Genomic DNA, 137,810 nt, shown 5'->3' with positions numbered 1-137,810 from the left:
CAGCTTCCGACACCCTCACATGTGTTCCGTCCTTCCTCCTGCTCAGAAACACACTGGGGCCTCCCTCGTCTGAGAAGACAGCTCTGCTCTTCCTGTTGTGGGGACGCCGCCTGTAGCACTGGCTGCCCCGGAACCTCGGCATCGGGCAGGCTGAGGCCGCATGAAAGGAAGGACACGCCTTCCCCGAAGAATCCTCTGACCCCACCCATTTCCCTTCGAGTCTCTCTGCGAGCCCACTTTCGCAATCCACATAAATCATCACGGAATCCTGACCGACGTTCTTGTTTTTCTTCCTTTCGTGCGTCTGCGTTTGGAGGAGACACCAGGGGTTACGTCATCGCCTTTGCAGGCTCACGAGCAGCGAGGAGCAGCCCACAGAACCAGGGAGCTGTTCGCGGTGGCCTCGGAGGAACGGTCACCACTGAATCCGTGCGTGCTGTGGCGTCTGTGCAAACTCCTGACTCAGTTAAATCTTCTCTCCAGTTCAACGACGTAGCGACTGACTTCTAGCACACAGAGCGGGGGAACCTTCCATACCACAAGGTATTCGCAAGAGAAAAAAAAATACACACGTTTCCAAATTCATCCACAGTGGCCAGGCGCACCTGGTATACGCGGCCTTATTTGGGCAGGTTGACCGAACTTCCACAGGAACAGCACAAATACCCTCTTCAGAAATGCAACCAGAAACACAGCCGAGCTCCCTTGGAGACATGCCGTTCATGGAGACCGCACCGAGGAGACCGCACCGAGAGGAGGAACGTGAGGGGCCGGGGAACGCGCACCGAGCAACCTCGGCAGAGGTCGGGATCGAGCAGGGTTTGCAAACGGATGAAAACCGGGCGGAGGAGAAACCCAGCCCCACAGCCCGGCTCTGCACCCACTTCTCCGAAGAGAAGACAGACAGTGAGAGAAGCGTGTGCTGTGAGAGACGCAGTTTTAGAAAAGATGGAGAGCAGTAAAAAAAAAAAAACTTTGCTAATAATCACAAATAACTTAAAAATAACATATTGTTTAGAACAGTCTAAACTTGTTCCCTTATGACATCATTGGCCGCTCTCCAAATTATCGACAAACGGCAAAATAATGTATACGATTCTAAGTATATATGTAAAATGTATATGCATTTCACATAAAACATGAACATAAAAATATCTATGAAATGTACAGGCTTTATACATTGTCTTCAAGAAAAAGCAAAAATAATATAAAACAAAGTAATATTGTAAAACTGTAGTAGAGCCAAAGGAAACAGAATAGGCACCTTTGGAGGATTTATTTAAAAACATGAATACCTACAGAACAAGAGAAGATATTTGCAAATCATGTATCTGACAAGGGACTTGCATCCAGAATATATAAAGAACTCTTACTACTCAATAACAAAACAACAATTAACCCAATTTGAAAATGGGCAAAAGATTTGAACAGACATGTTTTCCAAAAAAGATATAAAGATATAAAAAAAAACCCAACCCAACCCCAACATAGAAAGATGCTCAGCACCATAAGCCCTCAGGAAAAAGGACACCAAAACCACCATGAGACAGCAGTCACGCCCACAAGGACGGCTCGAATCAAAAGCCAGACCTGAAAAAGTGTCGATGAGCACGTGGAGTGATCAGGCCCCTCACCCCCCACTGGTGGGAAAGTAAGCAGGGCACAACCGCTCTGGGAGACGGCCTGGTTGTTGCTCAGAAAAGTTAAACTGCCCTGGCTAGCATAGCTCAGTGGGTTGAGCGTGGGCTATAAACCAAAGTGTTGCAGGTTCGATTCCCAGTCAGGGCACATGCCTGGGTTGCAGGCCACGGCCCCCAGCAACCACACATTGATGTTTCTCTCCCTCTCTCTTTCTCCCTCCCTTCCCTCTCTAAAAAATAAATAAATAAATAAAATCTTTAAAAAAAAAAGTTAAACTGACAGTGACCGTATGGCCCAGGTATTCTACTCCTGCGCATGTGCCCGCGAGAACTGAAAACACCTATCCACACGAGAACTCGGCCGTGAATATTCGTCAGCAGCGTTTTCCGCAGCAGACAAGAGGCGGCTGCCGACGGATGCGCCGGTCAGCGGTGGGCAGTGTGCACGTGTGGCGGAACATCGTTCGGCCAGAAAAAGGAATGAAGTATCGGATATCCATGAGGGCATGGATGCACCTCGAAAACAGCATGCTAGGAGCACATACTATACCGTCCATGTATAGGGATCATCCGAGAGACAAGTCTAAAAGACACAGAGAGTAAATCAGTGGTTGTTTGCGGGCTGGGAAGGTGTGACTATCGCAGGGTTTTTGCGGGGTGATAAAAGTATTCTAAAAAAAAATTTTCTTTGGAAAGTGTTCTAATTTGCTCATGGTGATGGTACAACTCAGAATATACTGAAAACCACTGGACTGCGTGCTTTAAGTGGGTGGATTGTATGGTATGTAAATTACATGTGCATAAAGCTGTTACCAAAAACATATTAATAGTAGCAGATCTTAACCGCAGTGAATAGTGTATCAGTGTGTGTGTTTTTGGAACCCCACAATCAATTGAAGATTTGAACGCCCGTTATGTTCGGGATCCCACTCTGTGGCTGAATCTCAATACATTTTTGGCTGAGATTCCTTACAAAAACCCTTGAAAGACTAAATTGCTTTTGAGACTGTTTGTTTTTTCCTACAGAAGAAAGTCAAATAAAGTAATTAGAAACAAACAAAAAAAAACACAAAGACCTGTTACTCCACCTGCGGCACTGGAAATTTCTTGGGTTCAAGATTCAAAGATAAAAATCGAAGTGTTGCCTTCCTTGCATGTCTACTGGGTTGGAGTGGGTCTTAGAAGACGCAGCACACACTTAAGTCAAAGTCAGAAAGGCATTTTCAGGTGTCCAGGGACCTTGGAAACGCTCGTCAGGTGTGTGCTTTAAAAAGGCAGCCTGGGAGGCTGCCAGCGCCCGCCCTTCCGCAACACGGCGGCAAGGGCCGCATACGACCCCGCCACTGGCTGGTTGGTTTCTCAGGCCCTTTAGGTCCTCTGTCCTCCGCACCATGCGAAGCAATCAGTCCACATTTGGAAACGTCTGTACCGGGACAGAAACCCAGGGGTCCGCATCCTCACCCCCGTCTGTGAGCTGCCCTGGAGCCCCGATGCTTGCACTTCCCGAATCTGTCTCCACTCCCCCTTGACCCCCATCCCAAGACCACGCCCGAGCAGAAGCCCGCGGCGTCTCGTCTCGCCGTCTCGCCTGACTGCCGCACCTGCCTCTCAGCCAGCCTCCCCTCTCCCGACGCGCAGTGTCAGAAACGATCTCGCCGAATCACTGCCCCCCACACACACACTGCAAATCTTTCTGCAGCTCTTCAGTGTCGGCTGGACAGAGGCCCAACGCCTACCACGGAGCACAAGGTCGGGCAGGGCCTGGCCTGCACCAGCTCCTGGCTTCACTTCTCGCCACTCCCCGCCCGCCCCCCCCCCCCCCCCGCACTTGACCTGCCTCCACAGAAACGCTGATCTCCCCAGAGCCCCTTCTGCGCGGGCTGGCGTCCCGCCCTCGTCCTCGCCAGGCATCCCCTCTCCCTTCCTTCCGCCCGAAGCTCCTGCTCTCTCCTCCAGGAAGCTTTCCTGGCTGCTCCTCCGCTGTGCGACTGGCCCCTCGGAGTCACACGTACGGTGCACGTGGGTGTAACACCTACCACGCTGCAGCCTCCTGGAGCACCGGGGCTGCGTCTCCATCATCTTTATATCTTTGGTGCCTGGCACTGACCTCAATCAATAAATTTTTTTAAATGCCAAAGAGAAAAAAAAAAGAAACCTTACTAAATTTGGGCAAAACGAAGTTTCAGGAGTGAAAGCGGACCAGGAAGACGCAGAAACTCCCCGCTGCAGCCAGTCCGCACAGGGGGCCTGACCGGGTCGGCGTGGAAGGCACAGACCGATGAGCTTGGAGAGCGTCTCCCCCTCCCCCCGTTTTGACCTTTTTCCCTGAACATGACTTATTGCTTCTATCCATTTGACACAATGGAGGAGACTCCGTCTGCAGTCAGCTTTTCTTGTTTTTACTGTGAGGCTGATCCTTTTTTCCATTCTCGGGTTCTGCGAGCTTCTCACGAGCGGGCAGACACCAACCAACGCGAAGGCCCCGGAGCCCCTGAGGTGGGAGTCTCGCAGCGCCCCCGGCTCATGGGAACAGAGAACGTTCCCAGGTGCTGCGATCGGCGACTTCACTGTCGCAATAGTTACTTCGAATTTGATATGCCCAACGCAGTCAGTCTGGGATCCAGTGAAATGTATATATATTGTTAAAAACCAAGCTGACAAAGCGAATGTTCCGGATACGCTCATCTCCCCAAATCCTCCCCCTTCAAAGCTATTTTTGCTCATGTTTAAATTTTTTTTAAACTTCTTTTTCTTCTCCCTCTTGCTCTCTAGAAAATAAACACGTCCGTCCACATACCCACCGACGCACTCGGCCTTAGCAGGCCGGGGCCCAGGGCCCTGGGGACGTGCTCAGGCTGACACGAGGGCCGGCCCGGGAGCGGGAGCGGGAGAAGGAGAGGGCGCGGCCCCCCGGGGAGGGCCGGGCCGGGCCTCGGGCCACGCAGCACCCACCTGTAGCCCACCTTGCGGGCGTAGTGCAGGCAGTTCTCCTTCACGTGGGTCTGGAAGTAGGCCGAGCGGCACAGGGCCCCGCACTCCGGGCAGCAGTAGGGGGACTTGTGTGTGTGGGTCCGCTGGTGCGCGCAGAAACTGCACTGGTTGGGCAGCAGCATCTGGCACACCGGGCACGTCTAGGAGAGAGCAGGGGGGGGCGGCTGACGCGGGTGCCGCGGGCCCGCCGTGGCTGTCCGGTCGTCGTGGGCGGGCGGGCGGGCGGGCGGCCGGCTTTCCCCGGACGTGGGTCAGCACGAGCCACCCCCACGGCCATTGTCTCTCCCAAGTGTCTCAGGGCACGGGGGCGCCCCAGACCTCGCCACGCAGGCTGCACCTCTCCCCTTCTTACTCGGAGACACACCTGACCCAGTTTTCCCCAAAGATTAATCTGCTCGCGGGCTCTGAGCGCTTCTTCCAGCTTCTCCTCCCCACAGGCCCAAGGCACTTCCTGAAGTCTCAGATGTCGCTTCACGGCCACACTCCCCAGGACAGAGGTGGCTCCTCCCGCTCAACACCTCCAGTCAGATGGGTCAGCGACCTCCCGGGGGACCTGAGCCGACCCTGACCGCCCGGCTGCAGAAGCCCCAAGTGCGGCTGACGACGCACTGACAGCTTCCATTCCCTCAGCCCTGCCTGCGTGCTTTGGGGGGCGGGGGGGTAGGGGCACAGCCAAGGGAACACAAGTCCTCCAGCCAGACCCACAGCACCTCTAACGGGCAGGGTCCTGGCAGCCGAGCTGGTGCCCGCCCGCACCTGCAGGGCCCCTCTCAGTAAAGAGGGGTAACTGTGCAGCCCACAGCACAGGCGGAGGGGCCCCGACTGACCGGGGTCAGAGCAGCTGTGCGGAGGGACAAGCTGTCGGGGGGTGGGGGGGCCGGGACAGGGTCTGTGCTTTAATCAGCCAAGTCCAGGACATGGGGCCTCGGCAGGACAAACCCAGTTCTTCCTACAAACGAATTACAAGGGAAAAAAAGACCGAGAGAAAGGGAAGAGGAATTTACAGACTGAAAGAGATTAAAGAGAAATTTTCAACAAGAAACTTTCAACAATCAGAATCCAAGTAACACTTATTTGGATTCCGATTCAAGAATGCCAAGTGTAAAAAAGGAATCAGACACTAAGTTTTCATTATTATTGTTATTGTTATATCTACCACTCACTTGGAAAACTGTGTAAAGTATATGACTGTCTAATCACTAAGCTGCACACCTGAAACGGATACAAAGTAAAACGGAAAGAAATAAAGTTAACTGTATCATAAAAAAAAACCCTAACTTAATAGTTATCGGGACATTTGACCCTTGCTATTAAGATCTGATCACGAGTAATGATTAGTTTTGAGATGCAATGATATTGTGCCTCTGCTTCGGGGGGAAACACTCACCGTTGAGAGGCACACACTGACAGCCGGACACGAGGACGCCGGGGCTTGTTTGGGAGCAGTGCGTTGGAGGAGGAGGGTCGGGTAAGGAAACCCAGAGCCGGATGGGCCGCGAGTCGGCGATGGTGGCGGGAGAGTCCGCGGGGTCATTCTCCCTGCTTTTATATGGTGTTGGGGACACTTCCATAATGATCACTTTTTTTAAGTGTTACTGTGGTTGCCGAACAGTGAATGAGTGTGCTCTTTTGTGTAGGAAAGAGGAGACGGTCGCACACGCGTATTCGCTTTTATTTGCAAAAAAAAGGAGCGAGGCGGCGATAAACCGAAAGGGAATAAACACGGCTGCCCCCGGAGAAGGAGCGAACGGCTGCAAGGACAGGGGCGGAGGAGGCAGAGCCTCCCCGGACACACCTCGTTATGCGGCTTTACCACGGGCATCCAGTGTCTTAAGTGATTTTTAAGTGATAAGAGATGAAATAAACAAAAGCACCCCCTAAAAATTGAAAAACAGAAACAAGGACCCTAACTACACTCCAAGTAACTATGTATCGACCATAAAGAAAAGAATTCCCTGGCTGGCGTAGCTCAGTGGATTGAGCGCGGGCTGCAAACCAGTGTCGCAGGTTCGATTCCCAGTCAGGGCACATGCCTGGGTTGCAGGCCACGGCCCCCAGCAACCATACATTGATGTTTTTCTCTCTCTCTCTTTCTCCCTCCCTTCCCTCTCTAAAAATAAAATAAAATAAAATAAATAAATAAATAAATAAGCAAGCAAACAAGAAAAGAAGAATTCCTCCCAGGGAAGTACCCTAACTACACTCCAAGTAACTATGTATCGACCATAAAGAAAAGAAGAGTCCCTCCCAGGGACCGTGCAAACACACCAGTTCCACCTGCACGCCTGCAGCAGGAGGCAGTGGGGGGGGGGGGGCAGGAGAAGTGCACGTGCACCCTCCCATTTCCACCGCCTTCCGAATGTTACAGATAACCCCGCCCTTGGTACTTTGAGTGTGCGCGAGTGTCTGTAGCAGGAGAATCGCAGGGACCAAGACTTTCAGTATAAAATCAGTCCCATAAAAACTCTATAATCTCTAACATTTGGATACCAGTACAAACGCATGCTCTTTCTTTCCTCTTATTAAAAATTGGAAAACAGCCCTGGCTGGTGTAGCTCAGTGGATTGAGCGTGGGCTGCAAACCAAAGCGTCACAGGTTCGATTCCCAGTCAGGGCACATGCCTGGGTTGCAGGCCACGGCCCCCAGCAACCACACATTGATGTTTCTCTCCCTCTCTCTTTCTCTCTCTCTCTCTCTCTCTCTCTCTCTCTCTCTCTCTCTCTCTTCCTCCCTTCCCTCTCTAAATATAAATAAATAAAATCCTTTAAAAAATTAGAAAATGTGTAATTTCTTAGCTCTGGGCACTGGAACAACCCTCGAAACACAGTGTTCCCAGCAGCAGCCCCGAGCACCTCTGGGGCGCAGAGCGTGGCCCCTGAATACCGCTCCTCACGGGGAGAAACCTGGGTCCTTGGGAACATGGATGCGTCCAGGTCTGGCCCAGGAAATGTACCCAGGGCATCTTGCCGGGGCTGAAGGGAGGGAAGCGTCTCAAGGCTTCTTGATGTGTTCGTGTCAAAAGGAGTCAGCTTGAAGGGGCCCCGGGAGACCAACGATGGGATAACTGGGGCATCAAAAAGGGAATGAATACAGAAACATTCTGAACACATAAAAATGAATGAGGTCATCATAACACTAACACTGAAAATAATAGGGGGGGGGGTCACCTGACCCCCACTAGGATGGCTACTATTAAAAAAACAAAAAAAAATAGCAGATGTGGGTGCAGAGGAGGGCAAGACTGAAGCCCCTCCCCGGGCGGGGGGACTGGGAATCAGGCAGCCACCGGGGAAAACCCCTCCCCCTCGGAAAACCGTTCACCGAGGGGAGCGAATTACGTCTTTATCCTGTTGCCCGACATAAACTATGCTTCGGGGCAACCCGACCGTCCTCAGGGAGGAGGGAAAGATAAGTTAGAAGGACTCCCAGCTAGCAAACAAAAGGAAATAATAAAATTAGAAAAACGCTGCTCTGCGACTCTCAGTGTTACGGACTCGGGCAGCGACTGCGAGTGGACGTGGACGGCACCGGGTGAGGGACGGGAGCTTCTCGGTGAAGGGAGCAGAAAGGCCACCCGGGAAGGCTGGCGTCGCTAAAACCGAGACCGTCCAGCACTCTGCACCTCCCCGAAGTCACGAGGTTCGAAGAACACAGGACCCCCCGCTCCTGCAGGGCCGAACCGGAAACCGGTCGGGTCCTCCTTGCTCATCTCCAGTCCACGGCTACAACGTGGCGTTCCAGGAGGACGAGCCAACCGTGGGCGGAAGGCGTCGGGCGCCCCAAAGGGTCTGGAGAAGTTCTCAGGAAGCCCTCCGTCACACCCAGGGGCGCCCTGGAAAATCCTCGGGACGCGTGGCCCGGTTCCTTCAGCAAACCCAAGGAGGGTCCGGGTGCGAGTGGGTGGGGCGGGGCGGGGCGGGGCGGGGGCGGCTGCAGGGGAGAAGCCGAGACCCGCGCCGAACCAGCGTCAAGTGCGGTCCGCGTCTGGATCTTGACTCAAGGTCACATTTCGATACGAACCGGAAAACCTGAATACGGACTTGTATCAGGACGTGTTAAGGAACCGTTCCTGATCCGTCAGCTGTGACGATGACATTAAGGACAGGAAGAAACAGTCTCTGTGCTGACATCGCGCCCCATAGGGTCAGGGAAGGACTGGCCCTCCAGCCACGGCACAGGGAGGCCAGTGGGGGGGCGGGGGGGGGCTCCCGGCCCTGGAGGGAAGGCCCACTCCGCCCGTCCGCCCCCTGCCCTGGGTGTCACCTGAAGCCAGGGTGCCACTGCGGGCACCCTGAAGCCCACCAGCCGTCCAGGCGAGGTTTTGATCCCCGAGCTCCAGCCTTGCCCTTTCTCTGAGACCCCAAGGCCACTTTTCCGGGCAGGGGATTTTGAGGGATTAGGATGAGGCTGAGAGAAGCTAGACGGCGCTCCTAGGTACCGTCCCCCTTCCTGTCTGGGGGGGCCGCTATCCAGCCCCCAGCAGAGCAGAAGGAATGACACAGGGGACCTGCCGGCCTGGGACCCCACAGCCGGGCTCCGGCTCACAGGCAGAAGGCGGGCGAGGAACAGTGCGGGGGGCGGGGAAGGGGGGGGCACCCAGAGGCCCAGGCGTCAGACCTCCACCGGCTGCCGCGGTTCTGAGCGCACGACTCGGGAGCGGCGCTCTGGGACCCAGGCCACCAGGCTGGTGCGTGAGGTCCCAGAGGAGCGGGCTGGGCTGGCCACGCCACACGTGACTCGACGTGACTCATCGGAAGGAAAGCAGAGACGGGGGCGACCGCAAGAGGCAACAGCGACCCTACGGCACCCTGCGGCCGCTTCTGGAGGCGCAGAGGCCCCACAGCCCCGCCGATTCCGCCCCCCCCCCGTTTCTGCCCCAACTCTCCGAGGCTGCCCCGCCCCCGACAACTCCCCGTCCCCAAACACGCCCCGCCCCTTCGCACGCCCTCGTTCCTCTGCCCGAACACCCTGCCGTCCCCCTCTGCCACGCTCCAATGTCGCCTGTGCCAATGCGAGGAACTCTGAGTCCCTCTGAGGCACCCTCTGCAGATACGTCTACACGCTGTTCAACCCAACGCTGCGTCTGCACGCACGGTGGCTGTGGTGGGGGGCGGCGGGGGGCGGCGAGCCCTGTCCCGGCCGTGCCACGGTGAGCTCCAGCGGGAACCAGGAGACTCCCTCCTGCTGGCACCCAGGACTCAGCACAGGGCCCCGCGCGCGCCGTGGGCACCTGCGGCACGTGCATGGCTCATCGCGCCCGCCCGTGTGCAGCCCCCCGCCCTCCAACTGAAGGAGAGGACCTCCCGCACTGTGGGCCCAGGCTCTGCGGCCCTGGCTGGGGGAGGCTGGGGAGGGGGCGGGCTCCGTACGTCGTGAGAAGACTCCTCCCACACGGAGGGGGAGGGGGGGAGGAGGAGGAGGAGGAGGGGGGCCTTCTTCTGGAGGCCTGCCTGGAGCCCCGATTTGTCACAGGGCCGTGCTGACACCCACAGCCACTGACACGGAGGGTGTCAAAAGGTATTTTCCGCACAGATCCCTTTTCTCCTTTAACTCCATTCAGACCCCATCAAACGTAACCAAGAACGGGACGCAGATGAGCGCAGCTCCTCCGCTAGAGGGGCGAGAACACGGAGGCGGAGGGGAGAGAGAGGCTCACAGGTCGGTGCGCTCTCCCTCCCTCCGCATCGGCCGCTGCTGCCGCCGCCGGGCCTGCTGCAGCTGCCCCAGGGGACTCTGCGCAAAGAGCTGCGTCCGCGCTGGGCGGAGCAGAGGGGAGCCACAGCAGGTTCTCAGGCCCAACGGAGGCGCAGGGCGGTGCCACGCGGCCTCTGCCCCGAGTGGGCCCAGCACCTGGGAGGGCTGCACCAGCCAGTAGGGACCCAGCCCAGGCCTGCCAAGGTCCCCAACAGCGCACTGGGGCGGCAGCTGAGTGGACCATGGAGGATGTCCCTAGACACCCACGAAGTCTTCAGGGGCTCCCCTCAGTGCGGGCCGGGCGCTTTGCCCAGTAAACACCGACTTCACTGTATGTGTCGCAGCAGGTCGCTAAGCATCAAGCCAGACACCTCTCCTAAGACGCCCCACCACCCCCATTGCCCCACGCGGAGCCCCCGGTGAACCGGCGCCGGGCACCCACCACCGGCGAGGTCACTCACCAGCCCCTCGGTCTCCTCCGACATCCTCTGGAAATGCGCAGCCATGACCGTGTGGTCGCGTATCTGCTTGTGACATTCCAGACACTTGACCCCGTGCCGGATGAGCCTCACGGGGTCCGGGTAGAGCGGCAGCGCGGGAATGGTGGGGCCGTGTTTGGGGGAGGGCGGGGGCGCGGGCGCGGGGGCCGGCACCGCGGGGGCGGCGGCGGCGGCGGCGGCGGAGGAGGAGTTCGCGGGGGCGGCCGCCGCGAACATCTGGTCCGCGGAGATGGGCTTCACCAGCAGCTGCGAGCACTGCATGACCAGCCCCTTGCTCTTGTGGTCGCGCGCGTGCCGCAGCAGGCTGCACTTGTTGAAGAAGACCAGCGTCTGCGAGCAGAGCGTGCACAGCACCTCGATGTGCACGCTGCGCCGGCCGTAGTGCTGGCTGAGGCTCTTCTCCAAGGCGAACGCGTCGCCGCACTCCAGGCAGCAGTACCCGCTGGCAGGCACGTGGATCCTGCTGTCGGCCGGCGGGCTGAGATTTGGCGCGTAGAGGGGCACGGGGTTGGAGCTGTGGAGGACCTTGTTGAAGACCTCCACGACCAGCGGGGCGGCCTTCTTCACCTGGTGCACCAGGGGCACGGACATCTGCGTGGGCTGGGGCTGGCTCCGCCTCTGCGCGGAGGACTTGGCCGTGACGGAGGCGGCCACGCTGTGGGGGACCAGGTTCAGGTTGGCCAGGTGCACGGCCTTGGGCAGCAGGTTGGCAGAGGCCGGGGCCGCCGCCGGCAGTCCGGCGCTCTGCTGCGGCTTCTTGCCCGCCTGCGAGCCGGGGGCCGCCGCCGCCGCCGCCGCCGGGACCCGGGACGCGGAGCTACCGCCGGGAGACGCAGGTTCGCTGGCCTTGGGCGCGCTCTCGGCCCCCTTCCTGTCGCCCTGGGGGCTCCCTGCGCGTGCGGCCCCCTCCGGAGAGTGCTCCGCGGCTGGCAGGGCGCTGGCCTCCTCCTCGGGCGCCTCGCTGGGGGCCTCGGCAGCCGCGCTCCCCAGAGGCGACCCCACCGGTGACTTACTGGGGTCATCGGGGTCCGGCAGGATCCGGGTGACGGTCCGCTTGATCTGCCCGGACGATGTCTTGATGGTTTTGATTCTGACTTTGGGGATGGCTGGCGGGGAGCTGGCGGCCACCGAGGGGGAGCCCCTGCTGCTGCTGTCGCTGCAGATGCTCCGCGGGCTGTCCGACGGCTTGGCGCTTTTCCGCGTGGCCTCCAGGGGGCTCCGGGGGCTCTTTGGTGACTTGGGCATTTTGGGGCTGCCCTTGGAGCCCTCTCTCGTGGGCCCTGAGGGATCCTTGGTGTGGCCAGGAGGCTGGTCCTCCCTGGCGACACTGGCGACGCGTTTGGCCTGCAGGGCCACCAGGGCGGCGACGCAGGAGGACAGCTTGGAGTGAGCCGGCTTCAGGCGCTGCCTCGGGGGGACGGACGAGCAGGACCCCAGCTCAGCCGCCAGCCCCTTGGGCTCCACGACGCTGTTGCCGGGGTGGCTGTTGAAGTCCAAAGCCTCCCCGAAGAAGCGGCCGGCGTCCAGCTCCTTGTGGGGCTCCCCTGCCTTCTGTGCCGCTCGCTCCTGCTCCTGCTGACCGCCCAGGGGCAGCGGCTCCGGCTTGGGCTCTTTCTTGCCGAAGTGGTCAAACATGTGCAGCTCCGGGACCGGAAACTTCCCCAGGGCCTCCAGCACTGGGCCCGCGACGGGCCCGCACCCGGGCGGCGGCGGCGGGAAGTAGCTGTCGGCGTGCTTGGGCTTCAGCCCAAACCCGTTGTCTTTGATGCCGTCCTCGGGCTCCGGGCTGGAGATGGGGCTGAACTCGTTGAAGGTCGGCAGCGGCTCCGACTTGCAGGGCTCCAGCTTGCCCGGGAAGCTCCTGGCGCTGTCTCCATTCATGAAGGCGGAATCGAACTTCCCGCAGTTGTGGCCCAAGCCGTGGGCGTCCGGGGGCAGGTCCGCGCCCCGGAACCCGTTGTGCAGGAGGCTGGGCGCGAGGTGGTCCTTCTCCGCCTCGAACGACTCCTGGCGGCTGGTGTTCTTGACGATGACGCTCACGGCCGGCACGTCAGAGGCGGACCCCGCGTGAGACAAGGACACGCTCTCTTCCATGCACAGGCCCGGGGGTTTGAGGGGGTTCTCATTGTCCTCGCTGGGGGTCTGGATGGCCTCCTTGGCGTCCAGGCTGGTGGGGTCTGGGATGTCAAAGGCAGCCAGGAGGTCATCGAAATCTGGAGTCTTCATGTCCCCCATGGCTGGACGCTGGCAAGGGCTGGAACGGAAACAGAACAGAAACGGATCACCAGGCTCTGACCGGACCCGGCCCGGCACCCTCTTCATTGCACCCCCCCACACACACACACCCACAGGCAGGCAGCACTCCCACGCACAGCGCCCTACCTGCGGGAGGTCGCGCACTTGTGCTGCACCCCAGCAGGTTTCCAAAATGCGAGGGGCGCAGGGAGAGGCGTGGGGGGGAGTTTCTATGTAGCGGCAAGCCTGGCAGGCCCTATACCTCCACACCCAGAAACTCCCACAGCCAGAGAGAGGGCGCAGACAAAACATGTGTTCGCCCGTCCATCTGCCTGGGGGCTGCCTCGCTCCGGGGTCGGGCGCACTGGCCTATCACTCACTGGGCCCCTGAAACACACACACACACACACACACACACACACACACACGGCTCAACAGCTCCTCTCTTCTGCAAACTTCTGATTCACATACGTGACCCGGCTCTGAGTTCTGCTAATCAATTCTTAGCAATCGCGAGCTCTGTACAACTTCGGTTTTCGGCTGTGTAAAATGCAACTGACTTTGAAATGATTTGCTGTCGCCGGGACGTGTGCTGTTTCATAAATACCCTCTAGGAGATCCTATCATCTCCCCGGTGCTTTTTCATTCTCATCAGCATCTGCGTAATTCCTTCACGCTCACCCTGAAACTGTGACTGATTTGGTGAATAGACCACTGAACCCGAGAGGCCAGGGGACCCTTAAAGAAACGCCTAGTTATCGAATCGGCCAGGGGACTGTTTTGGAGATGTCCTGGATTTTATTTTAATTAGAAAAGAAGAGAAAAGGAAAGGAAAGGGAAGAGGAAGAGGAAGAGGAAGAGGAAGAGGAAGAGGAGATCTACCTGTTTCCTCCACGATCTGGAAAAGCGGAGCCACAGAACCGCGGCAGCGGGGGAAACCCAAGGCCCTAGAGGTGGGACACGGGCCTTCCGCAGGAAACCGCTGTGACGCTCACGGTGGAACCTGAGGCTGGCTGTCTCAGAACCCCCGGGGAGAGGAAGAGAACCCACGGCCTCCCGGGTGCAGCCTGCGGATCCTGTACCTGCCGCAGCGTCCCAGAGCCTTACGTGCTCACGCAGTTCTCACCCCGTGCCTAGACTGAAAACGTTTCTGGACACGGACCGACACCATTCATTTCTCTTTCTTTCTTTCTTTCTTTCTTTCTTTCTCTCTCTCTCTTTCTTTCTTTCTTTCTCTCTCTCTCTCTCTCTCTTTCCTTTCCTTTCTTTCTTTCTCTCTCTCTCTTTCTCTCTTTCTTTCTCTCTCTCTCTCTCTGTTTCTTTCTCTCTCTCTCCCTCTCTCTCCCCCCCTTCTCTCTTTCTTTCTTTCTTTCTCTCTCTCTCCCTCTCTCTCTTTCTTTCTTTCTTCTTTTTTTTATCCTCACCCCAGGGTATGTTTATTGATTTTTAGAGAGAGGAAGGGAAAGGAAGAGAAGCATCAATGTGAGAGAGAAACATCAATTGGCTGCCTCCCGTGTACACCCCGACCAAGGATGAACCTGTGACCTTTCGGTGCATGGGATGGTGCTCCAACCAACTGAGCCACCCGGCCAGGCAGGCTGACACGATTCTTGTAGAAAGCAGTAGAGCAGCTATCTAGAAACCAGACAAGTAGGGAATCCTTGGGTCCAGGACGCCCACTGCCAGAAATTTATCCTCAGAGCAAAAATTCCCAAAAGCTACAGGCAGAAGTGTGCAGTATTATTAAAATAACATAAAAGACACACACAAACAGTGTAAATGTCCAAGGATAGAGAGTGGCTGACTAACTGAGAGCCTATAAGGCAGTCAGAAAAAATCCTAATTATGAGCCCTGGCTGGTGTGGCTCAGTGGATTGAGTGCTGGCCTGGGAACCCAAGGGCCACCAGTTCAATTCCCAGTCAGGGCACCTGCCTGGGTTGCAGGCCAGGTCCCCAGTAGGGGGCGCCAGAGAAGCAACCACACATTGATGGTTCCCTCTCTCTCTTTCTTTCTTTCTTCCTTCCCCTGTCTCTAAAAACAACCTTTTAAAAAAAAATCCTAATTATGCCACGTGTCCCTGCGCAGAAGACCAGACAAGGAGGGTATGGTGCCTACACACAACGGAACACCACTCAGCCGTAAGAAAGACGAATCCTTGCCCTCGGCGACAACGCGGAGGGCCCGTGAGAGCAGCGTGCAGCATGAGATAAGGCAGACGAGGGAGGGCAAGAATGACAGAATTCCTCTTCTTCGCGGCACGCAAAACAGAAAGCACCACACAAACAAACTCACGGACAAGAGAATGGTGGCTGCCAGAGGGAGGGGGGGCTGGGGAGGACGGAGAGAGTAGACGGGGTCACCTCCATGGCGACGGAAGGAGCCTAGACCGTCGCTGGTGAGCACGCAATGCAGCGTACAGAGGTCGCACCGTACAGCTATGCACCTCAGGTTTACAGAATGCCATTAACCACCGCTATCCCGATGCATTTAATTTCTGAAAACCCTACTTAGGAAGTCTGCATAGCAACTCGGGAAATTACCTAGAGTGGTAAGTTTTTTAAGAAAACTAACACAAAGCGTTGTCGTGTCAGAGGACAACCACGTAAATCTAAGGCTGCATTTGAGTCAAGATTAAAAGAAAGAGAAAAATTATTACACAGGGTGGTGGGGTTACTGGTGGGTTATTTTTTTCAAAAGTGTGTGTGTGTGTGCGCGCACATTCCCAGAGAGACTGCTTTTATAATTTTAAAAAGAGAAAAATAAAGGACAAAACCACCAGAACCACAGGGAAGCAGGTGGCACGGCCGGGGTGTACCTGTCACCGCCTCCTGGGACCGACAGGCCTGCGGGTCTGGTTTCTTCCCCCTCCCAACCTCCAACAAAACACACCACATCTGCTTAAGAGTTCTCACAGAAAATGAAATTATCCCCTACCCCCGCCATTGCAAAGCTACCTAAGGATGGCGGGTAATGACAAAGTGAAGGAGCTGTACCCCACGCAGCTCGCAGGGCGCCGAGCCAGAGTCTAACGCCTCTGGACAGCGAGCGAGCGTGCGCCGCGGCAGGCAGGCAGGGCGGGACGCCGAGGGGAAGACTCCGAATACCAGTGACGGCACTTGGCACCCAGCACCAAGGGCACACCTGTGTGGTGTTTGCTTTACAAGCTGATTCCACCCCCTTTTTACTATCTAGGGATTAAAAAAAAAAAACCCGAGGAGAAGGCAGAATAGAATTTGTCTCTTTAAGGAGCTGGGGAAAGCGTGTGGGGAGGCGGGGTAGTTGGTGGTGTGGGGGAAGTCGCGGGGAGCCTCCCTATTGTCTCACTCTGGAAGCAGCGAGATACCACATCAGAGGAAAACAATGTCCTCCTCCCGGAGAAAGCGCGGGGTCTGGCTCAGAGCAGTCGGGGGTGGGTGCGCTGTCTTCTGCCCGGAAAACCAGAGCTGCTGAACGGGGTGGCTGCTCGCCGTCGGCAGCGGGGAAAACATTTCCAACCTTTGGATGTTAACTACCAAGGCTGACGCTTTTTAAAGCCAAAGATCCGGTCCTGTTTTCTGTTTTGCCCCCGTAAGGAGAGCCCCAAACGCTGGCGATCGATCGATCGACAGATCGTGGCGCAGTGACTAAGAGCCTCACAGGGTGCCTGGGCGTGTGGCTGTCAGCTTTGCTCTAACGCGTCGCGCTGTTTACAAGCAGAGCACAGGCCTTCGCCCCTGCGAACCCTGTTGCAAAAGCAGAGGAGGGAACCGTCAGGAACACCTCGACCAACAAAAACCCGAACGCCCACCAGTCAAATGAGAGAAATATACATGAAAATCACGAGGAACCACTTTCGGCTTACCAAACCCACCCTGGTGCCTGCCAATCCTCGGTGCTGGCAGACACGGGGCAAAGTGAGCCTTCTGAAGACGACACAGACTGACACAGCCTGTCCTGGGAGCCACTTAGCAGAAGTCCGTCCTGCTTGCGTGGCCTGCTGCTAGGGACCCTGTCCCAACCCGAAGGGGTGTCACTTCCCAGGACTCGGCCTCAGCCGAGAACGGCTGTGGCCACGAACAGCGATGTTTTTTTTTCTCGCAGAACACGCCCCAGCATGATTTCCTGTCACTCATGTCTCAGGCCTTCACTCAGGCTCACTCCCGTGTGACACACACATCCGTGTGGACAGCCCCAGAGAGGCCTCCTTTTTAAGAAAAAAAAAAAATGTTTTATAACCACCCTCCCGGGTGGGGGGGGGGGAGAAATAAACAAATAAACAGGGTGAGTTAGCAATGCATAAGGCCCCATGATTCCACTCTCAGAAATCTGGCCTAAGGACATCCATATGCACAGGACACAGATCATCTTTACAGGATTATTTATAACGAAATTAGTGTGCAACCAGCCTAGACCGCTTTCGGGAGACCCCACGCGGCACGTGTCGTCACGGGAGGCCCGGAGAAGAGCAGGCCTCACCAGAAAGGACACTGGAAGCAACACGACACCGGTGACCCTGCCCGTGTCCAAACCACTCGGTGCCCGTGGCTGGTGCACTGGGTGGGGTGGGGTCCCCGCGCCTTGAGAGCCAGAAAAGGGGCTGAGAAGCAAGTGAGGCTGGAACACAGAGGAAGCGCTTCTGATGAAAGCCCTCGAAGGTCGCACTCCGTGTCGCTCCACAGAGACGAAGGTCTGGGGGCCAGAGGGCACCACCGAAGTCCAAGTGTGCTCCTCACGCCTCGGAATACTAGAGGGGGAAGGGCAGCATTCTGAAGTGTAAAACAAAATGTGTAGGCAAATACAAGTTCATCCATTAGTCGGAAACTACACCCAAGTTGTCAGAGGTAAAGGCTATAGACGCAGGAAGGTCCACACTTACTCCAATTTAGAAACAAAAGTAACGAAAGGCTCTGAGGAGCTGAGAACAAGAAACGGCCGATGAGCTCCCTTGCGCTCGGTATCGGAGCCGCCGACTTCCCAGCGACACTGAACTTGGTCATCTGTTTTTCTCAGCAGTGTTAATCACGTTCACTAACCCACAGCAGATGAATAAAAGGTCCTTAACGGGACACCGAGGGGGCAGAGGCGCTCCGAAAGCACAGAGAAAAACCTGACGTGTGTTCAGTATGCCGCCGACGGGACGAGGGAGCACGCGGCGCGGCACAGAGTTACAGTAACGGTGAAAGCGGGCGCCGTGCGGTCCGGCGGCGCCGGGCTGAGCCCACGGAAGTGCGCTGCCTCGGCCTTGCGATCCCCTCTCGGCCCAGGACGGGGAGGAAGGATGACTCTCCCCCGGCCCACCCACGGGCTGTGGCTGACACGGCGATATAATCCGGGCTCCACAGGCAAGGGTTTAGAAACGGGTTAATGGAAGTTCCCCTCAGCTTTGTATTTTAGAACAAGGAGCACAGCAGGGGCAAGGGCGCAAAGAATGACAAGTGTGAGAGACAGATAGAGACAGACAGAGAGGGGGGGGAGGGAGGAGAGAAGGGAGGAAAGAAGGAGGGAAGGAGGGAGGGAGGGAGGAAGGAAGGAAAGGAGGAAGGGAGGGAGGAAGGGAAGGAGGGAGGGAGGGAGGAAGGAGGGAGGAAAGAAGGAGGGGAGGAGGGAGGGAGGGAGGAAGGGAAGGAGGGAGGGAGGGAGGAAGGGAGGGAGGGAGGGAAGGAGGGAAGGAGGGAGGGAGGAAGGAGGGAGGGAGGAAGGGGAGGAAGGGAAGGAGGGAGGGAGGAAGGGAGGAGGGAGGGAGGAAGGAGGGAGGGAGGGAGGGAGGAAAGAGGGAGGGAGGGAGGGAGGGAGGGAGGAAGGGAAGGAAGGGAGGGAGGGAGGGAGGAAGGAGGGAGGAAAGAAGGAGGGAAGGAAGGAGGGAGGGAGGAAGGGAGGGAGGGAGGGAGGAAGGAGAGGGAGGGAGGGAGGGAGGAAGGATGGAGGGAGGGAGGGAGGGAGGGAGGGAGGGAGGGAGGGAGGGAGGGAGGGAGGGAGGGAGGGAGGGAGGGAGGAGGGAGGGAGGAAGGGAGGAGGGAGGGAGGAAGGGAGAGGAGGGAGGGAGGAAGGGAGGAAGGGAAGGAGGGAGGGAGGAAGGGAGGAGGGAGGGAGGAAGGAGGGAGGGAGGGAGGGAGGACAGATGGAGGGAGGGAGGGAGGAAGGGAAGGAGGGAGGGAGGGAGGGAGGGAGGAAGGGAGGGAGGAAGGGACAGAGAGAGGTGACTCGGCAGAAGCTGGGACCAGAAGCAAGTGCCCGAGTCGGCCGCCAGGGAGGACCGCTTCTTCAGCGGTAGGACTGGACACCGCGAGGGGCAAGAGCCGGCGTCGGCGTGAGAGTAAGCCGCGGTTCCGGTGACCCGCAGGGGCTCCCGTGTGGACTGTGGCGGGCACGCTGGTCAGAGACACAGTGCATCCCCGGGTGGTGGAGAAGGGGGAGACTTCAGCTGGATCAAAGGAAATGGGGGGAAAAGAAGGAGTCCCGCATTCCTGGACCCAGAGTGGAGCCCCTGCTGGGCGGGGCCGAGCTAGAAAAGTAAGAAACTGGGGGCACAGGAGCTGGCTTTCGCCCCTGTGCTCTCCCCAGTTAGTTCCCCGGGTGAGGATTTGGGGCAGGTCTTGGTTTAATCGGTGAAAACTAAATGACTCGAAGGATCTCGGTCCTTTCGACAGGGAGGCTGCACGTCCGGGCTGGGTTTCCGTGAAGACCAACCCTCCCGCGCACAAGCAGACTCCCGCCCACATCCCTGCCGCCGTCCCCCTCCACGTGCATCGGAGGGCCCGCGCACAGGCCCGAGGGACCCCCCAGTCGCCTGGGCTGGTCAGTGTTCTGGGCTGGTCGGCGGCCGAAGTTTCGTTTCATGAGGCGGCTCGTTTTCTAACCACGAGCAGAGCGCAGCTTGAAGAGGTTCCCAGCGACAGACAGGAAAACGGGTGCCCCGAGGACCCAGGCAGAACCACGGCACCTGCACTGCCTTCCCCTCTACCGGGTCTCCGCCTCTCCCGTGCGCGCTGTGCTCAAGCAGGTGCCGCGATCGCGGATCTGACCACAGACACGACCCTGTTCAAAATCCCCGTCACCTTCAGCACAGCGCCCCGGCTCTCCCCAGGGCAGGGCAGGGCAGGGCAGGGCGGGTCCGCTCCCTCTGGTCCCTGCCCGCCTCTCCGGCCACTTCCCAGGCCCCTCTCGCTCCCTGGTGGTTCCCTCCACCTGTCTCCTGTCTCCGAGTGGGGCCTGAACACCTGAGGCCCCACCCCACTGGCCCCAGACACGAACCTTCCCCCTGAGAGTTCCTCCACAGCCCCGGGGCCCCTCCTGGACTCCCTGCCCTCCCCCTCCCCTCCTCTGTGACAGCACTTCAACCTCTCCAAAAGTCGGGGTCATGCCCTTTACCTCTATCTCCAGGACCTAACACAGCTGGCCGTCACTGCCTGCAGCCCCCACCCAGGGTCGTCCCTGATGCCTCCCCACAGCCCCCGCCGATGCCCCCGCCCCAGGTGCCCTTCCCTCACCTTCACCTTCACCTTCACCGGAGGCAGCTTGTCCTCCCCCCACGCAGGCCCTTCCGCCCCGGCCAACAGCCCCACTTCCCAAGAGCAGAGCGAGCCCGCGAGCCCTCCAACCAGACTCACAGGACGTCGGAGCTGGAGGGGGCCTCAGGGGCTCCCGGGTGGGTTCGGCGGCTCCCGGGTGCCCATCTGCGGACGGCTGCCGGGCCGTCTGCAAGAGAACACCACGCGGCTCTGGAGCGCAGCAGCCAGCAGCCAGCCTGAGAGTTCTGACCCCGCAGGTCTGGGCCGGCCGGACCCCTGCGCTCGTCCGAGCTTCCCCCTTGACCCTGGCCCTCCGACCCGGCCCAACCTCCGCACCTGATGCGGGCAGAACTGAGTCTCAGCGACGAGGGCCACCCGTCCGAGGTTGACCAGGCACCGAGACCGCCGCCGCCTGGCACTAAGGCCCCACTGTTCCCGAGTCCTCGCCCCGCCCCACTGGAGACCCCGGCAGCCACGCCTCAGCGGTGCTGCTGAAGACTCACCCAGCACAGGCGTCCCGCAGGGTCAAGGAGGAGGCAAGGAGGGCTCCCCTGCCCGCCCGGCCGCCAGCCACCCGCCTGCCTCCGCGGGGCCGGGTCTTCCACCTTTGCTGCGGCTGCTGCGGGGAGACCTTCTGCCCTCTGCTGTTTCATAAGCCCCCACCCACCCCCACACGGGCACCCACTGAACTACTACTCAGCATCCCTGAGATTCCAGATGGGGGTGTGTCCTGAGACAGGCGACCCGGGCCTGCTCTGTCCCCAACCTAGCCCCCAACTTCCTCCCCGGGTTCCTCGTTTCCTTTCAGGAAGGGGCAACTCCATCCTTCCGGGGGCTTGGGCCACATCCTGGGAGTCCTCGAGTCCTCTCCCCTCCGTGCCGGCTTCTGGTCCGCAGGCAAACCCTGGGAGTCCGCCCCCAAACTAGACCCACGCAGGCTGTTCCCAGTGGCCTCTGCCACCCCTCCTCCCCTGACCGACCCCCCACGACCGCCGCCGCCGGCTGCCCTCCCTACTTGCCCTCCACAGAGCGGTCCGAGGGCCGCCCGTCACAGCTGTCAGCTCGTGCCGCCCCCACGGTCCCCCACGTCACACGGAACGAAACCTGGCCTTTACCACGGCCCACCTGCAGGGGGCGTGGGGGGGCGGTTTAACTGCCCTCCTGTCCTTCCACTGCAGCCACAGCTGGGCTCCCGCTGCCACCCAGGCATGCCGGACACCCGGCTCAGAGCCGGAGTGTGCCACACGCCCTCTGCTGGGAACCTCCCCCCACCTCCGCCCCTCCGAGCCGCCTTGTTCTTCCTCACGGCGCGTCCCACCACCGGGCCCGTGTCTCCACCGCCTGCTCGCAGGCTGCGGTGTGCTCGCTGGACGGGACTCCACTGCTGGAAAGGGACAGAGGCTCGACACCTCCCCCGCCCAGAACTAGGACGGGTCAGGGACACGCACTGACTCCTGAAAGGTTTACCGCCACTCAAGCAGTCGGCAGATGTGCACTGTCGTTGGTGTTCAACGTTTAATGTCTGTGCATCCTGGCTCCTGCAGGGTGCTTGAGTGAAACATTCCGCTGGTGCGAAGTGCGCACTGGCCAGTGTGCCCGCAATACGGCCGTCTGTCTCGAGGAGGGATCGGGGTGATGCCGGGGGGGGGAGGGGGCACCGGGGCCACAGCTCCGTGAAAGTACTAAAGACCACTGCGCTGTGCACTCTAAATGAGCGAACTGTACGCCCTGGGAGTTTTGTCTCAATGGAGCTGTTATAAAATAAAAAGGAGGAAAAGGGGACAGGACGGGAGGGGGCTGGGATCACGCAGGGCTGCAGAGCTGAGCGAGACGCTGCGATGCTGCGAGCGGAAGCCAGGAAGAGGCAACAAAGTTGCACCAGAGCTGAGAACCGAGGTGCAAGTGGACACACTGTAACCAGCGCCCCCCTTACCTCCTGCTGACACACAGGTCTCGGCACTAACTGGGCGCCGAGCCTTGTTAGAGGGAACAACACCCCCAGACTCAGACGGAAAGGGCGGCAGGACGCCTCTTGTTCAGAGGGGCCCCTCCCGCTGACCTGTGTCGAAGTATCACCTCTGGGTGGTGGGGACTCCCGACTTGAAGCAAGAAGCCAGCAGCCTCGGGCCTGCTGGGCACCGAGCCCCCGCTCCCTGACCAAAGGGCCCCCAGAGCTGGAACGTGGCTATCCCACGGGGCCGCTCCTTCCCCATCGCTGGCACCCGTGTGCCTGGTGGCTCCCAGGTGCCACAGTCTCGTCCGCCACAGGCAGACTGTGCTCCCAAGGAGTCCAAACTCGAAAGGTTTGGGGGGACACGAGGAGCAGGCTGCTAGTCTCGGGGTGTCCCCGTGGTCCCCTCAGACAGCTTCAGGAGGTTAGGAGCTGGCACAGGCTCTGCCTCCCAGGTGCTCTGTCTCTCCCTCCCCTTCGCTTCCCCTCCTTCCGGGCTCTCCACACACGTCCACGCACTCTTCTCCTTCCCCGCCCTCGGCACCCCCCGTCCTGTCCTCTGCGCCCGCCTACCCTTCCCTCCCCGCTCTCTCTCCCCCTGCTCTTCTTCACCTCCCCTCCCCCTCCCTCCTCTCACCCTCCCCGCTCTCAGCTGAGATCGAGGCGGCCTCTTCCGTGACGGCTGCCCGGACCTCGGGGCAGCCGGTGCTCTGCCGGAGAGCCGGGCCTTGGCCACGGCAGCCATCCACCCGCCACCCAGAACGGAGACGGAGGTCCCGCTCTGTGTCCACCACGCAGGTCCCTAGAGACCCGCGGGAACAATCGGGAACGAAGGAGCCAAAGGAACATCCCTGCACACACACACACCCCCCCCCCCCCGGCCACCAGACAAAACGAAGTGTCCAAACCCTCCTGTTTTCAAGACACATCATGGGATATTCACAGGTAAAACGGTGTGATGTCTGGAGTCGGGGTGAGGAGCCCGTGGAGAGTCACCGGAGCGTTTTCCCGACACCCGTGCACTGAGGCACAGCGCGCACCGAGGTTACGCCCACCAGGAGGTCTGTTGTCATCCAGAATAGGAAAGGAAAAAAAAAATCCCAGAAACCAACAAGCGTCAGTGGGCACGTGGAGACACTGTTCACTGCTGGTGGGAATGTTTTTAAACGGTGTCAACACCACCAGAAACAGCATGGTGGTTCCTCGGAGAAAGGAAACGTAGAATCACCCCACGATCCAGCAACTCCTCTTCGGGGCCCAGACCCGAGAGACGCGGAGGCGGGGTCTCAGAGGTATTTGCATACCGTATCGCAGCAGCACGAGTCACCACAGCTCAAGGGTGGAATCAAACCTGACTGTCCATCAACCAATCAGTGGACAGACACGATGCGCTATAGACAGACACTGGAATATTATTCAGCCCTGAAAAAGGGAATAAAGACTCGACACAGGCTAAGCGTGGGTAAACCTTGAGGACGTTAAGCTAAGGGAAATAAGCCAGTCACAGAAGGGCAAATGCTATCAGGTTCCACTCACAGGAGGCAGCTACAGTGGTCAGATTTGGAGAGACAGGAAGTAGAGGGTGGTTGCCGGGGATGGGGGGAGGGGGAGGGGGAGGGAGAGAAGGTCACGTTTAATGGGCACAGGGCTTATGCTGGGGAAGACGAAAAGGTTCTGGAGGCGCATGGTGGTGTGAACGTACTGAATCCCCCTGAACAGCACTAAAAAAAGGTTAAAATGGTCCGTTTCATTATGTGCATTTTACTGTAATTTAAAATAACAGCTACCAAGGAAAAGCAACAACAACAAAAACATCACTGGTGTCCAGACCCTCAGCTCTCGAGGGCCAGCGCGGCCCATCCGCGGCACCATACCTGGGGGCGGCTCTCAGAAGGAGGGCGTGGGGAGCCGTGCTGGGGGTGCAGAGCTGCGGAGGAAGGGACGGCTGCTACCTAGGCACATGGTCCGCAGTCCAAACACCACCTACGGAAAGAAAAGAAACAAAGTTGTTTAGCAGGCTTGAAGTGCGTTAAGATGGTAATAATAGCAGTAACAGAGTACATCAAACCCTGAGGAAAGCCTCCGGCATAAACTCAGCCAAAGACGACCCTCGCCCCGGCCCCAGGCCTGGCCTCCTTCCCCATCACAGTGGGGATGCATCGGAGCGCAGACTCGGCCCAGGTTCAAACCCTGGTTCTGCTGCTTTCCAGCCACGCGACCTCGGGCAGGCGTGTGCACGTCTGTGTCTGTGCCCCGACAGGTGAGCAGGTGTTACGGAGATTAAACGAGCTGACCTCTGTCGGGCTCTGGCTACAGTGCCTGACACAGAGCAAGCCCGTGTTGGTTCACGACGAGGCCACCAACCGCGGCGGCCAGCAGCCCGTCTCTCACGGCTGCGCGGCGGGTCCTGGCAGACTGCTGAGCCTCCAAGCGGCAGGCTGACTGGACGGGTGCCCGAGGGACAGGGGCCGGGGGCCCGGGGGCCGGCACCCGCGGCGCACGGCTCGCCCGCCCGCCCGCCAGCCCGCAGAGGCCTGCTGAAGCGCAGGACGCACGGGTCAGGGAGCAGCGTGGGGCCGGGGGCAGGTGAGCGGGGGACCCACAGGTGGGGAGAGGCCGGGGAGGGACAGCACTGGGCAGGTGAGGCAGAGAGACGGCGAGGGGGCAGCTGGCAGAACCCCTTCTTAAAACCTGGTGGTCCCCGACCGTGGGCGAACATCAGAGCCCCCTCGGGCACTCTGGAAACGGCGGGCTCTCGGCCACAAGCCCCGAGACCCCGATTTAAGCAGCCAGTGTTGGCGGGGGGCCCGGTGGATGGTCGGGCACGGGGACCCACGGGTGACAGAACCAAAAGCTCCCCCTCTACTTCTGCTCACTCGCTCGCCCTGCACTCCTCACGCCCAACCTCACGTCCGTCTTCACTTCGACAGACCGGCACTGGGTTCGGATTCTGGATAGAGATACAGACGACGTTCAAGGAAAACCTAGAGGGGAAGGAACGAAAACTCCTGATCCCAACTCTACAGAAGGGAAATAGGAAAAAAAAAAAAAACAAACCAACAACTTATTTCCCCCTGAAGTGTTTCCTTTTCTTCTTCCCACCGTCACATTCCGGAATACAGACGCACACGCGGACGGTGTGCTGCCCGCACTCACACAGGAGTCAGAGAGCAGGGGCCGCGGCGGGGGGTCTCGGAACCGCTGTCCCGAGTGAGGGAGGGAGTTCCCAGCCTCCCAGGGAGCCTGGCTGGTGGTTTGTCCAGGGCGAACCTTGGCTCCTGCGGCCACTGCTTTCTGCCGCCTCTTCGAACCGTCTCCGGTGCCAGAAGCACAGTCCGGCTGCAGAGAGGAGCTGGCACACTGGAGCACCCGGCTTCGCCGACCCTGGCCGGCGGCCTCTCCCGGGCCCCACACACGGGCACACCCCGAGGTCTGGGAGCCCGACAGTGCGCAAAACGCTCTCCCCTCTTCGCAGGGGACAGGCCAGGGTGTGGCGCGGCCAGGACCGGCTCTCGGGGCCCCGCACGCCTCCGGGGCCGTGCAGCCTGCCACCCGCGAGTCTGACCCAGGAGGTCAGATTTCCCATTTCCGATTTCCCGACAGCCTCGCTGTCCCAAGCCGCCGCGGCAGGTGGCACGGGCTCTCCCACCGTGGGGTACGGAGACAGCCACTGTGGCCTTTGCCACAGTTGTGACACACCTGCGGGGGTTCAAAGACCAAGGTGAGGAGACGGCGTCCCAGATCGTTGTTCTAGCTCGGCGGCTCTCCCAGTAACCAGAAAGACGAGGTACCGCCAGAGCCGAGGAGACCCCAGGAGACCACTGACCGGAAGGAGATCGAGCACACATGCGAACTGAGGACCCAGGACGGGAAAGACGCTCCGCTCGTTGTTCCTGGAGGGGCAGGCCCTGCCCAGCCTTCTCCGAGGGGCTGAAGCTTCCAGCTCGCGGCCACCGCCCACATTTCCCCACCAAACACCAGGCACACGGCTTATTTCACTAACCCTCCGACCCGTGACGCGACCCCTGGACGCACCTCTGGGAGCAATACTGACGCCTAAGCCCACCTCACACCAGTCAAACCAGAGTCTTTGGGGGTGAGGGTCAGGCGTTTTTTTAAAAAATCACCCACGTGTGGGATGCTGTCTGGGGCTGAAAACAACTGGCCTCCAAAATCGCCCCAAAAGCTACATGATGCACACTTGGGGGCCTGGGCTCGGGAACGGGGCAGCCCCAGGGACTGGGACACGGAGAGCCAGCCAGCGGTCAGAGGACAGGGGCGTGGAGTGCGTCCCCGAGGTCAGGAGTGTGCTCTAGCTGACCCCGGAGCCCTGAGCCCCACCCCCACACACAGCTGGCCCGGGAAAGGCTCTCAGATGATTCCAGCTCCGATGCCCACTCTTAGCTGAGAGCTGAGCCCGGCTGCTTCCGCCCCCGGCAGCCCGGGCCACCCTCCCAGATGAGGCAGGGTCCGCCGTGCCCTGCACAGCCCCACGCGGTGCTCCGGCTCCCTGGCTCCCTCGTGCCGGGGCCCGGTGGGACCGCCCATCCCCCCGGCCCCGCCTGGCCCTCCTCACTCCCAGCCGCAGCCACACTCACCTCCTCGCTGTTCCATCAACTCCCAGCGTTCCCCGGCTTCCAGCCCCTCCCTCAGCTATCTGCGGAGCTCCCTCTCGCCTCCCCCAGCCCTCCGCTCAGACGTCTCTCAATCAATCAGTGGGGCTGCCCGGACTTCCCTCCCCACCCAGCCTCCCCGCCCTCCGCCCCTGCTTTGTTCCTGTCCAAAACACTTTCCACCACCTGTCGGACTTGATGTTTTACTTACTGCCTGTAAGCCCACACGCACCCGAAGAGGAGCTCCATGAAGGTAAGCTCTTTTCCTTCTTTCATTCCCTGTTACATTCCTGGTTCCTCGGAAGTGCCCAGCATGCAGCGGCCACTCAGATATTTATTCTAGAAATGAATGCATTATCCCCGGCCAGGTGGCTCAGTTGGTTGGAGCGTTAAACCATACACCAAAAGGTTCCGGGTTTGATCCCTGGTCAGGGCACCTACAGAGGGCAACCAACCGATGTTTCTCTCTTGCTCTCCGCTTCCCTCCCTACCTTCTTCTCTTTCTCTCTAAAGATCAATGAATATGTCCTCAGGTGAGGATTAAAAAAAAAAATAGAAATGGCCCTGGCTGGTGTGGCTCAATGGATTGAGCGCCAGCCTGTGAACCAAAGGGTGGCCGGTTCGATTCCCAGTCAGGGCACATGCCTGGGTTTCGGACCAGGTCCCCAGTAGGGGGCGCATGAGAGGCAACCACACATGGATGTTTCTCTCCCACTCTTCCTCCCTCCCTTCCCCTCTCTCTAAAAAATAAATAAAATCTTTAAAAAAAATAGAAATGTACACAACAGAAACACTGATCTAAAAAACACACCTTGCACCAAAAGATCGTAAGGAGCTGATTGTGCCAAACTCACTTCTCCGCTAATCTCATCTTGGCAAAAGCCGTTCTGAAAGCAGGCTAGCAGCCTAGTGAAACAGAAACCACTTAAAAATAATAAGTATTTCCAGTCAATTAAACCAATCCAAATGGGTTTGTGAGTCAAAGACGATTTGTTCTAAGAAATAGATAAAAACTTGGGCGACAGAAAGCGGGGATGAAAGGTGGCCGGACACACGGGGTTCGGGCGCCACCCTGGATGTGGGGGGTCCGGGGGGGAGCTCTGCGAGCGCTCACAGCCACTCTCGGACAGACCAGGAGGAGCAGGCGGGCTCCTGGCCCGGGTTGCCGTCGGAGACGCAGGCCCAGTGAGGAGGCCCCCGCCCTGCACCCCACCCAAAGCCACGGACAGAGCTTTAAGCCCCACCGGGCTGGGAGCCCTGCAAACCTTCGCACAGCAGCCGGGCGCCTCCGGCCTCCATCACATCTCGCTGATGTCGTTGGTCCCGCTCCTCGGCTGTCCCTGTCCTTGTTACCTCTTTCCCCGCCCCCGCCCCCGTCTCCCCCACCGTCATCCTAGGACCTTCCCCGATCGCCACCGTGATCTCGTCACTCGCTCTGCTCACAACTGTAACAGAGTGACCCGCAGCCCAGCACAGGAGCCCCAGCCCCACGGACCGGCTCGTCAGAACCCCCGTCACCCAGGCCGACACCCCTCCCCTGCGGCTGGCTGTCTGTCTGTCTGTAGGTGTACAATGACAAGGGATTTTTCTTCTTCCTGGATGCTCCAAAAGCGTCTAACCAGAGCATAGAGAAACAACCTCCCCAACCCCTTAAGACTCCGCTGGAAGCTCCCCCCGCCCCGCCACGCCGGCTCCAAGTCCCGTTTACCAGGGCTGCACCCGCGGCCCCGCCGGCGGGGCGACCAGGGTGGCCCCAGAGCGGGCCACGGGGTGGGCTCAGCAGCACCCGCCGCGGGCAGCCACGGACGTGCACGGCTTTCCTCTTCCCGCCCTCGCCTCTCTCCAGCCTGGCAGGGCTGTGTCCCTTCGGGCGCTCTTGCCCCCAAGCGCCTGCCTGGGTCCCTGTCTTTCTCTCTGTTGACTTAATTAATTCCTGGTAATTAAAGCGACTGTTTGGTGATGAACTGCTAAGAGTCTGACCTCTCCCAGGGGGGGTGTAAATATCTTCAAGGGGGACTCGGAGTGGAAACGCAAACGCCTCAGACCCGGAGGGAGTGGCGCCGCAGTGGGGCCGGGCCCTGGGGCGCCTATTCTGTGGACAGGTGGCCGCCCTCTCCTGAGGGGCCAGCTGCTCAGAGGGCAGCGTGACAGGGAGACAAGGGGCGATGAGATGACATCATCGCCACCACCTCCTTCCTCCTGAAGGGCCACCGGAGCCACCCTGGGTACCGGAGAACGTTCCCCAGAGGGAACCCCCTGACAATGGCGGGGGGGGGGGCCTGTGTGAAAGTGACGGCCACCCGCGGACAGGAGAGCCCCCGGGGTGAGACACTTCTGGTCTGGAAGCAGAGCATGCTCTAATTGCTTTCTGCGGGGGTGGGGGGGCCCTGGAGGGCAAAGTTCGTCTGGCGTGACTCTCTCATGTTCCCGGTCACCTGCGGGGGGGGGGGGGGGACAAGGGCCCAGGGTGGACCTTTCACAAGCAACTGTGGATTATCGACCGATGAGGACCCGACTGCAAAAAGGCGCCACAGAGCCTTCAACGCAAGGGAACATTCTCATCGAACAGAACGGCGGTGTTCACCGCACGTCGGACCTCCGTGAGTGCCCCAACACGCGCAGCCCGACGGAAGCGCCAGACGGCGCGGCAGCCCCGCCGGCCTCGGCCAGTCCAGGGCCGGGCTGGCGTCCGCCCGACCCGGCGAGGGCAGGGGGCAGCCCCTGCCCGCACGGACCAGAGCCTCGGCCGGGCCCAACCCCAGACGACTCCGGACAGCTGCTGGCCGCCCACCCCCGGGCCCCCTTCTCCCGCTGGGAAATGCCACAGCGCCGCCTCCGCCAGGCGTGTTGGCAGGCCCCGGCACGGCGCGGAGAAGCTGGCGGCACACCCGGGCACCCACCTTCAGGCCCCTCCCACTCTGGTCTCGCTCTGCTCACTGGCCCTGAAGGGATGCCTTCACCTTCGGGCCCTGAACTGGCAGAAGGAAGTAGAACATCGCCGTCCACAGAGGCCAGCCAGGGCGGGCAGAGTGGGGCCAGGGCCGCTCCGCCGGTCCACAGCCCGCTCCCGCTGGCCCAGGGCCATGCGCCCCCACGCCCGGAGACTGGCTGGGCGTAAGGAAGGAATGGCCTCCCGCCCCGCCCCTGAGAAAGGCTGATCCCCCAAAGGGGACACATCCCAGGGATGCCTGTGAGGCCTACACACAAGAAGAACCCCGTCTCTTCGGAGTCAAGTGGTCCCCAGGTTGTGACACCGAGGCCTCTAGCATCTCCCATGTCCGCGTGCCCATGGGGCCCTGTGGTCCCCGGGAGAAAGCCCAAGGCCACACCCAGAAGGAGTGCTTTCTTTAAAAGCCCTCTCACGGAAAACACCCAACAGATGAAGCTAGAAGCTGAGTCGTTCAGATGCTGCATTTAACCGTTCCACTGCCGAGTGAAAAAGAGTAAGAAGCAGCAGCCACGTCAGACTCGGCTGGTCAGTGACCCCCTAGGCGGGGGCAGGGCGCACCGCGGTCACGAGCCCTAGCCTGGTGGCCCTGTCTGGGAGGGCTGCGTCTCCTGCACACCTAACTGAGGCGTCTTCTTGGAGACGTGACCGAGTTGGGGTGGCCGGCTGGGACAGTGCGTCTTCTATAGGGACACAGTTCTGGGCTTTAGGGCATTCAATGTCTGGCTCTAAAATGAAAACGGATTCACCGGTTATTGATTTGTTTCCATAAAGATGATGTTGTGAGCCTGTAGAAAATTCATATGATAGGAAAATCCTATAACTTGAAAAGTAGAAACCACCCCAACCCCACTCCTCAGAGGTGAGAAATCTTTCAGTAAACTCTGTTCTGCAGAGAAGTGAGCTATTCTGAGTTAAACCTGGGGTGTGGGTCTGTGGCTTTATTCTTGCAAAAGACCCTTAATGCCACCTGTGCACTACTCGGAACATTTTCAGGGGGCTCCGATAACTGGGACGCTCTCACACGGGAGGCCGGGAGTTCATCTGTCACACACGAAGACTTCATCGCCCTTTCCAACTCCCGGAGTGTGTTAACCAGAGGAAGGGAGGCCACCACTACCTCCTGATACAACGCCTTCAGAGTCTGAAATGGAGAAGGAGAAGGGTTTACCGAAAGTCACGCCGTGAGCAAGGGCAGCCCGTGGTGCTAACAGGTTTCACAAAAGACTCTGTGGTGATAGCAAACTTGAAAGGTGTTCATTAACTTTTCCTTGAGTCATAAACGGGTCAGCTATGCCATTTCTACACACACGCGCACTTCCCACTGTCAAATGAAAGCGAGTGGTTGGCCGAAGCAACACTCCGATCCCCTGAAAACACTTCTCAAAAGTAATTAGCTAATGGGCGTCGCTCCCTGCACTCCCTCCCAGAGGGGGACAGGCGGAGAGAACACTGGCCCAGATGCCCACTAACGGAAACGCAGAGATTTGGGGGTGCATGCAACTGCCCCACTCAGAGAACTCTCTCCTGTTCAGGGGGCTCCTATTCTCTCAGGACAAGAAAAAGTTAAAAACGAACCTGCATAGAAAAGACAGAGCTCAAGATAAAGGTCTAATACAAACACTAAATATGCAAATGTTGACAGGAGCTCCAGGTCCTGCTACTTTTCTTTCCTTTGTATGCCCAGCTGCAATTCCTAAGCGTTCTGGCATGAATATTCCTGGGGAGTTCACTTTAGAGTCGTAAAAGAAAAGTAATTAAGCCACAATCTAGGTCCGTCTCTTTGGATTTCGTCTTTCACTGTAGAAACACACACACTCAGAACTGTAGCAGGTCCTCCACCACCACCCTTCCCGGCGTCGCAGGGGCAGCAAGAACGTAAAGGCTCGAGCCCCGGGAACACCGCGACCCAACGGGAAAGCTCGCTGCCGCCAAGATGAGGGGAAGGCAGGAGACACTACTTTCTCTTCCGTCTCCGGTGTGTACGGAAGAGGGAGACTCTGAACCAGTCTCTCCTCCAAGCACAGGCAGAAGCCCCCCATCCCCTCCACAAGTCCACAGACCTCTGCTTCCAGAACACCGTGCAGCGAATCTGCCCACGGCCCTCGCCCCCAGCCACCCGATGACCCATGCCGCTTAGAGTCTGCGAACCCCACTCGGGGTGGCGAACACACTCCGCCATGTAACACCTACGGTGTGTAAGGTTACTAACCGATGCCATCCCGATAAAGCCCACTACAAATAAGTAAGTAAATAAATAAATAAATAAATACATGAGAACCTGCAAACCTCCCTCCAGGAACACAATTCCAGGGAACCCTTTTTCCTAAGAGTCGATTTCTAAAAAAAAAAAAAAAAAAAAGGTTATTCCTCCTCTCCCTTGCGTTTCACAAACACAGGACCCCACCCAGCCAATGCAGAATCATTCATTCCATCAATTAATAATCATTGCTGGCTCCGGTATACAGAGCTTGAGGGGTGGGGGGGAAATTATGTTAACAGAAAGGGTTCCTTTTCATGGAGCCTGGGAAAAACAAACAGGGGTTGGGGAGTGAGAGTTTGTCAGCACGCCCCGGGCCTGGCCTGCGGTGGGGTGGGGGTGGGGGTGGGGAGGCAGTGGCCAGAGGACAGCAACGTCTGTCATTCTGCAGTTTCATTTCTCGCGGCCAGTTCATACCCCGAGTTTACGCATCAGTTTCTTCCAAGCTGACTTGCAAGTCTGTCTCCCGGGACCCAGGCAATCCTGAACGCCCTACCAAAAGCTAAATTTTCGGTCTACGAAACGGAGAACGAGACCCCGAAGCCTAGCGGTCCTAGCGATGGAAAGCCACCCTTCGGGATGACATCTGTCCCTGCTCTTCGACGACAAGGCCCGTCGCTGTAAGTACTGGATGTTTCTAATGCTCCCCTGATCGCTCCCCGTGGTTTACAGACTCAAATCCAAGCTCCTTGACCTTCTTCTCACAGCTGCGACTCAGCGTTCCGGCCGCATCACCAGACCAAGCAAGCCTTTCGTGACTCCGAGTGTTCACACATGGTTCTCTCCACCTAGAATATCCTTCGCCCAGTGTTGCCCATAAAATTCCTACTCTTCCTGCAAAGCCCAGTTCAAAAGTCACCTCCTCCCTGAAGCCTTCCCTACTTCCCCAGGCCTTTAGTGCTTACTTCTGCCAACAGGTCTCTGACGAAAGGTACCGCAGAGCCCTCGTAAGTCCACTGCAGCCATAGGTCCTAGCACACTATCAAGAATGAAATGGGAGATCAATGCTGAATGATTGATCACCTGGAACATGGCATTAAGTTATTTAGAGGGAAAAGGAGAGAACACAAGCCTCGAAAAACTCAAAAATGTAATTATCCACATATTTAACCTTCTCCAAAATGACCGCGGTATGCTGAGAGGCAGCACGGGTGTTTGACATTTTTAAATAACCACAGTAGCTAATATTTGAAGTAAGTGTTACAATGTTTATGTGGCTTAGTTAATGTGATCTGCATGACAACCTTATGAGGTAGGTCCTTCTTGTCTTTAGGTAATCCGGGAAACTGAGGCACAAGAGAGGTTTAAAAAAAAAACAAAACCCTCAAGATCATGCAGTTAGCAAGCTGAGGGAGCCAGACGCAAACTCCAGGAGCCTAGCCCTGCAGCGCAGGGCCGGGCTCTGGAAATCAGGCAGACCAGGGTTTGAAGGCAGATTGTGTTACAAAGGTGGCTTCAGAGAAGTCAGCTATCCCCTCTGGGGTTGTTTTCTGTCTGCCCCAGGTCTGTATCTCTCCAGGGTTAGGACAGCCCTTTTCCTCTCAGGGTGCAGAGAGGTTTAGACCACAGGTGGCCAGCACAGGGCCCGCGGGGCTGAATCCGGCCCTGCACCTTGTTTCTACCCGGCGGCAGCAGCGAGCGCTCGCTTAACCGTGAAGGAGCAGTTACACGTACGCAGTCCTACAGCGACATGCGGCCCTCTGAAGGCCACCGCGAGGCTGATGTGGCCCCCAGTGAAAATGAGTTTGACGCCCCTGGATTAGACTAAACATAACGTAGGCCCAAGTTTCTAACACAGATCACCCTGCCTACCATACGCTCCATAAATACTTTCCCTTCCCTCCCAAAAACCGGGGCAGAAGAGACTCACTCACGGAGGACAAGGATCTCCCCCCAGCCTGCTGGAGGCTTTCCCAAGCCCAGCTAGTCATTAGGCCACTCAGAGCCCAGAGCCTGGCCTTACCTGCTTATCTCTGAGTACATTCCCCCGTGCAGAGGCCAGCGACCTTTTAAAATGTAAATGTCACCGTGTCACGGACTTAAAACCCTTCCAAGGCTCTTCATAGCACGGGATACAATGCAAACACAGGCCTGTCCCTAAGGCCCCCAGGGATCTGACCCACCTCTCCACAGACTCCCCTCCCCTCTCGCTCCCCCCTGCGGCCACACAGGCCTCTTTCACTTCCTCCAACTCGCCAGCTCCCGGCCGCGCCACACACAGTTAACTCTTCGCCCTCCTCCGGGTCTCAGCCCAAACATCACTTCCTTCCCGGATCCCCTCACCCAGGTCACGGCCCGTTCCCGGTTCCCACCGCTCTCTTCCTCTTTCTTTCTTTGCACAATTCGAAATGGCTCGTTTGCCCCTTCCTTCCAAGTTTCATCCAGAAGATACCTTCTTCCGAGGCCCTCCCACGGCACGCGAATGTAAACTCAACCCCCACCAGAAATCTCATATCCTCCTTCCCTATTTTTCTCCTTAGCACTTGGCACTTTTTTTTTTTGATGAGAGTCTATCTTTTATTACCTATTTTATTGTATTGTTTTTCCCCCTAGGAAAATGAAAGTGCCAGAAGGGTAGTTATCTCTGCTTGCTTTCTTTACAGCATCTAACACACTGTCTGGCACATCCTTACTAGTCCATAGTGTCATTGGATGTCATTTCCAGGGTAGTTGTTTATTGCGGAGCCTAGCCCCTGAGCTATGAGCTGGTTTACCACGGTATTCCCAACTCCTAGGCCAGTGCCTGGCACGTAGTAAGTGCTCAGTAAAAAATTTACTGAATGAATCAAAGCTACGACCAACTGCCGGGGGGAAAATTGGAAAATGGTGGAGATGTGTTCACGCACCATACTTCCTCTTCTCGTTGGCTAAGGGACCCGTGAGTTGGAGGAAACAGACCCCTGAGGTCCCGCCAAGCACGCCCAGGGCAGACATCTGTCTGTCCACATCCTGTAGGCTCAGCCACACCACACGCTCCAGCAGATGCTCAGCACGGCCCCCGAGTGAGCGCGAAGTGAGGGCGAGGCGGCGACCCCAGGCCAGGCACCGCCGTCCTGCCCCGAGTCCAGTTCGCTCGCTGCGGGTCCTGTTCTAGGTAAGGCCGGGGTGCCACACGGGCTCCCCTGGATGGGCCTGTGGGTTTATTCCAGTCCAGGACTTTTAATGCCACCTCTGGCCTACTCAGGAAGAGGTGAAAGATTCCTGGGCAGCTCCCACCGGCCACGGGTTCTCAGAAGCAGGCATACCGAAGGTCGGACGGACCCCTCCCCCTCACGCGCGCTGATCCTCGGCCAGGAGGCCATCTGCCCAGCAGACGCTGCTCTGTCCTCCCGCGGGTCACATTGAGCCTCACCCCCAGGCTGGCAGGAAGAGCCTCCGCAGAGAGACAATTTCCAACAGGCCCGGCCACCCCGGGAGGACCCCGGGCTCCGGGGCGCGAGTACCTGTCCGCTCGCGAGGCGCCCTCCCCCGGGTCAGAACTTGGGCGGAGGTGGGGGAGGGACGGCGGGGCGCCCGCGGGGGTCGCTGCGCCGAGCGCCTGCCCCCTGACGGCGCCAGCTCCCCGCGCGGCGGCGGCGGGCTGACAGGGCGTCCCGGCGGGGAAAGTGCCCCCGTTATCGGTGCCCGGGCGGGGGGCCGCGGGCTGCCGCCGGGGCGGCCTGTGTCCCGCGCGCGCGGCGGGCTGCGGCGCGCGCGGCGGGGCGGCGGCGGCGGCGGCGGCGGCGGCGGCGGCGGGGCGCGGGGGGCGGGGTGGGAGGCGGACGGGCCCGCCAGGCGGCGGTCGGGGCCGCGGCTGCGCCCGGGGCGGCGGGCAGGGTCCGCGGGGCTGCAGGGCCGGGCCGCGGCGCGGGCGCGCGCTCGCCCCGGCCCCGCGCAGCCCCGGCCCGCGCTCCGGCGGCCTCGGCGGCGGCCCCGGCCCCGACCCCGCCCGGCCCGGCCCGCGGGGGGGCGCTTACCTAGCGGCGGCGGCGGCGGCGGCAGGCCCCGGGCTCGGCCGCGCGCGTCCCCGGCGCCGGCTGCGGGAGCCACAACATGGCGACGGCGGTGGCGGGCGGGGCTGCGGCTCCGGGGGCGGAGCGGGGGCGGGAGCCGGGCTGGCGGCGGGACCCGGCTGGGGCCGCGGGCGGGGCGGCGGGCGGAAGGCGACTCGGACCTGGGCACCGGCCCAGGGCGGTGCGGCCGAGGGGCTGCCCCGGCCCGGCCCGGCCTCCGCCCCCCCGCCCGAGTCGGGCTGCTCGGCGCGGGCCCCGCGGCGGCGAGCGGGGCCGGGCCCCGCGCCCCGGGCCCCCCAGTCCAGGGCCCCGCCCCGCCGGACCCGTGAGCACCCCTGCACGGCCCGGCGCGCCGCGACCCGGGCGGTCGGTCGGCTGACGCGCCTGCGGGGCAGGCCGCGGGGGGCGCGGGGTGCGGCCGAGGTCGCCCGCTAGGGGGCCGGGAGCTGCCTGCGCGGCCGTCGCGCCCCAGCGCGCCCCTGGAGCGCGGCCGTGGCGGGCCGGAGGCCGGCGGCCGTGACAGGAAGCAGGGACCCCGCCAGGCGGCTGCCGCTGCAACCGGGAGCTGCGCTGCCCGAGGCAGACCGGCCCCGATCGGCCTGGCGGCGGGGGGCCTCCCGGGCGCGCACCTGGAAGTCTGGGTTCTGGGGAGCGATGACTGCGCGAAGTGACCGACCGCCCCAAGGCCAGCGGGGTGACGGGCAGGGCGTTCCAAGAAGCAGGCGCACCCGGGAACGCGCGGCACGGAGGCGGCAGCCAGGCCGGGGTGCGGGAGCGCGGGGCGAGGCCCTGGAGTGAAGCAATGAGCCTCCACCGCTCAGCAGGGAAGAGAAGCCCGTTTGCAGGAGGCTGCGGCCGACTTTCCGCCCCTGGGCTGAGCTGAGCGCTTGGGTAAGGAGTACGCGCAGCTGAAGCCTTGAAGGCAGTCACTGTGGTGGTCCTTTCCAGAAGTTTGGGAGCAGGGGGAGCAGGCTTGTAGCTCTAGGGGTAGTGACAGTAAAAGAGACATGTGCTTTGTTTCAATTTGATGAGGAGCTCTCAGGGAGCTGAGAGGGGAGAAGAAGAGATCAGAGCTAGGATAATTAATGGTGCCAGATATAGGGGTGGGAAAAGGCACACGTCCTCCGAGGACACTTAAAGGATGCCTGAAGATAGACATGTCTTGAGGTGTGTGTGTGGGGGGCGGTCTGCATACGGAGCCCTGCAGGTTTCGCGGGTTGCCTGGGGGGGGGGTGACACCCCCGCCTCCAGTCACCCGTAGAAATGCTGGGGTTGCCCTTTAAAACAAGTGCGATTGGTTCAAACCCCTGTTCCACCAAAATATCTCCAAAGATTCCTGGGGGAAACTTACACTTTTCCTAATGATCACTGACCCCAACTTTCTGTTTCCCAAAACACACCCCATTGTGCTCTTTTAGGAAATCTGTGCCCGTACTCTTGCTACCACCCAGTGTCTACTCCCCCCAAATGTGGCATCATATGTGGAAACAAGCAACATACCCAATGTTGCGATTGTTACATAAATTACACTTTATCTGTAGCCATTAAAAATCATGTTGAAGAAACAGATTAAGGTGATATAATGCCAGTTTGTAATATACAAATATACATCTGCATATCCTAAAAGAAGGGGATTTTTTTCTTCTTCTGTGACTTCTGTATTTTCTTACTTTTACAGTACGTTAATGTTTTTCTTAAAGTCAGGAAAAATGGTGTTTTTAAATATTAAAGTATCTTTTAAAAAGGCATTCGTTTTTAAATTATTATTTATTGACTTGAGAGAGAGAAAAGAAAAGTGAGAGAGAGAGAGATTGACATTGATTTGTTATTGCCACTTATTGATGCAAATTCCCAGGTTGGCTCCTGCCTGTGCCCTGACCCGGAATCAAACCCGCAACCTTGCTGCGTCAGAACAATGCTTTTACCAACTTTGCAGTCCGGCCAGGGCAGGAAAGTATTTCTTTAAAAGATACTTTTGGAGTTTAAAAGAAAGATATTAGGAATCCAGCAAGGAAATGGAACTCGGACCTTTGAAGGATGGATGGGACCACGGCAAGCCGAGACAGGCCAGGCGAGGGAGGGGGCTGCCCGAGGCCTGAGGAACAGTGCAGTCGAGGACAGAATGAGAAGTGCATGGAGTGCCCTGGGAACACTAAGGAGTCCGTTCGGATGGAGCACAGGGAGAAGAGTCAGTAAGCAAGTCAGTCTGGGAAGGTAAGTCAGGGCTGTGGTCCTGGAATGCCAGCCTGAACCCTTTGTAATTTGCCAGCTGGGAAGAACCACTGGACCTTGGGCTGTGTAGGTAAATTTTAAAGTAAATTCTCCTGTCACTTTTTACTTCACGAGGGTCTAGATCTCAGCCCTTCCATCTCCCTGGGATTGGGACATTTGATTCCCGCAGAGCAATGAGGTGGGAGCACTAGTTTTTGCACGGCCGTTCTGGTTGTTAATTATAAGTTTTAGTCACCAGGAAGCAGTTTCAGAGCAAATTAGCAAAGAGCAGAAATGAAAGGAAGAAGAAATGTGCACCTTAAGCCAGTGCTTTGCAAACTTTTTTTTTTTTTACCACTTTCTATGAGCTTGGCTTCTTTAAGGTTCCTTATACATCTGCAACCATACGGTATTTGTCGTCTTTGCCTGACTTCCTTCGTATGCCAGAACGCCCTCGGGATCCCTCCGCGGTGTTGACAAGGGCTGGATTTCCTTTTCTTAGCCAAACAATACTCTCTGCAAGCTTTTTTTTTTTTTTACTGTGGCCCTCCGTAAGAAGTCCATCTCATCTCTCAGCCCAGAGTGTAGTCACGCACGTGCACACACACACACATACATGTCTGAGACAGGAGTTTCCCGAAATATTACCCTTACTTCATGCAATGCAGGCCAATGGGTTGCTTTCCTACTTCAAGTTCATTTTTATTTTAAGGAGGATTTTGGGCACGTTTTTACTGCTGTGTTAAGGTATATAGTTGACATACAATACACCACATGTACTGAAAATGCACTTTTTTTTAAAGACTTTATTTATTTATTTATTTTTAGAGAGGGAAGGGAGGGAGAGAGAGAGAGAGAGAGAGAGAGAGAAACATCAATGTGCAGTTGCTGGGGGTTATGGCCTGCAACCCAGGCATGTACCCTTGCTGGGAATCGAACCTGCGACACTTTGGTTCGCAGCCGCGCTCAGTCCACTGAGCTATGCCAGCCAGGGCTTCACATTTTTGTTTTGACAGGTACACAGCCGTCACATGCTGATCGTTCCAACTTTACTATGACCCTCTAGAAGGTAACAAAATGCCTTCAAGCACGTGGAGGAGAGCCCGGGCTGCTCGCTGCTCTGTTTGCCATTTCTCATTTAAATAGCCGCACAGGCTGTGTGGCTGTGTGTGCTCGAGTCTGCCCCATGGCCCCGTTCCCGAAACACGGACGGATTGGCGGGAGCCTCTTCCCTTCCCAGTGACACTTCCGGACGTCCCTGTTTCTCGGGGGCCATAACATCTCTTCTTTGTCTAGCTTCCAGCGTGAGTCACGGGTCGGACTTTGGACAAGTCAAGACTGCCACCTGCAAACAAGAGACCAGGTGTTGTTTGAGCAGACGGAATCACGGACCAAAGTCGAAGGGAGAATAGTGTGTCTTGATTGTGACAGTGGGCGCAGGCTGTCCCATCCGCCGCTGTCGGAGTGTGACAGGGACAGTGAGTGCTATCTGTTTCTCACAAGTTTGGGGCCAGTGAAAGGGCGAGGATATCGACGTTATTACGCATAAGGATCCACTGAAGAATGTGACTGGGATGACAACCAAGAGTCTTTTTAATATTCCCTGAGTTAAAGTGAGCTCCCCCCCAAAACTGCAGCCTCCCCCTTGCAGAGGCCTAGCAACTTCCACGAGGTCTCCGTCGAAATCGAAGACGGCACTCGCCCTGAGGGCGGGCAGATCTGAACTCACCAGAGAGGCAAGTCTTCTCCTTCTGGAAGACCCAGGACAAATTCCCCTCCGCCTGCCCTCCTAAGACAGCAAAAGGATCAGGAAATAAGGATTTATCTGGGCCCAAGCAAATAGGATCTGGCCCAAAAATAGGTCAGTTAATTTTAAAAGTTTACTAAAGCAGTGCATTTTTTTAAAGATTTTATTTACTTATTTTTAGAGAGAGGGGAAGGGAAGCAGAAAGAAGGAGAGAAACATCAGTGTGTGGTTGCCTCTCGTGTGCCCCCTACTGGGGACCTGGCCTGCCACCCAGGCACGTGCCCTGACTGGGGATCGATCCAGCGACCTCTTTGGTTCACAGGCCTGCGCTCAGTCCACTGAGCCTCACCAGCCAGGGCTTAAAGCAGTGAATTATATTTTTAAAAAGTGATACATATATATACATCTTAACATTTTATTTTCATTTAAAACCTACTAGAGAAATCCACTTGCCAATTTTTCTACGTCAGGCAAAAACTTTTCAGTGAGCAAGAGTGCTGGTTAGAATTCTTGAGCTCTTTTTTTTACTTAAGAAAACTTACTTACACACCCATGATGTATTTTCTGTGGTTTCCAAGTCATTTCTTTAAAGTTGACTGAGGACTTAAAGCTTCTTGCAAAGCAATATAAGAGGATCCTTCTTTCAAAAAAATAATAAAAATCTTTCTACTCATCTCACCTGCCTCTGGTTTGATAGTAATTTTCAACTTGTCTTTTTTTTTTAAGATTTTATTTATTTATTTTTAGAGAGGGGAAGGGAGGGAGAAAGAGAGAGAGAAACATCAATGTGCGGTTGCTGGGGGTCGTGGCCTGCAACCCAGGCATGTGCCCTGACTGGGAATCGAACCTGCAACACTTTGGTTCACAGCCCGCGCTCAATCCACTGTGCTACGCCAGCCAGGGCTCAACTTGTCTTTAGTTAATATTTCCAAAGCATTCCACTGACATTTCACAGAAATAACTGTTTATTTTCAATTAAATCAATTCTGTGCTGGCATGCAGTTGTCATAAGCAAGCTTGGGGCCAAACATGACAGATTCTTGTTAGGCCTCTAGCCACCCGGGCAGGAGGCGGCGTGCAGGCGTCCAGAGATGAACCCCTGCCCCAGAGCATCCCCCAGGCCGTGCACAGTGGTCAGTGTGCTTATTGGCAGGAGTGGGAAGTGCTGATTCCAGAGAGTCCATTAAAAGGAAAACCGTTAATGCCCATAAACTAGTGTGACCAACGGCGTGCGTACGTTTTAATGTTCTTCCAAGAGCGATCCATTTTATAAATGTTTATTGGTATGCAGGACAGGGCCCGACACAGCGCTGGGCCCTGGAGATGCAGAGCTCCTTGAAGAGGAAGAGAAGGATAGTAAACAGGATGAAGAGACTGGGTGGCCAAGGAGGAAGATTGAGGAGCAACTCCGCCCCTCCACCCCCACAAAATCATTGCCTCTTCATTCCCATTTAGCTAACAATGGCTTTAAATAGCTTAGGATGGGTTTGGCTATCCAGAAAGTTCAAGTGGTAATACCACCTACTACCTTAGCAGGATGTATATACCTTAAGTACTTCCCCATGCTAATGAGATGATGGCTGTTAGCAGTGCAGAGAAAGCTGTAGCCCGTGAATGGATAGAATCCTTTAAAAAAGCATACTTCTCAACAGCCTCAGTAGAGATGTGATTCCCTTTTGACTCATCAGTATCTAGAAACTTTCCCTTGAGAAATAATCTTCCCCAAAAGAGAATGGCCACGTGCACAGTATTTACAGAGTGCCTTCTCTGTGATCATGAAAGTTTGAAACATATGAATGGTGAAGTAACTTAGGAATATGCAACATTGTACAACCGGTAACAACGAGAACTTAGGCAACTGGTAACTTGGAAAACATTTACTTCTATATAAAATGAGAAAAAAAAGATACAGTTGGCTCAACTTCACTGAGAACCACTGAATCTGACACTTAAAAAAAGGAAATTTTGTGGCTCCTGTCTCAATTTTTTTTAAAGATACAATCTGTCTTTTTTTTTTTTTTTTTTTTGCTCTTGTATCAGCCAAGATAACAGCATCAGAGCCCACAGGTGGCTGACTAAAAATGTGTATTGGACAGAATACAAAGTTGTGGGCGGGCGGGGGTGTGGGACACCCATAAGGGATAAGGAAGCACCCCGAGGCTAAGATCTGATGATGGAAAGCCACTATCAGTCATTGTAGGCCTGAAGGGGCAGCAAGACCAACCAGTGCTCCGTGTAGTTGAGTGGGAGGCAGGGCCAGCAGCAACTCAGAGGAACCCGGCCCCACCTCTCTCCCTCTGGCCCTCGGATCTCCCGGGGCTGAACCCAGGAGGAAGACTACGGCCAAGAGAGCTCAGATGATGCTGCTCCTGAAGGCCAGCCCTGGAAAGGGTGGAGAGCGGGTCTGGAGGAACAAAGGCAGAGATATCTAGCAGGTATGTGATCTTGCAACAAGGTGGAACCTGGCCAGGCACGTGACCAAGGACCTTCAGGCAACCTGGAAAACCAGGGTTTTCAGAGATGCAAAGGGGAGATAGCCGAAGAGCAGGCCGGGCAGGTAAAAGGTCAGGACAGATCGTTAACTCGGGCTGAGATAAGGAGGAGGCCTGGGGAGGGAACCTGTTGCCTTGATAAAATGCTAAGCTACAGTCTGACCTCTGGGAGAGATTACAGGAGGCTGCATGAGCTACTTTATTAGAGCAGCCCAGGAGAAATCCTTCCCCCTATTTCAATATCACCCTGTATTTCTCCTTCCCAGCTAAACGTCCGACCTCGAACAAATAATTGTTTAGTACCTGCCGAGAGCCCTGAGGATTGAGGGAACCACCTGAACATCCCTTTACTCCTGGAGTTTACCTGCTGGAGGTGAGCAAATATGTCAAGGGTGAGAAATGCTATGAAGAAGGGCAGGGGAGAACAGGGAAATGAAATTATGCCCGTGCGACTTAAAAATCTCTCGATTTAGGCCACACAGACCCCCACACACCGGACCTCTTGCGTCAGCGAGGCCTGCAGTATTTCAGGCCTGGACTGGGATCGTGGCGCCCTGGTCTTCCTGCCTCCAGCACCCTGGGCCTGGCCTTTTACTCAGCTGCGTGAACCTTCCTGAAATGGATCATGACAGCGCCCTGCCTAAAATTCTCCGGTGCTCTCTCTGACCCCTGTGGCTCAGTGGGTTGGGCGCCGGGCCACAAAGCAAAAGGTCACCAGTTCAATTCCCAGTCGGGGCACATGCCTGGGTTGCAGGCGAGGCCCCGGTTGGGGGCAAGAGACAACCAGTCGATGTTTCTCTTGCACATCGGTGTTTCCTTCTGTTTCTCCCTCCCTTCCCCCCTCTCTAAGAATAAATAAAATCTTTAAAAAAAAGAAAAGAAAGAGCAAGCCTCCTTTACTCTCAGCTCCATCCTGCCTCCAAGCAGGAATAACTTCCATGAACAGTCTGTCATCCCGTTTGGGGGGGGGATCCCGTTTCACATCTGTCTCCCACACGGGACCGATGGTTTCTCAAGGGTGAGAGCTGCGCTGTATCCATCACCTCTGTGTTCTCAGGCCCAGACATGGTGCCCGGGCTGGGCAGGAATATAGCACGTGCATCACTGAACGGAACACTGAAAGGTGGGCTAGAACAGAAGTCGTGAGATCACAGGGGACCGGAGGAATAGAGGAGAGACACGGGCGATGTCACCGGGAACGTGTCCCGGGGCCTGATTACGGAAAGCGTCGGCCGTGGACAAAAGCGTGAGATTTCCATCTGGGACGCAGTCAGCCGGGGCCGGCGGTCAGGAATTCCCAGGCAGAAGGAGGTCATTTGTCCCTGCCTTTGTGTGAGTTACAGAATTCAGACAAAACATTGACAACCGGGGCACCTAACAGCAATCAATGGACAGGATGTAGGGGGGAGGAAGTTGGTGAAAATGAAACCGAAGACAGAAAAATGAATGAATCAAGAACTTACTAACTTTTTTTTTTCGGGGGGGGGACACAGACTCCTGTGGAAAAACTCGGGCAAACGGTGCCTTCTTTCAGAACGGTAGACGTAGACCGAAGCCCGAGTGCTTTTTCAGAGCCGTTCGCCGGTGAGTCATTCTACGAGTGAGAATGAGAACGGGAACCACGGCGGCAACAGGTGTCCGTTCATTCGGGCACATTTCTTGCCCTCCGGCTGGGTGCCCGGCACCGTGCTGGGTGCCGAGAACAAAGCAACTCAGTCTGAAACAGAGGGTGCGGCACAAGGGCATGGTGGTCGGGAACCCAGGCTCCGAGACCAGTTTGTGGTTGTTAAGATTTTATGTATTTATTTATTTATGTTTAGAGAGAGAGGGAAGGAAGGAGAAAGAGAGGGCGAGAAACATCAACGTGTGGTTGCCTCTCACATGCCTGCCACCGGGGACCTGGCCTGCAACCCCGGCATGAGCCCTGACTGGGAATTGAACCCATGACCCTTTGGTTCGCAGGCTGGTGCTCAGTCCACTGAGCCACACCAGCCAGGGCTCAACTGTCTGATTTTAAAGCCCTGCCTGGTGAGCCTGGCTACCTTACTCGAAAGCACCTTGCACTCTGTAGGTGTTTTACAGAGACGGTACCGTCACCACAGTCATCTTTAAAGGAATCCTACGTCCCCAGAACGCACTTAGAATTCAGGGCATGCAGGGAGCTCTCTGCAGAGCCTCAAGGCAGAAACCTGAGTGGAAAGCAAGAGGAGGAAGCAGAGAACATGGGCTTGGTTTCAAGAACTTTGTCTGAAATGGAAGAAGAGGAAAAGGCAGTAACCAGAGAGGAAGTGAGAACAAGGAAGACTTTTTTTTTCCCCCTAAGCTGGAAGACATCGTGAGTGCTGGCAGGGAGGGTGCGGTAGAGCAGGAGAGGCTGAAGACTGCACTGAGGATCTGTCTCTCCCCTGCAGGTGCCCGGCGGCAGGAGGGGCGGGTTTTAGGGCAGAGGTGGGAGGGCCTGGCTTAGGCCAGGAAGCCACTTACGCAGGCGAGCTGGCGGGGAGGAGCCGAACCCATGGTGTAGCTGCAGGTGCTGGCTCTGAAGTAACCACAGGCAAGTGACAGAGAATGTCACTGGTGGGGGAGGGGGAGGGCAGAATGTCACCAGTTGGGGGAGGAGCGAGGCACGGTGGCTCCTGGGAGGCCTGAGGAGAGGAGAAAAGTTGTGACGTACATTTTAAAGAGGGGACAGTGACGAGAAGAAGGAGACAAGGTTGGCGGGGATTCTTCAGGGCCAGCGCGTTCACTCATAGGAGTCCCCGTGTGCCCGCCCGGACAGCTCCCGGCAGGGTGGGAGCTGCGGGAGCTGCAGGAGGAGAAGGGCCGTTAGGCGCGGCTGTTAGAAGTGCTGGGTGTCGTGGCGGTGAAGTCAGGAAGAGTGGTGACAGCATGGGGACCCCTGGATTTGCCGAGGAACTGGCCACTACTGAAGCAGTGTCTTGAGGGTCCCTGTAGTGTCAGAGCAGGTGACACGTGGCAGAGGAGGACAGACAGGAGGCAGGGGAGGCAGTAAACCACATGTCATGCAGGCGCACTGATGTGAAATGAAAGAGAAAAGACACGAACCAGAGGGAGTAACTGAGTCCAGTGAGGGGGGTCTTTCTCCCTAAAAGTCGGAAGAGCTAGATGTATGAGGAGGAACCAAAAAAAAAACCTGGGAATCTATTTATAAAAAATCGGGTATTCTCACACGTTTAAACTTCAGTCGCCTTCAAAGTACTCTCCGTTGGACGCCATACACAGATGGATATGCTTCCTCCACGGCCCAGAACAGGTTTTGAACTCGTCGGTGGTGATGCCTTTTAGTGCTTCTGCCGGTTTTTGTTTCGCCTCTTCCACATCGGCAAAGTGTTTCCCTTTGAGGGCTATTTTCATTGGGGGAAACACACACGCGAGAAAAGTCACTTGGGAAGAGATCAGGTGAATAGGAAGGGAGGGGTGTGGGGTGGGGCATGGCCATTTTTGGTCAAAAACTGATGAACACTCAGCGCAGTGTGGGCAGGTGTGCTCACAATCACCCGCCATGAAATGGGCAAACACGTTGAGAGAATCCTCAACAAAATGTCACCGAAGCCAAATGCAGCCTCTCACAACAACACCAGCTGGTGCATTGATACAGATGGGTTCCCAGAACACTCACCTGGCAGGGGAAGCCTGGGCGACAAGGGGCCCGCCCTCCAGAAGGTAATTCTGGTTTGTTTGGGGTCCGCCCTCACGGATACATTCTCTACCACAGACAAGCAGAGAAGCTGGGACAGCGAAGGAGAAGGAGGAATGCTTCTGTAGGTACTGAGAGAAGGAAGAAAAAGTTGGAAAAGATGTTTGTGCTAAAGATCTGGGTTTATTTAGAATTACTGTCCTTCCCAACTCACATACACGAGCATGTGAACTTTTAAAGTTGGCATAGTTGAGAAAGCATCACTTTACATAGAAGAAAACTCTGGCCCTGGCTGGTGTGGTTCAGTGGATTGAGTGCCAGCCCGTGAACTGAAGGGTCACTGGTTCGATCCCCAGTCAGGGCACATGCCTGGGTTGCAGGTCAGGTCCCCAGTAGGGGGCGCTCCAGAAGCAATCAGACATTGATGTTTCTCTCGCTCTCTCTTCCTTTCCCTCTCTAAAAACAAATAAAATCTTTACATAAAAGAAAGAAAGAAAGAAAGAAAGAAAGAAAGAAAGAAAAAGAAAGAAAGAAAACTCTAGCCAGAGAACTGAGCTGACCCTTCTGTAGTGAGACAATTAATTGGACATGGCCAAGAAAGTTCCAGCTGAAGATTCAGGACATTTGTGTGGCCAACTGATTCACCCAATCTTCTTCCCAGTCTCTTCATGGGAAAATCAGTCTTCCCTTAATTCAAGGGAATGGAGGAGAAGCCAATTGGCACATATTAACACGTTGTTTACTATAATTACCATCTGGAAACATTTTGTGGTATATTTCTCATCTATCAATATTTTCCTGTAGGTTACTTCAAAATATCTGAGGAAAGAACAAACTTCATCTCTTTTTGCCGAACTCCCGTATGCAGTGAACACTGTGGCGGGGGCGAGGGTGGGGGGGAACGACAAAACAAAACCTAGGCCAAAGGGAACTGGGTGGTGTTATGGTCGGTCACAGGCGGAAGCCCGAGAGGGAAGGCGAGAGCTGCGGTGAGTATCAGGCAAACAGGACCCAAGATCAGGACACAGGGGGCAGACCCTGTTGCCACACCGAAGTCCGCCCCCACAGAGATCACACCAAGGGCAGTGGAGAAAGTGCCAGGGTTCAAGGGCATCTAGTTGACGAGTTGCACCAGGGAAAGACTTAAAGCAGATCCGGGCAGAGAGGAGGTAGCCACCCGATCCAGCTGGCAAACTAACCTCTACGTGCCCACAAAACCAAGTTTAAATGAGCTTCTAGTGCTAAGGAATACAGAAAAGAAACAGGTGAGGTCACGTTGAATGTGTTTTATTTTTTCATTAACTCGATATATCAGAGTATTATCATTCCCACTTGTAATGGATATGACCAACGGTGGTTTCCCTTCCGTGTTCCGTAGGAAGTCCTCGAGATCTGGGGTGTGTTTTGCAGCGCGTATCCATCCGCACGAGCCCCATTTCGGAGGCTCGGTGGCCCGTGCGGCTACTGGCTTTTGTGCCAGACGCACAGGCTCGGGGAAAACCATCCTTAACATCCCGGCATTCAAATGTTTTGTCTGTGTATTCTTTCTTTCACAACACGCTGAATTGGGTAAGGCTGGACTTGGAGGGAAATGGGAGAAAACGCGCGGATTCGGAGAGCCTCCAGTTTGACGTTTTAGAGGTCTCAGATCCAGCTCTCCCTGTGGGTTTCCTTCCTGTGCCCCAGACCGCTTTCTTCTCCCCCAGGGCGCGCAGAATCCCCGGAGAAGATAAGAAAGGTCCCTGGAATGGAATGCAGGTGCCTGAGCCCAACATCATTCCTTCTGCTTATCTACCTCATTGTTTCTCTTAACGACAGCTGCTAAACTTCAACGGGCCCCTCGGGCTAGTTTTACAGGCATATTTCCTGGCTTGTAAACCCTACAATTTAGCCGAAAAAGAGACCTGTAATTACAATAAAATGTAGTAAGTGCGATAGGGCAGCATAAGGGCCTGAGCTGCTGCCTAGAAAAATAATTTCACCATCTTGGGAGATAAGAGAATGAAGATTGGGAGGGAGGCCTGGAAAACGCTCGGGGCAGAAAGAGCAGCTGGAGGGAAGGCTGGGAGGCCAGAGCTGAGAGCGGTGTGGTCCCGGGCCTCCGGGGTGAGAGGTCAAGCCGATAAGTCTTACTCCCTGGCAGCCTGCTTACTGGTGGGAGTTGGAAGGCAGGATGTTGACGAAGCTGGAACAGGCAGGCCCAGCACAGGAAGTACTCCGCCCCCAAAACATTCCCTCCCCAGTCCGCTCACTAGTTCCCTAGCTCCAGACGCAAGTGGGTTAAAGAGCTGTTTTTTTTTTTTAAGATTTTATTTATTTATTTTTAGAGAGGGAAGGGAGGGAGAAGGAGAGAGAAACACCAATGTGTGGTTGCTGGGGGCCGTGGCCTGCAACCCAGGCATGTGCCCTGACTGGGAATTGAACCTGCGGCACTTTGGTTCGCAGCCCACGCTCAATCCACTGAGCTACGCCAGCCAGGGCTAGAGCTGTTCTTTATAAAGCCCAGAATCCCTTGCACAGTGATCGTTTTCCTTTCAGAGGATGTCAAGTCTCGCTTGATGCCTTATGATTTGGTTTGATTCTGAAAACCGAACGTGATGGACGTTCTGTGTGATAAAGGACTGATAAAAGTCCATGTAAACTACAGAAGTGGACCTGGGGAAGGGACAGGAACTCTGCCCACGGGAGACGTGCGTGGGCTTTACACAGAAGATGACACATGAGCAGGTGGAATTGTGAGTGGCGACGTAGGCTCTCAGTTCCTGATGTCTTGCGGGAGAGCTTTCATCACACAACCTCAGGGGATTTTGAGAGCACGGTGGTTAAAGCTGGGGACAGTGGGCCAAAGAAAGGGCTTAAGATAGAAGAGGCAAGATCATACCAACAGGACCGAGCCCGGGTTGGCTGCCTTGGCCCTTTCGAAAGAAAGCCACGGAGGCGGAAGAAGGGCCTTGGGAGAAAGAAAGCAAAGACATGTGAACTGGGGAACAAGGTGGGAGGCAGGGGCCTGCTCTGGGGAGAGCGTGGGCGCACCGGGTCCTTTGCCTTAGGGGTTTTATCTGTTTCCTAAAGGCAGGGATTTTAGGAGTGGTCTCAGGGAAGGGTCTCAATGAAATAGCCATCAGCGTTGCGGGCGTGTCCCTCCAGAGCCGAGGTCTCTACCGGTTGGCCGGTGCTGGGGTAGGGGGTCATTGGATGCCGCTCCTGGTCCTCACGCCGGCCATGGCCTCTCGCTTCATCTGGTTCTGCTGCCTTTCTGGGCCTGGAACTGAAACACAACTGAGGCCCAGATATTATCTCTGGTTTGATCGAAACCCTGGCTCTGTGGTCAACAGAGCCCAGGCCTTGTTCCTAAGATTACTTGATGGAGGTCAGCACTTCAGTGTCCTGAAGGCTTAATGCTGAGAGGAGTGAGCACCCCCGGTGGGGGGGGGGGAGGGGCGGGGCAGGGCGGGGGGGGAGGAGGCAGGTGAGTCAAGGTGGGAATAGGACCAGTTCGAATCAGCCGCCTGCCTCAGTTTCCCCATTTCACTTGCCAAGGAATCTTCCCAGCTTTCTGCCGTCCGTCCCCTGAAGAACATTCCTGTGATAAAAACCACTATTTACTGTCAGGCTCTGTTCTCCTTGTTTCCATTCTTACCTCACTCGATGTCCATAGAGAGCCCCTAGGTCCCACAGCCCCTGTTTACAGATAGAGAAACGAAGGCACAGAAAGGAAATGGAACTCGTTTAGCATCCCCGTTTCTAAGGGGTAGAGCTGTGTGTTCCCGGAGCTTACGCCGTTGACCCCTCTGTCGTATGCTGGCGCTGCGCACGCCCAGGATTGTAGGGTGAGGGGTTGGGGGGGAAGGTCAGACAGGCAGTGGCCAAATCCTACCTTTTCAACACAAGTGCTGTAGTAGCCTGTAGGTGAATGTTTTTTATTATTTAAGCACACATATAGATGATCGCTAATGATCACATCTTCGAATGTGGTTGCGTTAAGAGAACATTATGTTCAAACCCAGATTTACACCAGCCACATTTCCTGCGTGATTCATTGCCTCAACGGCTCCCCATAGGATCCCTTCAGCTGTCAGCGGGGGCCAGCCCCCTGTCATTAAGCTCTGAGATGCAAAAGGCGAGGTGGAAGCTTCAGCTCCAGGGGAAAGTCTGAGGTTGCCTCTGCTCTCAGCCCTTCACCCACAGGACCCCCAGGTCCGCCACACAGCTCCCTGCTCTCTGAGAACTTACAAAACAAACAGCGAGGCCCCTGTCTTCCTTTAGCCAAGTCCCAATGGCCAAACAGGAAGCGGGTGACTCTCACCCCGCACCACGTACACACACACACCACCCCAGAAGGCTGGCGCTCACCGCCCCCAGCTGCCTCTGCAGCTGTCCATGGCTTTTTAAAGAGAGCTCTCCAAAACCCTTCCTGGGAGACTTGAGTGACTCCAGTGATGTCTCTGCACAGAAGACACCTTTGATTTTGGGGAATGAGATTTCTTCCCATGTTACTAAGAGCTACTGCATTTTTATTTTATTTTTATTTAATTTTTCTTGTATTTTTTTTACATTACCTTTTAGCCTCCTGATATGCCCCTCCCCCCGAGCAATCACTACACTTGTCGATGTCCATGACTCCTTTTTTCCTTTTGCCCCTGGCTCTCCCCCCACTCGTTGTCATCCTGCTCCCCATCTGAGTCCCCATTTTCCTTGTCAGTTCAGTTTGTTCATTAGACTCCACCTGTCAGCGAAATCATGGTATCTGTCTTTCTCCGACTGGCTTATTTCACTTAGCATAATGTTCTCCAGGTCCATCCATACTGCTTCAAAGGGTAAAATTTTTCTCCTTTTTTATAGCCGAGTAGTATTCCACCATGTAAATGTCCCATAGTTGTCTTAGAGCTGCTGCATATATTTTTTAGGATTTTATTTATTTATTTTTAGAGAGGGAAGTGAGGGAGATAGAGAGAGAGAGAAACATCAATGTGCGGTTGCTGGGGGTCATGGCCTGCAACCCAGGCATATGCCCTGACTGGGAATCGAACCTGCGACACTTTGGTTCGCAGCCCACGCTCAATCCACTGAGCTACGCCAGCCAGGGCGAGCTGCTGCATTTTTAAAACCATGGTCTCTGATGTCCATAGCTATTGGGTTGGTAGGCAGAAAGTCCCATCTCCTTCACTCCAGATCTACCTGGGGGAGGCAGGGTGGATGAGATCCTTTGGAGAGACGGGGCCAGGGGAGAGCTAAGCTTCCAGTGTGGCCCGTGCAGTGGCCTGCCCTGACACACCTAGGTCACTTCCTTTCCCAGCAGGGTCGTCAGGGGACCTTCTCCTTCCACACACCACTTCCTTCATTCTGAAGAACAAAGAGAAACGGGGGAGATCATGGTTATTTTGAGCAGCATTTTAAAAAATGGAGTCGACTTTGTTTCTGCTGGTAGACACCCTTCACCAGGGCTCAACTCTAATGACAGGCTTTCTTAACCCCCAGTGTTTGGATGTCAGTTTGAATCCGCTTCTTGTTTTCAGTAACATTGTGCACTCACCATTTGTCATCCATTGTGCCAACGGCAGTATTAATGTGTACTGCCTTGTTTAATCTTCAAATGATATAGATTATTTTTTATTCCCACTTTACGCACCAGAAAACTGAAGATGAAAAGAGTTAACTGACTGGCCCAAGATCACACACCTTAGCGAGTGGTTGATCTGTGATTCAAAGCCAAGCAGGTCTGGCTTAATCTCTGCAATAAGGTGCCTCCTTTAGGCAGGCCAACAGTCTGCATACGAGGGAAAATACCAGACATGCCGTTGTGACTGATGGAGTCCAAAGGACTTGTGGGTTGGGAAGGTTGGCAGCCCAGTGAGCAGAGAAAATAGCATGTCAGAGTCCCCCATTTGGAAAATTTAATTCCTTAGGCTTTATGTCTTTATCTAGTCTGGGATCACCTGTCCTAAATATCTGAATTATTTTCATGAGGGATACTCTTTCCTCCCCAGCACTGCAGGGAAACCTTATTAAGCCTTTCCTGATCTACCCAGTTTATATTAATCCTTCCCGGACCTATTCCTGCCTAATGCATTCTTTTCACTCCAATGATTTCTCGCTCAGTCTATCTTGTCCTCAAGACGGTAAGCTTCCAGAAATGAAACCTGAGTGTTGGCCACCTCCCCACACCGAACCCCATTTCTAATCTGTGCTTGACATATGCTTCCTCTTTTATAATGCAAAGCTGGCCCAGCCGTGGCCCAGCTTCCCTCAGCAGTCTGCTTGACTGAGGCCATGCCTGAGAGACTCTTTGAGTGTCTATAGCATGTACAGGCTAGCAGCTATACCTTAATTTGTTGTCTCCCTTCATAAAGATAACCTTTTTTTTTTCCTGCTGCGAGTGATAGTGAAAGTTCTTTGAGGACTACGGCTATCATCTTCTGCTTTTTAATTGGATACATTCTCTCTCAGCCTTGAGCAAGCACTGCCAGCCACCATCCCCGCTGATCTGAGTGAGGATAATCCTATCCTTAGAGTCTTGCTTGATGCATCTGTCTGGGTAGGCTGGGCCTTCTGGGTTTTAAGACCTCCATTCACTCATTCACTCACTTGACCACATTGTTTGAGTGCTCATTTCAGGTTAAGATACTAGGGGGTAAACAGGTTAGTAAGAAGTGCTTGTCCCCCAATGTGAGACAAACAGAATTTTGGAAAAAAAAACCAAAAAACAAAAAACAAAAAACAGCAAGGCACCAGCTCCGGTCCTTCCTGTCTTAGATGCATTATTAGGAGCTTTCAGCTAGTCAAAGCAAGGGCTGTTGCTAGCATAGCGAAAAAGGCGGCAGCGAGAGAAGGGTCACATCAAGGTGCAGGAGGTAGAGTTCAGGGAGGCAGTCAGATCCCGTAAACGAGGTCAAGTTCAGGGAGAAAGGGACTTCCTGACTACTCGCACCACTGGTGCTCTCATCACACTGTTGCGTGATTCGGTAGCTTTTTAATCGTACTGGGTTTTTCTTTCCAGCCAAAGGTTTCTTAAACTTGAGAGATTTGGGTAGTGCTTTCAAAGCCTCTCGCATCCTCCACCTTTACGAGAAAAGCACTTACGAAACCATCTCAGCTGTCAGTTTCCCTTAGCGCAAGAGACCCGCCCCTTTCAAAACGGCAAGGCCTGGCGACACCTCCAGAGCCACACCCAGCGCTGCTTAACCGCGCCGACCATTCAGGGGCCGCTTCTGCACTCAGACGCCGGAGACTCGACTCTCCATTGGCTAGGCTTGCACGAGCGCCCGCCTTCCGGAAGTTGCAGGGCGATCTCCACTATAATCCCGCCTAGAGGGGCCGGGGGGGCCGAGCGCGGAAGTGGGCTGCGGTCGGTTCTGAAGTTCTCACGTTCTCAGAAGGCGACGCCCGGAGTGGGAGAGCCCTTCTATAGCGAGGCCGGGCCGGGAGGCTGGATCGCGGAGGTTGCGAGTCCCTTTGTCCACTCACCGCAGCGAAGGGGCGGGCCGCGTCGGTTGCCGCCCCGGAAACGGAAGTGAGGGCGCCGCGGGGTCCTGCCCATTGCGAGCTCTGCCCGGCGTCAGTCGTTCCGCCTGCCGGTCACATTGCACCCCTCTCTACCGCGGGTCTCTCTCTCGCCGGCCCCACCATGCTGTCTCTAGATTTTTTGGACGATGTGCGGCGGATGAACAAGCGGCAGGTGAGGTTGTCGGTCTGCTGTTTCTCCGGGCTTCCCTGTCCCTTTGACGCTGCCCCTGTCCCTCCGACGCTGCCCTTGCGGGGTCCTGCGGGTCTGTGGACCCCTGTGTGAGGGCGTGAGCGAGCCTGACTCCTGAATCGTCTCTTTGTGGAACCCGAGGCCAGAGGTCGCTTCGTTCGCCCCCTGTTATTTTCAGCCCCTTGTTACTTCTGGGCCTCCTAGGGGCGGAGCGGGAAGTCGAGTCTTCACCTTCCATTCCTCCCAGTGAGGCAGAGGAGCTCCTGGAAACCGGAGGGCGCTTTGTAAGTGGGAGTTGGGGTTGCTTATTGTTTTAGACTTCGTAAGGCGGCCAACTCAGGGTTTCTCCAATCGCAGCGGCTCCCGAGGGATTTCGGAGACTAGAGTTGTTAGTTCATTGGTTCTGGGAGCCCCCGCAAAAGCCGTCTTACTGCTCTCTGCCGGTCGCAACCATTCCAGGACAGTTGGGCCCCCGCGGCCTGCCCTGACACTCCCTGGGACCACCGCTGACTGGCGCGAACAGTTGCTGAACTTGCCCCTCGAGTCCATTTAGCGTGAAGGCGGCAGCCCCTAGAGGCCTCGGGTGTACTGCCCAATATTAGTGGCACAGGAATCTTGCAGTTCAGATCTCCTGGTTTGGTCCTTAAATCAATCGCACTCCGTCTGGAACTTACAGACCCTACACCACATGGTACCGGCAGTGCTGTTGTGGTTCTTCCGTCAGCAGAAAAGGTCGCTCCTTTTCGTCTCCTCTGCGTGCCTGTGGGCAGAGCCTGCTTCTGCTCGTCTGGGGCCTTTTCACGGTATTTTGCGGTGAACAATTGTCCCAATGTCCCTATTAAACATTTCTCTCTTGGACTTTTCTATTTTAAGGAAGTAGACACACAGCCTCCCCTCGGTCTCCTTCAGACTTCAGTTAGCTCGGTGTCAACTTCTCTTAGGTTTCTTAATTCCTGCAGTCATATCTGATCATACTTTTCAAATTGCACAAAACGGTCCTGTCTTTAAGATAACACTTTAGAATCTGCCTGGCTGTAGAGTGTCTCTTTCATCTACATCTGAGTTTCTAGGTACCACAGACGTTGCTCTGAAGAAATATCTTTGGCCTGCTATTCATTGTGCCGTATGCTAGATACAATGAGAGAAAATGCAGAGGTAAACAAGAGGGACTGTGCCTTCAGGGGGCACAAACGTGTAGAAAATGGTCGAGGTAGAACCATAACTGTTTTGAGCTCTTGCTGAGTGTGAAGTGCTTTGTGGAGCTGTGAGGTAGGTGATCTTACTCCCATTGTGCAGATGAAGAAAAAGGACAACCTCCCAGCGGCCGGGAGGAGGGAACAGGAGGGACTGGGTAGCATGGGGATAGGGAGCAGCATGGGGATAGGGAGCGAAATGAACCGAGGTTGCACCTGTACACGATTTCCGGGAAAAGACTCGGCAGTGACTGTGGGTAGTGAGCGCTCATCCCATGAAGAAGGGAAACCAGAAGTTTGGTTTCACAGTCCTCCTCTGAAGTCGCTGTCCTTGCATCACTTTTCCATTGATGCCTGAATGCGTATCATCAAATGTCTCATTAACACATTTGAGTTGTGTTTTTTCTTCTTGTCAGGTTCATAGAGGAATACTTTAGTGCAATAAATTCCATCCATTTAAGTATATGATTTGATCAGTTTCTGCAGTTACATACAACCATCACAGTCAAGATGCAGAGCAGGGGCATGCGTCCTTGTGGTGTGTCTGGGCCACGCATTGAATACACAAACGCTAATGGAAACTGATGAGCAAAGAAAAAGGTCCATCATAATTTTCATGATATCCATCACCACAGATAAGGAAAAAAGTCCTTACGCAATGACCCTAATTATGCAGCGGGCCTGTTGAAAATCTTTTCGCGTCATCGAGCAGGTCCCCAGGTTGTGATCACTAGTATGGCAAATGTACGTGTCTGAGTAATACAACTTAGTATAAAACTTAGTAATAAGACCAAGTAATGTTTCAAGTCAATGTAGGGTTTTGTGTTGGGCCGCATTCACAGCCATCCCGGGCCACATGGGGCCCACGGGCCGGGGGTTGGACACCCCGACATGGAGCACTCGGGTCCCCTGCGAGGTCCCCGAGCCCCGTCGTCATCTGTCTCTCCTCTAGCGCTGGGCAGCCACGGATTTGCTTCCCATCACTGTGGGTGGGTTTGCGTCTCATCTAAACGGAGTCGCAGAGTGTGTGTTCTTTTGAGCTTTCCGTTATAATTGATTTTTAATGCCTTACTCACGACCTTTGTTTATTATATGTAATGTGATCTTTTGGAGTCTGTTTCAGCAGTTTTCAGAAATAAACGGTGTCACTGCCTTCACTGCATCCTATGCAATATTGCCAGACTGGTCTCCTCTCTCCTCCCTCAAACCTTCAGCAGTTCCCGTTTCCCTAGACGGGCCTTTGCTGTGAGTCCCAGGCTCTCTGCAGCGGCCGTTTCCCACTGTTTCGGTCTTGTCCCTGTTCCTACCTACTCACTGTTCCTACCTACTCGCTGTTCCTGCCTATCTCGTGTCCATGTCTCTGTGAACATTGTTCTGTTCAAACCGTGTGTGTTTAACCATCTTCTGAACTTCCCTTGTATTCTTTCTGTGTCTTTGTAGGCTGCCCTTGTACATTATGTGGTCCCTAGAGTCCTCTTAGCTGTTATACACTATTCTATTCGTCTTCTTCCCCTTGGAGTGGGGCTCCTTTCCTAGAGTGCCAGATAACCATCTTCCTGAGACCTTTCTTCACCCAGGAAGGTCTCATTTGTAGAGCCTGCCTATTTCTGTGGTGTAAACCCTCCCAAGAACGCTGATTTCAAGCTGCTATCATGCGTCATTGGATGACACATGAAATTAGGAACATAACAGTAGCATGTGATTGTACTTTCTACCTTATGGATAAAATAGGAAAAAAAATAACTGCAACATAGCTCATGATAAAATGTAATAAAAATTAGGAACTCATGAATTTAGAATGTTTTTACCTTTGCTTTTAGTGTAATTGTACTAATTTTTAATAACACTGTTTAACAGTCAACTTACAAAACTCCTGAAAATTTACAAGGTGGGCCCCAGCACGCCACTGGTTCTTGATGCCCACTGAGATGGACTCTGTGCTCATAAAGGCCTGTTAGAGTTGTCATTCTAAAAAAATGCCGGCCCTGGCTGGTGTGGCCCAGCGGACTGAGTGCTGGCCGGCGGACCCAAAGGTCACCACTTGGATTCCTGGTCAGGGCGCATGCCTGGGTTTCTGTCCAGGTACCCAGCTGGGGGCGTGCAAGAGACAGCCAATCAATGTGTTATCGATGTATCTCTTGCACATTGATGTTTCTCTCCCTCTGTTTTCCCCTCCCTTCCCCTCTCTCTAAAAATAATAAATAAATAAAATCTGTGTAATGAAAAATACTCAATTTGTAAAAGCTAAAAATTTAAAGCTAAGTTCTTAAAGTTTAGAATCACTTGACAAATCTATTTAAAGCTTAGCAAATTTTAACTGTCACTTTTAAGGGCCTTTGAATATTTGGGTTATTTTACAAACTTAAACATCTTACATATTACATTTACTGTGTAAATTTTTAAAATTTTCTTTTTAAAGACTCAATACATATCACTGCTTACTTATGTAATTTTTATAAATTCTGAGCTCTTAAGTTCTCTCAAATGTTTCAACACTATATAGGTAGCATACTTTCTGATTAAAAGAATACATCTACAACAATTGATTGTACATTGTAAATTGGAATTACAAATCTGACCTGTTACTTTAATAGGTCAGATTCTCTTAAGTTTTACAAAATACTGAAGTACCAAATATGCACAAAGTCCTTAACACTAAAATGTTAACAATACATATACTTTTTTCTGTTCTTAATTATTTGCGGGAAAGGTCAAAAATGTTTACTCACTAAGGAAATATGTCTGTCATGCCAAATAATTTTTATGTTACTTTCACATGTAATTCTTGGGATTTTCTCCTCTGCTTTCTGAGAATTCTTAAGGACCAGTGCATACGGGCCAGGAGGTGACTAAATCCACGTTTGAGCCCTGTGATGGGGTTTCTCTGGCTTCATTCTTCCTGCCTGAATCAGATGACGTCAGGACTTGGCAGAGTCATTTATTCTTTTTATGTCTTCCTGTCTCCTAGGATCACTTGACTCTTAAGATTTTATTTATTTATTTTTTAGAGAGGGAAGGGAGGGAGAAAGAGAGAGAGAGAGAGAAACATCAATGTGCAGTTGCTGGGGGTCATGGCCTGCAACCCAGGCATGTGCCCTGACTGGGAATCGAACCTGCGACACTTTGGTTCACAGCCCGCGCTCAATCCACTGAGCTACGCCAGCCAGGGCGGATCACTTAACTCTTAATTGCTATTGCTGTTGTGGTGATACCTGATTGAATTTTGGGGATTTTTGGTGACTTTTTTTTTTGTTTGTTTGTTTGTTTTGTTTTTTGATGAGTTGGCCGGTTAGTGACGCAAACAGAAAGCCAGGACATCTTCCTCCGACGGGGACCCAGTGCGAGTGAGTGTGCAGCAAGTGGGCGGTGTCAGCAGCACGGCGGACAGATGCGCCACCTCTTTGACCATTGAAAACTCACCCGATCTTGTTCAGGATCAGGAACGGGAGGCAGGGTGTCAACATCCAGTAATGAATGGGCAAGTTTTGGTGTAGAAATACTAACATCAGTCTCCATTACATACACAGGAAAGCACAAGTAAAGTGATGTTATAAATTACACTTACTGTCCAAACATACATTCTTCCTCAGCACCCAGAAGTCCTCCTTTACCCTATGGAACTTGGAGCAAAATATAGAATACAGCACCATAGTAAGAATTAAGGCATTGACTTGCTGTGGTTCTTACATACTTGAAATTTGTTTTTGTTTGTTTTAAAGAGAGAGGAAGGGAGAGATGGGGGGGGAAGAAATATTGATCTCTTGTTAGACTTATCTGTGCTTTCATTGGTCGATCCTTGTATATGCCCTGACCGGGGATCGAACCCTCAGCCTTGGTGTATCAGGGACAGCGCTCTAACCGACCGAGCCCCCAGCCAGGGCTGACCCATTTTTAAGTGTAGGGCTCAGTAGTAGTAGGTGCAGTCACGTTGTTGTGCGGCCGATCCTCGAGGCTTCCCCTTGCAAAACTGAAACTCGGTGCCTGTTCAGAACGCCCCCTTCTCCCCTCTGCCCAGCCCCCGGCGGCCACCACTCTGCTTTCCGTCTGTGAATTTGACCTTCATCGCTTTTTCTCCTCTGTTGTTCATCTATCTTCTATTTCACTGATTTCTGCTCCAGCCTTTCCTTTCTTCCTTGGTTCTTTGTGTTTGGTTGGCTGTCTTTTCTAGTTTCTTAAAGTGGAATCTTGGGTTATTCTTTTAAGGTCTTTTCTAGTATATGTATTTAAAGCTATAAATTTCCGTCTTAGCAATGCGTTAGGTACGTTCCATAAATTTTGATATGTTTTTGTTGCCACTCAGTTCAAAATATTTTGTAATTTCCCTTGCAATCCCTCTTTGACCCATGGGTGACTTAGGAAAATGTTGTTTAATTTCCAAATATTTGTGGGCTTCCCAAATTTCTTTCTGGTGCTTATTTCTAATTTAACTCCACTGTGGTTGGAGAACACAGTGTGTGTGGCTACAGTAATTTAAAAGTTCAGACCCTTTTTTGCTTGCCTAGAGCCTGGTCTCTGGAGAACGTTTCCCGTGCGTCTGAACAGAATGTTGGGGGGGAGGGGTTAGACAGGAAACCCGAAGGTGGGTAAATGGTGATGGAGGGAGTGTTAACTTGGGGCGGTGAACACACGTTACAACATACAGAGGATGTGTTACAGACTTGTACCCCTGAAACCTGTATGTCTATTAACCAGTGCCACCCCAATAAATTCAATGAAGGAAGGAAGTGGGGGAGGGAGAGGAAAGGAAAGGGGAAAGGGAAAGGAAAGGAAGGCATGCGTATTGTGCTGTGGTGCGGGCAGTGTTCCGTAGCTGTTACTTCTTTGATGGTATTCTCGTTTTCCATATCCTTGCTGCTTTTCTGTCTCCTGTCAGCTGTTGAGAAAGGGATATTAAAGTTGCCAGCTTTTTATCCTGTGATAGATTCTACTTGCTCATAATGTGTTATATATATTGTTGGGTCTGATTTGCTAAGATGTTGCTAATAATTTTTATATCTATACCCGTGATAACTGTTGTTTAATTTTCTTATAACATCTTTTTCTGGTTTGGGTATCAGTAATGCTGGCCCTGTAGAATGAGTTGGGAAGTATTCTGTTTTCTAAAATTTTCTGGAAGAGTTGGTGTAGAATTGTTCATGATTTTTTCATTAATTGCTTGGTAGAATTCGCAGTGAATGCCATCTGAGCCTGGAGTTTTTCTTTGTGGGAAGGTTTTGAAATGATAGATTGATTCAATTTCTTTATAGATGTAGACCTGTCCAGGTTATCTATATTTTCTCCAGTGAGCTTTGGTAGCTTGTGTCTTTTAAGGAATTGGTGATATATTGGTATACTGGTCATAATGCTTATTATTCTTTTCATATTTGTGCGTCAATGCAAGTTAAGATAAAATTACTCTGGTGCTGTCACCTCTCTCACTGCTTCCTGATTAGTCCGGCTAATTGGTCTCAAAGAACCAACTTTTTGGTTTGATTGATTTTCTTTATTGTTTTTTGTCTTCTTTTTCATTATTTCTTTTCTTATTTTTAGTATTTCTTTGAGTTACTGTGAGTTTCATTTGCTTTTCCTAGTTTTTTTGTCTTGTTTTTTCAGAGACAGAGAGAGAGCAACACTGATTTGCTGTTCCACTCATCTGTGCAGTCACTGGTTGCTTCGTGCATGTGCCCTGACCAGGGATTGAACCTGCAACCTTGGCATATTGGGGACTACACTCTAACCGACTGAGCTACCTGGCCAGGGCCGCTTTCCCTAGTGTTTGAAGGTGGAAGCTTACTTTGGGGAATCTACAAATGTTTGGAAATTAAATAGTGCATTTCTAAATAACCCATAGGTCAAAAGTGAATCACAAGGGAAATTACAAAATAATTTGAACTGAGTGTGAACAGAAATACGGCATATAATGTGAGGCCTTTTACTGCTATAGAATTCCCTCTACTTACTGCTTTAGGTGCTTCCCCCAAACTTTAAATAAGAAAAAATGTATTTTGTATTTCCTGACATATACTATTCCTAATGCTGCTTATTTCTATGTGTGAATCCAGATTTCATTTGATCTTTTCCTTTTGCCTGGAGGACTTTTTAAAAACTTTATTTTTGTATTGTAGATCTGCTCATAATGAATTATTTTAGTTTTTGTGTCTTTGAAGAGGTTTTATTTTGCCTTCATTTTTTAAAGGAATTTCTCAGGGTGTGGAATTTCAGGTTGATAGTTTTTCTCGTAGTGCTTTGAAGAAGTCCGCTGTTGTTTCCAGAACCCAAGCTCTTCCCGTTCCTCAGGAGCGCTGAGGACTAGTCCATCTGCTCCTTCTAGAAGGTTCTTTCCCCCGGGGTGGTTCCCTCACGTGCCTGTGCGGTGGTCCCGATCGGATCTCGGCTGAGGACTCGAGCGGGGACCCTCTGCAGGCCTTCCTGCGGCTCTTGGATCCCGGCTGACCCGCGGTCTCCAGCCGCCCTTGCTCCCCGAACTCCCTGTTCTCAGTCCGCAGGCCCCGGAGACTCCCAGGCTCTGTCCGCATCCCCCTTTGCCCTTGGTCTGGGAGTAGGGCGCTCAGGGGCCCCCTTCTGGCTTCTCTCGGAGCCACCCCTTCCTGCGCTGCGAGCACACGGTCTCGTGTGCGGCGTCCGCAGGCCTTCGTTCCACGTGTTCTGTCCAGCGTTTCGGTTGTTTCAGGCGCGGAGGTGACCTTGGCCCCTGTCATTCCCACTTGGCCCAAACGGGACATTCTTGCGATTCATCCGGGTTGTGTGTGTTGGTAGTTCATTCTTTCCCTGAGTAGTATTCTGTGACAGGGAAATGAGGCAGTTTATTTATTTCATCTGTTGATGGACTTTTCTTTGCAATTTGAGGCTATTGTGAATGAAGCTGCTGTACTTGTGTTGTACAGATATGTTTTCATTTGTCAGATTTTAAAACACTTCAACAGATTTTTTCAATGAACTTTGTCTCGCTCTTACTGCTAATGTCATGCCTGTTGGACTCTTCAGGGTTGCCGTCATTCCGTGTAAGATTCTCCCGGGGCCCGCAGCGACTGTATCGGGCCATAACAACGGTGTCCGTTCCGAACGTGCTTCCGTGTGCCCGGGGCCATCGGGTCACGGCCAGCCGCTGTCCGGGCGTCTGGGAGTTGGCGCGCAGGGGTCGTGGCTGTGGTTCGGGCGTCTGGGAGTTTCTGGTCCTGAGATAAGACTTAGGCCACCTGCTGTTTTGTTGCTTCCATGGTCGCTTCTGTCTTTGCCCAAAATTGCTGGCAGTCTGACTTCTGTGAAAATATCCTGTGTGTTGAACTTCAGATATCTCTTACCGGAATAGAAATAGAATTGTTATGTTTGATGACTATAATAGATAAATGAGCAGTAGGTAACTTTTAGATGTGGCCGGTTAAATGACAGTGTTTAAAATTATGTCACTTTTATTTTGCTGAATTTTCTGTCCTTGGTTATGTCTCTTTGGTCCTTTTTCATCCAGAACAGCCTCCCGTGTTTATGTTCATGACACTGGATCTTTGAAGACTAGAACAGTTGTCTTACAGATTGTCCATCTGCATGTATATTTCTAAAATAACAAAAGTGAACTTGCATTGCACATATTGTTGAAATTTTTGTTTTTTCACTTTAAAGCATTCTATGAATGTGTTTTCAGGTTCGCATCTAAAACGGTGTATTCAGGATTGTCCAGCATGAGTCTCATGTGCCTTTTCACATCTCTCCCGGTGCGCTCCGACCCTGCCCCGCGGTGTCCGGCCTCTGTCCGGCGCAGCCAGCTCACATCATCCCCCTCGCTAGACGTTCCTTTCTAGCGTTGCTTCCTCGGGTTGTAGAGTTTATCATTTGTCAAGCGGTGGGAGTTTATGAAGGCAGGAAGAAGGCTGGCCTTGGAGTCCTGGCGGTGTGACCGGCGGGCTCGGTGACTTGGGTGCAGTCCCTTCCCCTCCCTGCCACTGCCTCCTCAGCTGCGAACCGAGGGCTGGGGCTGAGCGCGGCCGACAGCCCTGGTTCCCGGGGGTGCGTGCGGAGGACGGGAAGTGCTGGAGGGCTGTGCAAGCGGGCTTCTCCCTGTGGGCTGGTGTGTCGTGGATGTGATGGAATCTCGGCGGAAAGGTCATGACGTCCACACGAAATACCTTCTGTGAAAGGTTCTGGAAACAGTAAGTTGTGTGCGTGTGACGTGCTTCAGCAAGCCCCGTGGAGCCCGGTACTTGGGGTGAGAGCGGGGGACGTCCCAGAGGCCGAGGGTGTGGCGAGTACAGAAGCTGAAAGGCTGTCTCGGGGCTCCAGCTGCCCTAGGGGTGCGACCTGAAACTCTGACACTGACGCCGCTGTCAGTCGCCGTCCTGGGTGGGGACAGTCACACAGCTGACCTCTCCTCCTTTGCTCTCACAGCTCTATTATCAGGTCCTAAATTTTGGGATGATCGTCTCCTCGGCGCTAATGATCTGGAAGGGGTTAATGGTCATAACCGGAAGTGAGAGTCCCATTGTAGTGGTGCTCAGGTAAGAACCGCCCTCCGAGGCACGGGCTTGCATGGCACTGCCTGGGAGGGAAGCCGAGAAGCTGAGTAACTGCGGTGTCCTCCCTCTGCACACCAGCCCTCCCCAGGGGGCCCGGGAGCACGCGGTTCCTGCCCCTCGGAGGTGCGGAGTTCTCCTCCACGTGTCAGGCCCTTTCCCCTCGGGCCCCGAGGGGCTCGTGACCTCTCTTCCAACACTCACTCCGTGACCTTCGTTCTCAGCGTGTCTGTCGAGATGCGCTCTGTTTTCTGAAGTCTCTTCCTGCACTCTTCACTTTGATACTTCAGGGTGGACGTTTGGTGGTTAGTTGGCGAGAGTACGTGCCAACTCCGAGAGTTTGGGGTGGCGAGTTCTCAGTTCAAGCGCAGAAGCATCATCGCTCTTCGTTTCCGTGTGTCCCGTGACCTTTAACATCACTCCTAAACAGACCTCGGGACGACTGGACATACTCATGCCGTCTCTTAGAGTGACAAGTACTCGTAGTGCCGAATTTTTCCCTCCACTGGACTTCTTTCCCCCTCCTTATATTCCTACTCCTAGTGCTTTAAAAGCCTAACTTACTCATTTTTGGAGAATTACCACTTGGTTACATAATTGAATCATTATAGTTCTGCCTTAATTTGGGCTTAATTATGTAAGCTCTCCCAAGTCTTTTCTAGAGCCAATGGAGTATAAACATAAAATGAACCAAATCATTAACATTGTCTTGAGTCTGGCTAATAGTATGTTACTCTTAACACGGTGCATCTGACTCCCCCACCGTCACTGAGGTACACTTGCAGAAACAAGTGGTGGGGAGCACTGAGTCTCCGGTGTCTTACTTGTACCTTAGTTCTGTTTTTGTTAATAATCAAATGCAACAGTAATTTTAGCAATCCAAAGACATGTATGGATTCTGTTAGTGGGGAAGCATCTAACGTACTGCTGAGCGTATAGAGACCTGGGTCTCCCCCCCCGCCCCCACGTCTGACTACAACCGTGGGCAAGTCACGTGCTCACCAAACCACAGTTTCCTCTATAAAATGAAGGCCAGAAGAGAGAGGGCCAGAGCTAGATGGTGTCAGAAGACCTTCCCAGTTCTAAGATCGCATGGTCCCCAGCTCCCGCAGTCCTGAACTCAGCGGGGAGCGCGGCCACCGAGGGAAGGGGCGCTGCACTGCCGGCCGCTGGCCGTGGGGAAGCGGGGAGACGGCCGGGCGGGCTCCTTGTGGCGGTGCCTCTGGGCTTGCTCCAGGCGGCGCTGCCGGCAGCCGGGAGGACAGTCCAGTGATCTGGAACCCGGGCGGGTGGGGGTCAGACGGAGGACTTGCTCGTTGGTGGTTCTGGAGAGTCCGTTTTGCTATAGCTGGAAAGTTTGTATTATCAGTTGGGGCTTAAAAGTGGTGTTTGGTGAGTTATTTGGCAGATTATTTCCGTACTAAGCTTTTCCGACGGCCGATGTGCAGTAAGGGAAAGAGACGAGTAGAGACCAGCTCACATTGGAGGAGGGGGGCCGTTCCTGGGGGGGGGGCGCGGCCCGCGGGGAAGCCCCTCTCAGGGCTGTCGTGCGGCCGTTCAGGGAGAGGACAGATACCTTCTTATTTTATTAACTGAAGTTTCAGGGGACATTAAAAACTTTCCCCTTCATAGAGCTGAAGCCAATTTAAAAATATTTAAGTGATTTATATACAATATCGTATAAAACTTGTCATGATTGATATTTAAATTTAAGAGTATAGTTTGATCAGATAATATTAAGAAGGTTACTTATAATTTTATTTAATGTTCAAAAAGCCTCCCCTGGTTTGTTTCTTTAATGGTCCTCACTTTATCTATGTTTAATCGCCATCCGTATCTGAAATATTTTTAATTTAATTTTATTTATTGATTTTTAGAGAGGGGAGGGGAAGGAGAAAGAGAGAAAGAGAAACATCAGTGTGTGGTTGCCTCTCACACACCCCCACTGGGGACCTGGCCTGCAACCCAGGCATGTGCCCTGACTGGGAATCGAACCAGTGACCCTTTGGTTTGCAGGCCAGCACTCAATCCACTGAGCCACACCAGCCAGGGTTTCATATCTGAAATCTGAAATCTTTTTACTTCTCATCTGCCTTTCTCCCCTGGGTCTGGACTCGTTTTCACCCTACCCTGGACTTCTGCGTGTGCGTGTCAACCAGGCACTTGAAAGCCACGTAATAAAAATGAAATCCATCTTTTCTCACAAACCTGCTCTTTCTTCTCTTTCTGTGACTGTCACTGCCGTCTGCTTGGTGTCAGAAGCGGAGGAGTCACCGCGGCGCAGTGCGCTGGCCATTACATCTGTTCTGTCCCGTTCTGTCCCCGACCACTCTGCCTGCCCGAGCTGGCCCTGCTGCTGTGCTGTTTCAGGCCCTCCTCACTTCCTGCCTGGGCTTTGGCGTGACCTTTACAAAAATGCTTTTCATTATTTTTTTATTTTTTTTAAAGATTTTATTTATTTATTTTTAGAGAGGGAAGGGAGGGAGACAGAGAGAGAGAGAGAGAGAGAGAGAGAGAGACATCAATGTGTGATTCCTGGGGGTTCTGACCTGCAACCCAGGAATGTACTCTGGCTGGGAATCGAACCTGGGACACTTTGGTTCCCAGCCCGCACTCAATCCACTGAGCTACTCCAGCCAGGGCTTACAAAAATGCTTTTTAAATCGGGAGAAAAGTTCATACATTTTCATCGTATGAAATATCGAAAACATAAAACTCTGGATGAAACTGTGTCGCCTGTAGTTGTGGGATAATCATCATTGTTCACATCTTGGTCTCTGTTTTCATGCATATTATTTCTTACGTAATTGAGGTAACTCTGTATATACATCCTTTTCTCTGTATTTTCCCCCTTATTCTCTTGTGTCCATTGTTTAAAGAACAGTTAATGTTTGTCGAGAGTTCAGTTACAAGTGACAGCCTGGACAGCTGGTCTGCAGCGTGCCTTCTCATCTGCTCCCCTTTACTTACTAATTCAGTAAAGACCCCAGTGTCGTCTATACGGTCTCTAGCTTCTGAAGTGATGTATCGTAACAGCAAATATTATTCTGATGCTTCCTGTTTAAAATTCTAGAGTGGCTTGGAGACAGTTGAGCACAGGGAGAGCGGGTTCTGTTGGACGCCCTTGGTTCAGGCTTCGCCCGGAACGTGTCCTGACGTGGAGCTTTGGGCCTTCCTGGCTCTCGGTCTCCGTGCGCGGGGAGCCCGAGTCTTCAAGCAGAGGTGTCGGGCTTTGTCGCTGCTTCTATCTTGCTTTTTATTCCCCGTCTATCCATTTTCTTCTTCCTGAATCTGTCGTTACCGAAAACTGGAGCTTGAGTTCCTGAAAACAATGCTGACGGCCTGCTTCTGCATAGAAAGCAAAGGTTCATTAATTAGTGCAAATGTCTGAGGACCTTGGAAGCGCTGGGTATCGGGTGGAGCAGGTCTGTCCTCGCTGATTACCGTGGAGTTGGATCCTTTGCTCATCTCTGAGTCTCTTAGGCAAAGATCTCTGCCCTCGTCCCTGGTTTTCTTTCTGGTTTCTCTTTTATAAATAAATAAATAAATAAATAAATAAATAAATAAGAAAGACGCAAGCATTATCTCAGGCACAGACTGTTCTTTGACTTGAAGAGCCGCTCTCCCTCCCTCACGGTGCGGAATCATAAGGTCATCTGGGTCTGTATGTTTATAAATGGCAGGAGAGGATGATCTGGTTCTCATTTGAATATATGAATATGTTTTCCCATGAAAGGAGAATAAGGGCAGTGACTATAAAGTTCATTCCTTAATATTCTGTTTGTCACTTGAAATTTTAAAAGGTTAAAGAATCAGTAACATTGCCCTTTTCAAAAATTTAAGCTCCTTTGAATAGTAATGCTCGAAATGGAACTCGTTAATGAATGCTAATAACTGAAGAAAACTTGTGTAACTCATTAGTCTGAAGACACCGTGTTTTCAGAACAGCATACATTTATGTCAGTACATTTGTTAAGGTATTGAGTATATTTCAAAGGTGATACTATTGATTGTTTTGTTGACTATCTAATTTTGAAAGTAAATTTAATCTCCGACTTTCTCTTTGCTGTTATGTTCTCCACCCCACCCCCCAGTGGCAGCATGGAACCCGCGTTTCATAGAGGAGACCTTCTCTTCCTAACAAATCGAGTTGAGGACCCCATACGAGTGGGAGAGATTGTTGTTTTTAGAATAGAAGGAAGAGAGATTCCTATAGTTCACCGAGTCTTGAAGATTCATGAAAAGTACGTGCAAACTATGTGTTTCTTGTTTTAAACTATTTTTATGTGTTGGTGTTTACAAGTCTTTCATTTTGATAGCCCAAAGGTTAAGAAAGGGTGGGAAACTGCTAGGGCCTTCTTCCAGTTCATTGTTATGAATGTCTGAAGGCCTGGTGAACATTTGGGTACTAAATTGTTATTTATTAATTCATTTATTTCCCTGAAGGTTTCTGGACTTTTCTCTTGGTTCCCTTCTGCTTCCCAACCAGATCGTTAGCTCGGTGTACTCCAAAGCAGTAAACAACTAACGGGCCTATTCGTCCGTGTGAGAACATTCCTTTCAAGTGACGGGGGCCTGGCGGCCCCTCAGAGCAGCGAGCTTCACATGGCGTTGGTTACGTCAAGCACCGTTTTGCCTAACACCCCACACCTCGTGATCGGCTCCTGTAATCTCACACGCCCCTTCCTTCCAGAATGGTCCCTGCGCCTCTGAGGGGATGGAGGAACAGTTGTCACGCTTTGTGACGTCAGTTGTCCGTATTGTAGACAAAGGCCGCAGGAACAGCATGCGGTTACTGTGTGTGTGTGAGTAATATATATAATCCCCCCAAATGATGTAAGGGTTGGTCCCAAATAGGATCATCTTCTTCTTCTTTTTTTTTTTTTAGATTTTATTTCTATGTATTTTAGGGAGAGGGAAAGGGAGGGAGAAAGAGAAGGCAAAAAACATTGATGTGTGAGAGCAACACTGATCGGTTGCCCCTTGCAAGCCCCCAGCCTGGGACGTGGCCCACAACGCAGGCACGTGCCCTGACCAGGAATCTAACCAGCAAAGTTTCAGTTTGTGGGGAGACGCCCCACCCACTGAGCCACATCAGTCAGGGCCCAAATATTATAGAATCTTACGATATAATGGATGACGAAGCCCTAATATTAAAAACAAAAACAACTTTTAAGGCAGTCTAACAGACATTTCAAATAAAAATAAGTTTACCAACTTTTTCAAATTCCAAAGAAAATTTCTAAAATCTAAATTATTCTTTTAAGCATAGACTTGCGTTTTAGAATTAGAAAGGATGCATGAAACACCTTCAGAGTCCTTGGGCGCCGGGGAGCATGGGAATAAACAAAAAAACGTCACCACCCTGGGCCTCAGTTTCCTTATTTCTGATGTAAAGAGGTTTAGGAAAAGGGATTGATTACGAGATCTCTGAGTCCTAAACCTGTGCGTCCCTGTCCACCCGCACAGTCCCCGGCCCCTCCCTGCAAACCTGTGGTACTTCCAGTGAAGGGGCGCTTGAACTAGAGGGAGGAAGGACCGAGGGTCGCGGGTAAAGCCGCTGTGCTGCAGGACACCCAGAGGGCAAGTGAGATGAGGAGGGTGGCGGAGGTCCCTGGGTGTGAGGAGGCGCAGAGTGAACGGTACCCTGTTCTCCCGCCCTCTGACGCAGGGCGCCCTCCCCACCTCCAGGAGAGGCCGCTGGCGGCGGCAGCTTGTGAACACCCCGGCTCAGAAGAGTTTTCCTCGCGGGCGACACAGAGATCTGACTGCTCTTTTTCTTCAGACTCGAGCATATATTTCGAAAGAGATAATTTGAAAATGGCATTCTACTGTTGACTAGGAAGGGATGACTTAAATGTTTTGGATTTTGGGGGGGGGAATTGTGAGGGTTTATTCAGTACGGGTAGCATTTTCCAGATTCTCCCAGTTGTTGTGTGTTGTTTGTGCTCAGCCCTGCCTGTGCGCACGAAGCAGAACCAGCTCCCCCTGCGTTTATCAGGGAAAATCAAATTCAACCCGGACCCTGCTTCAGGGAACGCAGAAACTGTCTGCTTTTATGTGTGAGCCTTTGCAATCCAGTGAGGGGTTTTTTTGTTTGCTTGTTTTTGTGTGTGTTTGTTTTTTTTTTTAATTTTTAAATACTTCATCTTGTTTCAGGGCAGGGTCATGTTATATCAACTGCAGATCCTTAAATTTTAAAAGTAAATTTTTAACAGAAGTTTGAGTATTTTAAGATGTATGATACTTTGCAGTCTGGGGTTTTTGCTGATTTATTTTCAACTCTTGAGATGCCTTCAACCTGCAGGACTGTTACTATTATTCCAAAGTTTCCGATTTCCTTTTTGCTTTCAGGGAAACTAAGATACCAGGTTGTAATAATCATCTGATTTAATGGTATTAACATTGTTCTTAAATGTGGGGCCAAGTAACGACCAGAATGAATGAAATGTGTTAGTCAGTCTGCTTGAATGCTCTCAGGCTCGTTCTTGCGTTGTCCATTTCTTTCAGAAGAAATGAAATCCCGAGCTTTACAGAGAAGAGAGGTAGGAATTGTTCAGCTGACCTCTCTCTTCTCTTTCTGCCTCCCTCCCTCCCCGGCCCACTCCTTACAGAAGGTTCCCTGGGAGTCCGTAAATACTGTACAAGGCTGTTTCACCCACGCGTCTCCGTCTTACAAGCATTCTCATCACATGTGGCGCTGCATCAAATTGGAAAATACAGAAAACAAAGTTACATGTAATCCTAGCACCCAAGGAGAAAGTTAAATTTGGGATAATTCTTTTTGTTTTATAAACATACTGCGTAGTTTATATTCGGCCACCTGGAAAGTGCTTGCTTCCTCCTGCCCACCGTCACAGTGTTACGATGTTAGATTGAATTGCACGCCTGCTGAGCTCCGCAGAGGCAGAGGTGGATCATATTAGGGGTTTGGTCGCTGCGCTGGGGCGGGGGGTGGGGGATGGGGGGGGCTGTCAGGCAGTATGTCGGGCCTAGGACCTGAGAGGTACTGGAGTAGGTCTAGTGGGAGCTGGTTGCCCCCAGAGAACACTGGTTACACCATTAAGCAGATGAAGGAGACTGTGCTCTTTCTGTAGTGGTCTCTCCTGACTGTATGGGGCGGGGGAGGGGGAAGGGTCGGGTGTGTTTGGTTGGTTCGTTGGCAAATCAAGTCTTAGGGGACGGTGCAGATCTCCTGTAGGTCCCTTTCCTTTCCCGGGGTGTTCCCCGTTTCCCAGCCTCCTGCTCCTCCCATCCCATGATGCGTTTTCCTGCCTCCCTGGTTCCTCAGGGTTGAGTGGCTGAGCCGACCCCCCGCTCCCGGGCTCCTGACCTGCGCTGGCAGCCGGCAGGCCCACGCCGCCCTCTCACCCTCCGTCGTTTTCCAGACGTTCGTTTCCGCGTAGTGAGTTGTCAGCTGCCGATGGTTTCTCTCTGCATTTTTTTCTTACTGGAATCGTATTTTTAATGTGACTGTTTGCACCTAGCTCTTTTTGGTGTTGGCAACACCTCTCGATTTAGTTTCATCTGCAGATCTAGTGTCTAGTGAGTCAGTTCCTGGCTTAGCTTCCCAGTGGATATTAGTCAGCAGGAGCCTGGAGCTCCTTTTCTTTCTTCTAGTGTAATGGGTAACCCAAACGCACTTGAATTAATTTTAAGATAGTTTAAAAAATTTTTTTTTAAGATTTTATTTATCTTTAGAGAGGGGGAAGAGAGGGAAAGAAACACCTATGTGCAAGAGATAACATCCATCAGTTGCCTCTCACACCCCCGCTCCTGGGGACCCGGCCGGCAACCCAGGCGTGTGCAGGCCGGCACTCCGTCCGCTGAGCCACACCAGCCAGAGCAATTTTAAGGTAGTTTTTATCAACTGTGAAATATATTTTGCTTTCAATTTCAATTAAATTTTAAAATTACTAGAAACCTCATGTTTCTTTAGAAGAATTAACCTAGTACATTTCTGATTAAGTAAGATGCTATCACTTTTCCTAATTTTTAAATATGGAGAAAGCAGACGAGACAGCACAGTGCAGTCCCGTGCGTCCATCACCCAGGTCCAGCGCTTACGAATCTGTGGCCAGTCTGTCTCACCTGCAGAACCCCCTTCCCCCGCCCCCGCCTGTGTTGTGGTGAACCCAGTCATAGGTATCATGCCATGTCATATGTGCATATTTCAGTAAATATCTGTGAAACATAACCCCTGGGCTTTTTCTTGACAGTTTGTTTGAATCCAGATTCAGAGAAGGTCCTCGGGTACAATTGGTTGATATGGCTGTATAGTCTCTTTTATTTAATACGCAAATTACTTTTCCAACTATTTTTGTTCTTTGCAACTTACTGGTTGAAGAAGCTGGGTCAGTCTGTGGTCTCACAGAACAACCTTCATTGTGCCTGCTGCATCCTGTGGGATAGTTTGATGTGTTCCTTTCTCTTTGTATTTCAGAAAACTTGGTGGCTTGTATTATTTTAATATAAACATACGATTATACTGCATGCTATTTTGTAATCTTTTCTTTGATGAATACAATTCGTATGATCTTCCCGTGTCACTAGTCTTCCGTAACATGTCTTTAATGCTTGCTTAGTATCTCGGCTCCTGAACGTTAGACTGTTGGCTTTTTCCCAGTTTTTCCCTGTTATAAAGTTATAAAAACACATAGCTATAAATGTCCTTTTAGCTAAACAAGTAATTATTTTGATCATGGGAATGGCGATATAAAATACCACAGTTCCACAGGAATTTTTTATGCTTTCAGGTGACGTCAGGGTATTTGATGACTTGGGTTTCTCTTACTCTTTCAAGGCAAAACGGACATATCAAGTTTTTGACCAAAGGAGACAATAACGCCGTTGACGACCGGGGCCTCTACAAGCACGGACAGCACTGGCTGGAGAAGAAGGATGTCGTGGGGAGAGCAAGGGGGTGAGTACGGGGGGGACGTCGGCTGGGTTCTTCGCGCCCCTTGGCCCGCTCGGTCCCAGCGTCTGACCACGCGCAGGTGAGCGTGACGGTTGGGTCCTGGCTCCACCAGATCACCGGTGTCCTTTGAAAAGTGTGTGTCTTCACCCGGATCTCAGACTTCAGGTGCACTGCGCCAGGGGGGAGGGGAGGGGGCGCGGAGAGCACTGACAGTGGTGGGACGACGGACCGGAGCGGCAGCGCTGAGGACCCACTCGTTGACCCAGCGCCGTGGGGAACTGTCCGTGGGCGCCGTCCGCAGCCCGGCGCCTGTGCCTGCCGGCCTCGGGGCCCGGGACAGCGCCGGCCCTGCTTCGTGGGGCGTCCGTGTCTCCGGGGCTCCCCGAGCCAGCAGCAGAAAATGCTCATCTCCGTTAACTTGGTCACATTAATTTATTCCATACTGTTTTATTTCTAGTCTTGAAATTATTGAGGTCAAATGAAATTTAAAAGTTATATGAAGCCTGTTTGTTTCAGATTGTGTCGGGAGAACAGATCAGTGGAGGCCAGGAATTGTAAGTGACCGGTACGAGGAAGTGCGGGACTGTAACTGCCTCCGTGCTATTAATAGTGTTAACAATAACTCACACCCGTTGCCACCTACTCCGTGCTGGCGGCTCATTCTGCGTGCTTGGCGAGTGTTCCTTCTCCTTAACCTCAGAGCAACCCTGATACTTCCCTCCTGTAGATGAGGAGACACAGGCCATCGGGTTGCTTCTCCAAGGCCGCACCGATGGGAAGGGGCCGGCTGACCCCGAGGGCCACTTTCTTAGCCACCACACCCAAACCTCAGGCCCAGCGGCTCCCGAGTGGGGAGCGGCTGGCCGGCCCTCGCCCCCCAGGTGCACCGCTGGCCGGGAGCCGGCAGTGTGGGCTCAGGTGGTTCCTCTCACAGCACGTGAACTCACCACTAAAATTCTGTGGCACACCAAAAAATAGGTTTTTTGCCAATCTGACAGAAGAAAATGGGTATAATTTTGCTTCATTCACACCAGACACATCAGTCTGTGAAAGGGGAGAGATGTGCACTGGAATCACTTGTCTTCTGGCAAGTTTTTGAAAAATTGCAAACTGCATGCAGTGATGTCTCTGAAATTCCGCATCGAGGATTAGACCCTCCTGTGGCTTCCAGTAGAGAACGTGGTGGCCTGGCGCGCTCTGACGCGAGGGACGCTCCTTGGGCCGGCACGGCGGCGGCGCGAGCAGCAGGGGCACGGGCGCCCACCGCGCAGATCCGCTCCCCGCTGGTCGCGCCGCAGCTTCACCGTGACGCGTAATGGGCCGTACTGCCTCCTCGGTGGGAATCGTGTTCACAAAACCCAAAGCTGATATTTCAAAGTCAGGCTGTACCCGGACCTTGGGGCAGAGCTTTCTGGCGGATCATTCTGTGACTGTGGTACAAATGTCAATGTGCATTTAAAATTTTTTTTTCAAAAAGCTGCCTGTACACTGAAAAATTTTACACCGAGGCCAAAGGCCCTCAGTAAAACAAGTTTTAAAAGCCCCGGCTGGTGGGGCTCAGTGGATTGAGCACGCCCACCTGCGAATCAAAGTGTCGCCGGTTCCATTCCCAGTCAGGGCACACACCTGGGTTGCAGGCCAGGTCCCCAGTAGGGGGGCGTGCGAGAGGCAACCACACACTGATGCTTCTCCCTCTCTTTCTCCCTCCCTTCCCCTCTGTCTAAAAATAAATAAATTAAATTTAAAAAAAATAAAGAAAACTTTGTTGAGATATAATTTGCATGTATTAGAATATAAAATTCACCATTTTAAAGTGTACAGTTTGTTAGGTTTTATTATATTCACAAGGTGTGTGCAGCCATCATCACTGTCTAATTCCAGAACATTCCCGCACCCCAGAAGGGAAACTCAGTGCTCATTTGCAGTCACTCCCCGTCACCTGCTCCCTGCAGCCCCTGGTAACCACCACATCTGCTTTCTGTGTGAGGATTCCTGCCTGCTCTGGGCGGTTCATATACACAGAATCTTGCACCGTGTGGTCCTTCGTGGCTGGCTTCTTTCGTGTAGCACGATGTTTTCAAGGTTCATTCGTGTCGTAACATGTAAGGAAAACGATTTTAGAAAGTGAAACTAACACTGAACCCGCTATGTCACCGGGGTGATTGTGAAAGTGGGGAGCTGGGCAGCACCAGCGGACCCGCCGGTCGGAGACGGCTGACGGCGGGAGGAGAGGAGGGTGGGAGCTGCGGGGGGGGCGGGGGGAGGCCCCTTGACATTGAGGCGAGGGGTGAAAGCAGACGGGAGGAGTGATGTCACTGAGCTCTCTGTTGGCTTTATGGGGGCTTTTGAGAGGTACTCCCTGCCGAACCTGAAACAGGTTCCCTGGGGACAGAAGCAGTGGTCCTCGCTGAGTCGGGTGTTGGGGCGCAGACCCCCCAGGCGTCGGTCCCCTTTAACGCCTGGCAGGAGCGTTCTCTCCTCAGCTGCGCGTGGGCCCGCAACGCCCAGGCCACGCACGCACTCACGCTCCACCCTCCACCCTCCAGGCGGTGACCGGGCCCAGGCTGCGGTTGGAGGTGGCCGTGGGGACGGCGTTTGGCTTGCGTACGCTAAGCCTGCTGCTTCCTCCCAGCTCTGCGCTGGCAGGCTTGTCCGCGCAGGTGAGCGGAAAGGGCGGCTGGTTTGCCTGGAGGACGACGGAGGACAGCGGAGCTCTCTCTGTCCGTGGGGGACATGGTGGGACGGACCGTTGGGTCTTTTTTGTGTGGCTGTGGGCCGCCTGCCGGTCGCCGTCTTAGGTTGTGCTCACAGCACTCCCGAAGATCAGGGTGCTGCCCGCACTCGGGGTGGCCCGGGGAGACCGGCCTCGGGGGAGGGTGTCCGTGGATACCCCCGGCAGACGGCGCGGTCACTGGGCGCCGGAGGCTGTGGTCCTCTGGGCGCGAGGGCCATGGTGAGGAGGGCCCGGCGAAGGCTCTGCCCGTGAGAGCGGCAGCCGCTGGTCGTCAGGGCAGAATTAGCAGCATGACGCTGTCTTAACAGAAACCACAGGTGCTTTTGTATCCTCTAATGTGCACTGTACTGTCAGGCGTTTTATTTGCCTCCACATTCTTGAATTTGATGGTTTATCTTTTTTGACTGCCGTTGCCTTTACGAAGGTGTTGTAAGTGAGACACAAAACATTAAATCAGAGAGTTACCACATTGAAAAGAAAAACATGCATTAAAGGCATGGAGAACACCTACCTACCCTCCTGTCCTAGCCCTGCCTGTTGGGGTGACTGTCATTCTCAGCTCTGAGAGGTCCCAGGGGTGGGACCCACAGGGTGGGCCTTGTGAGGGGTTCCTCTTTGCCACCACACGTCTGCTCCTTGCGTGTCCTGTGCTGCTCGTACCTCAGTGTGCCGAGACGCCGCTCGGGCCCCGCCTGCCAGGAGTGCGCTGACTCGGGAGATCTGGCGCGATGGAGGGATCTGCACTTTCCTCAGGCCGTCCGAGGGATTCTGACAGCGGAGGGTGGGGTTTAGAGGAACTTCAACCTCTAGAACGGGAATTTGGGGGTGGGGTGGGGAGGGAGGGGCAGGACAGGGTGAGGACAGGAGACAGGAAGTAAGAGGAGCTCCCAAAGGGCAGTGAGATGTACTGAAGACAAAGTTTCTGCTTTTCAGGTTTGCCTAAGGCTCTGATGGTGGAAGTGTTACGTGGGAGGTGATTCTGTTTGTGCACCTTTGGAATGGTGCAAAGGTTGTGGGTGGTCAGAATGAAAGTATCCGGGTTGTTTGCAAGTCCGCGGAGGTCAGCCTGCCCTCCAGCCCACCTCACCTCTCTAGGGTCAAGGGCGGTATCCCCCAGTCCGCCCAAGCCCAGGGCAGTTTGCTCCCACAGCGGGGGTACCCTGCCAACTTCCTCTTTCTCCCCTGAGTTCTTAGGATGTGCGGAGTCTCTTGCATCGAGGGGAGAATTGAAGTCCTGGGAGAAAGTGAGATCCCCGAGGGGAGGGGAAAGCAAGAGGCCCAGACCCTCAAACATTCAGTCACGCAGTACCTGCAGGATGTGTCCTGTGTGTGAGGTGTTGCCTTTGGCCTTGGGGCTTCAGTGGGGACCAAGATTGGCATGGTTTTCGCCCGTCTAGAGCTTCGAGTCCAGGAGGAGAGACAGGCACAATACAGCCAGTTACACGTCTGTGTCACTGAAGTTGTGAGTGAAGACTTCAAGGACGTATGTCAGGTGCTATGAGGTATTGAACAGGTGGTTTTACCTAGTTTGAGGGGACAGACTCAAGGGCAAGAGGAAAGAAAGCACTGGTGAAAAACACAAAGATGCAGCAGCCCAGCAGTGGGTGGAGAAGTGGATCGTGTGTGGCAGGACCGAGGAGAAAGGGATTTCAAGGGCAAGTTTGTGGTCATCGGAGCCCACGGCTGCAGAATAAAGGACGATGGGAGCCGAGGCTGGTCTGCTGCGGAGAGGGATCTCGGCTGTTCCCGAAAGTTGCAGGAGGAAGAGAGCCGGAGCCAGATGGCAGGTGGTTGACCAGTGAGGGGGCGCGGAGTCTGAAGGACTGGGACAGGGCTCTTACAGCTGCTCTCTGGACGCTTGGCACGAAGGGCCTTGTAGCGTTCTGGCTCCGTTCGCCTGGCCTCCCCAGCGAGGTGGACAGCTCCCTGGGGTTGTGATGACAGCCCCGCCCCAGCGCCGAGTCGGCAGGTAGAAGGAGTCACTGGACAGGGGCTGAGACCTGGGAGCTGCTGCTGGTCCCGCTGCACTGAAGCCCGTGCTGTGGGCGGAGCCTGTTTCCTCGTCTATAAAGTGGCTCTGTCCCCACCTCCCCTCCCTGCGGGCTGTCGGAAGGAGGCTCCGGTGGGACGGCGGCACACACAGACAGACTTTGTGACCTGAAATTCCTCTCCTGTGGAAGACGCTGAGAATGTGTGGTGAATGATGGTGGCCGCTTAGGCCGCACTCTGACCATGCATGTTTTGTTTCTTTGTTTAGATTTGTTCCATATATTGGGATTGTGACAATCCTCATGAACGACTATCCTAAGTTTAAGGTAAGATCCTATGCTTTATATTTCATTAAAAAGTGATGTTTTGCCCTGGTTGGTGTAGCTCAGTGAATTGAGCATGGACCTGTGAACCAAAGGGTCAAGGTTCGATTCCCCGTCAGGGCACATGCGTGGGTTGTGGGCCAGGTCCCCAGCGGGGGGCACGTGAGAGGCAACCACACACTGATGTTTCTCTCCCTCTCTCTCCTTCCCTCCCCCTCTCTCTAAAACTAAATAAACTCTTTTTAAAAAAGAAATAATAAATAAATAAATAAATAAGTGATCTTTTGCTAAATTTTGGAAACTGTTAAATGGATTCCACTTAAAGGTAGAAGACTAAGTGGGCAGGTGAGGGACACGTCCCGGGCCTGGCAACTCCGAGGATCGCGCGCTGGGTGGCCCCTCTGACGCGCCCTGTGCTTCTCTTGCAGTACGCCGTCCTCTTCCTGCTGGGTCTGTTCGTGCTGGTCCACCGTGAGTAGGACGCCGCCGCGCCGCTCCCGGGAGAGGCCCTCCTTCTCGTTGCTGGTGTTCGGAGTTGATGTTGGTCGGGACTGGCGTGCGGCGCCGTGCCGCCCCTTTGGTAGCGCTGGTTTGCATTAGTTTCTGTTCCCACGCCAGAGTCTGGGCGGGCGCGCGTGCACCCCGGCGTGCGCTCGAGGGGACTCTCAGCCACAGGGTTTCTTTCATGTTGTCATTGTCACACTTTCGCATTTTTGTACACCGGTGAGTTTTTTATATTAAAAGGTTGAGCCAAAGCCGCCAGTGTTTGCATTTCGAAGCCGAGCTTCACCCCTGAAGTGCCTGCAGAGTCCTGTCCGGGGGCGCGCAGCTCCGCCCGGGCTCGGAGCCGCCGTCCTCCTCCGACGGGGATGGCACGGACCGAGGCGGTGGGGAGTCTTAACTTTTCAAAATTTTAAATAAAAGACTTTGCATATTGAACCCTCTATCCCTGACTTGTGTTTGCCGGGAAAGCCCCGCGCAGCTTGCCCTCCGTGCTGGTCCTCCGCCCTCGGGAGAGGCCGCCCCGTGGGGGCGCCCGCCCGCCCGCCGGGAAGGCTGTCCTCGCTCTCCGCACGCTTCTTTGTTTGCTCATGTGGTCGTTTGACTTCGTGAAGCCGGAGTGGCCGTCGTGTGCACAGGAAGCCTGAGTCACAGAGTCGATTCTTCGCTAGGATGTGACTCAGATGTGTGTCAGCCCAGCCAGAGCCCCGGGGAGGCTCAGACCCTCCCTGCACTGCAGACTCACCCCCTTCCCTGCACCTGAGACGCTGCTGCGCCCTGTCTCCTGGCCCCTGGCCCCTGGCGCGGCGAGCTCCGGCCTCTGGGGCAGGGCCTTGGAGCCCACCGGCGACCGTTTTCCCTGAGCTCTCACCTGCCGAGACCCGCCCTCTCGAGTTCCTGGCTGTGCTCGGCGGACGTCGGAGGCCGGGTTCCAGGCGGTGGGAGCAAAGCCCAGGTCTGTGTTTCCTCATTCACTCTTGAGGCAGTTAGGGAAGTAGGAAAAGTAGGGAAAGTCGATGTGTTTTAAGCACAAAATAGTCTTGAATACTCTGTTCTCTTCTTGTGTTAATCTGAAATCTCAAACAAGTTCCTCTTTTGGGCTAAATACACGATTTCTAGTGTTCATTTGTTCACCTGTGGTGGACCTCATTTCCCGCGGGAGGGACCGGGAGGCCCCCGTGGCGCACAGGCCATCATCGAGGCTTCGGCGGCCCCCAAGCCTTGGGCGTGGGCCTTCAGGGGTCCCAGCAGAGCCTGGAACTTGGCGCGTCGCCGCTGACAAGTGCCTCCTGGAGCCTGCCTGGGCGGCTTCTGCCTCCTCACGAGCTGGCGGCAGACTGCCGAATAGCCCCCGCGTGCGGGTGGCGGAGAGTGGCCGCTCCCTCCCCCTTTCCCAGGGGTGGGGCAGGGCTTCCCGCTCGCAGAATCAGTGCCCTGGCCCTGTTCGCAGACCAGCCCCGGGGGTCCCCAGGGCTCCAGCGCGCCTGGGCCCAGGCGGCCTTGGCCCCGAGTCCCCAGCGTCCCGGGTGCTCCTCCATGCACTCCCTGGGAGGGGGACACCGCCGTGTCTCCGGCCTGCGTGTTTCACACTCCGTTTTGTGACATCACTGTGTGTCCTCCTTTGCCTGGGTGCTCTGCTTGGAAGCAACAGCTAAACTTCCCTGGGAAGTCAAGAAATCACGCACAAATATTCGAATTGCTCTATTAGCCAAAAATAAAAAGATCTTTTGTGGAGATAGGTGTTATGTCCCCAGGTTTTATATGATCTAGTTTAGTGCGAAAACATGGCCTGGAACGGGGAGGTGGTTGTACTTGTAAACGCAGTGTGTTTGAAAAGCTCTCTGAAAGTGTAACGTAAATGCCGGAGATGTTTAACTTGCTGTGTTAATGGAATGGTGAGCTCTCTGAGATCTGGGCGGGCGCGGTCACTGTGAGCCAGGGGAGCCGGAGGGAGGAAGACCCGATGAAGCTCCAGATGAGGACCCCACAATGGGGCTGTCTCCTGGCCGGCACCAGGCACCGGGCCGCTCTCCTTGCTCCCGCCGTCAGCCCGCACGTGCTTGTCCCACGCCCCCGGCGCTCCCCCGGGCGCTCGCCCTGGGCTGGCCCGTCTTCAGGGCGCGCTCAGGGCCATCCCCGCAGGCTTCCCCGCCGGGCCTCACCGTTCTGTGCAGGTGTCCACACCTGGGTTTCTCATTTCCTTACCAAGTCAGCCCCTCGAGAGTCCCGCACTTACCCCCTCCTGCTGCTGTCGTCGCTGTCACCCCAGTGGCTCCCTGTTGCTAGGGTTTCCCCGCGGCGCGCCAGTCTCTGCCAACTTTCGGTCGCGTCCGCCTGTTTGTCTTAGCACCCCCTTTACTCCGAGAAGTATCGGCCTTGGACCATGAGTTTTGTTTGCCCTAAGTGTTACGTACGTGTGAAGTTCGAACTTTGAACCCAGCGGCCGTGACGCTCCCGGGTGCCATACCGCCGTCTCTCCACGTGCACGCTTGTTTCTGCTCGCCTGGGTCTCCCTGTCTTCAGAGGCCACCGTTCTTCCTCCCCGCGGCCAGCATTTGCAGCCCAGAGCCCCTGCTGGCCGCGGCCTGCAGGCCCCTGCTCCGGCGGCGAGCTGCTCCGGGGCCGGAGTTCCATTCTGGGGAGACGGCTCGCTTTTCCCCGTGGCATCCAGCGGCGTGGACTGAATGTTCAGCAAAGCCATGCCTGGGAACCAGAGGCGGTAATAACCTAGGGCGGCGTTAGTATCGAGCTGCTATTCTGGGGCAGAGCATATGAACCGTTAAAGCGAGTTGTGCTTCCCTGTTAATTACTAAGTGCATCGCCTTGGTCTCGCCAGATTTGAATCTGAACGCTCTCTCTCTCCATGGGTCCATTCGAGCAGCCTGTTCCCTTCCCAGAGTCGCTAGTGTGAACCCTGTGTTCTCCTTCCACGCGGTGCCCGTGGCCTCTTCTGTGTGTGCGCTGTCTCCCGCTGGGAGCAGTATTGGTGCGTGTCACTGTTCCTGGGGAGTCTCAGGCTTCCAGAGAGCCCAGTCTTGGAACGAAGGCCCCGTTATTCCTGAGAACATGTGTTGGTGATTCACAGACATGTGTTGCCAAGTCCAAGTGCCCCCTTGGAACACGGCGTGGGGGCTGTCTCGGCCCCTGAGGCAGCCCTTCCCGTGACGTGTACCACTCTGCTGAGCTTCAGAAGTGACCCGGCCGGTTCTAGCAGCTGAGCGGGTGTCCTCACGGTGCTCCTGCGGTCAGGCGCGCCTGTTCCGACTGTTTTCTGGTTGGGGGTGTCTTTGTCACTGTCCTCCCTCCCTGGGGCTGTGAGCAGTAGCAGACGGGCTTTTAGAAATAAAAAAACAAACAGGACCCTTCACCTACAGCTGCGGTGAGTCTGGGTCTAGAATTCTGTGTAACCAGAAAGTGTGGGAGATTAAAACACGCAGGTGCAATCAGAAAGCGGAGAAGAGCCCTGGCGGGGTCGCTCCGTTGGTCAGAGCATCGTCCTGATGCTCTGGGTTGTGGGTCCAATCCCCATGCAGGGCACGGACGAGAATCAACCATTGAATGTATAAATAAGTGGAACAATACATCTCTCTCTCTCTCTCTCTCTCTCTCTCTCTCTCTCTCTCTCTCTCTCATACACACACACACATACACACACAATCAGTAAATAAAAAATGTTACAGGAATGTCATTCTAGGCACCCAGGATCTTTCCAGCCTCAGCTCTCAGCAGATCCCCCGTCTTGCACCCTCACCGTTGGCCTCACTGCATGGACCCCCGGCCTTGGCTCGTGCCGGCCGCTCTGCCTGGGGTGCCGGCCCACTGCCCCACTGCCGACTGAACGCTTTCTCACCCAGCAGGCGGTTACTGAGCATCGACTCCGGGCCAGCCTCTAGGCCCTGGGGATACACAGAGGAGCGAGGCCAGGTCCCTCCTCTGCCAGGAAGTCAGCGCCTTAACAGAGGCGACGTGAAGCAGAGCTTTTCTACCCGGGACCCTGGGGATGGCGGCAGCAGCAGCAGCGAGGTGCCCAGGGAGCTCGGAGGAGGAGCGTGTTTGTTCCTGACAGACCGCGCTCTGGAGTGCACGGCGCTCCCTCTCGGCGCTGCCAGGCTCTCCTCACGCTCCTCTGTGGCCTCGCGGGGTGGGGAGGGGGTGTCCTGCTCCCCGCCGGCTCCCTGCCGGCCTTGAGGTGCCGAGGCGCCAGCCTCTGACGCGTCCTGTGCGTCTCCCGGTCCCCGTCACAGTGCTCTGCGTGTTTCAGGTTTGTTTCTGCCTCGTGTTGTTTCAAAGGGGATTTGGGGCGGCTAAAAAAGGTCCGGCACAAGATAGGTGATGAGGTCTGAAATAATTGATGAGTTTGGGATCGAAGTGAGTGGGAAGAGAAAAGGAAAACCAAATAGGGGATAAGATGCACCAGAAGATCGTTGTGCGTGTTGGTTCTCAGCCCCCTACGTGGGGGTCCGTGTGAAGAGGGACAGGGTGGTGTCCGTGCTTGGTGGGACAGGCCTGATGGGGTGGAGCGACAGCAACGCGGACTGAGGCCGAGGACCGAGGAGTTCCTCGCCCCGGGGCCTCCTTGCCAGGGCGCCACGGGCCGTCGAGCAGTAGCCTCTGTGCAGTCAGCCTGCTGCCGAGGGCTCGGGGCACGCGCCCGCAGCGCAGGTCCCGTCTGGCAGCTTCCGCCGAGCCGCCTTGCAGGAGACCGGCCGGCCGCCTGGTCAGCCGGAGCCCCCAGCTGGCTCTTCTGCCACGTGGTGCTCCTTCACCTTCTACAGCTCACGGCCTCTCTGAAGAAACGGCAACTCTCCTACCTCTTCTTCCCTCTGATAAAACCTCCCTCGTCTGTTACATCCAACCTCTTATCCTCGCCAGCTGAGAGTGTTTTATCTCGCTTCTTCTTAAGCCGGTGCTATAAAAACTACTTACTCTCCTGTGCAGTTACATTATGATACTGAATATGGCATTCAAACGGCAGGTTCTTGCTCTGCCGGTCTGGGTGTTTCCAGAATGCCTCCTACTCGCGGTGAAGAAGCATTTGTCTCGAACCCTCCCTTCAACTGGCCCGTTCACGTGGGTTGGTCAGCGGTGGTTCCCGGCGCCCGGTTCCCAGGACGAGCACACAGGACGGACTTCACGCACAGGAGCCAGTCGGCCGGCATTCAGTTCCATCGAAGCTGTCCGCCTGGCAGCTGATTCACGTGGAAGAGAGAGAACCTTGTTAGTAGAACTCGTTTCTTGGACTCGGCCAAGAGTTGAAGGAGCTGTGCTGGCATTCCAGCGGGTCAGGCGGCGCCCCGTGTCACGGGCGCTGGGCCACGGCACTTGGCGGGCTGTCCTGCCGCCACCGGGCCCCCGCCGCTCACTGTCCGGGGAGGCTCTGCGCCCCACGCTGGGGCTTCGGGTCCGCCGCGGGCTTCGCTCTCGCCTTTCCCAGGACCCAGCTAACGACGCCGGGTGCCTCGGATCGTCATGTGCTCTGTGAAGTACTTTTGAATTTATAGTAGGTTGTTGTTTTCTTTCACTTAGTCCTCAAAATAAACTCCACTTTACAAAAGAGAAAAGCCAGAAGTTCGGAGATTTGCCCGGCACCTTCCAGCTCCTGGGTGACAGGCCGGCACTTGAGGCCGTTGCTGGATCCTGTCATGGTGCTGAGTGTCGGTGCTGAGGGTCGTAACCCGTCTCCTACCTTTGCAAAGCCTGGCGAGGCTCTTGTTCGGGATAAACTGCACAGTAGCAAAGCCCCTGGGGACTGTTCCTCCGAGTCTCCTCCGGGTGGTGCTTGTGTGGGTTCGCGCAGGTCAGTAAATCTCCTAGACGCAGGGAGATCCTCGGGCAGGTTTCCAAGCACGTAAAGCTCTCTGAGGTTTCAAGAGGATTTATTTCAGTTCCTGAAGTGCCCCCTGAAAATGTGGCTGTTAACACCCAGCTAACCGTTCAGGCGGGGCCTGGGCCTCCTGCCTCCTCCCCCCGGCCTCACTGCCTCCCCGGGGCCTCGCCGGGAGCCTCTGAGCTTTCCTAGCCACTGCGGGGATTGCCGTCCCTTTCTCATTGCATGTCGGTATTTTTTCTTTTTGTGAAGATAGCCTTTCTTTAAAAGATTGCATTCTGACAATTTCAGCTTCTGAAATATTTCCTTAGGTGTGACTAAGGTTCCGACTTTCTAGCTAATACCTTTGTGTGCCTTCCGATTTGGGGAAATTGTATGAAATATCCCTGATCCTCCTCCTGCCTCTCTTAAAGAGTCTGCTGTCTTTCTGATATTATTCCGAAGAGAAAGACCTGAGATGCGTCTCAGGATGCGTCCGGTCGGCCCCCCGGCCCCGCAGAAGGGCGTCCGCGCCCAGAGGCCAGCCAGGAGCCTGGTGCCACGCCGTCCGGTTCAGACCGGCCGTCTCTGCGCTTGTCGTCACTGCTTTTACCGGGCTCATTGAAGTCTGATTTAAATTTCTGCTTTCCCTTTTTCTTTTTGTTCTCTGTACCTTTCGTTTGTTTGAAGTCCGCACTCTCGTTTTCTCCATTTGTTTCATTTCTCTGGAACTAACTTGCTTTGTGCATGAGTTAGCTTCTCTATGAAAGGGACGCAGTACTGGTCTTCAGTGCATCCGAACAGGGCTGGGGGTCACAGGGGCACGTGTGGGCTTTGGGAGAACAGCAAAGGCTCAGTCGTGAAAGGTGTGCCGTGTAATGGATTCTGATTTAGTGAAAAGGTAGCAAACAATAATACGTGCCCTTTATTTTAAGCAACCTTTGATTTAAAACCATGGCGTTTTTACAGAAACCTTTGAGAGAGAGAGAGAAGCGTGGATTTGTGGTTCCACTTACCTGTGCACTCATTGGTGGATTCTTGTACGAGCCCTGACCCGGGGTCGAACCTGCAGTCTTGGCGCCTGGGGACAGTGCTCTAACCAACAAAGCTAGCTGGCCAGGGTGCAGTTTTAATGTTTTGTTGATGTTACTTCTACCAGTGTTTGTCATGCGTTCTTCCCTCCTTAAGTCATCGTTTGGATTACCTTATGGATCTTCCCCTCACTTCCTGTGCATGTCCGAGAATGCGGTAGAAACCTGGGGGTGTCAGCAGTGAGCTCCGAGGAGCTTCCACACGCACCGCCGTGTGCTTCACTGCCGGTCCTCCCCGTGCGAGGGATGGGGGTCTTGGGACTTCCCCGGCCGTCGCCGAGAACTGGGGGAGCCGTGGAGGTCCTTGTCCTACACCCAGAGCCTCGGACGCCCTGGAGATCCCTTAGGAAGTGCTGTCACCCTCTCTGCTGTGCCGAACGCTCCTCATTCCTGAGGGGTGTTTCACAGTGGGCTGTGGAGTGGCTGCCCTGCTGCTCTCTCCGGGGTCCTCGGAGCTCCTCCTTCCTCCTGGGCGAGGCCGGCAGATAAAGTGGCCCCAGGGGCACCCGGGGCAGCCTCGGAGCCGCCGTGAGAGCCGTGAACCCAGCTGTGTCAGAGGAGGCCTGGGCTACTCAGAGCAGCGTCCCGAGGTCCCTGCAGGGGAGGTGAAACTCCAGACTCAGTGCCCCCCCCCCCCCCAGAAATCTAAACCCACTTGGAGTTTGGAGTGGGGACGGTGGAGCGGAGCGGGGGTGGGGTGGGGAAAGCAGCCCCGGCCCTGACAGAGCGGTCCCAGCAGGCCCGGAGTCTGATCCCGGTGCGGGGTCGGGGCCAGTGACTCGGTCTGGAGCCCGTGTCCAGCTACGAAGGGAGAGGCGAGCCTGCCGAGAAAGACCCCTGCAGACATGTCTCGGGGCCGCGCTCAGCGCCAGCCCCTGTGTTTTCCCGGCAGTCAGGCAGTCACTGCACCGAGGACCCGAGAAGACGGGACGGGCGGGCGTGTGACTGACGCGGAGGGGGGGAGGGGTCGCGCGGGGGGGGGGGTGACTGTTGCGGGAAGGTGGCAAGAGCTATATCTGTGCACCGCGGCTAGGCAGTGATGAGAACGCAGAGAGGAGGTGTAAAGGCCGGGGTGGGAGACAGAAGCACGGCGGTTGGGGGGAAGCCGGGGCCGTAAGCGGGGTGACCTTGTCCCGCGTGCCGCGCTCCTGGGAGGCAGCTGCTCTCACATGCTTCCCCTCGGGGCGGCGGTCCGTCCAGCGAGCTGGCTCCGACACGGCTGTGCTGTGGGGGCTTCCGCGGCTCGGCCCGCACCCCGCTCCCCGCCGTCGCTCCGTGCCCTCCGTCTCTCCAGGGGACCCCCCTTGCGTCTCCCCTCCTACGGCGCCCGCCCGGCAGAGTGCCCCGAGCTGCGGTGGTCAGGAAACATTTTTGGAGCGCCGCTGCTTTGCCCGCATGTCGCTGACCCGGAGGTTCTCCCCGAGGGAGCCTGGACAGCTCCCTGGGGGGGGGGGGGTGCTGAGTGTGAGTGGGCGGTGCTGTAGGACGGCTGCTTTCCACCACGGGAAACTGCTAAACACGTAAAAGTATTAAAAACAGGGCCGTGTGGTTATTCCCGCCTCACGTTGCAGACCCGTGGGGTTCCAGGGTGTCACGCAGCTTGCACCGGGCTCCCGGTCCGGTGCCCGCTCCCCCAGCCCAGAGGTCCGCCTCCCCCGGCCCAGCAGCTGCTGCGGGGCCTCTGCCCAGCAGGGCGGCCATGGGGCGGGGCTCCTTGTCCGTCCTCACTCTGCTTTCCGGTCCCAGTGAGTTCTGCTGAGTGCCGAGGGCTAGCCTGGAGCGGACAGAGTCGGCCGGAGTCCAGGGAGGGAGCGAGGGGCTCCCCTAGTACCTGGGTCTTTGCAGGGCTTGGACCCGGTGTGACGCTGGGGGAGCATCCTCGCCCCGCTCTTACCCTTACAAAGGGGGGCGTAGAGGGGGGCGCGCGCGGGGAAGGCCGGACATCCCGCGGGAGCGGTGCCCACTGGTGCGGGAGTCTGGGTGTGCGGGTTGTGGAGGGCCCCGTGGAAGGGCTGGCGGGGCGGGGCGGGGCGGGGCGGGGCGGAAAGGAAAGCAGGGGCGGCTCCCGAGGCAGGCTCCGCCCCAGGGCGCGGGTTTAAAAGCTGGAAGGCAGGCCCCGCAGGAAAGGCTCGCAGCTCAGCAGGAGCGCAGCGACGGCGCGGCGCAGCCTGGGCACAGCCATGGCCCTGCGGGCGCGGGGCGCCGGGCGGCTGGGCAGCATCCTGCTCTTCGCTTTGCTCGCTGCCAGCGCTGCCTCGTTCAGCTGGGATCTCCCCGAGCCCCGCAGCCGGGCCAGCAAAACCCGAGTGCACCCGCGAGGCAACCTCTGGGCCACCGGTAAGTCTTTGGGACCTGGGCAGGTGCCCCTCACCACCGGGCTCTCAACCCCTTTTCCTTCTCTGGCCGCCCCTCGGCCACAGACGGTCCACTGGGCGGGCGGGGACCCTGTAACTCATCTGATGTAGTAGATGGACGGCTTGAGACCCAGACAGGGCAGTGAGTTGGCTGAGGTCCCTCGGCCACTTTCAAGCAGAGGTGAGAGGCTGGATCCTATGTCTGCCCGCCAGCCGGTGGCCCTTCCCTTAATTTAAGCAAGACCCCGCTGACTTCTCCTCTAACCTCCGTGTGTCTTCTCGCTGCACCTCCACCTCCCAGACCCCCCTCCCTTCCCCACTTCCTTCTCTGCCCTCTGCCCCCGTCTCCGAGCGGGCCCTGGCCCATCCCACCCGCTCCTCGCTCCTCGCTGCGCCGTCCTCTCCACCCCTCCAGCTGTTCAGGAAAAGGTGAGGTGCAGGCTTGGCTGCCCGCCAGGGGTCCTTATGGCTCCTCGGTGAGGAGGGAGGAGGTGGCACGTATTCCTGCCGGGAAACTAAACAGCGGGCAAGACCGGGGGCTTTCCCACCGTGGCAGGGTCCTCGCTCCCTGACTTCCTTGTGCCCCGGCGCCTCCTGTCTAGGTCACTTCATGGGCAAGAAGAGTGTGAAGCCCCCCAGCCCCCCCCTGCTGGGGACGGCCCCCCACACCTCCCCGAGGGACCAGAGGCCGCAGCTGAGTCACGGTCTGCTCAGGAGCCTCCTGCTGAGGAAAGCTCTGGGCGCGGGCCCCGGCGGCCCACCGCCGCACACTCAGGTGAGCCGGCCCTCCCTGCCCTCAGCCGGGGCCGGGGCTGCCCCTCGCGTCAGCACTGGGTTTAGGGCCTGCCTGCCCGGCTGGGAGCCATGGGCCCCAGAAATCCAGGGGTTCTGGGCGCCCCCTGTGCTCCAGAGCTCGAAGGGAGAGGCCTCCAAAGAAAGGAAGGCAGGTGAAGAAATCAAAAGGAAGAAAATGATAATAGTAAAAGGAGAGGGACCTTCCCAGCAACCCCCCCAGAGTGAGAAGCAGAAGCTTTCCCCTCACCAGGTGCCTGGTCTGAAGGCAGCGTCTTGCAGCCGGACCTTCCCCAGACGGCCCAGGTGCACCCCCACCCAGCGTGCCCACCTTGGGGTGCCCCGGATATGCTTGTGGTTGACGTTGGGGCACCGAGGCCCACAGAGGGGGCAGACGAGTCCATCAGCAGCCGAGACCAGCCCTGTTCACCTTGACCGGTGCCCTTCCCAGTCTGCCCTCTGGCTCTGCGACCAGGGGCAGGCCTGTCAGCCTCGGCACGTTCTGGGCTGGGGAATTCTCCCTGGGGAGGCAGTCCCGTGCACCGGGGGAAGCGTAGCAGCATCCCTGGTCCCTGTCCACTACTGCATCGTCCCCCATCCCCCGGACTGTGACGGCCGGAAAGGGCTTCAGACGCTGCCAGAGGGGCTCGGGTGAAAGGAAGGAGCAGGAGTTAAAACCCTCCTCGGTTGTAAACCACTGGCCTGTGGGGCTCAGGGCCCCAAAGCGAGAGCCAAGCCAGCCTTAGTCTCTAGCCATTCCCTGCTGCCGGTGCTGTCTCCCCCGCCCCGCCCCCACCTCCCCTGGCGCTCTGCCACTGTGTGCACTGTGTGCGGAAGGCAGAGTGAGGAGGTGGCCGGGGGGTGTCAGTGTGCGAGGCCGAAAACCTAGCTGCTTAGAAATGTCCTTTAACCTCTCTAAGCCTCATCATCCTCACCCATGAAATGGGGGTCATAGCGCCCGTCTCCCTTGAAATGAGACCATGTCCTGTGCTTAGCGTGATGCCAGGTGCGTAGAAAGTGGCCAGTGAACGGGAGCTGGGGTAGCCCGAGCTCCCTGGCAGCGCCTGCTGCTGACTCACCTTTGCATCGCCCGCTGCGCCGAGCGCGGGGTGTGTGCGTTTTGAAAGAAGGGAGGGGCATGCCCTGGAGAGGGTCCCGCTGCAGTCCACCCTCCTGACCCTCCCGATGCCCAGAACCACGTCGCCCTGGGGACCTCAGGTGAAAGGGTCAGCTAGGAGCTGGAGCTGGCTGAGTCTGAAGGGAGACGGTGTCACCTCTGGGGCCGTTGGTCTTGAAGGCCTGAAACATGCAGACCAGCCAGAAAATCCGATGACACTGTACCTGGCCCTGGGGGACGGGCTTCAGAGGTGAGTCGGGGGGCAGTGAGAACACTGACCCTGGCAGAGGGCCAGTCACTGTAGGCGGGCTTGTCTTCTATGAGCTCCCTTCACTGTCATGGCTGTGAGGGTGGGGCTCTTACTGTGAGAAAACACTGCCCTGACCCCTGCCAGGCCCTTCCTCAGGAAGAGAGGTGAGGGGGGTTGCCTCCGATGACAGCCTGTCCCTATGGGACTGCGGATGCCTAGCGCCCAGGAATGGCAGGATGCCCCTATCAGTTGCCCCCTCCGCCCGGATCAATGTGTGTTCCCTTTCAGTACAGGAGGCTGCTGGTGCGAATGCTGCAGAAGTGATGCCGTTAGTGAGGAAGATGCAACCACATGGCTTAGATTGTGCCCATGCAGGGAAGGTGCTGAATGGGACCCTGGCAGTGGCCTCCCCTGGCTGTAAATCCTGGGCTCAAATCTCCATTACTCCACTACTGTGATTTCTGGCCGCGTCACCAGGAATATCGCCAGTGCAGACACAGAGTATATTCCTGCTGTATTTCCTGCTTCCCTGTCGAAGTGGTGAATAAAAAGCCTGCTCTTTACACAGAACGCCTGGTCCTCTCCTTCCAGCGTGTTTGAGGGAATGGGAGGGAAAGGGGTCTGGACGATGGGGTGTTCACGTGAGATAAGGGTTGGCTCCCCAGTACCCAGAGCACGCTGTGGCACCAGCCGGGCACCGACCCGGGACTGCTACCCGTCCGCTCATTCCGCAAGCAGGTCACTCCACACCTGCCGAATGCCAGGTCTGGTGCCCGGCAACTGGTTCTACGCTCGCCTCTGCCACCTACAGGCAAGTCGTATGTTTGCTTGCCCATCAAAGGGAGTTGCCTACACTACGCGGGGCTTTGCCGATCCCATTCATTCCATCCTCTCGCCAAACTTTGAGGGGGGCCCAGCGGGACTCCGACTCTGCCGCGCTCTCGCCTCTCCTCTGGCTCCCCGTAGGACTGCCAGAGTGAGCAAAAAGTACAGGACGCCTGGTTAAATCAGAATTTCAAATAAATAATCGTTTTTTTTCGTATAAGATGGCCTAATATTGCATGGGTATGCTTTTAGGATAAAATTACTCATTTACCTAAAATTGGAATTTTACCAGGCGTACTGTATTTTACCTGGCCCTGGCCCACTGGGCTTCAGATAACCCGGTCGTAAAGATCGGTGTTAGGTCCCTCAGGCCCTGCCCGGAGCTGACATCCTAGGAATTCCTGATGCTACGTCATTTTCCCGGAGCCTTCGCCGGGAGAACCCAGGACCTAGGCGGGCGAAGGGCACAGCCGCTCGGGGGCCCGCGCTCCCCCAAGTCTAAGTCCCGCCCCCCTGGCGTGAGACCACGCCCCCTGCTTCCGAGCAGGCCGCGCCCACTCCTCGCGAGAAGACTGCTCCGGCGCAGGAAGGCTCCGAGGCGGAAGTTGGGTACCGGAAGTGACAGTTGCTATGGAGCTTGAGGAGGACTGGCTGGTAGAATCCTTGCGCTTGTAAGTCGTGTGGTCCTGGAACCGGGGACTCGGTGGCACAGCTGGGCCGGCAGGCGCGAGAAGCAGCGCGTAGAGAATCCTGTTCTGGGCCCCGCGGGCGCAGGCGGCGGGACGGGGGCCCCCCCGCACGGAGGACTCCGCCTGGGCCTCGGCTCTGCCTCTGGGAAGTCGCACATTGCCGCGTGGGCCAAGTGGTGTGAGCTGCCAGTGGGAGCAGTGCTTGTGAAGGGTAATAATATGTGTCCGGTTATTTTGCACCAGCCTCTGAGTTGAGCCCCAGATTATCTCACAGATTCCTCCCATGAACTTGGGGGCGTCTGGGTGCTCGGGGAGCTCCTAGCCTCGGGGAAAGCCTGACTGCCTGGTTGCAGTCACACTGGGAGAGAAATGTGGAGCGCGACTTGATCCTGGGTGTGGCTGACTCCAGAGCCGGGGTCCCCCAACGCCGAACCATGCCAGAGTTCTTTAGCAGCTGTGAAGTGCTGTGCACCGTCACCCTGTGTCCCTGTCGTGCAGGTACCAGGATTTCCATGCATTCGACCTCTCCGGTGCCACTCGCGTCCTTGAGTGGATTGGTGACAAAGGTGAGGAGATGGGATCCCACTCAGCCCAGCAGGCACACAGGAGCTCAGCCCCGAGGGATCCAGCCCACTCTTCTGAGAGCCCCCTGGCCACGCGGGGCGATTTTGTGCCCTGCCGGCACTTCCTAAGATCGGGATCTGTCCCATCCCCCACTGCGGGTTTGGCGGAGTTTCTGGACCCAGCCATGGTCCAGAATCTTTCTAGCAGTTTGTCACAGCTCCGTCTCTTTCTTTCTCCAGGAGTTCTTGTCGCTGGCTATGAACGCCTGAAAAAAAACGAAATTCTTCATCTGACATTACCTCTCAGACTGTCTGTAAAAGAAAACCAGGTAATTTGAAATACAAATGCTGCGTATATGTGTCTACTTTTAGTCATCTGTTAAACCTTTATGGACCTTCCGTGGTCAACCAGCTGTTGTCCTGGGTACTAGAAGGAGGGAGACGGAGAGACAAACCCTGAGCTTGCCCTTCCGGTCCCAAAGAGGGAGGCAGAAATGCACAGAGATGAGTATTAGGGAATGTCCCATGATTTTTCAGAGGGCTGCTAGAGGAAGAGGTCACTTTTAGTTTATCGGAAATAGATTTACGGCGCTATTGAGGTATAGAGGGCGGTTAAAACCCTTAGGATGATCAAGAATGAATGTGGAATGCATAAGAAATAAGAGGGGAAGGTGGTTAAAAACAGAAGGATCGGATGGAGGAAGAGGAACCCACAAGGAATACTAAGAAGGAATAATGTTAAACCTGGAGCGCGCCTGGGCCAGTGTGGCTCGTCTTCCCTCGCACTGAAAGGTTGCCAGTTCGATTCCCGATCAGGGCACATGCCCGGGTTGCTGTTTTGGTCCCTTAGGACACATGTGAACGGCAGCCAGTTGATATTTTTCTCCCTCTCCTTCCCCTCCCACCCTGGCTTTCTCTCGCTCTAGATCAAAAATAAAAAATAAAATATTTAAAGTAGGAGGACTCTCAGGAAAGGTCAGTGTTTCAGAAGCCAAGAGAAGAGAAGAGTCGGAAGGAAAGAGTTAGTGTCTGCCTGGTGTTGCTGTAAAATCACCGCCCTCGTCTAGTAGGGCCGCCGGTCCGTTCCCCGGGGGGATGTTTCCTGCGGGTGCTGCCGAGTGCGTTGGTCTCCCCATCTCCTCTGCTCGAGCTGGAGCCCAGACGGGGCCTTTGTGAGGGACCTGCGTTACCTCCCGCCTCACCGCTGGCTTTTCCTTTCCCCTCGTGTGCCACTTCCTTTCCCCGCCTGCAGTTCTGTGCACGGAGACCGTGGTCTAGGGACCAAGAGCATGGGCCCGGTAGGCAGACTGGGGTTCAGATTCACAGGGTAACCCTGTGTGATCTTCAAAAACATGCTGAAATGCTCTGTGCTTTAGTTTTGTCATTTTAGAATTGGGATAATTCTGGCACCTACGTCTCATTGGGTGTTCGTAAGAATTCAGTGAGATAAAGTAGATAAAGCACTAAGCACAGTGCCTGATACGTTCAATGCTGGATAATTGGTAGCTATATTTTTATTACCAGAAAGACCCATCTGACTTTCAATGGGAGGTGGCAGGAGAAATAACTTCCAGCTTCCCCCGCCATGAAGCTGTTAAGCCTCTGTGACTGCTCCTAGAAGGCCTGCAGTGTAACACTCGTGCCAGAGTGAAAGGGGCTGGGGAGAGGTGGGGAGGGGGTTTGGGTGTGCGAGGAAGCTGTCCGTGCGGGCGGCTGAGACCGACACCGACAAATCACAGCCCTCGAGGCCCCGCAGGGAGAAGCATCTGTTGCCAGCAGAGCGGCTCCCCTGGCTTCCCTTCCCGCCAGGCTGGGATCTGGCTCCTCACCTGGCGCTCCCCTGCAGCCTTCCTTTGGGGAGCAGGCTCTGTCTGACTGGCCACCGCTCTGTATCGCAGGGCTTGTTCCCAGAAAGAGATTTCAAGGTACGCCACGGAGGGTTTTCGGACAGGCCCGTCTTTGATCTGAAGCACGTGCCAGACACCAGGTATGGTCAGCTGGTGACCCAGACCCTCCCTGCGGGACGGGGTGGCCAGAAATGTCGCGGGCGTTCCGCCTCCCTCCGTCACCTCCCCTTCCCTCCCACCTCAGCACACGCGCACAGAAACTGGGATACAGAGGAGCTATTGCTTGGTGTCTTTGTGGTCCCTCCGAAGACCTTCCGACCACTGTAACCCACAGACCTCTGGAGCTGCTCCAGATAGAAAGTAGAAGGTTGCTCCTAGGCTCTCCGGAGCTGCTGGCATGTGAGGGGGCCGACAGCCTGGCCGGCCGAGGCTGAGAGTCGGGTCAGGACTGTGCGCTCGGGCTCCGTGCTGGTGTCTTCTCCAGGACACCCCGTGCCACAGGGGAGCCCAGCCCAGTCCCGTGCCTCTCCACGGCTGTGGCCCTGTCCCCAGGGTGGACGAGTCTGCTCCTCCTGTTCGGCGAGGGTGACTGGTGTGGACAGTCCCTTCCTGCAGCGAGCTTTCCTGAGGTGGGCGTGTAGGAGTCCCAAGCTGAGTGGGCCGGAGAGGGGAAAGGGCGTGTGGGTGGGCTCCCCGCTGGCTGACCTGAGATTGCCTGTCTGTCCCAAACAGGTTGCTGGTGACCAGTGGCCTTCCAGGTTGTTCCCTGCAGGTGTGGCAGGTTGCCGAGGACAGCGGTGAGTGGGTTCGACTTGGTGCGGGCTGTCACACACACCTCCCTCCCCTAATCTGAGCCAAGTAAGAAGTAGACCCGGAGCCGGGTGGGAACTGAAACTCAGCGTCTACTTTAATGCAGGCAGGGATGAATTAGCAGCCACGGCATAGCACACAGGCCCCAGGTGGAGCTTCCTGTAACTCGCTTCAGGAATGGAACTTAGCAGCCCGCTCACAGGCGGGGCCCGTAGCGAACTGCCTCTCCCCCAGGCAGGTGCAGTGGCAGCGGCTAGGACAGAGCTATGACCACACAGGTGCGCTCACCTTGTGGAGGGGAGGAGGCAGCGGAGGTCCCCTCTCCGCGGCACGGTAGCCTCTGGGAAGGAAATGGAGGGAGGGAGCGGGAGGCTTGGCTGAGCCCATCTCCCTCAGAGAAGTCACTCCGCTCCTGCAGCGCCTGCGAGTGCAGGGGAGTCCCCTCGGCGTCCCCTGTCGCGGGTGCCGAGCCCGCAGTGCCGACCCAGCCCCGGCATCCCTCCTGCAGTCAGGGCCTTGTCGGCCAGCCGGTGCGATGGGTGCTCTGCCTGCCGGCGGGTCCCCACGCCGCCTGCCTTGGCTGCTTCCCAGAAACTGGCCTCGGGGGCTGGCTCCTCTCCGAGAGTCACTGTCGCCGAAAGGCCGTTGGTGTGCTCCCTCGCCCGGAGGTCACCGCCCCGTGCACCTTCCTTCACTGTTTCCTTTTTGTCGCTTCCGTGTCACCTCCAGGTGCTCGCGTCACTTTCTCGTCGTCGTGATTGTTGGTTACGTACTTTTACTGAGATTCACCCATTTTTGGTATACGGTTCAGTGACTTTTAGTAAATTTAACAAGCCGTGCAGCCGTCACTATAAATCAACTCTTAGAACATTTTTGTAACTTCCAGGAAGATCCATTATGCCATTTACTGCTAATCTCCTGCCCACGCCGCGCCCCAGGCAGCCACCAATCCGCCTCCTGCCTCTGTAAACTCCCTTCGTGTCGATGGCAGCGCGCAGTACGTGGTCTCTTGTGTGTGACTTCTCTCACGGAGCACGGTGCTTCGAGGCCCGCCTGTCACACCCCGTCACGGTGTGCATCGGTAGCCTGTCCCCTCTATGGCCGAGTGGTGCTCCGCTGTCTGGGTGGGCCGCGTGTGTCACACACTCGTCCGCCGGTTGGTGGGCTCGACGTCCGGCTGTTGCGAACAGTGCTGCTCGGAACGTTCACCGATCAGTCTCTGTGGACGCACGCGTGTCCTCCCGTCTCCCGGGCAGTCAGTGACGTTGCCGGGTCGTGTGGCAAGTTTATGTTCGATACGCTGAGAAACTTCCAAACTGTTTCCCGAGATGGTGTCGTCATTTACGTTCCCACCAGCGGGGTGTGAGGATCCCCATCGCTCCGTCCTAACGGGTGTGAGACTGTACACCATTGCGGCTCCCTTTGCGTTTTCTTCGTGACTGGCCGTGCGGAGCGTCTTTTCCGGTGCTGCTTAGCAGTTCCCACATTTCCTTTGGGGAAATGCCGACTCGGATCTTTGTGGTGAGGTTGCTTTTCCCCGGCTGAGGCAGTAGCTGTCAAGGGCCCCCCAATGTTCTGCCTTGTGCGTTCTCACGGGTGCTTGTTCAGCTTCACCCGCAGTCTGGGAGACGTGACCCAGGGTGCTCGTGGGTGCGCGTCACACCCCAGGCACTGGGCTGGGTGCTTTCCGAGTGCATCCCCCCGAGTCTGAGAGCAGAGTCCGTCCCGGAGAGGCTCACCGGTTCCTATTCACAAGGACAGCAGCCGAACCAAGACGCAGGCCGGGCTTCGGAGTCTGCTCACAGCCATGCCGGGCGGCGACCACAGTTCAGTAGGAACAGCTGCTGCAGTAGTAACAGCAGACGTGGGCTCTGGGAGAGGTGCCGGCGTTCCCACTGACCAGCGGCGTGCACCGTGCCCGCACTCGGCCTGGAACTGGCCGCTGGCGGCAGTCTGTCGAGGGAAGGGCTCAGTTATAATGATGATAGTAATTGCCGTGATCCGCAGCAGCAGCCACACCTCCCCCAGCCGGCGCGTGTTCGCCGTGCGCCCCCACGCAGAGCGCTGGGCGACGTCCTGGGGATTTGTCCGCCGAGAGGTCTGATTTGTCACTGTTGACTGTGAGGGACTGCACTTCTCGTGACAGAGCTAAGAAATCTTTTTTTTTAATATACTTTATTGATTATGCTATTACAGTTATCACAAGGATCTACATCCCAGATGACTCTGTCCAGCAAAGCTCTCATTTAGAATGGAAGGGCAGATAAAGTGCTTCTCAGATAAGGTCAAGTTAAAGGAGTTCATCATCACCAAGCCCTTATTTTATGAAATTTAAAGGGACTTATCTAAGAAAAGAGGATAAGAAAAAACATGTATAGAAATCTTTACCTGACTCAAAGTTTCCCCTGTTTTCTTTCACAAAACTTCTGATTTCTTTCCTCCCACGTTGAAGTCTGTGCTCTCTTTAGCGTTAACTTTTGTGTGCGGTGTGAGGAAGGGGGTCTGCACCTACTTTCTGCCTGTGACTCTCCTGTCCACCTGCGCGGCAGATCGATTGACGGAAGGGATCGCTTCTGGACTGTCCATTCTGTTCCATTGATCTTCACGTCTGTCCTCACGCCAGTAACTCGTAGTCTGCCCACAAGTGGGCTGTGCGGTGCCTAGCGGTTCGGAGGGGAGGGGAGGGGAGGGGGGATCTTGCCTTCCGCCTGGAGGCACCTCGCTGCTGCCTGGGTGCACGCGGGGCTGCGGTGCCAGGCTGCCCCCCTGCACGACCTGCGGCCCCCCCAGGCGGCTGGCTCCGATACTCCGGTGAGAGCAGGAGATCACATAAACAGGCGTCTTCCCCAGGTATCAGTGCAGAATGTTCTAGAGCCTGGGGAAAGCTGGCCGGCTGTTTTCCTAGAAACCTAAAAGCAGGGTATTATTTTGGAGGCTTTTCCAAGGTCCAGTTCTGAGCCACAGCTTCCGTGTCTGAAACCCGGGTTTTGTCAGCACGTCTGGAACAGATCTGGCCTGCGCACGGGGCAGGCGCACTCGTCAGACGCACGGGGCTGCGTGCACACCGGAGTGGGAGTTCGTTACTTTATGGCGAAGACACAAGTGCCCCTAGCGGAGGGGTGTTTCAGGTCCCGTCCTTTGCCCGTGGAAGACCTGACCTGACCCAAGGCTGCGTGAGGCACGTGCGCCACAGCGGCAGGCATGGGCGCAGAGGTGCCCAGGCCGTGTTTTCACAGCTGCCTCAGGCGGAAAGTGCGAGCCTTGCGGAGGCCGCGCTGCCCGGGCCTCCCCCCGCTGTCCCAGCCCCTGGCAGGGCCGGAGGCCTCCTCCCCCTCCTCTCGGCTGCCGCTTCCCCTCTGAACTGAAGTCTTCAGTCTGGCGCGGCTCCCTCTGCCCTGGGCAGGCCTCAGCGTCTTCTTGGACTCCTCGGCTGATCCGCCCTTGTCAGGGATACGGCTTCTGGGGCGTGCGTACGTACATGCGCGCGCGCTCAGTGACACGGGTCCGGCCGTCCCGACTCCTGCAGGGTGCCCGGCTCTGCGCCCAGCTGTTCTGTGTCGGTCGCGTCTTCAGACACAGCCTTCTTTTGTTTCAGCGCCGAGGCCTCGGGGCTGCCTGCCTGTGTCTTGCTCTGACCGGTGGTCTCACTGTGCGGCGTGGGGCTGCTTTGGAGCCGCGCCGTGGATTTGCCCGGAGGGGGCGTGTTGCCGGTGACGAGGGCGAGAGGAGGAGGGAGCCCGCACTTCTCTTCAGCGCTGATCGCAGAGCAGCTCTCAGCCCCGAGGCCCGTGTTTTCCACTGTGACTTTGAAATCCGTCTTTGAAGCCTTCCCCTGGGCCCCCCCCCCTTCCCCCGTCAGGGACAGGTCGCCTCTGGGACCAGGCCCCTTCTCAGAGCAGCCTCAGAGCAGCCGGTCCTGGGGGATCTGCTGCAGGCCCCTCAGAGGGGGTGGGAGGGAGGGAGCTGCGTTGCTTCGGTGTGGCCTCGGGGAGTCGGGAAGCCCTGCCGGGGCTGGTTTGAGTCACAGCCTCACTGGCCCTCCCCGGAGACAGACTCCGGTCCCGAGGCTCAGCTGCTGTGTCTGCCCGACCCTCTGAGGCTGCTGTGGCGGGAGCGGGTTCGCGACTCTGTGCTGAGGGCCTGCGGGCCTGGGGAGCAGCAAGGCCCAAGGGCCCGGGCACTCTCGCTCAGCCCAGGCGGCCCCTCCCCACCGTGCACTCCGTGCTTGTGAGCCTGCTGCCCCGGTCCTGCCAGTGCTCCTTCTGCATCCCTTCTGGGCACGCCCCGGCTCACCTGGCCTCTGGAATGGAGGGAGATGCACAGTCTCCCTTTTCCGGAGAGTGTGGGAAGCAAATAATGGGCGCCCTCCGGGAGCAGCAGCATAGACGTCTCCAAGCGAGCGGTTCGGACAGCAGCCACCTTGTTCCGAGCGGGGTTGTGAACGGCTTCTGTTCGGGAGGCCTCAGCTGCAGGTGCAGGTGCAGACGCAGAGCCTGCCTGCCCCCTGGCAGCCGAGGCGGACAAGGACAACTGAAGCTTGATTCAGCTTGAGGTCACGTGTCTGCCTCTTGTTCAGTGTGAAAAGGACACGGGCTTTCTTGTCCAGTCTGTGTTTGAGGACGAGGACACGTGCACCGTAACCTTCGCCTGCAAGGCTTCGGCGGAGCCCTGAGGTCGCAGAGTGTGTCTTGGGAGAACTTGTGTGGGTCCACACGCCCCGTGCCTGTGCTTTCACTCAGGGTGTAAGCGACGCTGTCCGTGTCGTCTGCCCTTTCTCTTCTCTTGTTTGTACTCCGCCAAGCTGTAAACAGCCAGAACTGCTTTTGGGGCTCGGAAGACGGTGGCTGTGATTCATTATCACCCATTTGCCAAACAGTTTATAAGACAAATTACGAAGGAATTGTAGTGCTTCTCTTCTGACAGTTTCAAAATGTGAACACAACTCAGAGTTCGTGTCTCCACATCGTCTCTTGCCAGCTGTCAGTTCCCCTTCTCCCCTGACCTTCAGATGTGCGGGGAAGGCTGGCTGGCTGTATCGGTGTGGTGATGCCGGCCTGCGTCAGCACTGTGGGCTTTCACCGCCTCCCCTTCCCCCTAGATGTCATCAGAGCCGTCAGCACCATTGCTGTGCCTGAGAGCGAGGGGAGTCTCTGGCCTCGGGTCTCCGTCTTCCCGTCAGCGGCCCCCGCAGTCCTGCACGGGGCGCGGCTCAGCGATCTGAAGGCCGTGGACCTGGAGTCCCAGAAGACCACGTACGCCTCAGGTGCGGCCGCAGCGTGCCCCTTGCCGGCCCCTCCGGCCACGGGGCTGGGGACCCAGGATGAATGAGAGTCGAGCTCTGGCTTCAGGGGCTCCCGTTCCGGGATTGGAGGAGGCCGTGCGGGGCCGGCACCCACCTGGCTGAGCACAGTGGCGGGGTGCACAGGAGGGGGGGACGTGGCTCGTTCTGCCTGGGACGGGGGACGCGTCCCAGAGGAGGGGACTCATGTCCGGCCGGCCGGCCCCGCCACATCGCCAGACCCGTGCGGCTCCCGCAGCTTTTCTCTCCCTCCCTCCGTCCCCCAGGTGTCGGCGACAGCGAGGAGCTCAGTAGCCTGCAGGCCCTGGACGCAGACACCTTTGCCTTCTGCTGCGCCTCGGGCCGGCTGGGGCTGGTGGACACCCGGCAGAAGTGGGCGCCGTCAGAGACCGCCGGGCCTGGCGGGGGGCGGTGGTGTGCAGAGGTCAGGGGCAAGGCCCCGGGCCCCGGACCCAGCATCGCCGGCCTTCGCTCAGACGGGCAGCTCTGTCTTCTGGACCCCCGGGACCTCTGCCGTCCCGTGAGCGCACGCCAGTGCCCTGTGTCCACACCCAGCCCTGACCCGGAGCTGCTGCGGGTGACGTGGGCCCCAGGCCTGGACCACTGCGTGGCCGTCTCAGGTACCGCCGGGCGGGACTCGGCGTCTGTGTCTGCGCTTTCTCTTCCAGGGCGCTTCCGGGTGCCCCGAGCCCCCCCAAGTTAGCCCTCCGGCTCTCCAGGGGCAGGCCCCCCCATTCTGGCTGTTGGGCCTTCACACAGGAGTGGCGGCGGGCTTTCCTGTCCAGCAGGAGTTCGGTTCTGAGGCTGCTCGGGAGGCCTGGGGGGACACCGGGGCGGCCACGGGCTGTCCGAGGGGGGGGCGGCGATGGGGTCACGCAGGCGTCTCTCAGGCCCCTCCCGCGGGCAGCAGGCTGCTGGCCTGGCCTGGCTGCGTCTGCTTGAGTGGGGTCCTTAGCGAGGGCACCTGGAGGCCAGCGGGAAGCACCCGCCGAGGGGCAGGGAGCCTGAGAGACGAGCAAGAGAGCGAGAGAGGACTACCGACGGCGGCAGGGCGCAGAGGGAGCGGGAGAGCCAGCGTGGGCAGAGGGGCCGGCCTCTCGCAGGACAGCGGGGGGCGGGGCGGGGGGGGGTGAGCGAGGGTAGAGCCAGGGCAGGGGGTGGGGGGGTGCGCTGAGGACGTTCCTCCGCAGGCTGCCCCTCCCCCGGCAGGGGGAGACGGAGAACATGGGGCAGGTGGGAAAGGCTTGGAAAAGTCTCTTAAGCCTCGGGCTCCCAGGGCGAGTGCTCACACCTCCTCCGTACAGTTGTGGAAAGTGAGAGAGAACGTGTGTCCGGGGTCGGCCTCAGGCCTGGCACGTGAGCGACGCCAGCAGGTCTCCGTCCCCACCCACCCCCGGGGTCGGGGGTCGGCCTCAGGCCTGGCACATGAGCGACGCCCGCAGGTCTCCGTCCCCACCCACCCCCGGGGTCGGGGGTCGGCAGCTGCCGGCAGAGGGCGGTATCCGCACCCCTGGTTGGCCGTCGGGGACCTCGTTTCCTGCCGGACCCCTCCCCCAGGGCCTGCTGTGGTTCTGTGGCGCGGGTCAGAGACGCCACGTCAGAGATGGCGTGTCCTTGCCGGCGTTCTCACTTCTCCTTCCTCCTCAGGCTTTGACGGGACAGTGCAGGTGCATGACGTCACGTCCTGGGACGGATCGCAGGGCCGAGCAGACCCAGTCTTCACTCACAGAGGCCACGTCTTCCTGGACGGCGGCGGGGCAGGCCCCGCCCCTCGGGTCACCACCCACACCTGGCACCCCTGCAAGCCAAGGACCTTGTTGTCAGCAGCGAGCGACGCCTCTCTGCACGTGTGGGACTGGGTGGACCTCCGCGCCCCCCACTGACGCCAGCCCTCCCGCGGGGCCTCCGGGGAGACAGTGCCGTGCGCACCCCGAGGGGGCTGATTCGGGGCTCGGGCGTCCGGGTTGCTGAAATGAGAGTAGCAGTAACGACCTCGGGGGGTGCTGGGGAAGTTAGGGGGAGTCTATAGAAAAGCACCGGGTAGGGTGCTTGCTGCAAAGGTCTGTACCTGGCTGCTCTCGGGTCCGGGCCCTCGGGGGCGACAGGACCCTGCTGCTTCCAGCAGGTTTGAACCCACAGGCTCTTGGCACCACAGACGCCGTCCCGGCCGGCCGTGGGAGGCATCCCATGTCGCGCTGGCCTGCACCGTCGTCCTTCCCTGCGTGCCGACCCTGCAGCCCACCCCCACGCAGCGCGGCTCCCTGTGCTCTGTCTGGTTGGGAGGCTCAGGTGACCCCCTGATGGAGACACTCGTGTTGGAGCCGGGCGGACCAGGACCCAAGTCCTGGCTCTGTTCGGGTCTCTCCTCTGTGGCATGGCCTGTCGTAGCACCACCACCTGGCGGAGCGGGTTTTGGTGACCTGTGACATTTCAAAAATACAAGTTGTTTCACTGGGATGTTGGCTGTTTTATAAATGTTTCAGCTTTGTCTCCATTCACCCATAGCAGAAGATCGCAACTTAGGGGAGGGCACTGAAGGCAAAGCCAGCTTACGTGTACCTTCTCACCGAGGGAAGGTGTAGGAAACCTAGTCCATTCTCCAGGTCGGAATTTTGGGCTCCACCTGCGTCTTGCACCTTGAATCTGTGTCCATGAGGAGAACTCAGCTGGCAGGGGTTTACTGAGCTCCTGTCTCATCCCACGCCCTGAGCTGCGTGCTGGAGACAGAGCCGGGGCCTGAGTGTGGGTGTGAATATCCAGAACAGAAGACGAGGCGGGCGGGGGAGAACTCCTGGAGGAGCGTGAGGCAGGGCTCAGGCACTGCAGGTGGAGAGGGCGGGGTGTGGTGGGCGGGGCCACCACAAAAAGGGAGGGAGTCCTCTTGGAGGAATTGATGGGAAACTTTCTTCTAGTGAAACTTGGTAAAGGCGGGTCACGGGACTTCTGTTCTCGGCCTTCCCGCCGTACCTAGCACAAGGACAGAATCAGCGATGGGGTCTCCTAGAATCGCGTGGTGTGGCCGGGCCACGGCCACGGCCTAGGTCCGAACCCCCTCCTCGCGTGCGATTCAGTCGACTCTGCACGGAGATGGGTCAGGAGGCCACCCGGCGCCTCGGCTGAGGCTGCCGCCCCGAGTCCGGGCTGGCGGACGGGGCAGGGCTGGCACGGGGCCCTGGGGAGGCCTGAGCGCCGGGCACGCACACGGGTCTGGGCTCCCCGGGGCGTGCCCTTTGAAACAACTGATGCCCCCCCCGAAGGTCGTAGGCCATTTCCAGCCCAGAGCAGGAGGGGGGCGGCGGGGAAGCCAGGTGTGGGTTTGTTAGCAACAGTCAAGTTCAGGTTTCTGACACACATTGAAAGACAAGTCCGGCCCTGGCTGGCCCTGGCTGGCCCGGCTGCATTGGAGCACTGTCTGTGCACCACACGGTCAGGCACGCGCCTGGGGGGCGGGTCCGGGTGTGCTGGGGGGGGGGGCAGCCGGTCGGTGTTCCTCCCCCTCGCCCTGCCGTGTCCTCTATGATCAGTAGGTATGTCCTCAGGTGAGGATAAAAAATAAGTTAGTAAATAAATAAACAACAGAGTCAGGAGAAGAATAGACTCTACTTTATTAGGGAGCACTGAGCACCCACCCTGTGAGAACCCGGGCCCCCGCTGAGCGCAGGCCCGGGGCAGAAAGAGGCAGTTTGACATTCTCCAGAAACGCCATAGCTACACTCTCTCTCCACAGCAAACCCCTCCACCCGCTCTCGGGGCCACCTGCACTGTTTGGAGGCTCACGGTCCCACCAACAAAGCCCTGCTGGCACCCTGAGACCAAGGGTGACCTCCGTAGGACGGACAGCTCCTGATTCAGGCCCAGAGCTGCCCTGGGGACAGGTGATGTGGCCTCAAAACCAAGACTTCCTTAGAAATGACCGTCGTGCAAAAGCTACCAGACAGAATTCTAGTTCTGTGCGCGTAAGATTTAAAAAAAAAAAATGAAGGGAACCGCTAGGTGCGCAGAGTAATGGTTATGGAGGGCGGTGTCTGTGGGGGGGAAGACCCGGCCCACCCTGCAGGTGAGGGAGCCGGGGGGGGGGGTTCTTCCCCCGCTGAGGGAGAAGCTGCCACCCCCCAGCGGCACACAGCTGGGGGTCTCTGCCTTCACACTAAACAAAAAACCAAGCCCCACAAAAACTCGAGCGTGCTCCCGGCAGCCGACTTGCCACAGGACAACAGCAGACCAGCAACCGTCAACCTCCCCGTCTGTGCCTCCCCTGGCAGGCCTGCCTGCCCTACCGCCGGTGGGAAGGCTGCCGGGACACTGGTTCCAGCGCCTACCCCGTGGTCGGTGTTTCCGGCACTAACCAGAAAAAAGGACTTGACCCTCACGTGGTGACTCAGAACTGGAGACGTCTCCCCGCCTTGACCTGAAATCAAAGCCCAGGGCAGAGCCGGGAGGGAGCTGGTGCCGACACGGGCAAGGGGCCGGGAATGCTCACAGCTCGGGCTGCAGGCCCCTCAGCCCACCCGGCTGCAGCCCGCCCACCCGGCTGCACCAGCAGATGGCCAGCACTGCTCTGAGGACTGGGTGGGTGGGGGTGGGCTTCCACCACCACCCCGCCCCACCACAGAGGAACTGGGCACAGAGGGGCCACTAGAGGGAGCCAGTCAAGCCGTGAGACTGTGAGACGAAAGAGGACCCAGCTCTGCGACCTCCCAGCCCAACTGTTCTCGGGGTGTGGCTCCGCCCTCTGTGCCGGGGGTGGGGTGGGGGGGTCCGAGGAATGAGGACGGACGAGCAGGTGACTCTGGCACAAACCCCCGAAGGCCACTCAGGAAGCAGGGCTCTTCTCTCCAATGAGACGTCCCACGTGGGGGCACTGTGCACGGTGACAGTCCCCTCCCCGGGGCCGGCCCCTCGCTGTTCCTCCTCGTCACATCAGTAGAGTTTCTCTTTCATGTGAGTCCTCTGGTGTGTAATGAAGTTGGAGCTGTTGCTGAAGCCTTTGCCACACTCGGGGCACTTGTAGGGCTTCTCCCCCGTGTGGATCCGCTGGTGTATGATGAGAACCGAATTCCAGCTAAAGCCCTTCCCACACTCGGGGCACCGGTAGGGTTTGTCCCCCAGGTGGGCTCTCTGGTGCATGACCAGGATGGAGCCTCGGCTGAAGCTCTTGCCGCACATGAGGCACTCGTAGGGCTTCTCGCCCGTGTGGGTCCGCTGGTGCACCACCAGCTGGGAGCGCTGGCTGAAGCTCTTCCCGCACTCGCCGCACTTGTAGGGCTTCTCGCCCGTGTGGATCCGCTGGTGCTTGATGAGGTTGGAGCTCCAGCTGAAGCTCTCCCCGCAGGTCAGGCACTCGTAGGGCTTCTCGCCCGTGTGCATGCCCTGGTGGGCGATCAGGCTGGAGCTCTGGCTGAAGCTCTTGCCGCACTCCCCGCACTTGTAGGGCTTCTCCACCAGGTGGGTTCTGCGGTGCGTGGCCAGGTTGGAGCTGCGGCTGAAGCTTTTCCCACACTCGCTGCACTGGTAGGGCTTCTCCCCCGTGTGCGTCCTCCGGTGGGTGATGAGGGCTGAGCTCTGGCTGAACCGCTGCCCGCAGTCGGGGCATTTGTACGGCTTCTCCCCCGTGTGGATCCTCTGGTGTCTGATCAGGTTGGAGTTGTAGCTAAAGCTTTCGCCGCATTCTTTACATTCGTAGGGCTTCTCTCCGGTGTGGATTCCCTGATGCGTATTAAGGCTGGACCGATTGCCGAAGCTCTTGCCGCACTCCGGGCACGAGTACGGCTTCTCCCCCGTGTGCGTTCGCTGGTGCGCGATGAGGTTGGGGCTCCTGCTGAAACTCTTGCCACACTCGGCGCACTGGAAGGGCTTTTCGCCCGTGTGGATCCTCTGGTGGGTTATGAGGTTGGCGCTCCGGCTAAAGCTTTTCCCACAGTCCCTGCACTTATAAGGCTTCTCCCCGGTGTGAGTCGTTTGGTGTCGGCTGAAGTTGGAGCCGTCACTAAAGCTTTTCCCACACTCGTCGCATTTGTAGTACTTCTCTCCCGTGTGGGTCCGCTCATGCGTGATTAGGTGGGACTTCCGGCTGAAGGTCTTCCCGCACTGGGGGCACTCGTAGGGCTTCTCGCCCAGGTAGGTGCCCTGCAGGCCGATGAGCTGCCCGGCCCCCCTGCGCTGCGCCGGCAGCCGCCCGCGGTCCTCACCTGGGGCCTTTCTCCGGGGCGCCCGGGAGCCACAGCCCCTCTGACAGTCGCTTTGCCAGTGGGGCCGCCGAACGCCCTCCCCCTCCGGCATTTCTGAGAAGATCTCGCTCGACTCCCCGTCCTCAAATAGGTCTTGATTGGAGTTCTCCCCGTTTTCACTCTGGATCTCGAAATCTGGAATAATGGAGAAAAACATACAGTGTATATGCAATTCCCTACAATGAAGAGAAAAGGAAACCAAAGGAGAGATTTGGAAAATTTCAACTTCTAGTGAAAATAAAGAGGTGAAAGAATCCTTGAGACTTTGAAAAACCAGGTGTGTTTCCTTCTAACTGGTTATCTGGTTACCATGCCCCGAACTTCCCGGCGGTCACCCAGGATGTCTCGGGCTTCAGGCTGTGGGTTTATCTCTGCTTGTCCCTCCCCTGGGCCGTGAGGGCAGGCGGGAATTTGGAGATCCCAATCGAGGGAAAAGAACGGGGTGCACGACCCACAGTGCACACCACGGTGCCTCCTGCTTGGTAGGTGCTCAGTTAAACCTGATGAATGAATGAGGTTTTTATTGGTCACAGAACTTTCCCTAAAGCTGAGTCTCTTTTCAAAAGGAGCTTATAAAGTAATCCCATGCATTAAAAGTATGTCTCGTGCTTATGCTCTTCATCGGCGTGTGAGACACAGACCCGGACCCCTGCAACAGGGGCCGCTGTGATCTCCCAGACCACTGGAAACCAGAGGTGGCAGCTACAAAAGCCCTCAGCTTTATCTGCAGAAAGCGCCCTTGGACAGACCTCCCGCCAGCAACACAAAGTATCTACCTTCCAGAGCCCGGTCAAACCCTCCACTCGCAATGCTACAGAAAGAAATCACACCCCCTTCCTTAGACCGGAGACTGGTGCGTCCACCCCAGGATTAAGCCAGAGCCGCAGAAAGCTGTGAGCCTGGACCACACAGTTCTGACCCCGGAGAAGGGCGTTCACTGAACTGCGTGTGTCGGTTTAATGGCCCTGGCCGACAGGGACGCTCGAAGGAGTGTCATTAGTACTTAATGGCTGTCAGGAACATTAACGCTGCCAGGAAGTTGTTGACAACATTGCTTCTTGTTTCTGCCACACAATGTCCTTTTGATGAGCCCAAGGAGGAAACCTCCTCCCGACGGGAACACCAGAAGGCGACCCATTTGTGGGGTGAGTTCGTCTCTGCCTTGCCAGCCTCCAAGTTCGGAGCCAAAAACACAGAGTACGAACACCGGATGTTTTGCAGCAGGCAACGTACGTTCTGGCACTTTTTCCTCCCGTTATTTTCTTTTCTACTGTAATTTCCTGTGCACTCTGTCTATAAGGTGTCTTAAATTCCTTATTTTTTAGTCTGTAGCATATACAAAAATAACTCAGTGCTTTACTGATGAAGATGATAGTCCGTTTACTCCTCAGACCTAGCATCAGACCCCCTTAGAAAGCAAATCTGTCCACAGCAGAGAAAACAGTTAGCAAAATGATTACACGCAGCCCTAGTGACATTTCCATCATTAAAGCTAATAAACTGTTTACAGTAATGCTCAATTCAGTGATTAGTTTCCATGACAATGTAAATTTCCACTTATGTGCATGATAAAATGTGATGCACATCTCCTAAAAAATATTTTTAAAATTTTTATTTATTGATTCCAGAGAAAGAGAAACATTGATTTGTTGTTCTATCCATTGATGCTTTTATGGACTGATTCTTGTCTGTGCCCTGACCCGGGACTGAACCCACAACCTTGGACTACCGGGACAAAACTCTGGCCACCTGCATTCCCAGCCAGGGCCTCGATACGCATCTTTCAGGAAGAACCTGGGTTCCGCTTGTGCCTTTAGTCCATGTGAGATTGCATTTAAACTTGCAAATAGGCCTGCAACTACATTTTGTGCTCACACTAACATACCTACTGCGGGTAATCCCTGAGCTCGGACGACTGCCCTCTGGCCCCCTCCCCCGGGTGGGTCTCGGGGGCTGGACCTGGGCAGGAGGGGCACGGCGCAGGCTCCCACCTGGCCAGGGCCAGCAGGTCGCAGGTCCCCCAATGTCCTGCAACCGTGTTTCACAAGCTGCCCGCACAGGGGTGTGCTGTCATGTCCCTTCTATAAATCAGGGCCGCCTTGCCGGGCAGATGTGACCCTCCTCTGCGCAGTCACAAGGAAGGTCACACTGAGACCGGCGAAGATGACCTCCCAGGCAGAAGCCAGGGGACTGACAGGCCCGGCATCTCCAGTGTCGCGGAGAGACAAGGGCAGGGAGTCCCTGCACCGCCTGAGGCGCCGGCTGGGACCTAACCTTCTGCGTCCTGATGGACTCGTCCCGTCCGTCGGGGGCAGGTAACCCCGGTGTTTACATAGGATGAGAGGTTTTGTGTTTTTATAAGTAGGAAGAGTAAAATTAAAAGTTACTTAAAAAAAAAATTTCATGTTATTTATTTTTAGAGAGGGGGCAGGGAGGGAGAAAGGGAGAGGCACATCCATGGGTGAGAGAAACGTCCATCGGTTGCCTGTCGCGTGGCCCCCAATCAGGAACCTGGCTCGCAACCCAGGCTTGTGCCCTCCCTGACCGGGAATCAAACCGGTGACCGTTCAGTTGGCGGGAACGACATCCAACCCACTGAGCCACACCGGCCAGGGCTAAAAGCTACTTTTCAAGGCCAAAGGAAACCAGGAACTTCGCTTCAGACGAACCTCAGGAGCTACCCAACACGCGTGGAAGCGAACGCACTGGGAGCTGCCGTCCTGGCTCCGCCGCTCAGCCTCCGCGTGGCGGCAAGGAGGGGCCGCCTGGCCGCACTCCCCGCCCTCGCCCGCACTGCACCAGATCGCCCGCACAGCACCAGCCCGCCCACCTCGCGGGGCTGTCAGCGAGGGGGACCGGGAAGGTGCCCGCCGCAGGGCTGGGCTCCCGGGAGGCCCTCAGTGGAGCTCCCCTTCTCCCAGAGATGGCGCACTCCTGTCTCCCCGGGCCCCCGAAGGCTGTCACAGCCTCTGCCCTTTCCTTTCTCCCCTTCCCGGTTCTCCGCCTTCTCCGAACCCGATGCCTCCGAGCCAGTCACCTTGGCGTCAGGCCTCCTCTGCGTGCCCCTCTTTGCCTCCCAGAGGACGTGAACAGCAGTCCCGTGCTCAGAGCCGTGAGTTCGAATCTCGGCCCCGTACTAGCTGCGTGATCTTATGGGAGTCACTGAACTTCTCTCACTTATCGCACGGAGTGATGAAGTGGGAGTGACTGCTTCCCCGCCCCCCAGGGGGTAGTTTCCGTGAGTGTCGCACACCGTGTGCGACACTCGTGCGAGGCACCCTGTCTAGCCCACGGACAGGGACCGACAGACGCCAGCTCTCACAGGCGTCCAGCCTCCCCCGCTCCCCTGCTGCCCCCACCTCGGCCCAACCCCTGTACAGCTGATGTCTAAGTGGCTTCCTGGCTGATGTCCTGCCTCCAGCCTCTCCCTGCTCTAATCAAACCCACATCCTGTTGCCAAACTCGGCTTCCTCCCTGCCCCTTGGGCCCCTGTTCAAGAACCTGCTGAGGCCGGTGACAGACAGTCCCAGCCTCCACCCTCCCTGCCCCCAAACTCGACTTCCCACCACTTCCTCAAGGCACACTTCCCACTCCCGTAGCCAGCCCTCCGCACCGGCACCGGCACCGGCACCGGCACCGGCACCAGAGCCGGAGCCGGGCCCTGCCAGGCCCCGCTTCCGAGCCTCGCTTAGCAGCACAGCTGCTCCCGGAGGCCGCCCCTCTGTCTGCCCCGCACCTTTCCAAATTCTGCCCCCCCCCCCTCCTGCAGCTCTGCTCGAGGCCCACGTCCGACACACAGCCTCTCTGCCCTCTCCTCCTGCGTCCTCATCGGCACACAGGCAGCCACTGCCCACGGGTCCTGAGGCCATCCTGGGGCAGACTGCAAGCAAATACCTGGGACTCAGGGAGTCCCGTTTACAAGCGAAAAGCAGGACGGGGACGGACAGTCCAGGGGCATGCCTGCGTGCCACTGTTTACTAATAACACGGGGGCCCACGCACTGACTGTTGCAAAGGACTCCAGTTCGTAACTCCTGCTTTAAGAACCAGCACAACTCTGTGCCGCAGAAAGTCCCCGGTTATCAGCTGGTTGACGCGTCATTCACCTCTGTCTCATAAAAACAATCCCTTTTGTAAAACTAGGATTCGTTTTTTTCTAGCTGCCTGAACTTCAAATGTGTGGATGTCTATTGCACAACCACGGGAAGGCGCCGAGGAGTGATTTATGGGGCCCTCAAACCCCACGTCAGCTCCCTAATGCTCCGGGTGAATGCAGAAGTGAAAGCCACGCCGGCCGTGTAAACGTGCTTCCAGGAACACTCCTCTGCGTCCCTGCTGCACCGACATTCTGGAGCTGTCGCTGCAGCCCAGGGACTTTAAATGGGCGACAGTGAGCTGGTTTTCCCAGACAGCGCAGAGGCACGGGGCGGTCCCGAACTCGGTCCTGGATGCCACCACCTTCTCCTCCTCCACCTCGGAGGCGGCCCCACCCTCCCCTGCGCGTTTGGGCGGCTCACCACTGTCCTGAAGGGTCTGGGTCAGGTCTTCCATCAGAGCCACTGCCTCCTCGCTGCTCTCCGGCCGGTGCTCCTGCAGCCAGGCCTGAATTTCCCTGGGCATCACCGTCAGCATCTGCTCCTTGGTGTGCACCTCGGGCCTCAGCCAGCGCCGGCAGAGCTCTCGGAGGCGGCCGAGCGCACCCTGCGGCCCTCCCACCGCCTCCTCCGGGGGGCTGCCCTTGTCGGCGCTCTGGAGGAAGGGCTCGGACTCAGGGCCGTCCTCCTGCAGCACAGCCTCCTGTACCCAAGAGTCATCCTCCAGGATCATGGTGGCGACCTCCTCCTCCTGCTCGTCCTCCTCTGGGGGTACCTGGACCACGGGGTTCAGGGGGGTGGCTGCTCTCGGCACCTCCGCAGCCATCACCCGCGTCCTTGGGGCACTCACTCAGGCTGCTGGCCTTTCCCTGCAGTCTTCTCCGGCCAAGCTCTCTGAGAAGACACCTCCCTCCTCAAATTTCAACAAGTAGCCTGGCAGAGAAATGAAAAAGAGAACGAGAATCATTAAGTATATACAGTCCTAAAATGATCTAACACAAGCAGCCTGGGTCGGACCGCCAAGTGATCCTCACATCCACAAATCAACAGGAGCTTCCTGTCCCTCTTAAAGGAAAGATGGCTTAGTCCCGAAAACCTATCTCTATAGCAAGAGAAGTTAAGAAGAATCATAAACACAACATATACAGTATTTTTCTTTCCAAAAGACCGAGGCATGAGGCCAAGAACTTCAAAGCCCGTGCGGGAATCCAGGACTGAGGTTTCCGGCCCTAAGTCGGTGACCCGGACCCAACACACTCAACCTCTCCGACCACCACTAAGTAGAGGTACCAACATCCATCCTTCTTACTGTATGAGGACACCTTCGGGATTAGCAATGGATCAGATGTCAAGGGACTTAGAGCCTCATTAGAAGGAAGGCAACATCTCAGCTGAGTTATTATCATATTTCAAAGCATGAAGTTCTAAAGTGTCCACGCTCTTCCATTCAGCCTTGGCCGCTCAGGAATCTATCTTTTAAAATAACCATCTTTGCAAAGAGAAATTTATATGCAAGGAGGTCCAATCATAGCATTCTTTCTAATCGCAAAAACAAACAAAAAAAAATGGACACATTACAAATCCAGCAGCAGGGGAATGGTTACTAAATTATGGCACATCCATTAAGTAAAATGTATTAAAAACTATATTGATATAAAAATGTCTACCTATGACCAAGAAGGCGCTCAGTTCCGTATCTTAATTTGACAGTAGTTGCCCAAGAACACATGTATGAAATTTAAGATTTGTGCATTCTGCTGTAAGTTTAAAATATTTTGAAATATTTTAAAGTTATGATAACAAAGAGCATTAATCCTTGAATATTTAAGATAATCCTCGTAATATGAAAATTAGGGATAAAAACAAAACCAGCAAGGCCTTAAAGCCATAGATAACAGTATGACCCCAATTCCCTTTAACAATGAACAGACACAAGAAAAACAAAAAAGGGGGTCTGGATGGAAATTCTACAACATGTTGAGGGCAGTGAAATTACAAATTATTTAAAGACTATAAAGGCCATAAAAGCAATGGAAATTCATTTTAAAAAATCATTATTGTACCATAAAGACTCAGATAGCAGTTCCCCCTCCACAACAAAAGGAAGAAAGGGAGAGAAGGAAAAACTTTATTTAAAGAACAAAATAGAAATACTAGTGGGAAAACCGAAGTTCCCAACGTGTATTCACGGTGACTAGAAGCAGCACAGGGATAACAACTCTTACTTAGGAGCCGGGGTAAACCGTTCCTAGTAAGCCACTAATTCTCTGTGCGAGCCGGGACAAGACACTCCCCCTCTGAGCTCAGTTTCCCCCGGTGTAAAATGAGGGGCTGCGCGGGGTGTCGTCCAGTGTGCTTCCATCCAAACCCTGCGCCTCCGGTTCGATGTGCAAGGAACTCCTCGCTGGGAGAACAGCCTGGGTGCGTCCGCTGAGCGAACCGGCGCGTCTACCCGGACTGCCCGGGTCTCGCGGCCACGGACAGCGCCCCCGACGCCCCTCCCCCAGCGGGCTGCCAGCAGCGGCTCCAGGCCCGTTATCCCTGCGCCTCGCGCCACTCCCAGGGGCCGCGAGGCTCCAGGACTGTGTCTCCAGGCTCACCTCTCCGGAGACCAGATACTGCTCCGGCGGCGGCTTCGCATGCAAAAGCACCCCGGCCAGGGACCGGCCCCTCCGGAGTCAAGACTGCTCCGGCCCGAGGGGCGCCGAGAACAATGGACGGTAGAGGCCCGCCCCCAACCGTTCTCATTGGCTACCGAGAACGGCCCCTGGAGCTCTGCTTTTCTATTGGCGAATACAACTCCCAGCCCGCGGCGGGAAAGAGGCTGGACTAAAGGCATTGTGGGAGTTGTAGTCCATCCACTCAGACCACCCGGGTTGCGGGACTGAGAGCGGAGTTTGAGGTTGATGGCCCGGGCAGCATCCGAGGGCCAGAGCAGAAAAGCTGCGGGCTGGCCATCAGGACCCCAGTGTCGTCCAGAGCTGTGACTTGGAACAGGCCAGTCATTACACTTCTTTAGGGCTGGTATATATTTGTCTATAAAAAGTGAAAGTTAGGCAGAGGGACTTGAAGTTCCTTTTCAGCTATTGTTAGGCCCCTCGACGACCAAAAGCAGTCCCGGAGGAGGAAAGGCATCTGCATAGCAAAAGCCCTCTGTCGCCTGAGCCCAGCACCCCGCTGCCAACGTGCAGGTGCACCTGGCCTTTGCACACACCTTTGGTTTTGCACGTGGTATTCGTGTGCCTGAAGGGAAGACCCGTCTTGCCTCTCCTGCCAGGAACTCCCGTTCTTTCCTCTGTCCCCATCGGCAGCTTCCCAGGCAGAGACACCGCCCTCAGCACACCTTTCGTCTCTCCCCGTCGTCAAGCTCAGCGCTGAAAGGCGAGCTGGGAAGCTGGCCTCTGCCGTGGCGTTCCCATGCCTGGCTTTCTTGAAGAAAAGGCTTCCCCGATGCTGCGTGACAAGTAAGTAACTGCGTGGAAATCCAAGGGGGAAAAGATGAGAAAGAACCGAGAGAAAGACACTCTTAAAAGATGGAGGGTAAGCCCTGGCTGGCATAGCTCAGTGGATTGAGCGCGGGCTGCGAACCAAAGTGTCGCAGGTTCGATTCCCAGTCAGGGCACGTGCCTGGGTTGCAGGCCACGGCCCCCAGCAACTGCACATTGATGTTTCTCTCTCTCTCTTTCTCCCTCCCTTCCCTCTCTAAAAATAAATAAATAAAATCTTAAAAAAAAAAAGATGGAGGGTAGAACAATCCTGCATGTTTGCACGCAGAGCAGTCACTGGAGGCACACACAAATGACTGTATTGGTTGTTTTTCATTTTCATTTCAGTTTCACTTCATGCAAATTTGATTTTCATTTCATGGATGTTTGAGAAATATTTTATGTTTATTGGTGATTTAAATTTTTTCTCTATGCACTGACTGGTCATATCTTCTTCTCATTTTTTTTTATATTGAATTTACCGTGAGAGCTATTTGTATGCTAAGAAAATGATTCCTTTATTTGTCACAGAAGTTGCTACGATTTTTCTCAGTGTTTTGTTTGCTTTTTGTTGTTTTTTTTTTTAACATAGAACTTGGACATTTTTATGATGTCAGTTTTGTCGATCTTGTCTTTTTATAGCTTCCGAGATTTGCGTTATTCTTAGAAAGTTCTCTGCACCACTCCAGACATTATTTGAATTTCACTTATTTTTCACTAATTATAACCCCTTTAACTAATCCAAGTTTAAAGACCGAGAAGTGCGGTTCTGCCACTGTTCGTCCCTGGTAGTGTCTTAATTGATTAGCCCAAAGTGACCACATGCAAACAGCGCCACCTCCAGGCTAGCCTGAGAAGTCTACACTGACCACCTGAATACAGAATCCCCGGCATCCATCCCCTCTCCAGAAGTCAGTATGCCAGGAGAGCAACATATCCAAAATGTTTGAGCATGATAATTCTGGGGGATGATCATGTACTAACAAAGATTTGTTTCTCCACATTCCCATCCTCAATAGGGATGTAAATTTACACAAAAACGAAAGGATATTTGGTTGGGGTGGGGGTGGGGGGATACACTGAAACCTTCCAGCAGCCTAAGAGTGCATTTACCTCTGCTTCTATCTACCCCAAGCCAACCCTGGACCCCGAGAAACTGGCACTATCTCGTTACAGGAAAATCCTGGGGTGTCAGCCATCTCTGCCCTGTGCCTGATTTTCTAGGAAGTTGGTCCTGGCTAGTGTCAACGGTCCCAGGTTTAGACAGATTGTAAGTCACACTTAGAACCAATTCCTGCCATTACCTGGTCCCTGAGCCAGCGCCCTAAGACCAGCCTAGGACAGCAACCAAGCCTAGAAGCACAGCGCCATTCACTCTTGTGATTGATTCTTTTCTCCAAACCAGAGGGGCGACAGAGGCTCTGTTCTACCAGTGAGCAGTCACCGTTAAAAGCTCCAGAGAACTACTCTGGCTAACTTAAACAAAAGGGACTTCCTTCAAGAATATCAGGGAACTCACAGAGTAAGTGGGAACCGAAGGATCAGGCCGGAGAAGTTGGGAACCAAGAAACAGAGTAAAGCCCCAAGAACCACAGCACAAACCTCTGAGCAGAAACAGCCCAGCCTGCCCGCCCGTGAACCTGGGACTGCTCCGGCCTTGCCTGCTTGCCTGCCTTCCTCTCTGGGCTCCAAAGCTGGGAGGGGGCCTGCGGTGGCCCAAGCCGTAATCGTATGCCCAGCCCATGCAAAAAGAAGCTAAAGCAGAACTGTCTTTTTTAAAATATTTTTTTTTTACTCTTTAAGGCCAGTATCTTTTTCTTTCTTTCTTTTTTTTTAATGAGTGGTTTGTATTTCTTTAGTGTGACAGAGGGAGGCCCTGTGGACCTTGCGTTGCTCCGCAGAGACGCTAGCTTTTCTCTTTCCCAGAGGTCCTGTGCCAGCCTGGGCTTCGAGAGTCCCTCTGTGCCAAGAAGAAGGAGGAGAGTGGATTTGCAGCCTCTGGCCAGTTCCCACGCTCTGCCCTGAACTGCTCTATATGAGGATGTTTCTGGGAAGACCAAGCCTGCTCTGGGCTGGACAGAATGCCTCAGGAGGCGGCCCCAGTGTGAGGCGGTGCCTGCCAAGACACAGCGGCTCCAGGGGCACAGGGGTGGCTGGAGACACCGCGTGTTTTAGAGGGGATCTAGCGCTAGAAATGCCCCTGTCCACCAAGCTATCACAAATAAAAAGAGATTATAAAGCTAGGAAGGGGAAAAAAGAGAAGGAAGAAATTTAAATGCATGCACACACGTGATCACACACAATCTCTGGGCTGCTTAGTTCATAGGAAGAAAATTATCACTGGATTCATTAGTTGACCATTGGAAAGAGGACATAAAAATCTTGCAACCTTCAGTAAAAGTTTGCAATACAGTTCGCATGCAAAAGAGGCTTCAAGACGAGTTCCATAACTAACGTGTCAAACCAGGGCACTCCTCCTAAGCTGCTCCTTTACACACTGAAGCCACTCACGATGAGATTTCCGGAGACCCAAGGCCGGGGAGGTCGAAACAGTCCCCTGGGGGTAGTTTGGTGCCATGGACTTTCCCCTGATGGGCTTTCACTACTGTGTGTTTGATGTCTGTCTTCCTCTCCCTCTCTCTCTTTCTCTCCCCCGCCCCCTCTCTTTCTCAGGAGCAACTTGATTTTTTTTTTAAATTATAAAACCAATGCACTGAGAATTCAGAAAGAAAAATAAAGACAAATTTGAACACACAAAATTTAAAATGTCTGCATGCCAGAATAGGCCATAAGTGAGGAGAAAGAAAGAAAGAAAGAAAGAAAGAAAGAAAGGAAAGGAAGGAAAGGAAGGAAAGGAAAGAAGGAAAGGAAAGAAAGGAAAGGAAAGGAAAGGAAGGAAGGAGGAAGGAAGGAAGGAAGGAAGGAAAGAAAGAAAGAGAGAGAGAGAGAGAGAAAATATTTGTAATACATGTTACAAACCGGGGACAATTTCTAATTTACTGTGGGTTTATCCCAGTGAGCATAGGAAAAGACCAAGAACTCAATAGAAAAATGGCTGAAGGATGAGACTAAGTAGGTCACACAGAGAGACAGAAAGAGAAAGAGAAGCTCAACCATAGTAATAATTTTTAAAATGCAAGTCAAAGCAAATATACAGAGTGTTTGGAACATCTATCCTTGGAATCCAATTAACTTTTTAAAAAATGAGATTGATCTCCCTGTGCTAATAGAGAAAAATCTCTAGATGGGTGAACAAAGCAAGCTTCAAAACAACATCATGTAACAATACAATGTACAACAATGTATCATATATTTTGTGAAAAAATATAAAGGGAAGAAACATTTAATATACATGCTAAGAGACACCTAATAAATTTTTCTTGTTGCAAACACAAGAAATTGTGGATAGACATTAGTGATATAAGGAGGGACTGAAAAACAGGATGGGGACTTTTTTACTTTTAATTTTATAGTTTCCTAAAGTTTTGGATGTTTTCCCATGTGTGTGCATTTATTTTTTAAAAAATATAATAACAATGGAGTTGAAGAATTTTGTGATATTTCATCTGAAAACATTTTTTAAAGATTTTATTTATTTATTTTTAGAGAGGGAAGGGAAGGGGAGAGAGAGAGAGAGAGAGAGAGAGACAGAAACATCAATGTGCAGTTGTTGGGGGCCGAGGCCTGCAACCTAGGCGTGTGCCCTGACTAGGAATTGAACCTGTGATGCCTGGTTCGCAGCCTGCGCTCAATCCACTGAGCTATGCCAGCCAGGGCTGAAAACATTTTTTAAAAGATTTTATTTATATTTAGAGAGAGGGGAAGGGAGGGAGAAAGAGAGGGAGAGAAACATCCATGTGTGGTTGCATGTTGTGAGCCCCCTACCTACTGGGGACCTGGCCTGCAACCCAGGCATGTTCCATGACTGGGAATTGAACCTGTGACCTTTTGGTTTGCAGGCTGGCACTCAGTCCACTGAGCCACACCAGCCAGGGCCATCTGAAAATGTTTGGTATCAGGAAAAAAAGCACTGATGAGGGTATGGGGCCACAGGAACTCCCAGCCATTGCTGGTGGGAATGCAAAATACTCCAAGCTCTTTTACAAGACAGTTTGATGGTTTCCTAAATATGTAGACATACTCTAGCATATGATCCAGCAATCATGCTCCTTGGCATGTACCCAGTGGAACTGAAAACCCGTGTCCACATAAAAATCTGCACACAAAACGAAAAAGCAAGGTAATGATATACACATACGCTTATTGTCAGAATTATGGAAAATACAGAAACCTTTAAAAAGATAACAAAAATCTATGTATAACTTCAGTACCCAAATATGATCTCTGTTGCTGCCGATGGGGTGGGTTTCCTTCCACTCTTTTTTCTACTTTCTACGCACATGAGTGTAGCCAATATGAATTGTACCACCACATCAGGAGGCCTTTAAAGTTTTTTTTGCAAAATAAAGGAAACTAAAATTAGCTCTAGTCTCTAACTACTGAATTAGCTAATAGCCTTTTTGGAGCTCTCGGTTCTCCTGGACTGCCCAGGGCCCTGAGGTTTCTGTACGGCACAAAGCTGCCCTGTGGACGCTCACATCTAGGGGGGAACAGTCCAAAGCGTTCCTCTTAAGCGCTGGACTGTGGCTCTTTCTGCAATTACTCCGAGCCACCACAAGATGTCACTCTCTGCACGCGCAAATCAATCTGACGCGGTAGGCCAGTCCTTTAGACCTTGAGACCTTGGCCTGTGAAGTGCCTTGCAGGAAAAATTCCACTCCCACAGCATCAGCTAATGCAGAATCCTTTGACAGTTCCCAGGAACTCCTTCTTAGTATCTTAAAGAGAGGAAGAGACATAGGGAGAGGGATGGAGGAGGAGGAGGAGGAGAGAGAGAGAGAGAGACATCAATCTGTTCTCCCACTCGTTTATGCCTTCACTGGTTGGTTCTTGTTTGTTCCTGGACTGGGGATCCAGCCACTACGTTGGCATATTGGGGATGACGCTCAAACCAGCTGAGCCACCTGGCCAGGACCTAAAACATTACCTTTAAGCGTTGCCCATATTCAAGGCATGGGTTAATAGCTTATGGTCTGAATTCTTTTAGTAAACAACTCCTTCCTTCCTCCCTCCCTTCCTCCCTTCCTCCCTTCCTCCCTTCCTTCCTTCCTTCCTTCCTTCCTTCCTTCCTTCTTCTTTCTCACCTTCCTTCCTCCTCCTCCTCCCCCTTCCTTCTCCTAGCAATGGCCTAATAAACCCTTCCTTTTAAAAAGAAAGAGAGGCACCCTGACTGGTGTAGCTCAGTGGATTGAGCATGGACTGTGAACCACAGAATCACCAGTTCGATGCCCAGTCAGGGCATATGCCTGCATTGGGGGCCAAGTCCCCAGGATGGGGCACCCGAGAGGCAACCACACATTGATGTTTCTCTCCCTCTCTTTCTCCTTCTCTTCCCTTCTGTCTAAAAATGAATAAATAACATCTTTAAAAAAAAAGAAAAGCTAGAATTACTTCTTGTCCCTAGAAAACATAAATATATTTACTTACATTTCCAAATTTCCAATAAAACAAGATATAGTCCACACACTGCAGTCTTTCTGGGTTTTGTTGTTTGTTTGTTTGTTTGTTTGTTTGTTCACTTGTTTTGCCACCTTAGCGTCTTCTCAAGGCTTTAAAACTTAAGGAGCCAGTGAGCTGTTGGGGAGTTCTTGGAGGTCAAACACTATTTTCATTCATTTCTAGTAATAAGTTCTCAGTCAACCTAAAACATTTGTAAAATTAAGCGATTTCCCTAGCGACGTGAAAGTTCCTATGCATCTGTAAGGATATTGGGCAGGCCTCCAGGAAGAACAGGAGAAGAGGAAGCATCTCCTCTAGGCTGGGCAGCCCAGGGCACAGAGGCCCAAACGTTTGTGTCCCTCCAGAGTCTGACCCTCCCCAGGCCAGTCAGGTGGCAGAGCCAGGACAACGCGGAGCAAAGAGAGAGGCAGATGGAGCTGAGCTGGGAACTGTGCGGGCCGGACAGCCCCCTCTGGCTGGGCAGTGTGGGGACCACTTCGGCCAGCCCGAGCGTTGCAGAAGCGGGGGACAGGGAAGCCCCTGCTTGGGGAACGACTCTCTGGATAGATCAGAGAGCTGAAGAAGAGGAACTCTGAGGCACCCGCAAGGACACGGTTCCTAGAACTCTCTTCGCCTGCCCCCTCTGGCTACAGACAAGTGTATTAACAAATGGAAAGGGCATGGCCTGGGAACTGCGATACTAGTGACAAGAAGTGGAACATCTCTCTTCCACTAACGGTTTCTGCTTGGGGTTTCTTATCCGCAGTCTGACTTGGCTTTGAACTCGGCGGAGGCAGACACAGTTCACGTTCCGGCCGCTGGGGGGTGGGGCGGGGAAGCGGCTGCCGGAGGATGCGCATCGCGGTCCGAGCTGCGAGCTGCTGTGCGCGCTGGCAGGGGCTGGGTGCCAGAGCGGGAGACGCCGCCTTTGGTACCCGGCTGCTCCGCGGTTGTCGGGTGAGGCTAGGAGGTTCGCATCTGTAGATTTATCTCCGGGAGTACAGTCTTTGATTCCCGTCTCAGCTCCGGAGAGAAGGCTCTCGCAATCGGGTAGCTGGGGAATTGGGTTTGGCATCTGTCACCTATCGCAACTGGGTTTCCGGGGACTCTGAATCCTTTGAGGGCTTGCTCAAGACTACGTTTCCCAGGAGGCCGTGCGGTGATTGAAATCTCGATTAACCTATGGATAGGGAAGATTTCTGGTCTCGGAAGCTGAGAGCCAATGGCAGGAGGACGTGGGCGGTGTTCTGCGGTGGCTGGCCCTGGAGCTCAGAGTCCCACCTGTGCGGACGCAGTCCTGTCACGAATCCCGCTAGGATTCGGGTACGGAGGGACCGGCTCCTGTGGTGGGCCGGGAGCGGCTCGGCGGCGGAGGACTCTCCCTCCTGCCCCGTCCCCTCGTGGGCCCCGGGGCGGTGAGTGGGTGCGGGGAGGGAGACAGCGGGGGCGCTGCTGAGGAGCCAGAGCGGGCTCGCCTGCAGCCCCGACGCTGTCTCTGCCGGGTCCTCGCGCCCGCCCTGCGGAGCCCGCGGGTCTGCTGAGGAGTGGGCGGAGGCAGCTGCGGGTTTCTGGGCCGTCCTCGGAGTATCGATCCTCGTCTCCTTTCCCTTGCTCCTCGGTGGTGGTCCCCGGGGCCGCAGTTGAGCTCTGTGACCCTCTGACCGCCGCACCCCGATTCGGGCCTGCAGCGCGGCGAGTGGAGGGGGGGGCGAACGGGTGGCGGCCGACCGGGGCGCTCCTGTTCCTACTAATAAACCCAGTGACACCCCGGTGCTTCTCGCAAGGGCACTTAGGCGCCACGCCCAGCGCTCTGGGGCCTTCGCCGTCTCCCGCCCAGGGGGCGCTGCAGGAGGCGTGCGAGGCGGGGTTTCTGCGACCGCCGCCGGAACTCGGTCCCCTCCCTCCCGCGGTCTCCTGCCCGTGGGCCGCGCCGCCGGGGGCCGCGTGATGGCCGGAGAAATCAAATTCGTGCTCGAAGCTCAGCCCAGTGTTGACGTCTCAGTGATAGTGTGTTTGTTCGTGGAGGTTCTAAGCCGGGGAGATAGATGACCGGTATTGCCACGGGTTTAGTGGCTGTACGTGGATGCATGTTTCCCTGAAAAGTGTCCGTGTGTGTGTGTGTGTGTGTGTGTGTGTGTGTGTGTGCATTCTAGAAGTTCTAGGTGCTTCCACTGGGGAAGACAACGGTGTGAGAGAGTCGCACTTCCTCGCCCCCCTCCGGTCCATCCCGCGCTGCTGCAACGGGGAAAACTCTTTGTAGCGGACTCAGTGGCTGGCTGGCTTGTGCTTGTTCCTGCTGGAAAGTCTCCGAAGGGGGAGGGGCCTAGCTTCTATTTCTGGGCGACTCCTGCTGCCTTCCAGCATAGGAGTTAACGAATAAATTACCGATCCATCCTGCAATCTGGTCGTCTCCCCCCAAAGAAATGGTGCTGGATACTGCTGTCAATTCTATTAAATTGGTTTTAGTGGGAATGAGTGTCTTCAGCCCCTAGGGTTTGTTTCGTGCTTATCCCCAATTGAATTTCTTTCTTTCTTTCTTTTTTTTTTGTATTTTTATTAGTTTCAGATGTACAGCACAGTGATTAATCATATATTATCCCCATTGAAGTTTACTTAATTTTACAGCTTATCCACCTTTGTATTGTTATTTTTAGAATCCATGACTTTTTACATCTCATGTTTTCACACCATTACACCGTGAAAGAGGGCCCTGGCCAGGTAACTCAGTTGGTTAGAGCAACCTCCTGGTAAGGTTCCATGCGCCGTCAGGGCTCGTGCAAGAAGCAACCAAAGAACACATAAATAGGTGGAACAACAAACCGATGTTTCTCTCTCTCTCCCCCTTCCCCCCATCAATAAATTAAAAAAATAATAATTAAAAAAACACCTTGAAATAGAATGGTACCCAGTAGAAAACCTTTGGGGTTTTGCTTGATCTGTCCCTTGAGTTTGACACCAAATCTCCAAGCCTTGAAAAGCCAACTCTTCTCATAACTGATATGAGTATGATTAGGTCCGCACTTGCTCGTTGCTGAGGAAAATGTAGTTGGAAAGAATCTAAAGCTTTCCAGAAGTTGCATTATACCTGGACACCCTCTGCTTTGTTTACCACGGGCAATTTGTTCCTTGGAAAGTCCGCGTGTCCAAAGACAGGGTCCCGTTCGTGCGTTTGAGAGGCGTGAGCCTCTCTAGTAACAGGAAAGTTGCCCGAGGGGAGGGTTCTGTAAAAAGAGAATAAAGAAAAGCGAACCTTCTGTGGTCGACAGTTTCCCTGAGAGCTACTGGAGTTGGGGGCGGGGGTGGGGGCGGGCTTTGTCTGAGCCCACGGGGATCCTCTATCCTGGGCGGGTGTCTTCTGGTTTGTAGACTGTGGGAGGGGCATCCAGAGAGCTACTGATACATCCCCAGGTCTCCCGTTCCAGCACCTGATGACCCCTAACGCTGTGGCTGGCGACCTCGGGGAAGAGTGGGCAGTGCTTAGAGAACCCTCTTCAGGCGTACCGCCTGGCGCAGTTGGAAGAACGGGCTCTCGAAGGGTAAGGGTGCCGCGCTCCTTTAGACTTAAAACACGTGTTCTAAGAAGGCCCAGGTCTCAGCAGTCTCTGGGGATGCTGGTCTCTCAGAGCTCCGGGTCCCTGTGAGAATGAACAACGGTTACCTCCCTGGCAGGGAAAGGAGGACTTTCTTTTTTATGGCACTTCATGGTTTGCAGATGCCTTTGGTCTTTATTGTCTTGTTAATATCTCACCGTACCCTTTGATGTATGTATTATCTGTTACACAACTCTTTTCTTCACTTTTAGAATTCCCAGAATTAGAAATGCTAGGTCAAAAAATAGGTACATTTCTAAGGTATTTGATATTTTTGCCAAATGCCTTGTAAAAAGATTAAATCAATTTATTTATTCCCACAAGTATTATATGAAAGTGTCCATTTATACCATCATAGTGGATACTATAATATAAGTCTGGCTTAATTAATAATGATAGCTAACGTTATTTATTAGTAATGATAGCTAACTTACCACTTAATTCTCATAACTCTGTGAGATAGGTCTTATCATTATCCCCATTTTATAGATAAAGACACAGACACAGAGAGTTTAAGTAACCTTCCTAAGGTCACACAGCTCGTAAGAGGCAGGGTTAGGATTCAAACGCAGGCAGTCTGAGTCTTGAGTTTGTACTCTTTATCTCTACACTCTATTGCCTACATGTATCGCTGTTCTAATTTTAATTTCTTTGGTTAATAGTAAGATGAAAGGTTTTCCATATATTTATAAGCTACTTTTGTGTGTGTGTGAATGCCTGTTCATGTCCTATGCCCATTTTTCCCCCGACAATTGTCTTTTTTTCTCATAGCTCAGCGATTTTCAACTTTTTCCATCTTAAAGCACACATACACTAACTACTAAAATTCTGCAGCCCACCACAAAGTATACTTTTTGATGATCTGACAAAATATAGGTATAATTTTAATTCATTCACAGCAAACAGCTATTGTTGTGTTGGCCATTGTCATTTTTTCACTTGACACTCTAAGGGAAAAGAGGTCAGTAGGTCAGTGCCCCTGACTAAATAGTCAGGCATTGCGTGTTATAAAAATTCTTGCAGCACACCAGCTGAAAATCACTGTCATAGCTGCATCTGTTGCTGCCCTTCTGGGAAAAGTTTAAAGTCCAATATTGTAATTAACTTCCTTAGGGTCATGAAGACTTTGTTTCTGATAAAGTTATCTCTCCCCATGGGTTTAGCCTTGTGCCTTCAGAGATGAGTTATCGCACTTACTCTAGAGTTTCTGTGACAACTCAGGTGTTTTGTTTTGTTTTGTTTTTTAAATAAGAGGGAAAAGGCTTTTTCTCAGCCTCTTGGGGAGATCCCCCTGTTTTATCACTTCATCATGCCTGCCCTTTTAATGAGATCAAACGCACGTAACAGTTTCTCTGGGCGTTCTCTTCTGTCTAGGGAAGGATGGGGGCTTACATTTTGGCCCGACCTTGTGTGAGTGGCTCAGACTCACATCCCGCATTCATCTTCCTCCGTAGGATTTCTAGACCCAGTGTCATTTCCCAGCTGGAGCAGAAGGAAGAGCCCGGGGTGCCACCACTGCAAACTTTTGAGACAAGGACGATCCCGAGGGAAAGCACCCAGGTGAGCCGTGAGTGCCGCCTGCTGGGAGAAGGATCGGGGATGCTGCCCTGCACTTTCGCTCTTCCTGTCGGAAGTTCACATTTGGGTTCTTGGGCGGTCAGTCACTGACCAACTGAAGTCTCTTTTTAAGTAAGCATTTGACTTCTGTTTTGATTATAACATCTCTGAAAGGAGTTGCCCAGTTTTGACAATATGTGGTCTACTCTTGAAGGATGTGAAGTTCACGTCATGGTTTCTGTAAGCTTAATGAACTTCAATAAACTTTTTTTAAAAAGGTTTTATTTGTTCTGGCTGGTGTAGCTTAGTGGATTGAGCGCGGGCTGTGAACCAAAGTGTCGCAGGTTCGATTCCCAGTCAGGGTACATGCCTGGGTTGCAGGCCATGACCCCCAGCAACCGCACATTGATGTTACTCTCTCTGTCTCCCTCCCTTCCCTCTCTAAAAATAAATAAATAAAATCTTTAAAAAATGCTGTGATTTAAAAAAGATGTTATTTGTTTATTTTTAGAGAAAGAGGAAGGGAGGGAGAAAGAAAGAGAGAGAAACATTAATGTGTGGTTGCCTCCCATGCGCCCCCTACTGGGGACCTGGCCTGCAACCCAGGCATGTGCCCTGACTGGGAAACGAACCAGCGATCCTTTAGTTTGCAGGGCAGCACTCAACCCTCTGAGCTACACTAGCTAGGGCAACTTCAATAAACTATTCTCAAAGCAAAAACCAAAGTAGTCAAATTAAGTCTAGCCTGTTGCAAAAACACTATTTTTTTTTTTTTTTTACTAAGGAAAGTACTGCCTTTTTTTTTTTTAAGATTTTATTTATTTATTTTAGGGAGGGAAAGGAGGGGGGAGGGGGGAGGGAGGGGAGAGAGAGAGAGAGAGAGAGAGAGAGTGAGAGAGTGAGAGAAACATCAATGTGCGGTTGCTGGGGGTTATGGCCTGCAACCCAGGAATGTACCCTGGCTGGGAATCGAACCTGGGACACTTTGGTTCCCAGCCTGAGCTCAATCCACTGAGCTATGCCAGCCAGGGCTGCAAAAACACTAATTTTAATCTTTCTTGCTATTTTCTGATGTTTGTCCCTAATAACGTTATTCTCTGTCAACTTCTGTTCATCTTTCAGACTTTGAGAATCAGGTAAAAAAACTCCATCAGGACACTTTGGAAACAGCAGAACAAGGTGGAGCATCCTCAGAAAGGGCCAATAAAAGTGTCGCTCGTACTCCCGTCCGGGGAGGAACCTGGGAGAGGGGCCTTGAATCAGGAGAGCGTGGCCGCCATCCAGGACAGGGCCGTCGGGAGCCCTCCTCGCAGGACGGGGACCTAACCCAGCTCCTGGGTGGATTTGTAGGGAGGAAGCCTGTGTGTGCAGAGTGTGGGAAAAGCTTTAACCAGAGGTCCTGTCTCGTGAGGCACCTAAGAACCCATAGCGGGGAGAGGCCTTATAAGTGCGCCGAGTGCGGGAAAGCCTTCAAACAGAGCTCAGGCCTCGTCACCCACCGCAGAACCCACACGGGAGAGAGGCCCTGCCCGTGCAGTGCCTGCGAGAGGAAGTTCAGCGACAGCTCCACGCCGGGGAGAGACCCTACGCGTGCCCGGAGTGTGGGAAGACTTTCGGGTGGAAGCCGCACCTGGTCATGCACCAAAGAACCCACACGGGAGAGAAGCCCTACACGTGCCTCAAATGCCATACAAGCTTCATTCGAAGCTCAGATCTCATCACCCACCAGAGGACGCACACGGGAGGGAAGCCTTACGGGTGCGATGACTGCGGGGAGAGTTTTCGCCAGGGCTCGGATTTGGTGAGGCATCGGCGGCGGACGCACACGCAGGGGAGCGGCCCTTGCGGTGCCCGCGGCGCGGGAAGGCCTTCAGAGACAGCTCTCACTTCGCGGCTCGCATGACCACTCACGCCGGAGAAAGGCCTTTCCGTTGTCCCTCCTGCCACAAGGGTTTCAGCTAGAGCTCACACCTGGTCGCGCACGAGAGGACCCGCACACAGGCGAGAGGCCTTTTCAGTGCGGCGACTGTGGGAAAGGCTCCGCTGACAGCGCTGCCCTCCTTAAGCACCAGCGCACCCACTCGGGAGAGAGACCCTACCGATGGACCCACTCGGGAGAGAGACCCTACCGATGCGGCGAGTGTGGGAGGAGCTTCAGCCAGAGCTCCCACTTCGCGACCCACCAGCGCGTCCACGTGGGGGGCAGGCCCTTTCGGTGCCCTGAGTGCGGCAAAACCTTCCGTCAGCGTTCGCGTGTCCTGACACACCACAGGACGCACACGGGAGAAAGGCCTTTTCGCTGCGGCAAATGCGACAAGCGCTTCCGTCGGAAAGCACACCTTTTATGCCATCAAAACACTCATCTGACTTAGGAAATGGTCTCCAGTGGCTCTCCCGTTCCCTTCCACGTTTTGGTTGCTGCGGGCTTCAAGCCCCCCACGGAGAGAAAACCCGAACCCGGGCTTCGGAGGCTTCCCGAGGGCCCTGACCCGTTCAGTCTCTCTGCTCTTCCCCACGTTTTGTGATGAGGATAAAACTTTAGGGTCCGAAGAACATTTTGAACACAAAAGGCAATCCTTCCGTGTTTTTGATGGACTCTTAGACAGGGAAATGGGAGTTTAATGACTGATGCCTGCTTACTGAAAGAGAAGCGAGATACATGTGGCCTAGAGATCTCGCGTAAGCCACCTCGCACGGTGCCTGGCATAAAGTAGGTGCTCAGTAACCGACCGGTCACATTATCACTATGATGATCAACACCTGAGATCTTATAGGAAACCCGCCATACAGCATCTATTCCTTAAAAGATACTCCATACAAAGTCAGTGGCTTGTATCAGAGTCATTACTCACAAAGGAATTTATTAGCCCAGTCCTGCACTAATTAGTGCAGCCCAGGACTTGCAACGAATTAGGTTGGCGTTAGAAGATTTGGGGTGTGAGCCCATGGATTTCATAAAACAGAGAGTACTCTCCCGACCGAGTGCTCTGCAGGCATTAGTCACCGGCTGTCTCATCGCCATGACAGGGCAGGGTTACCGCAGAGGACATCTGCAGTCTTGTGACTAAGAAGCTGAAACAATTTCAGAAGCTTTTGCACTGCGCTGTCTGAGGCACTGCCCCTGGGGTCTGCTGCCATGTGAGGCACAGGAACTATCCGGTGACGAGCCGGCAAGAGGGACCTGGGGGAGCACTGCAGCGAGGCTGCGGAAGCAACACTCCCGAGACTGTTAAATAATATCGCAGGGGTGTTCCCTGGCATTCGTTCAGCTGTAGGGAAGGACTCCTGTTTTCCAGTGTGCTGGGGCATTGCCTTTTCGTTTTTTGTTTTGTTTTTTTTTCTTTTTAAACGTCAATGTGTGGTTGCTTCTCGCACACTCCATACTGGGAACCTGGCCTGCAACCCAGGCATGTGCCCCGACTGGGAATCAAACCAGGGACCTTTTGGTTTGAGGCCTGCGCTCAATCCACTGAGCTACAGCAGCCAGGGCTGCCTTTTCGTTTTAAGTTAGTGCAACTCTCTGATCCTTTGAGGGTCACTCATTTGACCACTGGTACATTCCTGTATTTAACTGAAATGTGTCGAGGGAGGTCAGCATGCTGAAAAGAACCTGAACATCACTGGGAAGATAAGTCACTCGAGCCCTGGCCCCAACACTTAACTCGGCCAGACCTCCACCTCCTCTCGTGGTCTAATACCTACGTGGGCGCAAGTGGGCAATGCAGGCCCACGGGCACTTTCTTGTTAAACTGTGGACTTTGATGTTGCAGTATTGTCGCTGAAGTCTTTGCTTTTTCCCAAGGAACTCTGGATAATATTTCTCCAGATGTCTCGTTGTCTCTCATGATGAGGGACTTGTTTTTTCCACCCGTTGGAAACGTAAGGCCTGAAAAGGCCCCACGACTCGTTGCGGGTCACGTGTTTCACCGCAGAGCCAGATTTTGGCCGCAGGTCCGCTCATCAACCTGGCACAGACCCGAGCTGGAATCTGTCGCGGTCTCTGGAACACTGCAAGACCGCAGGGCCCATCTTCCAGCCTTCAGACCCCTGTGAGTTCGGAAAAGACGCAGGCAGGCGGCCTGCGCTCCCAGCAGCTTTCCAGGATCGCGGGCTGGGGCTCCTTGATCCTCCGGCAGTGAGAGCCGACAGGTAAGGGCAGATGCAGGCAGGGGATGGGCTCTGGGCGTTGAACGCTCTGGAGAGAAAAGTGGGTGCCTGAAGCTGTTAACACCGACTAAAGGATTACATCAGCCTTGGAATCTGGTTTGTTCCCTTCCATGGGGACGGCCACCTGAGGGCTGTAACTCACGGGGCACAGAATTCGCTGATAACCTAACCTCGCTCTTTGACAGGAAAATTAGATAGTTGACCAAGAAAAAGCAAATCTGGTTAATCCTGGGCAGGGGTTCTCAAAATGTGAGTGCTAAGAAACAGACCCTCCTCCCCTTATATAAGTACCAATAAATGTCCAGAAAATTACAGCCCCAGGCTTCTATCGCCTGCCAACCTTGGGCCACCTGTCTGAATGCAGGATGCCGTGCTGTATTAATAAAGTTCTTGTGTTATTAGAAATAAAAAACAAATGGCTTTGCGGAGAAAAAAAAATAAGGCTCTCGTGAACACCTTTTCTTCTCCTCCCAGAAAACATATGTTCCCACAATTTTGATTATTTCTACAGGGTGTGAACATTTTTACAGCCCCTGTTACTTGCTGCTAAATCATTTTCTGAGCCAATCGTACTAATTTACAATGCTGCCAGCAGCAAAGGACCACAGGTTCTACCGCACCCTCAGTCTCGAGACCAAGTTTCGCTAATTTAAGAGATGGGATTTTTAAAAGGGCTCTGTGTTATACTTACTGATTTTCCAGCTTATACCCACTGGATGGAGAAGCACAAACGATAGTACTTTTCCACCCTCGAAGCCCTGACTGGGTATCGAACCCCTGGCCTTTCAGAGTGCAGGACGGTGCTCCCACCAACCGAGCCACACCAGCTAGGGCAAGAGCTGGGGTTGGTACATCCTGTTTTCGTTGCATTTCTGTGATTTGCCAAGTTGAACATTTTTTTCGTATGTTCCCAGCTTCTTTCTTGACTTTCTACTGTTTGTCATTTGTGTATTTAGAGTGTAGAATGAGAATCAAGACGCTTTGTTGAGTTCCCTCGCTGCTTTGTTCCTTTTTTCATTCTTAAGTGATACATGTTCATTTTGGAAATGTCAGAAAGTGCAGCAGCAACAAAAAAAATATCACCTATTATCCCACCTTGCAGAGTTAAATGCTACTGTCTATTGTCTATCTTTTGACACATTTTCTAACAAAAATATAAATATATCACCTAACTTTTCTGAACCTGTTTTCTTTTCTTTTTTTAAAAAAGATTTTATTTATTTTATTTTTAGAGAGGGGAAGGGAGGGAGAAAGAGAGAGAGAGAAACATCAATGTGTGGTTGCCTCTCATGTGGCCCCCACTGGGGATGTGGCCCGCAATCCAGGCATGTGCCCTGACTGGGAATCGAACCTGCGATGCTTTGGTTCGCAGCCCGCACTCAGTCCACTGAGCTGTGCCAGCCAGGGCTGAACCTGTTTTCTTATATATTAAAAACAAAACAAATACGCCCCGGCTGGTATGGCTCAGTGGATTGAATGCCAGTGTGCGAACCAAAGGGTCACTAGTTCGATTCCCAGTCAGGGCACATGCCTGGGTTGAGGTCAGGTCCCCAGTAGGGGGTGCACCAGAGGCAACCACACATGGATTTCTCGCTCCCTCTCTTTCTCCTTCCCTTCCCCTCTCTCTAAAAATAAATAAATAAAATATTAAAGAAAAACGAAAACAAGAATACTGGTCTCCCAAATCGATAATTAAAAGAGCCAGTGTACGTGAAGGTGATTTATGAAGTGCAGGATGTTACACGGAGGCAAGTTGCTGCCCTTATGCCCTGAAATGCCCTTTGCTGCGCCCCAAAGAGTGATGACAGTGTTCCCCCGACACAGCCCGCCCTCTGCAGGACAGTCTCTTCTCTCTGAAATGACTTCGGCCTCAGTTTTTCCCACCAAACCGGTATCCACTCTACTTTTAAAAGTTCCATATGTAGGATGTACAGAAGATATAAAGAGGAGTGCAAAGAACAGCCATGTATCTCCCTCTCAGCTTAAGAAATAAAATTCTGTCAACTCCATTTTATTTAAAAAAAAAAAGTAAATTTTACCAATGCACTTGAAGGTCCCTGTGAATTCTTCCTGAATTGCAGCCCCTTCCCAGCCCTTACTCCACCCTCCCGAGACTGGTGGTTTTCACCCCCGGGCCTTCACACTTATCTATGCTTTACCTCTCTATGTATTTATCAAGAGATATTCACACAGGTCCCTAAGCAATGTATAATATTGATTTGCAAAAAGCTGTTTAAACCGTCTGTGAGTGAGTATCAAGGTAAGTATTCTACACTCCCCCCCCCCCAATATTATGTTCGTGAGAGTTGCCCACATTGGCAGATGTACTTCATTCATTTCTTTGTTTTAATATTCTCCATATAATCACAGTGAAATGTATCTGTTTTCCTGATGATGGCCATTTAGACCATTTGTGGATTTTGCTGCCACAGGCATTTCTGCAAGGAACATTTTGATATGTCTGTTGGCATACATGTGTAGGCTTTCTCTGGGTATGTGCACCTAGGAATGGAAGGAACTCTGAGGTCATAGGTTAAGTACATCTTTTTTTAAAAAATATTTATTTTTTAGAGAGAGGAAAAAGGAGAATGAAAGAGAGGGAGAGAAATATCAATATGTGGTTGCCTCTCACACATCCCCAAATGGGGACCTGGCCTGCAACCCAGGCATGTGCCCTGACTGGGAATTGAACCTGTGGCCCTTTGGTTCACAGGCCAGCTCTGAGTCCACTGAGCCACACCAGCCAGGGCAAGCGCATCTTTAACTACCTAGTGCCAAATTGTTCTCCCGAGTAGTTGTACTGATTTCCATTCTCACAGTAGGTATTCCGTTAACTATTCTTGTCAACTTTTTTTTGTACTGTCAGACTTCAACATTTTTCCAATCTGAGGGGTATGGAATGACGTTGCATTTTTAATATGCATCTCTCCGATTGCCAGGGAAGTTGAACAGCTTTTTACAAGTTTGTTGGCTGTTCCTTCGACCTCTTCAGGGAATGCCGTGCTCATAAAGCCCTCATTCCCTAAGGCCCCTTGGAACCCCTCCCTGTCCTCGGAGCGTGTGCAGGTCTCCGCCGTCTGGCAGAGGGGATCTCCTGTGGATCTCTGTAACCTTTTGCACAGTGCATCCTGGATTACACTTTTTATTTCATCTTGTAAAGTCCCTTGTGCACTCTGCTAGAGGGCAGGGACTATATTTAGTTCAACTTTATGACCTTGTTAGTACCCCATGCAAAACAAACATTTCATAAATCTTTGTTGAGTCAAATTATAACTCTCCCCTGCTTTTAAAGACTGAAATAGTTTTCTCTCGTCTACAGAAGAGAGCGGAACCTCTCTAATGTCGAATTTAAGACCCTCACGTGGGCATCAACTTGCCTTTCCTGCTGCTTCTCCCAGCCTGACCCTGCCTTCTGCCCCAGATACCAGACTCTCTGCCCACAATGAGGGCCCAGTCTGCGAGTGTCTGGCTTTCCTCCCCGCAGCCGGGATGGCAGGTTGATCCCGCCTGTGGTAGCTGCCCATCAGATTCTTTGAGAGACATTCGAGGAATCCTGAAGCCACAGGCTTGTTTTTATTACTAAGCACGGCTTCTGCTCTGCATCTGTCATCTGTGGACTAAGCACAGGTTAGCCGCTGTTGCTAGGAGCCCGCTGTCGCTCTGCAGATGTTTAAGTGCGGCCGTGAGGGAGCCCTGCCCGGGCAGGCTTGGCCCAGGACCCAGTCTTGTGAAGGCGCCCCGTGTTCTCTGGCCCCCCTGCCTCTCTTTTCTGTCTACTTTGATCTGGCTCACGGTTCCTAGCTGTGTCTCTGGATGGGTCCCTGCATTTGTCCTTTGTCGTTAGCCTGGAGTCCGCATTAGTGTCTTGTGGCCTGCTCTAACCCCTGACCCGAAACCAATTCCCCATCCCCGCTCTGGGCTGACTTCCTGTCCTCCTCCCGCAGCGCTCAGGCCTCTGTTGTCAGTGGTCTTTACACCAAGACTCGGGTGCTCACACACGTTTGTTGAAGGGTTTTTTTTTTATGAATTGTAAATTCTTTTTTTTAAAGATTTTATTTATTTATTTTTTAGAGAGGGAATGGAGGGAGATAGAGAGAGAGAGAGAGAGAGAAACATCAATGTGCCGTTGCTGGGGGTCATGGCCTGCAACCCAGGCATGTGCCCTGACTGGGAATCGAACCTGTGATGCTTTGGTTCGCAGCCCGCACTCAATCCACTGTGCTACGCCAGCCAGGGCTTGTTGAAGGGTTTTCAGAGGCACTGCGGCCCGCGGAGGAAGGGAGTGCACACCTTCTCGGTGACAGGCCAACTAGAAACCGGGACGCGGTGTCGCACAGTGACATGCCAGGGGTTTCGGAATCAGAAAAAGCTAGGCCTGGTTCCTAACTCCGCATCTTAGGATTTGAGCAAAACACCAAACCTCTCTGCGCCTGTTTCCCCATTTACAAAATGAGGATAATTCTATCTTCCTCGTGCGGTTCCTGTGAGGATGAAATGAGACAACAGAGAGAGAGAGCATTTAGCGCATTCTGGGACGTGGGAAGCGGTGGGCCCATGGCCGCAATCATAAACAGGTAGTTAAAAACTTTTGCTCCTTTTGGGAAAATGATGAGGTTGAAGAGGTGTCTAAAGTCAAACCACCTGGCAGGAACTGTGCCCGTGCAGAGGATCCAGCATAGCCGAATGCCTGAAGTACGAGACACAGTAGGTTTTCTTCACGCGAAGAAATAAAGGAGAGTCACACAGTGGTAGGTAACACTTAAAGTTCATTAAAGTTGAAAACTGGTCTTAACAGAGACCCACCGGATGGCATTTAGTCACGTGCTCTATGTCGTCCCCTTTGTTCTGTGTCTAGCCTGAGTTTACCCAAGGGCAGACAGAGATGAGATTAGAGACTTCACAGAGCAAACGGAGGACTCACGGACTCACGTTGTTGTTGGCTACATCTGCCTGGAGGCCTCACTGGATGTGCGGAGTCGGTCCTATCTGAGAGGAGCAGGGCGCCCAGCTAGTCACGGTTCTTTTTATGCAAAAATGCTACCATCAGTGCATTTGACAACAGTTAACCTGTGAACCCTCTCACCCCACCCCGCCATATACCCGAATGGCCTTGGACACATGTATTAGTTTTCTACTGCAGACGGGGCGAGCTTAACTGCACTCTTTGTTCTAGTCTTACGAGGGGAAGCTCCACATGGCTACTGGGCTGGGCTCTTACCCTGAGGGTTTGGGGAAGACGCTGCTTCTGGGCTCCTTTAGGTCATTGACAGAATCAAGTTCCTTGCTGTTATAGATTGAGGTCCCTGTTTCTTTGCTGGCTGTAGTCCAGGGGTCACTCTCGGCCCCTCAAGGTCCTTGCCATGTGGCCCCCTCCATCTTTAAAACGGGCAATGGCCCATCGACTCTTTCTAGTGTTTTGAGTCTCTTTTATACCTCTGATACCAGCTGGAGAAAACTCTCTGCTTTTAAAGATTTTACTTATTTTTAGAGATAAGAGTAAGGAAGGGAGAGAAGGAGGGAGAGAAACATTAATCAGTTGCCTCTCGCACACCCTCAGCCAGGGACCTGGCCAACAACCCAGGCATGTGCCCCGACCTGCCCAACAACCCAGGCATGCGCCCTGGCTGGGAATTGAACTATGGACCTTTCGGTTTGTGGGACAATGCCCAACCTGCTGAGCCACACCAGCTGGGGCAAAACCTCTCTGCTCTTAAAGGGCTTATGTGACTAACCAGATAATCTCTCTATCTTAAGGTCAACTGATTAGTAACCTTAATTACATTGTCAAGAACCCTTCAAAACAGTACCTAGAATTAGTGTTTGATCGAGTAGCCAAGGATTGGGAATCTTGGGTAGCCATCTTAGCATTCTGCCTACCACCGCATAGCTACAATCCCCTGAAAAGTCATCCTTCAGTGTCCTTGACACTTGACCTTGAATGTTGAGAAGCTACCTGGTATGCGGCTCCCTTCTTTCAGTACTGATCGGAAGCCTCAGATTTCCCAGCTTCTTTCCCAAGATGCTGGCATCTGTTTTTTTTCTCATTCAAGACAAGAGACCAAGTCAGCCAAAAGTGCTAGTGTTTGTCCTGGGGAATCCTTCCTTCTGGAAAGTTTCTATGTAAAATATATAAAAAGCAAATCTTAAACATCCAACAGGAAAGACGTTGCATTTGTTAATGTTTCACGCTAGGTTTATTTATCCACTTTTCTGTCTTTGGGGCATTAATGATCTGTCCGGGAGGATGGACAGGCAAAGAAGTGATTGTAATTCACTGAGATGAATGCTCTGATAGGGTCATACAAGGTCACACGCTTCCTCTAATTGAAGACACCTTTGATTGCGGGGTGCACCCTCAAATTCCAACAGCCTTTTGGGACATTAAGAATACCTTATCAAGTGCATACGTTTTTAAAAACTTGATAGACAGTGGCAGACACTTATCACTGGAATTACTAGTCTGTTCTCTAAATCAGTGTTGGAGACAAGGTTTTTGTGAAGCATCTAACTCTGGACCCACGCAGCCATTCGTAAACTGTGAATCTGATCAATTCTATCTCGGGAGGTTTTTTGACCATTACTGAGAATTTAGTTAAAGTCACCCATCTGCAAGCAATGACAGTTGTGTTATTTTTCCACCAGCTGTTCTGTCTCCCTGGTATCCGGCGAGTTTCCTTCCATGCTGATTGTAAGACCTATCCCGATTTCAGAAGTATTACCCTGTGAAAAAACTTGGGACTTATTTTTGAAGACATTAGGGTTTTTAAAGTGCTCCTGGGAAACAAATGAAGCAGTGATTCAGTCAGCCTGGGGAAGAAGGTGGCATTTGAGTCGGGTCTGGCAAGTTGAGCAGGAGTTTCCGAGGCAGTTAAGGGGCTAAAAGGCACTCCAGGCCCAGAACAACCTGTACTGCAGGGCTTCCCTGAAGCCGCCCTCTTCACATCGCTCCACTCCCGCGAGACTTATGCATTCTCGAGGTCCCGGATCAATTCTATCTCCCTAAATGGCCAGTTAGCTCATTATTGCCATTTAGTTTTATTTATTCATCTCATATTTGCTAACTTTATACTTGCTGACAAATATTATTTCAAGTCGCTCATGGTAGAAAACTTGGTAAATACAAAGGAACAAACAAACAAACAAACAAACAAACCCCACAGAAATCCACTCGAAGTTCACCACCTTGAGAAACCACTGTGAATGTATTGGTGTAGACGCTTCAAGGTTTTTTCCTATGCACATCTGTATCCATACACTTTTAGAGCACCCAGAGGTATCACAATATGTTTATTAGTTCACAATTTATTATTTAGAGCACCCAATGGTATCCCAATATGTTTATTAGTTCATAGCTTATTATTTTTACTTGGTCAGTACAGTAGAAATGCTGGTCATTGTTCACCTACCCAGCCTCCCACTGAGGGATTTAACGCCCATCTCATAGTCTGTTGCCCTTCACCAGCTGCATCTCCTGACTGGGCTAAAGGGCTGGTATCCGATCCAAGGTCAGTGTCTGAGTCACAGACATACCCGTGGGGCGCAAAGATGAGCTGTGTCAATCATCTGACACCGTGTTATGGAATTGGGCAACTGGGATCATCCACAACGGAGCTGATGGTGTCAGGGTGCCACGACCTTGAAGTAAGGCCACAGCAAGTCAACAAGGAGCTGGAGTCATGAGGGAGTGGAAGAAACTAGAATGGAGGAAGCTGGCGCTGAAGAGAGGAGGGTAGAGCAGACCCAAGGAGAAGCAGAGATACCCAGCAGGACGAGCCAATCGCACGCCTTCAGTCTTCCATGAGTCCTGCTTTCTCCGGCTCTGGGCCCTTGTGTGTATTCATCCTAAATGCCTCCCTTCTGGCCCTTTTTCCTTCAGAGCTGAGGCGAGTGGGTCCCTGGTCCTTGCAGCCAGCATGCCTGACCAGCACCGCACCTCGTCCCCGGGATGGCGGCACAGCATTGTGTTGTGTGGAGGGGCCGTCGCTGACTTAAAAACCCAGTGATATTTCCAATAAGTATCTTCATCACTCATTTTTTTCACCACGAAGAATAATTTTGTTACACTCTGTGCCAACAGGCGGAATTCCTTGTTCGAGGGAGAACTGCATAATGCCCAGGTGGACTTCAGACAGACTGCATCAGTTTACAGTCCAGGCAGCAGGACGTGACCGTGGTTGAGTTTTCATCCCTTTGCCAATAGTATTAATTTAAAAAATGAAACAAAATGTTGCAACTCCGATGGGCAAGAAGTGGTAAGTGGTCAGTTACAGTCTTTGTGTGCATGTCTCTGAATGTGGTTATTGACCAGATGTGTGGGTGGGCTTTGCTGTCAGACACACCTGGGTTTGAGTTCCGGTTCCGCTTTTCACTGTGTGGCTCCAGTTGAATTACTTAGTTTTCCATGGTCTCATCTTCTCAAATTGGAGATAAAAATGCTTCTAACTTTGTAGGTTTATTATGAGGCTTAGATAAGAAAATAGATACAAAACAATTAGTCTAGTAAAAACTAAACTATTAGTCTACAAAAGTATTAGTCTAGTGAAAACTCTGTACATGTACTTATTATAGTTATGAAGAATGGCTTAAATTGTGGATACCAGATAAAGCTATGGGAGATATCTGAAACTCAATGGGATGTTGATTCAAATACCAGTTAGAATTGTATACGCCTAGGAGTAAGAAAGAATGCAAGAGCCCATTAGGTTCATAACCTTTATCATCGGAGAGACAATACATTTACTTATTTGGATAGCATATATTATTACACAGGTCTTTAGAATTAAAATTAAAACATATGTATGTATCTTAATAGCCAAGAAATATAAAATAAAACCAAAGATAAACTGGGTAGGTAGGACTCGCAGATTTCTAAGAGTAGTCAGAAGATGAGAGAGTTTTGAAATAGCTGACATAATATAAAAAGGGGCTCACAGTGACACTTGGCACAGTGAGAAAGACGGCTCTGGAAGCCCGCTGCTGAACTGTAGAAACCTCTGACAAAAAAATAACCTTAGCTAATTTGGTTGGAAGCTTTCTTAGCAGTTTTGTGTCTTTCAACTTAGAGACTTTTCAAGATTAAGTACAGGAAGGGAAAATGGGGTAAAAACAATGGGATTAATATACTGAGGTTAAGAAGAAATATGTTCATATTTTACATTTTATGCACTTGCAATAACTAAAAAATGGCTTATTAAGAGTGGCAACCTTAAAACTCTTATTTTAAATGTATATTTGAGTTAGTTTTAGGCTTAAGATTTCAAGTTGAAATCTTACTAAGCTTACACATGGAACTGGGCCATCTATGAACTTAGATTCATTATATTTGTAAGTTTATCTGATTTGTAAGAGTTACTAAGTATTAAAAAGTTTCTAGATCAGACAATTGAAGAAATTTTAAAAATCTAGTAAGTTT

The 137,810-nt window shown here is 54.3% G+C and overlaps 5 protein-coding genes and 2 long non-coding RNA genes across 11 annotated transcripts in view; 5 read left to right on the top strand and 2 right to left on the bottom strand.

Moving 5' to 3' along the window:
- Nucleotides 1-36,405, bottom strand: part of ZNF592 (zinc finger protein 592) — a 41,941-nt gene extending 5,536 nt beyond the window's left edge. The window contains exons 1-4 of one of the 2 annotated variants that reach the window (XM_045824789.1): nucleotides 36,277-36,405; nucleotides 24,375-24,483; nucleotides 10,788-13,080; nucleotides 4,593-4,771 (exon numbers count right to left, since the gene is read on the bottom strand). In XM_045824789.1, coding sequence (XP_045680745.1) covers nucleotides 4,593-4,771; nucleotides 10,788-13,061 — 2,453 coding nt within the window. In that variant the 5' untranslated portion in view covers nucleotides 13,062-13,080; nucleotides 24,375-24,483; nucleotides 36,277-36,405. Of the gene's footprint in view, nucleotides 1-4,592; nucleotides 4,772-10,787; nucleotides 13,081-24,374; nucleotides 24,484-25,376; nucleotides 25,485-36,276 lie in introns of those variants that run through there. The other variant, XM_045824790.1, reaches the window with a different exon arrangement.
- A 256-nt stretch (nucleotides 36,406-36,661) lies between these two features.
- LOC123809648 lies at nucleotides 36,662-43,596 on the top strand. Of its 2 annotated transcripts, XR_006784038.1 has the most exons (6): nucleotides 36,662-37,203; nucleotides 38,168-38,526; nucleotides 39,820-40,384; nucleotides 42,600-42,705; nucleotides 43,029-43,135; nucleotides 43,236-43,596. It is a non-coding gene; the product is annotated as an uncharacterized LOC123809648 (long non-coding RNA). The 2 variants fall into 2 exon arrangements; XR_006784039.1 differs by lacking the exons at nucleotides 42,600-42,705; nucleotides 43,029-43,135; nucleotides 43,236-43,596 and having other exon boundaries at nucleotides 39,820-40,511.
- Nucleotides 43,597-53,847: 10,251 nt separating this feature from the next.
- On the top strand, nucleotides 53,848-78,715 carry SEC11A (SEC11 homolog A, signal peptidase complex subunit). 2 transcript variants are annotated; one of them, XM_045824859.1, is made up of 6 exons: nucleotides 53,848-54,095; nucleotides 63,686-63,795; nucleotides 67,905-68,054; nucleotides 72,614-72,733; nucleotides 77,722-77,779; nucleotides 78,205-78,715. In XM_045824859.1, exons 1-6 carry the CDS (start codon nucleotides 54,045-54,047, stop codon nucleotides 78,253-78,255), a joined length of 540 nt encoding a protein of 179 aa, XP_045680815.1. In that variant the 5' UTR covers nucleotides 53,848-54,044; the 3' UTR covers nucleotides 78,256-78,715. The 2 variants fall into 2 exon arrangements, with proteins under 2 accessions (XP_045680815.1, XP_045680816.1); XM_045824860.1 differs by lacking the exon at nucleotides 67,905-68,054.
- Nucleotides 78,716-86,946: 8,231 nt separating this feature from the next.
- Nucleotides 86,947-90,245, top strand: NMB (neuromedin B). Of its 2 annotated transcripts, none has more exons than XM_045824863.1 (3): nucleotides 86,947-87,511; nucleotides 88,131-88,303; nucleotides 89,981-90,245. In XM_045824863.1, the coding sequence occupies exons 1-3, from the start codon at nucleotides 87,355-87,357 to the stop codon at nucleotides 90,143-90,145; spliced, it is 495 nt and encodes a 164-aa protein (XP_045680819.1). In that variant the 5' UTR covers nucleotides 86,947-87,354; the 3' UTR covers nucleotides 90,146-90,245. The 2 variants fall into 2 exon arrangements, with proteins under 2 accessions (XP_045680819.1, XP_045680820.1); XM_045824864.1 differs by having other exon boundaries at nucleotides 89,976-90,159.
- Nucleotides 90,246-91,130: 885 nt separating this feature from the next.
- On the top strand, nucleotides 91,131-102,175 carry WDR73 (WD repeat domain 73). Its single transcript, XM_045824846.1, has 8 exons — nucleotides 91,131-91,183; nucleotides 91,700-91,767; nucleotides 92,005-92,093; nucleotides 93,663-93,751; nucleotides 94,344-94,408; nucleotides 99,520-99,684; nucleotides 99,987-100,340; nucleotides 101,368-102,175. Exons 1-8 carry the CDS (start codon nucleotides 91,143-91,145, stop codon nucleotides 101,601-101,603), a joined length of 1,107 nt encoding a protein of 368 aa, XP_045680802.1. The 5' UTR covers nucleotides 91,131-91,142; the 3' UTR covers nucleotides 101,604-102,175.
- Nucleotides 102,176-103,313: 1,138 nt separating this feature from the next.
- On the bottom strand, nucleotides 103,314-112,739 carry ZSCAN2 (zinc finger and SCAN domain containing 2). Its single transcript, XM_045824833.1, has 3 exons — nucleotides 112,641-112,739; nucleotides 110,464-110,973; nucleotides 103,314-106,082 (listed from the first exon to the last, which is right to left on the bottom strand). Exons 2-3 carry the CDS (start codon nucleotides 110,864-110,866, stop codon nucleotides 104,641-104,643), a joined length of 1,845 nt encoding a protein of 614 aa, XP_045680789.1. The 5' UTR covers nucleotides 110,867-110,973; nucleotides 112,641-112,739; the 3' UTR covers nucleotides 103,314-104,640.
- A 9,765-nt stretch (nucleotides 112,740-122,504) lies between these two features.
- Nucleotides 122,505-126,904, top strand: LOC123809656. Its single transcript, XR_006784050.1, has 3 exons — nucleotides 122,505-122,620; nucleotides 124,129-124,234; nucleotides 125,354-126,904. It is a non-coding gene; the product is annotated as an uncharacterized LOC123809656 (long non-coding RNA).
- Nucleotides 126,905-137,810: the final 10,906 nt, after the last annotated feature.

The sequence above is a fragment of the Phyllostomus hastatus genome, unplaced genomic scaffold, assembly GCF_019186645.2.
Source record: "Phyllostomus hastatus isolate PE091 unplaced genomic scaffold, TTU_PhHast_1.1 phas_scaffold_555, whole genome shotgun sequence".
In the NCBI taxonomy this organism is placed as follows: domain Eukaryota; kingdom Metazoa; phylum Chordata; class Mammalia; order Chiroptera; family Phyllostomidae; genus Phyllostomus; species Phyllostomus hastatus.
The sequence above is the reverse complement of the archived record's forward strand: the minus strand, read 5'-3'. Positions and strand labels throughout refer to the sequence as shown.

Bases quoted from the DNA above. Each gene is read 5' to 3' on its own strand.
- WDR73 (XM_045824846.1), top strand. From the start codon at position 91,143: ATGGAGCTTGAGGAGGACTGGCTGGTAGAATCCTTGCGCTT. The intron at 94,409-99,519 runs GTGAGTGGGTTC...CCTTCCCCCTAG, and splicing joins GCAGGTTGCCGAGGACAGCG to ATGTCATCAGAGCCGTCAGC. The intron at 100,341-101,367 runs GTACCGCCGGGC...CTTCCTCCTCAG, and splicing joins CCACTGCGTGGCCGTCTCAG to GCTTTGACGGGACAGTGCAG.
- ZSCAN2 (XM_045824833.1), bottom strand. From the start codon at position 110,866: ATGGCTGCGGAGGTGCCGAGAGCAGCCACCCCCCTGAACCCCGTGGTC. The intron at 106,083-110,463 runs GTGAGCCGCCCA...CCATTATTCCAG, and splicing joins CCAGACCCTTCAGGACAGTG to ATTTCGAGATCCAGAGTGAA.
- SEC11A (XM_045824859.1), top strand. From the start codon at position 54,045: ATGCTGTCTCTAGATTTTTTGGACGATGTGCGGCGGATGAACAAGCGG. The intron at 68,055-72,613 runs GTACGTGCAAAC...TACTCTTTCAAG, and splicing joins GTCTTGAAGATTCATGAAAA to GCAAAACGGACATATCAAGT. The intron at 72,734-77,721 runs GTGAGTACGGGG...TTCTTTGTTTAG, and splicing joins GTCGTGGGGAGAGCAAGGGG to ATTTGTTCCATATATTGGGA.
- NMB (XM_045824863.1), top strand. From the start codon at position 87,355: ATGGCCCTGCGGGCGCGGGGCGCCGGGCGGCTGGGCAGCATCCTGCTC. The intron at 87,512-88,130 runs GTAAGTCTTTGG...CCTCCTGTCTAG, and splicing joins AGGCAACCTCTGGGCCACCG to GTCACTTCATGGGCAAGAAG. The intron at 88,304-89,980 runs GTGAGCCGGCCC...CTTTCAGTACAG, and splicing joins GCCCACCGCCGCACACTCAG to GAGGCTGCTGGTGCGAATGC.